Source organism: Oncorhynchus keta, unplaced genomic scaffold, assembly GCF_023373465.1.
Source record: "Oncorhynchus keta strain PuntledgeMale-10-30-2019 unplaced genomic scaffold, Oket_V2 Un_scaffold_22585_pilon_pilon, whole genome shotgun sequence".
Lineage (NCBI taxonomy): Eukaryota > Metazoa > Chordata > Actinopteri > Salmoniformes > Salmonidae > Oncorhynchus > Oncorhynchus keta.
Window position 1 is genome coordinate 6850 of NW_026290870.1, and position 128125 is coordinate 134974.

General features: G+C 47.8%; 4 protein-coding genes and 8 long non-coding RNA genes across 76 annotated transcripts; 7 read left to right on the forward strand and 5 right to left on the reverse strand.

Annotated features, from left to right (window-relative positions):
• The first annotated feature begins 14708 nt into the window (after positions 1-14708).
• Positions 14709-61424, forward strand: LOC127928185 (disintegrin and metalloproteinase domain-containing protein 9-like). The gene is made up of 20 exons (XM_052515320.1): positions 14709-14838; positions 18160-18269; positions 19803-19879; positions 20065-20143; positions 21600-21676; positions 24674-24866; positions 25602-25664; positions 26019-26090; positions 27158-27327; positions 29184-29274; positions 35286-35416; positions 38052-38223; positions 45951-46040; positions 46276-46471; positions 47432-47540; positions 55937-56116; positions 56197-56230; positions 56455-56544; positions 58001-58106; positions 61279-61424. The coding sequence occupies exons 1-20, from the start codon at positions 14769-14771 to the stop codon at positions 61422-61424; spliced, it is 2256 nt and encodes a 751-aa protein (XP_052371280.1). The 5' UTR covers positions 14709-14768.
• On the forward strand, positions 18377-19795 carry LOC127928177 (uncharacterized). 13 transcript variants are annotated; one of them, XR_008130790.1, is made up of 6 exons: positions 18377-18541; positions 18610-18814; positions 18883-19086; positions 19155-19222; positions 19291-19358; positions 19494-19795. It is a non-coding gene; the product is annotated as an uncharacterized LOC127928177 (long non-coding RNA). The 13 variants fall into 13 exon arrangements; XR_008130798.1 differs by having other exon boundaries at positions 19630-19795; XR_008130793.1 differs by lacking the exon at positions 19291-19358 and having other exon boundaries at positions 19494-19561; positions 19630-19795.
• On the reverse strand, positions 31858-32570 carry LOC127928179 (uncharacterized). Its single transcript, XR_008130803.1, has 3 exons — positions 32482-32570; positions 32211-32311; positions 31858-32136 (listed from the first exon to the last, which is right to left on the reverse strand). It is a non-coding gene; the product is annotated as an uncharacterized LOC127928179 (long non-coding RNA).
• On the reverse strand, positions 38233-39049 carry LOC127928180 (uncharacterized). 2 transcript variants are annotated; one of them, XR_008130804.1, is made up of 4 exons: positions 38643-39049; positions 38514-38549; positions 38378-38407; positions 38233-38284 (listed from the first exon to the last, which is right to left on the reverse strand). It is a non-coding gene; the product is annotated as an uncharacterized LOC127928180 (long non-coding RNA). The 2 variants fall into 2 exon arrangements; XR_008130805.1 differs by lacking the exon at positions 38378-38407 and having other exon boundaries at positions 38233-38292.
• Positions 61425-61833: 409 nt separating the features above from the next.
• LOC127928178 (uncharacterized) lies at positions 61834-64231 on the forward strand. Of its 2 annotated transcripts, none has more exons than XR_008130802.1 (4): positions 61834-62074; positions 62214-62584; positions 63490-63526; positions 63695-64231. It is a non-coding gene; the product is annotated as an uncharacterized LOC127928178 (long non-coding RNA). The 2 variants fall into 2 exon arrangements; XR_008130801.1 differs by lacking the exon at positions 63490-63526 and adding an exon at positions 62781-62845 and having other exon boundaries at positions 62214-62556.
• A 4242-nt stretch (positions 64232-68473) lies between these two features.
• On the forward strand, positions 68474-69475 carry LOC127928182 (uncharacterized). The gene is made up of 3 exons (XR_008130808.1): positions 68474-69053; positions 69198-69238; positions 69343-69475. It is a non-coding gene; the product is annotated as an uncharacterized LOC127928182 (long non-coding RNA).
• On the reverse strand, positions 69435-70524 carry LOC127928181 (uncharacterized). 2 transcript variants are annotated; one of them, XR_008130807.1, is made up of 3 exons: positions 70328-70524; positions 69782-69996; positions 69435-69579 (listed from the first exon to the last, which is right to left on the reverse strand). It is a non-coding gene; the product is annotated as an uncharacterized LOC127928181 (long non-coding RNA). The 2 variants fall into 2 exon arrangements; XR_008130806.1 differs by lacking the exon at positions 69435-69579 and adding an exon at positions 69608-69646.
• A 1370-nt stretch (positions 70525-71894) lies between these two features.
• Positions 71895-94997, forward strand: LOC118380314 (L-seryl-tRNA(Sec) kinase-like). Its single transcript, XM_052515319.1, is given in 10 exon segments — positions 71895-72114; positions 72117-72317; positions 72946-73353; positions 73413-73521; positions 88249-88450; positions 89759-89834; positions 92145-92238; positions 93285-93649; positions 93915-94267; positions 94441-94997. Coding segments are annotated over 8 exon segments (1344 nt in total). The 5' UTR covers positions 71895-72087; the 3' UTR covers positions 93512-93649; positions 93915-94267; positions 94441-94997.
• Positions 93877-94408, reverse strand: LOC127928184 (uncharacterized). 2 transcript variants are annotated; one of them, XR_008130810.1, is made up of 3 exons: positions 94359-94408; positions 94090-94206; positions 93877-94023 (listed from the first exon to the last, which is right to left on the reverse strand). It is a non-coding gene; the product is annotated as an uncharacterized LOC127928184 (long non-coding RNA). The 2 variants fall into 2 exon arrangements; XR_008130811.1 differs by lacking the exon at positions 94359-94408 and adding an exon at positions 94308-94329.
• Positions 94998-96067: 1070 nt separating the features above from the next.
• LOC127906111 (zinc finger protein Pegasus-like) lies at positions 96068-102323 on the reverse strand. Of its 49 annotated transcripts, none has more exons than XM_052515304.1 (7): positions 100753-102323; positions 99750-99929; positions 97183-99538; positions 96886-97116; positions 96689-96754; positions 96557-96622; positions 96068-96358 (listed from the first exon to the last, which is right to left on the reverse strand). In XM_052515304.1, the coding sequence occupies exons 1-3, from the start codon at positions 100880-100882 to the stop codon at positions 98526-98528; spliced, it is 1323 nt and encodes a 440-aa protein (XP_052371264.1). In that variant the 5' UTR covers positions 100883-102323; the 3' UTR covers positions 96068-96358; positions 96557-96622; positions 96689-96754; positions 96886-97116; positions 97183-98525. The 49 variants fall into 49 exon arrangements, with proteins under 49 accessions (XP_052371264.1, XP_052371255.1, XP_052371248.1 ...); XM_052515295.1 differs by having other exon boundaries at positions 96068-96391; positions 96557-96655; XM_052515288.1 differs by having other exon boundaries at positions 96068-96457; positions 96557-96655.
• A 595-nt stretch (positions 102324-102918) lies between these two features.
• On the forward strand, positions 102919-117237 carry LOC118380313 (short/branched chain specific acyl-CoA dehydrogenase, mitochondrial-like; the record flags this gene model as incomplete). Its single annotated transcript, XM_052515262.1, has 5 exons — positions 102919-103084; positions 105361-105520; positions 106113-106212; positions 107359-107566; positions 117067-117237. Coding segments are annotated over exons 1-5 (672 nt in total), but the record flags the coding sequence as incomplete, so codon positions are not given.
• On the forward strand, positions 107611-108771 carry LOC127928183 (uncharacterized). Its single transcript, XR_008130809.1, has 3 exons — positions 107611-107652; positions 108011-108134; positions 108245-108771. It is a non-coding gene; the product is annotated as an uncharacterized LOC127928183 (long non-coding RNA).
• Positions 117238-128125: the final 10888 nt, after the last annotated feature.

A 128125-nucleotide genomic window follows, 5' to 3' on the forward strand; every position in this document is an offset into this window, starting at 1 on the left:
CATTGCTGATACACACACAGGAAACTGTTTGGCTGGATTGTCCTGAACCATTGCTGAGACACACAGGAAACTGTTTGGCTGGATGTCCTGAACCATTGTTGATACACACAGGAAACTGTTTGGCTGGATTGTCCTGAACCATTGTTGATACACACAGGAAACTGTTTGGCTGGATTGTCCTGAACCATTGTTGAGACACACAGGAAACTGTTTGGCTGGATTGTCCTGAACCATTGTTGATACACACAGGAAACTGTTGAGCTGGATTGTCCTGAACCATTGCTGAGACACACAGGAAACTGTTTGGCTGGATTGTCCTGAACCATTGTTGATACACACAGGAAACTGTTGAGCTGGATTGTCCTGAACCATTGTTGATACACACAGGAAACTGTTTGGCTGGATTGTCCTGAACCATTGTTGATACACACAGGAAACTGTTTGGCTGGATTGTCCTCAACCATTGTTGATACACACAGGAAACTGTTTGGCTGGATGTCCTGAACCATTGTTGATACACACAGGAAACTGTTGAGCTGGATGTCCTGAACCATTGTTGATACACACAGGAAACTGTTGAGCTGGATGTCCTGAACCATTGTTGATACACACAAGAAACTGTTGAGCTGGATGTCCTGAACCATTGTTGATACACACAGGAAACTGTTTGGCTGGATTGTCCTGAACCATTGCTGAGACACACAGGAAACTGTTTGGCTGGATTGTCCTGAACCATTGTTGATACACACAGGAAACTGTTGAGCTGGATTGTCCTGAACCATTGTTGATACACACAGGAAACTGTTTGGCTGGATTGTCCTGAACCATTGCTGAGACACACAGGAAACTGTTGAGCGTGACAAAACGCATAAGCGCTGCAGTTCTTCACACAAACCGGTGCACCCGGTTCTTACGACCACACCCCCATTCAAAGGGCACTTAAATCTTTTGTCTCGCTATTTTCACCCTCTGAATGGCACACGTACACAATCCCATGTCTCAGTTACCTGAGGGCTGAAAAATATTATTTTTTAATTGAAGTGGATTTAACAGGTGACAATCAATAAGGGATCATAGTTCACCTGGATTCACCTGGATTCACCTGGATTCACCTGGATTCACCTGGATTCACCTGGATTCACCTGCTCAGTCTGTCCTGGAAATAGTTCCTAATGTTTTGTCCGCTCAGTGGACATTACAGTGGGAGGAGGAAGCCAAGCCGAACAGAGTAGTTATATATTCTGACTCATACGCCATGTTGAGGAGTCTGCAAACATTTAACTCACGTAGCAGACAAGATCTGTTATATGAGATACTCCTAACCTTTATTCTATTTATTTTATTTCACCTTTATTTAACCAGGTAGGCCAGTTGAGAACAAGTTCGCATTTGCAACTGCGACCTGGCCAAGATAAAGCATAGCAGTGTGAACAGACAACACAGAGTTACACATGGAGTAAACAATTAACAAGTCAATAACACAGTAGAAAAAAAGGGGAGTCTATATACAATGTGTGCAAAAGGCATGAGGAGGTAGGCGAATAATTACAATATTGCAGATTAACACTGGAGTGATAAATGATCAGATGGTCAAGTACAGGTAGAGATATTGGTGTGCAAAAGAGCAGAAAAGTAAATAAATAAAAACAGTATGGGGATGAGGTAGGTAAAAATGGGTGGGCTATTTGCCGATAGACTATGTACAGCTGCAGTGATCGGTTAGCTGCTCAGATAGCAGATGTTTGAAGTTGGTGAGGGAGATAAAAGTCTCCAACTTCAGCGATTTTTGCAATTCGTTCCAGTCACAGGCAGCTGGTGGGGTCACAGCTCATGTGGGGGTGGAGGGACACGGCCTGTTATACGAGATACTCCTAACCCATGGTTGAGTACGACAGGGGAGGTAGACATTGAGGTTTCTGTTCTTAGAGGTGGGGAGATGGACATTGAGGTTTCTGTTCTTAGAGGTGGTGAGGTAGACATTGAGGTTTCTGTTCTTAGAGGTGGGGAGGTAGACATTGAGGTTTCTGTTCTTAGAGGTGGGGAGGTAGACATTGAGGTTTCTGTTCTTAGAGGTGGGGAGGTAGACATTGAGGTTTCTGTTCTTAGAGGTGGGGAGGTAGACATTGAGGTTTCTGTTCTTAGAGGTGGGGAGTTGGACATTGAGGTTTCTGTTCTTAGAGGTGGGGAGGTAGACATTGAGGTTTCTGTTCTTAGAGGTGGGGAGGTAGACATTGAGGTTTCTGTTCTTAGAGGTGGGGAGATGGACATTGAGGTTTCTGTTCTTAGAGGTGGGGAGGTAGACATTGAGGTTTCTGTTCTTAGAGGTGGTGAGGTAGACATTGAGGTTTCTGTTCTTAGAGGTGGGGAGGTAGACATTGAGGGTCCAGCCCTTAGAGGTGGGGAGGTAGACATTGAGGTTTCTGTTCTTAGAGGTGGGGAGGTAGACATTGAGGTTTCTGTTCTTAGAGGTGGGGAGGTAGACATTGAGGTTTCTGTTCTTAGAGGTGGGGAGGTAGACATTGAGGTTTCTGTTCTTAGAGGTGGGGAGGTGGACATTGAGGTTTCTGTTCTTAGAGGTGGGGAGGTGGACATTGAGGGTCCAGCCCTTAGAGGTGGGGAGGTAGACATTGAGGTTTCTGTTCTTAGAGGTGGGGAGGTAGACATTGAGGTTTCTGTTCTTAGAGGTGGGGAGGTAGACATTGAGGTTTCTGTTCTTAGAGGTGGGGAGGTAGACATTGAGGTTTCTGTTCTTAGAGGTGGGGAGGTAGACATTGAGGTTTCTGTTCTTAGAGGTGGGGAGGTAGACATTGAGGTTTCTGTTCTTAGAGGTGGGGAGGTAGACATTGAGGTTTCTGTTCTTAGAGGTGGGGAGGTAGACATTGAGGTTTCTGTTCTTAGAGGTGGGGAGGTGGACATTGAGGTTTCTGTTCTTAGAGGTGGAGGTAGACATTGAGGTTACTGTTCTTAGAGTTGTGGAGGTGGACATTGAGGTTGAGGTTTCTGTTCTTATAGGTGGGGAGGTGGACATTGAGGTTTCTGTTCTTAGAGGTGGGGAGGTAGACATTGAGGTTTCTGTTCTTAGAGATGGGGAGGTAGACATTGAGGTTTCTGTTCTTATAGTTGGGAGGTGGACATTGAGGTTTCTGTTCTTAGAGGTGGGGAGGTAGACATTGAGGTTTCTGTTCTTAGAGGTGGGGAGGTGGACATTGAGGTTTCTGTTCTTAGAGTTGGGGAGGTGGACATTGAGGTTACTGTTCTTAGAGGTGGGGAGGTAGACATTGAGGTTTCTGTTCTTAGAGGTGGGGAGGTAGACATTGAGGTTTCTGTTCTTAGAGGTGGGGAGGTAGACATTGAGGTTTCTGTTCTTATAGTTGTGGAGGTGGACATTGAGGTTACTGTTCTTATAGTTGTGGAGGTGGACATTGAGGTTTCTGTTCTTAGAGGTGGGGAGGTAGACATTGAGGTTCTGTTCTTAGAGGTGGGGAGGTAGACATTGAGGTTTCTGTTCTTAGAGTTCTGGAGATGGACATTGAGGTTTCTGTTCTTAGAGGTGGGGAGGTAGACATTGAGGTTTCTGTTCTTAGTTGTGGAGGTGGACATTGAGGTTTCTGTTCTTATAGTTGGGGAGGTGGACATTGAGGTTTACTGTTCTTAGAGGTGGGGAGGTAGACATTGAGGTTTCTGTTCTTAGAGGTGGGGAGGTAGACATTGAGGTTTCTGTTCTTAGAGGTGTGGAGGTGGACATTGAGGTTCTGTTCTTAGAGGTGGGGAGGTAGACATTGAGGTTTCTGTTCTTAGAGGTGGGGAGGTGAACATTGAGGTTTCTGTTCTTAGAGGTGGGAGGTAGACATTGAGGTTTCTGTTCTTAGAGGTGGGGAGGTAGACATTGAGGTTTCTGTTCTTAGAGGTGGGGAGGTAGACATTGAGGTTTCTGTTCTTAGAGGTGGTGAGGTAGACATTGAGGTTTCTGTTCTTAGAGGTGGGGAGGTAGACATTGAGGTTTCTGTTCTTAGAGGTGGGGAGGTAGACATTGAGGTTTCTGTTCTTAGAGGTGGGGAGGTAGACATTGAGGTTTCTGTTCTTAGAGGTGGGGAGGTAGACATTGAGGTTTCTGTTCTTAGAGGTGGGGAGGTAGACATTGAGGTTTCTGTTCTTAGAGGTGGGGAGGTAGACATTGAGGTTTCTGTTCTTAGAGGTGGGGAGGTAGACATTGAGGTTTCTGTTCTTAGAGGTGGGGAGGTAGACATTGAGGTTTCTGTTCTTTAGAGGTGGTTTCTGTTCTTAGAGGTGGGGAGACATTGAGGTTTCTGTTCTTAGAGGTGGGGAGGTAGACATTGAGGTTTCTGTTCTTAGAGGTGGGGAGGTAGACATTGAGGTTTCTGTTCTTAGAGGTGGGGAGGTAGACATTGAGGTTTCTGTTCTTAGAGGTGGGGAGGTAGACATTGAGGTTTCTGTTCTTAGAGGTGGGGAGGTAGACATTGAGGTTTCTGTTCTTAGAGGTGGGGAGGTAGACATTGAGGTTTCTGTTCTTAGAGGTGGGGAGGTAGACATTGAGGTTTCTGTTCTTAGAGGTGGGGAGGTAGACATTGAGGTTTCTGTTCTTAGAGGTGGGGAGGTGGACATTGAGGTTTCTGTTCTTAGAGGTGGGGAGGTGGACATTGAGGTTTCTGTTCTTATAGTTGTGAGGGAGGTGGACATTGAGGTTACTGTTCTTAGAGGTGGGGAGGTAGACATTGAGGTTTCTGTTCTTAGAGGTGGGGAGGTAGACATTGAGGTTTCTGTTCTTAGAGGTGGGGAGGTAGACATTGAGGTTTCTGTTCTTAGAGGTGGGGAGGTAGACATTGAGGTTTCTGTTCTTAGAGGTGGGGAGGTAGACATTGAGGTTTCTGTTCTTAGAGGTGGGGAGGTAGACATTGAGGTTTCTGTTCTTAGAGGTGGGGAGGTAGACATTGAGGTTTCTGTTCTTAGAGGTGGGGAGGTAGACATTGAGGTTTCTGTTCTTAGAGGTGGGGAGGTGGACATTGAGGTTTCTGTTCTTATAGGTGTGGAGGTGGACATTGAGGTTTTACTGTTCTTAGAGGTGGGGAGGTAGACATTGAGGTTTCTGTTCTTAGAGGTGGGGAGGTAGACATTGAGATTTCTGTTCTTAGAGGTGGGGAGGTAGACATTGAGGTTTCTGTTCTTAGAGGTGGGGAGGTAGACATTGAGGTTTCTGTTCTTAGAGGTGGGGAGGTAGACATTGAGGTTTCTGTTCTTAGAGGTGGGGAGGTAGACATTGAGGTTTCAGCCCTTGGAGTTGGACATTGAGGTTTCAGAGAGAGATAATTGCTATCCCAGCTAACAATTCTATGTTCCTCAGGGAGAAAGCCCTCCCACTTCTATGTTCCTCAGGGAGAAAGCCCTCCACTTCTATGTTCCTCAGGGAGAAAGCCCCCCACTTCTATGTTCCTCAGGGAGAAAGCCCTCCCACTTCTATGTTCCTCAGGGAGAAAGCCCCTCCACTTCTATGTTCCTCAGGGAGAAAGCCCTCCCACTTCTATGTTCCTCAGGGAGAAAGCCCTCCACTTCTATGTTCCTCGGGGAGAAAGCCCCCCACTTCTATGTTCCTCAGGGAGAAAGCCCTCCACTTCTATGTTCCTCAGGGAGAAAGCCCCCAGTTCTATGTTCCTCAGGGAGAAAGCCCTCAACTTCTATGTTCCTCAGGGAGAAAGCCCCCACTTCTATGTTCCTCAGGGAGAAAGCCCTCTCACTTCTATGTTCCTCAGGGAGAAAGCCCTCCCAGTTCTATGTTCCTCAGGGAGAAAGCCCCCCACTTCTATGTTCCTCAGGGAGAAAGCCCTCCCACTTCTATGTTCCTCAGGGAGAAAGCCCTCCCACTTCTATGTTCCTCAGGGAGAAAGCCCTCACTTCTATGTTCCTCAGGGAGAAAGCCCTCACTTCTATGTTCCTCAGGGAGAAAGCCCTCCCACTTCTATGTTCCTCAGGGAGAAAGCTCCCCACTTCTATGTTCCTCAGGAGAAAGCCCTCCACTTCTATGTTCCTCGGGAGAAAGCCCCCACTTCTATGTTCCTCGGGAGAAAGCCCTCCCACTTCTATGTTCCTCGGGAGAAAGCCCCCACTTCTATGTTCCTCGGGAGAAAGCCCCCACTTCTATGTTCCTCAGGGAGAAAGCCCCCACTTCTATGTTCCTCGGGAGAAAGCCCCCACTTCTATGTTCCTCGGGAGAAAGCCCTCCACTTCTATGTTCCTCGGGAGAAAGCCCTCCCAGTTCTATGTTCCTCAGGGAGAAAGCCCCCACTTCTATGTTCCTCAGGGAGAAAGCCCTCCACTTCTATGTTCCTCAGGGAGAAAGCCCCCAGTTCTATGTTCCTCAGGGAGAAAGCCCTCAACTTCTATGTTCCTCAGGGAGAAAGCCCCCACTTCTATGTTCCTCAGGGAGAAAGCCCCCCCCACTTCTATGTTCCTCAGGGAGAAAGCCCTCCACTTCTATGTTCCTCGGGAGAAAGCCCTCCCACTTCTATGTTCCTCAGGGAGAAAGCCCCCACTTCTATGTTCCTCAGGGAGAAAGCCCCCCACTTCTATGTTCCTCAGGGAGAAAGCCCTCCCACTACTATGTTCCTCAGGGAGAAAGCCCCCACTTCTATGTTCCTCAGGAGAAAGCCCTCCACTTCTATGTTCCTCAGCGAGAAAGCCCCCACTTCTATGTTCCTCAGGGAGAAAGCCCCCACTTCTATGTTCCTCAGGGAGAAAGCCCTCCACTTCTATGTTCCTCAGGGAGAAAGCCCTCCACTTCTATGTTCCTCGGGGAGAAAGCCCCCACTTCTATGTTCCTCAGGGAGAAAGCCCTCCACTTCTATGTTCCTCAGGGAGAAAGCCCCCACTTCTATGTTCCTCAGGGAGAAAGCCCTCCACTTCTATGTTCCTCGGAGAGAAAGCCCCCACTTCTATGTTCCTCAGGGAGAAAGCCCTCCACTTCTATGTTCCTCAGGGAGAAAGCCCCCACTTCTATGTTCCTCGGAGAGAAAGCCCCCACTTCTATGTTCCTCGGGGAGAAAGCCCCCACTTCTATGTTCCTCAGGGAGAAAGCCCCCACTTCTATGTTCCTTGGGGAGAAAGCCCCCACTTCTATGTTCCTCAGGGAGAAAGCCCCCACTTCTATGTTCCTCAGGAGAAAGCCCCCCACTTCTATGTTCCTCAGGGAGAAAGCCCCTCCACTTCTATGTTCCTCAGGGAGAAAGCCCCCACTTCTATGTTCCTCAGGGAGAAAGCCCCCACTTCTATGTTCCTCAGGGAGAAAGCCCCACTTCTATGTTCCTCAGGGAGAAAGCCCTCCCAGTTCTATGTTCCTCAGGGAGAAAGCCCTCCCACTTCTATGTTCCTCAGGGAGAAAGCCCCCACTTCTATGTTCCTCAGGGAGAAAGCCCTCCCACTTCTATGTTCCTCAGGGAGAAAGCCCTCCACTTCTATGTTCCTCAGGGAGAAAGCCCCCCACTTCTATGTTCCTCAGGGAGAAAGCCCCCCACTTCTATGTTCCTCAGGGAGAAAGCCCCCCACTTCTATGTTCCTCAGGGAGAAAGCCCTCCCACTTCTATGTTCCTCAGGGAGAAAGCCCCCCACTTCTATGTTCCTCAGGGAGAAAGCCCCCCCACTTCTATGTTCCTCAGGGAGAAAGCCCCCCACTTCTATACTCCTTCTCTGGTTCAGGCTGTTGAAGAGCTCCACATTATGGAGCCTCCCTTTATGGACTCAAACTGGTCTTGAAAATCTGGTCTTGAATGTACAAAAAACTAAATTCATGAACGCTAGAACTCTGCCAGAGAATGTTAGCATGGTCACATCTGGTGGCTTATCCATTGACAAAGTGTCGTCCTACAAATACCGAGGTATCTGATTGGATGACAAGTTGAAGCTTTTACCCAGAAAGACTCACAGCTGGAATCACTCTTAGAGACTTACCCAGGAAGACTCATCTGGAATCACTCTTAGAGACTTACCCAGAAAGACTCACAGCTGGAATCACTCTTAGAGACTTACCCAGAAAGACTCAGCTGGAATCGCTCTTAGAGACTTACCCAGAAAGACTCACAGCTGGAATCACTCTTAGAGACTTACCCAGAAAGACTCAGCTGGAATCACTCTTCGAGACTTACCCAGAAAGACTCACAGCTGGAATCACTCTTAGAGACTTACCCAGGAAGACTCAACTGGAATCACTCTTAGAGACTTACCCAGAAAGACTCACAGCTGGAATCACTCTTAGAGACTTACCCAGGAAGACTCAGCTGGAATCGCTCTTAGAGACTTACCCAGAAAGACTCAGCTGGAATCGCTCTTAGAGACTTACCCAGAAGAGAGAGAGAATGGACTCTGTTTATCATGCAGCCTCCTCTGTCTGACAGAGACTGGACTCTGTTTATCATACAGCCTCCTCTGTCTGACAGAGACTGGACTCTGTTTATCATACAGCCTCCTCTGTCTAAGAGAGACTGGACTCTGTTTATCATGCAGCCTCCTCTGTCTGACAGAGACTGGACTCTGTTTATCATGCAGCCTCCTCTGTCTAACAGAGACTGGACTCTGTTTATCATACAGCCTCCTCTGTCTAACAGAGACTGGACTCTGTTTATCATGCATCCTCCTCTGTCTAACAGAGACTGGACTCTGTTTATCATTCAGCCTCCTCTGTTTATCATGCATCCTCCTCTGTCTGACAGAGACTGGACTCTGTTTATCATACAGCCTCCTCTGTCTGACAGAGACTGGACTCTGTTTATCATGCAGCCTCCTCTGTCTGACAGAGACTGGACTCTGTTTATCATTCAGCCTCCTCTGTCTAACAGAGACTGGACTCTGTTTATCATGCAGCCTCCTCTGTCTGACAGAGACTGGACTCTGTTTATCATTCAGCCTCCTCTGTCTTACAGAGACTGGACTCTGTTTATCATGCAGCCTCCTCTGTCTGACAGAGACTGGACTCTGTTTATCATGCATCCTCCTCTGTTTATCATGTAGCCTCCTCTGGAATAGTCTACAATCCCTGCTTCATCTAGATGTGTTAGTGCTACTGAATGGAATAGTCTACAATCCCTGCTTCATCTAGATGTGTTAGTGCTACTGAATGGAATAGTCTACAATCCCTGCTTCATCTAGATGTGTTAGTGCTACTGAATGGAATAGTCTACAATCCACACTTCATCTAGAAGTGTTAGTGCTACTGAATGGAATAGTCTACAATCCCTGCTTCATCTAGATGTGTTAGTGCTACTGAATGGAATAGTCTAGAATCCATGCTTCATCTAGATGTGTTAGTGCTACTGAATGGAATAGTCTAGAATCCATGCTTCATCTAGATGTGTTAGTGCTACTGAATGGAATAGTCTACAATCCCTGCTTCATCTAGATGTGTTAGTGCTACTGAATGGAATAGTCTAGAATCCATGCTTCATCTAGATGTGTTAGTGCTACTGAATGGAATAGTCTAGAATCCATGCTTCATCTAGATGTGTTAGTGCTACTGAATGGAATAGTCTACAATCCCTGCTTCATCTAGATGTGTTAGTGCTACTGAATGGAATAGTCTACAATCCCTGCTTCATCTAGATGTGTTAGTGCTACTGAATGGAATAGTCTACAATCCCTGCTTCATCTAGATGTGTTAGTGCTACTGAATGGAATAGTCTACAATCCCTGCTTCATCTAGATGTGTTAGTGCTACTGAATGGAATAGTCTACAATCCCTGCTTCATCTAGATGTGTTAGTGCTACTGAATGGAATAGTCTACAATCCCTGCTTCATCTAGATGTGTTAGTGCTACTGAATGGAATAGTCTACAATCCCTGCTTCATCTAGATGTGTTAGTGCTACTGAATGGAATAGTCTACAATCCCTGCTTCATCTAGATGTGTTAGTGCTACTGAATGGAATAGTCTACAATCCCTGCTTCATCTAGAAGTGTTAGTGCTACTGAATGGAATAGTCTACAATCCACACTTCATCTAGAAGTGTTAGTGCTACTGAATGGAATAGTCTACAATCCACACTTCATCTAGAAGTGTTAGTGCTACTGAATGGAATAGTCTACAATCCCTGCTTCATCTAGATGTGTTAGTGCTACTGAATGGAATAGTCTACAATCCACACTTCATCTAGATGTGTTAGTGCTACTGAATGGAATAGTCTACAATCCACACTTCATCTAGATGTGTTAGTGCTACTGAATGGAATAGTCTACAATCCCTGCTTCATCTAGATGTGTTAGTGCTACTGAATGGAATAGTCTACAATCCCTGCTTCATCTAGATATGTTAGTGCTACTGAATGGAATAGTCTACAATCCACACTTCATCTAGAAGTGTTAGTGCTACTGAATGGAATAGTCTACAATCCACACTTCATCTAGAAGTGTTAGTGCTACTGAATGGAATAGTCTACAATCCACACTTCATCTAGATATGTTAGTGCCTCTGAATGGAATAATCTACAATCCATGCTTCATCTAGATGTGTTAGTGCCTCTGAATGGAATAGTCTACAATCCATGCTTCATCTAGATGTGTTAGTGCTACTGAATGGAATAGTCTACAATCCACACTTCATCTAGAAGTGTTAGTGCTACTGAATGGAATAGTCTACAATCCACACTTCATCTAGAAGTGTTAGTGCTACTGAATGGAATAGTCTACAATCCCTGCTTCATCTAGAAGTGTGAGTGCTACTGAATGGAATAGTCTAGAATCCCTGCTTCATCTAGATATGTTAGTGCTACTGAATGGAATAATCTACAATCCCTGCTTCATCTAGATGTGTTAGTGCTACTGAATGGAATAGTCTACAATCCATGCTTCATCTAGATGTGTTAGTGCTACTGAATGGAATAGTCTACAATCCACACTTCATCTAGATGTGTTAGTGCTACTGAATGGAATAGTCTACAATCCCTGCTTCATCTAGATATGTTAGTGCTACTGAATGGATTAGTCTACAATCCACACTTCATCTAGATATGTTAGTGCTACTGAATGGAATAGTCTAGAATCCATGCTTCATCTAGATGTGTTAGTGCCACTGGATGGAATAGTCTAGAATCCATGCTTCATCTAGATATGTTAGTGCTACTGAATGGAATAGTCTACAATCCCTGCTTCATCTAGATGTGTTAGTGCTACTGAATGGAATAGTCTACAATCCCTGCTTCATCTAGATATGTTAGTGCTACTGAATGAAATAGTCCACAATCCATGCTTCATCTAGATATGTTAGTGCTACTGAATGGAATAGTCTACAATCCCTGCTTCATCTAGATATGTTAGTGCTACTGAATGAAAAAGTCTACAATCCCTGCTTCATCTAGATGTGTTAGTGCTACTGAATGGAATAGTCTACAATCCCTGCTTCATCTAGATGTGTTAGTGCTACTGAATGGAATAGTCTACAATCCACACTTCATCTAGATATGTTAGTGCTACTGAATGGAATAGTCTACAATCCCTGCTTCATCTAGATATGTTAGTGCTACTGATGTGTTAGTGCTACTGAATGGAATAGTCTACAATCCCTGCTTCATCTAGATATGTTAGTGCTACTGATGTGTTAGTGCCTCTGAATGGAATAGTCTACAATCCCTGCTTCATCTAGATGTGTTAGTGCTACTGAACTGAATAGTCTACAATCCACACTTCATCTAGATATGTTAGTGCTACTGAATGGAATAGTCTACAATCCCTGCTTCATCTAGATGTGTTAGTGCTACTGGATGGAATAGTCTAGAATCCATGCTTCATCTAGATGTGTTAGTGCTACTGGATGGAATAGTCTAGAATCCATGCTTCATCTAGATGTGTTAGTGCTACTGAATGGAATAGTCTACAATCCACACTTCATCTAGATGTGTTAGTGCTACTGAATGGAATAGTCTACAATCCCTGCTTCATCTAGAAGTGTTAGTGCTACTGAATGGAATAGTCTAGAATCCATGCTTCATCTAGATATGTTAGTGACTCTGAATGGAATAGTCTACAATCCACACTTCATCTAGATGTGTTAGTGACTCTGAATGGAATAGTCTACAATCCCTGCTTCATCTAGATATGTTAGTGCTACTGAATGGAATAGTCTACAATCCCTGCTTCATCTAGATATGTTAGTGCCTCTGAATGGAATAGTCTACAATCCCTGCTTCATCTAGATATGTTAGTGCTACTGAATGGAATAGTCTACAATCCCTGCTTCATCTAGATATGTTAGTGCCACTGAATGGAATAGTCTACAATCCCTGCTTCATCTAGATGTGTTAGTGCCTCTGAATGGAATAGTCTACAATCCCTGCTTCATCTAGATGTGTTAGTGCTACTGAATGGAATAGTCTACAATCCACACTTCATCTAGATGTGTTAGTGCTACTGAATGGAATAGTCTACAATCCACACTTCATCTAGATGTGTTAGTGCTACTGAATGGAATAGTCTACAATCCCTGCTTCATCTAGATGTGTTAGTGCTACTGAATGGAATAGTCTACAATCCCTGCTTCATCTAGATGTGTTAGTGCTACTGAATGGAATAGTCTACAATCCCTGCTTCATCTAGATGTGTTAGTGCTACTGAATGGAATAGTCTACAATCCACACTTCATCTAGATGTGTTAGTGCTACTGAATGGAATAGTCTACAATCCCTGCTTCATCTAGATGTGTTAGTGCTACTGAATGGAATAGTCTACAATCCCTGCTTCATCTAGATGTGTTAGTGCTACTGAATGGAATAGTCTACAATCCCTGCTTCATCTAGATGTGTTAGTGCTACTGAATGGAATAGTCTACAATCCCTGCTTCATCTAGATGTGTTAGTGCTACTGAATGGAATAGTCTACAATCCCTGCTTCATCTAGATGTGTTAGTGCTACTGAATGGAATAGTCTACAATCCCTGCTTCATCTAGATGTGTTAGTGCTACTGAATGGAATAGTCTACAATCCCTGCTTCATCTAGATGTGTTAGTGCTACTGAATGGAATAGTCTACAATCCCTGCTTCATCTAGATGTGTTAGTGCTACAATCCATGCTTCATCTAGATGTGTTAGTGCTACTTACTGAATGGAATAGTCTACAATCCCTGCTTCATCTAGATGTGTTAGTGCTACTGAATGGAATAGTCTACAATCCCTGCTTCATCTAGATGTGTTAGTGCTACTGAATGGAATAGTCTACAATCCCTGCTTCATCTAGATGTGTTAGTGCTACTGAATGGAATAGTCTACAATCCCTGCTTCATCTAGATGTGTTAGTGCTACTGAATGGAATAGTCTACAATCCACACTTCATCTAGATGTGTTAGTGCTACTGAATGGAATAGTCTACAATCCACACTTCATCTAGATGTGTTAGTGCTACTGAATGGAATAGTCTACAATCCCTGCTTCATCTAGATGTGTTAGTGCTACTGAATGGAATAGTCTACAATCCCTGCTTCATCTAGATGTGTTAGTGCTACTGAATGGAATAGTCTACAATCCCTGCTTCATCTAGATATGTTAGTGCTACTGAATGGAATAGTCTACAATCCACACTTCATCTAGATGTGTTAGTGCTACTGAATGGAATAGTCTACAATCCCTGCTTCATCTAGATGTGTTAGTGCTACTGAATGGAATAGTCTACAATCCCTGCTTCATCTAGATGTGTTAGTGCTACTGAATGGAATAGTCTACAATCCCTGCTTCATCTAGATGTGTTAGTGCTACTGAATGGAATAGTCTACAATCCCTGCTTCATCTAGATGTGTTAGTGCTACTGAATGGAATAGTCTACAATCCCTGCTTCATCTAGATGTGTTAGTGCTACTGAATGGAATAGTCTACAATCCCTGCTTCATCTAGATGTGTTAGTGCTACTGAATGGAATAGTCTACAATCCCTGCTTCATCTAGATGTGTTAGTGCTACTGAATGGAATAGTCTACAATCCCTGCTTCATCTAGATGTGTTAGTGCTACTGAATGGAATAGTCTACAATCCCTGCTTCATCTAGATGTGTTAGTGCTACTGAATGGAATAGTCTACAATCCACACTTCATCTAGATGTGTTAGTGCTACTGAATGGAATAGACTACAATCCCTGCTTCATCTACTGGGTCTCAACGGGCTTTTCCTGGTTAAATAAAGGTGAAATAAAAATAATAAAAAAATGTTTGGTGGGACATTGATGGGATATTCTCCTAATTCACAGAAAACTGGACACATGAATGAGCTTGCAAGGTTCCCATGAATCATGTTAAGAACATGAACGTCTTAAGTTCAGAGAACATGGTAAACACGTTCTGTGTTTAGATCTATTAGAAATGAAGGGAATGGCCTCCAGGAAACGTCCCTCGCACATCACTGGAACGTTCCTATGAAACTGGTAACGACCTAAGGAGTTCCTCTGAAAAGGGAACGTTCTCTAAAGTTGTGGGAATGTTTTTATGTTAGCTGGGATGAGAGAAGATTTTAAAAAAAAATCAATATCAGTAGATATAGTTTGCAACGTTTCGTAAAAACATTTAAGATAACCGGGGCTGACATGTAGGATTTCGTTTCGGTCCTCTCTGGCCCACACTCCTGAACAGTAGGTGGCGGTAATGCACCATAACGTTGGATTCCAAACGCCGATAAACCCCATAGAAGAAGAGTAACTTTAGGCACACCCCTCTGGCTCACCGGCGCACCCCCAAGCCGTCTCACCTGCCCTGTCCGCCTCCACAGTTGTCGTCAATGGACAAATGCTGTAGCAAGGATCATGGTGGCGAAAAGTGTAGTGACTTTACTGTTTCTAATTTGTTGCATCGTTGGAACCGAGAACAATAAAGGTGGGTGAGAGATTGAGATGTATTTTTTATTGCCTAGGTGATAGTCTTCTTCGTTACGCTTGGTACCTGTTGCGATTACAAAGCCTCGGGAATTTGATTGTAAAATGTAGCCTACCTGATAACAAGGCTACTTTGTCTATCATACCGTTTAACTCTACTTATTAACCACTAATATAGGCTATTTCACATCTCTCCGCGACACGTTGTGCTTCCGCACAAAATAATTAACTTTGTTAGCGCTTGTTATTCTGATCCAGGCTCGGTCTTATTGTTTCTGATGTGCCTGAAGGTTTGGGCTGTGATGGTAAGAGCTGATCCTAAATCACTTTGTGACGCGTGGAACCGAATATGAAACGTCGGGTGTGTGTGGCACACCACAAAAATATATATATTTTGAAAAATGTCATTTCACTTGTTTAGAGACTGCATTTAAAAAAATATTTTCTTAAGTTTTGCTATTTTTTTAAGGTTAACAAATAGAAAGTTGGAAGTTTACTTTAGTTTTTGTGTCCTGGAAGGCAAGAGAACTAGCTACAGATTGTTACATCAGATAATGTGAAGAGGACTGGCCACCCCACATAGCCTGGTTCCTCTCTAGGATTCTAATCTCCACCCGGCACAGCCAGAAGAGGACTGGCCACCCCTCAGAGCCTGGTTCCTCTCTAGGTTTCTTCCTAGGTTTTGGCCTTTCTAGGGAGTTTTTCCTAGCCACCGTGCTTCTACACCTGCATTGCTTGCTGTTTGGGGTTTTAGGCTGGGTTTCTGTACAGCACTTTGAGATATCAGCTGATGTAAGAAGGGCTTTATAAATACATTTGATTTCATTTAAACAAATATTTTTGTTATCTGTTACTGGGAGTTACAGGTAAGATACTGTTTGGCACAGAGAAGTGTTATCTACTTCCTCAATTCATGGAAACAGGGAACTTTTAAAATGTCTGTGTTCAGTTATGAACACAGTTATGAATGTAGAAGATTAATATATACTTTTTTTTAGGAAATGTTTCTGGCTATGTTGTTGCTACGGTGGCTCAAGAGAGGCAAACAACAGTAATATTGCTGTGTTTTTGTTCTTCTAGTTTTTCAAGCCCCGGTCTTTAGGGAGTATGAGAGCACAGACGGTCGCTTCACCTAGCCGATATCTGCCAGGAGAAAACCCGAGGGGCTTCCCACTGGGCAGCTTTAGAACAGTGTTGTTGGTGGTAGCTAATGTGGCAATTATTTCCCCCTCACAGAAGTTTATTTCAATTAAGATAGCAGCCTACACAAGGCATAACTATATGCCACAATTTCAATGATTTGACTTGGTTACAGTTCATATAAGGAAATCAGTCAATTGAAATAAATGTATCAAGCCCTAATCTATGGATTTCACATGACTGGGCAGGGGCTCAGCCATGGGTAGGCCTGGGAGGGCATAGGCCCACCCTCGGGGGAGTTAAGTCCAGCCAATCAGAGTTTTTCCCCCACAAAGGGGCTTTATTACAGACAGAAATACTCCTCAGTTTCATCAGCTGTCTGGGTGGCTGATCTCAGATGATCTCAAATGATCCCGCAGGTGAAGAAGCTGGATGTGGGGGTCCCGGGTTGGTGGGGGTACTGGGCTGGTGGGGTAACACGTGGTCTGCAGTTGGGTGGCCGGTTGGACGTAATAGAAAAATAATTTAAAACGATGTTGGAGGAATTTTTTTGGGTAGAGAAATTAACATAACATTCTCAGACAACATCTCTGGTGGACATTCCTGCATGCCAATTGCACGCTCCCTCAGAACTTGAGACGGCTGTGGCATTGTGTTGTGTGACAAACCTGCACATTTTTTGTGGCCTTTTATTGTCCCCAGCACAAGGTGCACCTGTGTAATGATCGTGCTGTTTAATCAGCTTCTTGATATGCCACACCTGTCAGGTGGATGAATTATCTTGGCAAAGAAGAAATGCTCACAAACAGTGATGTAAAATTGAGAGGGGGATGAAGCATGGTGGTGGAGGCTGCATCATGTTATGGGTATGCTTGACATCGTTAAGGACTAGGGAGTTTTTCAGAATAAAAATAAATAGGATTGAGCTAAGCACAGGCAAATCTACTAGAGGAAAACCTGCTTCAGTTTGCTTTACACCAGAGACTGGTAGAGGGATTCACCTTTCAGCAGGACAATCTAAAACACAAGGCCAAATCCACACTGGAGTTGCTTACCATGAAGTCAGTGAACGTTGGCCACTCAGGTTACAGGTTTGACTTAAATCTACTTGAATATCAATGGCAAGACTTGAAAACTGCTGTTTAGCTGTGATTCCCAACATATTGACAGAGTTTAAAGAATAATGGCTAATATTGCACAATACAGGTGTGGTAAAGCTCTTAGAGACTTACCCAGAAAGACTCACAGCTGGAATCGCTCTTAAGAGACTTACCCAGAAAGACTCGCAGCTGGAATCGCTCTTAGAGACTTACCCAGAAAGACTCGCAGCTGGAATCACTCTTAGAGACTTACCCAGAAAGACTCGCAGCTGGAATCACTCTTAGAGACTTACCCAGAAAGACTCCCAGCTGGAATCACTCTTAGAGACTTACCCAGAAACCCTCCCAGCTGGAATCGCTGCCAAATGTGTTTTTTTAACATGTATTGATTCAAGGAGTCTTATGCAAAGACTTTATTTTCTATTAATCTTTTTAAAATAATTACAAAATAAATTTTGACATCAGAGTATTTTGTGTAGATTGTTTTATATAAAAAAAGACAATTAAAACCATTTGCATCAGGTTTTCCACTCATTTAATTAACTTGGGACCATGCCAGTATGTCATCGTTGACACATTTCAGTAGATTGATTTTGTTTTTTACTTGATTAATTAGCTGTTTTGTTTGATTGGCCGGTTAGACTTCGGCTGTGTGTCATCTTGGCCATTCAGGACATTGGCCGTTGGAACAAGTGTTTGCCGTTGGAACACGAGTTGGCCGTTGGAACACGGGTTGGCCGTTGGAACACGGGTTGGCCGTTGGAACACGAGTTGGCCGTTGGAACACGGGTTGGCCGTTGGAACACGGGTTGGAACACGAGTTGGCCGTTGGAACACGAGTTGGCCGTTGGAACACGGGTTGGCCGTTGGAACACGGGTTGGCCGTGGGAACACGGGTTGGCCGTGGGAACACGGGTTGGCCGTGGGAACACGGGTTGGCCGTTGGAACACGGGTTGGCCGTTGGAACACGAGTTGGCCGTTGGAACACGAGTTGGAACACGAGTTGGCCGTGGGAACACGAGTTGGCCGTTGGAACACGAGTTGGCCACTAGTTTATGGCTGTTCTTTCTACCTTTTTCAGATATTTTCAATGGACAAACATCTAAACTTTCCAGCTACACGGTTGTAAAGCCTCAGCTTGTTCACAGGAGATGGGCCAGAAATGCCGACAGACTTCCTGACTCGGGAAAGGTAAGGTTTCCTCTACAGGCCTCCCAACTCGTGGTTAGACACATGATGGTAAATGACCACGGGGAAAGGTAAGGTTTCCTCTACAGGCCTCCCAACTCGTGGTTAGACACATGATGGTAAATGACTACGGGGAAAGGTAAGGTTTCCTCTACAGGTCTCCCAACTCGTGGTTAGACACATGATGGTAAATGACCACGGGGAAAGGTAAGGTTTCCTCTACAGGCCTCCCAACTCGTGGTTAGACACATGATGGTAAATGACCACGGGGAAAGGTAAGGTTTCCTCTACATGCCTCCCAACTCGTGGTTAGACACATGATGGTAAATGACTACGGGGAAAGGTAAGGTTTCCTCTACAGGCCTCCCAACTCGTGGTTAGACACATGATGGTAAATGACCACGGGGAAAGGTAAGGTTTCCTCTACAGGCCTCCCAACTCGTGGTTAGACACATGATGGTAAATGACCACGGGGAAAGGTAAGGTTTCCTCTACAGGCCTCCCAACTCGTGGTTAGACACATGATGGTAAATGACCACTGGGGAAAGGTAAGGTTTCCTCTACATGCCTCCCAACTCGTGGTTAGACACATGATGGTAAATGACCACGGGGAAAGGTAAGGTTTCCTCTACAGGCCTCCCAACTCGTGGTTAGACACATGATGGTAAATGACCACGGGGAAAGGTAAGGTTTCCTCTACAGGCCTCCCAACTCGTGGTTAGACACATGATGGTAAATGACCACGGGGAAAGGTAAGGTTTCCTCTACAGGTCTCCCAACTCGTGGTTAGACACATGATGGTAAATGACCACGGGGAAAGGTAAGGTTTCCTCTACATGCCTCCCAACTCGTGGTTAGACACATGATGGTAAATGACCACTGGGAAAGGTAAGGTTTCCTCTACAGGCCTCCCAACTCGTGGTTAGACACATGATGGTAAATGACCACGGGGAAAGGTAAGGTTTCCTCTACATGCCTCCCAACTCGTGGTTAGACACATGATGGTAAATGACCACGGGGAAAGGTAAGGTTTCCTCTACAGGCCTCCCAACTCGTGGTTAGACACATGATGGTAAATGACCACGGGGAAAGGTAAGGTTTCCTCTACAGGCCTCCCAACTCGTGGTTAGACACATGATGGTAAATGACCACGGGAAAGGTAAGGTTTCCTCTAAAGGCCTCCCAACTCGTGGTGAGACACATGATGGTAAATGACCACGGGGAAAGGTAAGGTTTCCTCTACAGGCCTCCCAACTCGTGGTTAGACACATGATGGTAAATGACCACGGGGAAAGGTAAGGTTTCCTCTACATGCCTCCCAACTCGTGGTTAGACACATGATGGTAAATGACCACGGGGAAAGGTAAGGTTTCCTCTACAGGCCTCCCAACTCGTGGTTAGACACATGATGGTAAATGACCACTGGGGAAAGGTAAGGTTTCCTCTACAGGCCTCCCAACTCGTGGTTAGACACATGATGGTAAATGACCACTGGTGTATTTTCATGTGACTGTGTTGTGTTGGAACTCATTTCAGACTGAAGAACCCGAGGAACGTTCTTATTCATTGATCATTGACAACAAGGAACATTTCCTACATCTACAAAAGAACACGTATGTCAGTTTATTTTCTATTACGTACTGGTGATGACTTTATGACCTTACATACTGGTAAAACCTTACATACGGGTAATGACCTTACGTACTGGCGATGACCTTATGTACTGGTAATGACCTTAAGGTCACACAATTCTATTCTTGTGGAGTGATCAGTGTATTTCTTCTTCTTTTGTCATCAGAGAGTTTTTATCCAAAAGCTTTGTTCAGTTTTCCCATGATGCCACTGGGAATCTGACGCCTACATATCCTAAGCCTGATGTAAGTGGCAGAGACTACATTACAGAATGACATTGTGTGGATTGTAAAGGGGAGACTGGGGTGGGAGGGGGACTTAAGAGCTCGGTGGGGTGTGAGGGGGACTGAAGAGCTCGGTGGGGTGTGAGGGGGACTGACGAGCTGGGTGGGATGGGAGGGGTCTGACGAGCTGGGTGTGGTGGGAGGGGGACTGAAGAGCTGGGTGGGGTGGGAGGGGGACTGACGAGCTGGATGGGGTGGGAGGGGGACTGACGAGCTGGGTGGGATGGGAGGGGACTGACGAGCTGGGTGGGGTGGGCTGGCAGGATGCGAAGGGGGAGGGGGGGATACATACATGCATATACTACCAGTCAAAAGCTGGACACACCTACTCATTCAAGGGTTTTTCTTTATTTTTATTTTTGTAGAATAATAGTGAAGACATCACAACTATGAAATAACACATATGGAATCATGTAGTAACCAAAAAATGTGTTAAACAAAAATATATTTAATATCCTTCAAAGTAGCCACCCTTTGCCTTGATGACAGCTTTGCACACTCTTGGCATTCTCTCAACCAGCTTCCCCTGGAATGCTGTTCCAACAGTCTTGAAGGAGTTCCCACATATGCTGAGCACTTGTTGGTTGCTTTTCCTTCACTCTGCGGTCCAACTGAACCCAAACCATCTCAATTGGGTTGAGGTCGGGTGATTGTGGAGGCCAGGTCATCTGATGTAGCACTCCATCACTCTCCTTCTTGGTCAAATAGCCCTTACACAACCTGGAGGTGTGTTGGGTCATTGTCCTGTTGAAAAACAAACGATAGTCCCACTAACCAGATGGGATGGTGTATTTCTGCAGAATGCTGTGGCAGCCATGCTGGTTAAGTGTGACTTGAATTCTAATAAGTCACCAGCAGTGTCACCAGCCAAGCACCATCACACCACCTCCTCCTCCATGCTTCACGGTGTGAACCACACATGCTGAGATCATCCGTTCACCTGTGTCTCATAAAGACACAGCGGTTGGAACCAAAAATCTCCAATTTCGTCTCATCAGACCAAAGGATAGATTTCCACCGGTCTAATGTCCACTGCTTGTGTTTCTTGGCCCAAGCACACCTGTTAATTTAAATGCATTCCAGGTGACTACCTCATAAAGCTGGTTGAGAGAATGCCAAGAGTGTGCAAAGCTGTCCTCAAGGAAAAGAGTGGCGACTTTGAAGAATGTTAAATATATTTTGATTTGTTTTGGTTACTACATGATTCCATGTGTTATTTCATAGTTTTGATGTCTTCACTATTATTCTACAATGTAGAAAATAGTAAAAATAAAGAAAAACCCTTGAATGAGAAGGTGTCCAAACCTTTGACTGTTACTTTACATGCATACGTTATGGCTGTATATTTCTACATGGTGTTTTTAAATGACATGCCTGTTTATAGGTGTGTGTGTGTGTGTGTGTGTGTGTGTTGCAGGTCCATTGTTATTACCATGGGGATGTGGAGGATCATGAAGAATCTTTGGTCGCCCTCAGCACCTGCTCAGGCCTCAGGTCTGTCTCTCATTCACTTATATATATATATAATACTAACTCTCAGTACCTACTGACCTCAGGTCTGTCTCTCATTCACTTATATATAATAATACTAACCCTAAACTACAGAGGACCATGTTCTACTAACTGAACTACAGAGGACCATGTTCTACTAACTGAACTACAGAGGACCATGTTCTACTAACTGAACTACAGAGGACCATGTTCTACTAACTGAACTACAGAGGACCATGTTCTACTAACTGAACTACAGAGGACCGCGTTCTACTAACTGAACTACAGAGGACCGCGTTCTACTAACTGAACTACAGAGGACCATGTTCTACTAACGGAACTACAGAGGACCGTGTTCTACTAACTGAACTACAGAGGGCCGTGTTCTACTAACTGAACTACAGAGGACCGTGTTCTACTAACTGAACTACAGAGGACCGTGTTCTACTAACTGAACTACAGAGGACCGTGTTCTACTAACTGAACTACAGAGGGCCGTGTTCTACTAACTGAACTACAGAGGGCCGTGTTCTACTAACTGAACTACAGAGGACCGTGTTCTACTAACTGAACTACAGAGGACCGTGTTCTACTAACTGAACTACAGAGGACCGTGTTCTACTAACTGAACTACAGAGGACCGTGTTCTACTAACTGAACTACAGAGGACCGTGTTCTACTAACTGACCTACAGAGGACCGTGTTCTACTAACTGAACTACAGAGGACCGTGTTCTACTAACTGAACTACAGAGGATCGCATTCAGAGAACGACGGTGGACCGCGTTCTACTAACTGAACTACAGAGGACCATGTTCTACTAACGACGGAGGACCGCGTTCTACTAACGACGGAGGACCGCGTTCTACTAACGACGGAGGACGCGTTCTACTAACGACGGAGGACTACGCGTTCTACTAACGACGGAGGACGCGTTCTACTAACGACGGAGGACCGCGTTCTACTAACGACGGAGGACGCGTTCTACTAACGGCGGAGGAACGCGTTCTACTAACGACCAGCGTTCTACTAACGGAACTATGGAGGACCGCGTTCTACTAACGGAACTATGGAGGACCGCGTTCTAACAATGGAGGAACGCGTTCTACTAACGACCGCGTTCTACTAACTGAACTATGGAGGACCGCGTTCTACTAACGGAACTACGGAGGACCGCGTTCTACTAACTGAACTACGGAGGACGCGTTCTACTAACGGAACTATGGAGGACGCGTTCTACTAACGGAACTATGGAGGACCGCGTTCTACTAACGGAACTATGGAGGACGCGTTCTACTAACGACGGAGGACGCGTTCTACTAACGGAACTATGGAGGACCGCGTTCTACTAACGGAACTATGGAGGACCGCGTTCTACTAACGGAACGACGGAGGAACGCGTTCTACTAACTGAACTATGGAGGACTGCGTTCTACTAACTGAACTACGGAGGACCGCGTTCTACTAACGGAACTACGGAGGACCGCGTTCTACTAACGGAACTACGGAGGACCGCGTTCTACTAACGGAACTACGGAGGACCGCGTTCTACTAACGGAACTACGGAGGACCGCGTTCTACTAACGGAACTACGGAGGACGCGTTCTACTAACGACGGAGGACGCGTTCTACTAACGACGGAGGACGCGTTCTACTAACGACGGAGGACGCGTTCTACTAACGACGCAGGACGCGTTCTACTAACGACGGAGGACGCGTTATACTAACGACCGCGTTCTACTAACTGAACTACGGAGGACGCGTTCTACTAACGACAGAGGACCGCGTTCTACTAACGACCGCGTTCTACTAACTGAACTACGGAGGACCGCGTTCTACTAACTGAACTACGGAGGACCGCGTTCTACTAACTGAACTACAGAGGACCATGTTCTACTAACTGAACTACGGAGGACGCGTTGTACTAATGACGGAGGACTGCGTTCTAACGGAACTACGGAGGACCGCGTTCTACTAACTGAACTACGGAGGACCGCGTTCTACTATCGACCAGCGTTCTACTAACTGAACTACGGAGGACGCGTTCTACTAACGACGGAGGACGCGTTCTACTAACGACGGAGGACCGCGTTCTACTAACGGAACTACAGAGGACGCGTTCTACTAACGGAACTACAGAGGACGCGTTCTACTAACGGAACTACAGAGGACCGCGTTCTACTAACGGAACTACAGAGGACCGCGTTCTACTAACTGAACTACAGAGGACCGCGTTATACTAACTGAACTACAGAGGACCACATGCTTTTGTATTTGTAGACCTGTACATAGGGGTTGTGTTTTATTCCACCTCCAGTGATCCAATCAGAGGGCTTGAAGAGTCTCTTAACAAGGAAGTTCTCCAGTCCTTTCATACTAGTTTCCTGGTTTGTCTAACCAGTTATCCTGACTTTCCCTGTCCTCTAATAGTTTCCTGGTTTGTCTAACCAGTTATCCTGACTTTCCCTGTCCTCTAATAGTTTCCTGGTTTGTCTAACCAGTTATCCTGACTTTCCCTGTCCTCTAATAGTTTCCTGGTTTGTCTAACCAGTTATCCTGACTTTCCCTGTCCTCTAATAGTTTCCTGGTTTGTCTAACCAGTTATCCTGACTTTCTCTGTCCTCTAATAGTTTACTGGTTTGTCTAACCAGTTATCCTGACTTTCCCTGTCCTCTAATAGTTTCCTGGTTTGTCTAACCAGTTATCCTGACTTTCCCAGTCCTCTAATAGTTTCCTGGTTTGTCTAACCAGTTATCCTGACTTTCTCAGTCCTCTAATAGTTTACTGGTTTGTCTAACCAGTTATCCTGACTTTCCCAGTCCTCTAGTAGTTTACTGGTTTGTCTAACCAGTTATCCTGACTTTCTCAGTCCTCTACTTCTAATCGCTGACTTCAGCTTGATTACAGGAAGTGGTGTTAAACCATTGCGGGGATCTTGTGAATGAAAAGTAATTTGTCAGCATTGATTTGTGAATCTGTCCGTTGCACTTCTTCTTCATAGGGGTGTCATTCTCCTTGGCAACCAGAGTTATGGGCTGGAACCAGTCAAGCAATCGACAAACAACGAGCACCTCCTCTACCGCCTGGAGCACAACCAATCGGAGCCCTTTGTCTGTGGAGTGACCAATGAGACGTCGCGCACTGAGAGTCACTCGCCTTTCGACCCTTCCCTCTCGATGACGGCACTGTTACGGGTTGGGATGTTTCCATTACACAGCGTGGCAGAATGTAACAGATATTACACAGCATGGCAGAATGTAACAGATATTACACAGCATGGCAGAATGTAACAGATATTACACAGCATGGCAGAATGTAACAGATATTACACAGCATGGCAGAATGTAACAGATATTACACAGCATGGCAGAATGTAACAGATATTACACAGCGTGGCAGAATGTAACAGATATTACACAGCGTGGCAGAATGTAACAAATATTACACAGCATGGCAGAATGTAACAGATATTACACAGCATGGCAGAATGTAACATATTACACAGCATGGCAGAATGTAACAGATATTACACAGCATGGCAGAATGTAACAGATATTACACAGCGTGGCAGAATGTAACAGATATTACACAGCATGGCAGAATGTAACAGATATTACACAGCATGGCAGAATGTAACAGATATTACACAGCATGGCAGAATGTAACAGATATTACACAGCGTGGCAGAATGTAACAGATAATACACAGCATGGCAGAATGTAACAGATATTACACAGCATGGCAGAATGTAACAGATATTACACAGCCTGGCAGAATGTAACAGATATTACACAGCCTGGCAGAATGTAACAGATATCAAAGTGTTTTCAGGGGGAATGTACTGGATGTCTGTCACACTAAACATGGAGGTGAAGGAGATGTACCAGTCTCACCTAGGACTTTCTTTAATTTCTTCTTCTTCTTAACAGAGAAAACGTAATCTACCTCAGACCAGATATGTAGAGTTGGTGTTGGTTGCTGACTTTCTCAGGGTAAGAGACTTACTATTTTTCTAATTCTATAGATGATGTATAACTTGTGTCGGCTAACACAGAGGTTTTCCGACCTCTCCTATTGGACGCCCATTCGTTCCATGTAACTTCCCCAGCTAAGATTCAACTGGTCAACGAATCATCAAGCCCTTTTCAATAGGTCAATCAGGTAAGATAGTTAAGGGCTACAACACAATTGTGAAAATGTCTGAGGTTCCTCGAGGAGAGGTTTCAGAGCCACTTGCCTCATGTATAATCCTAAGTTAATGCTACTCCAATTTGGGATATATTAGAATGTATTCTTACATGATGATCAGCTGACTGAGTTCTGCCTCTTTCTGACCATGTCCACAGTACACCTACAAGAAGAAGAACGAGACAGCGGTGCGAGAGGAGATGGTGGAACTAGCCAATCTGCTGGATGGGGTGACAAAAGATCTCTCTCTCTCTCTCTCTCTTTCTCTTTCTCTGTCTCTCTCTTTCTCTCTCTCTCTCTTTCTCTCTCTCTCTTTCTCTCTCTGTCTCTCTCTGTCTCTCTCTGTCTCTCTCTCTCTCTCTCTCTGTCTCTCTCTGTCTCTCTCTTTCTCTCTGTCTCTCTCTCTCTCTCTCTGTCTCTCACTCTTTCTCTGGCTCTCTCTCTCTCTCTCTCTGTGTCTCTCTGTCTCTCTCTCTCTCTGTCTTTCTGTCTCTCTCTCTCTCTGTCTCTCTGTTTCTCTCTTTCTGTCTCTCTCTCTCTCTGTCTCTCTTTCTCTCTGTCTCACTCTCTCTTTCTCTGTCTCACTCTCTCTTTCTCTGTCTCACTCTCTTTCTCTCTGTCTCACTCTTTCTCTTTCCCTCCTGTCACTCTCTTTCCCTCCTCTCTCTCTCTTTCTCTCTCTCTCCCTCCTCTCTCTTTCTCTCTCTTTCCATCTCTTTCCCTCTCACTTTCCCCTCTCTCTCTTTCCCCTCTCTCTCTTTCCCCTCTCTCTCTTTCCCCTCTCTCTCTTTCCCTCTCTATTTCCCCTCCTCTCTCTCTTTTCTCTCTCTCTTTCCCCTCCTCTCTCTCTCTCCCTCTCTCTCTCTTTCTCTCTTTCTCTCTTTCTCTCTTTCTCTCTCTCTCTCTCTCTCTCTCCCTCTCTCTCTCTCTCTTTCTCTCTCTCTTCTCTCTCTCTTTCTCTCTTTCTCTCTTTCTCTTTCTCTCTTTCTCTCTTTCTCTCTTTCTCTCTTTCTCTCTCTCTCTCTCTCTCTCTCTCGCTCTCTCTACTCAGTCTCAAGCAAACAACAATGTTACACTGAAATGTACTTCCTTAATCCTCTTCATCCTCATTGAGACATAAGGCTACAATGAGCTCTAATAATTACAGTAGTTTTATATAGGGTGCAACAGGTCAGCAACCGGGTCCAGATTTGAATTTTGAGGCTGCTCGACTATGTGGCTGTATATCTGTTGTTGTCTGTAAATAATTAGCATGACGTGATATGTTTACTATGTATTGTTCTGTATTCGTCTCCAGTACTATAAGAGGCTGAATGTCCGCGTGGTGCTGGTAGGCCTGGAGGTCTTTAAGGAAGCCAACCCCTTCAGTGTGGAAGGCTCTGCGGGGGAAGTGTTGGGACTGTTCGTCAAGTGGAGGAAGACGGTACTGCTGCCGCGGATCAGGCATGATGACGCACAGCTAATTGTGTGAGTGGAAGAGATGTAATGGTTCTGATTGGCTCAGTTGGTAAGAGAATTGATGCCAGTTACCATAGTGATCACTTGTACACATATTAACAATGCATACAGTCACTTCAGTATGTATGTGGCTTTGGGGAAAAACTGTCTGCTAAGTGGTATATTCTGTTGTATTAGATATTTATACAGCTAATTGTGTGAGTGGAAGAGATGTAATGGTTCTGATTGGCTCAGTTGGTAAGATATTTTTATTTTATTTTTTTTATTATTTTTTTTTTTTACCTTTATTTAACCAGGCAAGTCAGTTAAGAACATATTCTTATTTTCAATGACGGCCTGGGAACAGTGGGTTAACTGCCTGTTCAGGGGCAGAACGACAGATTTGTACCTTGTCAGCTCGGGGGTTTGAACTCGCAACCTTCCGGTTACTAGTCCAACGCTCTAACCACTAGGCTACGATGCCTGATAGGATTGTGGGTTCAGTTACCACAGTGATCACTTGTACACATATTAACAATGCATACAGTCACTACAGTATGTATGTGGCTTTGGGGAAAAAAACTGTCTGCTAAGTGGTATATTCTGTTGTATTAGATATTTACATATGTCAGTATATGTTGTTTTACGTTGGTCTCCTTTAAAAATAAAATGGTTCCGTTTTAAGATTTTAATACCTCTGGTGTATATAGTCGTTAGTCAGGTCTGTGATTAACATCTGACGACAGACCGTCATGTGTTAATCTATAATACTGAGCGGTTTGTCTCCAGTCGCCGCATAACAATGAGTCGTTGATAGATGTTTAAATTGTGTTCCCCGATACCCGATCATCTTAAACCCTACGACGTCCGGACCACTGCTGGTTTTCTCCTCTACCTGATAGTGAATATATCACCCCACCTGGTGTCTCAGGTCTAAACCAGGCCCTGATTAGAGGGGAATCACCCACCTGGTGTCCCAGGTCTAAACCAGGCCCTGATTAGAGGGGAATCACCCACCTGGTGTCCCAGGTCTAAACCAGGCCCTGATTAGAGGGGAATCACCCATCTGGTGTCCCAGGTCTAAACCAGGCCCTGATTAGAGGGGAATCACCCACCTGGTGTCCCAGGTCTAAACCAGGCCCTGATTAGAGGGGAATCACCCACCTGGTGTCCCAGGTCTAAACCAGGCCCTGATTAGAGGGGAATCACCCACCTGGTGTCCCAGGTCTAAACCAGTCCCTGATTAGAGGGGAATCACCCACCTGGTGTCCCAGGTCTAAACCAGGCCCTGATTAGAGGGGAATCACCCACCTGGTGTCCCAGGTCTAAACCAGTCCCTGATTAGAGGGGAATCACCCACCTGGTGTCCCAGGTCTAAATCAGTCCTGATTAGAGGGGAATCACCCACCTGGTGTCCCATGTTTCCCCAGTGGTCTGTTAGTTGATCATCTTTGTCCTGTAATGTTTTTCTCTCTGTGTTTCCCCAGTGGTCTGTTAGTTGATCATCTTTGTCCTGTAATGTTTTTCTCTCTTTGTTTCCCCAGTGGTCTGTTAGTTGATCATCTTTGTCCTGTAATGTTTTTCTCTCTTTGTTTCCCCAGTGGTCTGTTAGTTGATCATCTTTGTCCTGTAATGCTTTTCTCTATTTGTTTCTCCAGTGGTCTGTTAGTTGATCATCTTGGTCCTGTAATGCTTTTCTCTCTTTGTTTCCCCAGTGGTCTGTTAGTTGATCATCTTGGTCCTGTAATGCTTTTCTCTCTTTGTTTCCCCAGTGGTCTGTTAGTTGATCATCTTTGTCCTGTAATGTTTTTCTCTCTGTGTTTCCCCAGTGGTCTGTTAGTTGATCATCTTGGTCCTGTAATGCTTTTCTCTCTTTGTTTCCCCAGTGGTCTGGGGGGAGCGTATTCGGGAGGGATCCTGGGCATGGCGTTCGTGGGCACAGTGTGTTCGATGGCTACCGCTGGAGGAATCAATGTGGTTAGTAGTGATAGGTTTGGGTCCGAAGCTTCATGTAGTATTCACCATTAGGTGTAGTATTCACCATTAGGTGTAGTATTCACCATTAGGTATATAGTATTCACCAGTAGGTATATAGTATTCACCAGTAGGTATATAGTATTCACCATTAGGTGTAGTATTCACCAGTAGGTATATAGTATTCACCATTAGGTGTAGTATTCACCAGTAGGTATATAGTATTCACCACTAGGTATATAGTATTCACCAGTAGGTATATAGTATTCACCAGTAGGTGTAGTATTCACCAGTAGGTATATAGTATTCACCATTAGGTGTAGTATTCATCAGTAGGTATATAGTATTCATCAGTAGGTGTATAGTATTCACCGGTAGGTGTATAGTATTCACCGGTAGGTGTATAGTATTCACCGGTAGGTGTATAGTATTCACCGGTAGGTGTGTATAGTATTCACGGTAGGTGTGTATAGTATTCATCAGTAGGTATATAGTATTCACCAGTAGGTATATAGTATTCACCAGTAGGTATATAGTATTCACCAGTAGGTATATAGTATTCACCAGTAGGTATATAGTATTCACCAGTAGGTATATAGTATTCACCAGTAGGTATATAGTATTCACCAGTAGGTATATAGTATTCACCAGTAGGTATATAGTATTCACCAGTAGGTATATAGTATTCACCAGTAGGTATATAGTATTCACCAGTAGGTGTAGTATTCACCAGTAGGTATATAGTATTCACCATTAGGTGTAGTATTCACCAGTAGGTGTATGTAGTATTCATCGGTAGGTGTATGTAGTATTCATCGGTAGGTGTATGTAGTATTCATCGGTAGGTGTGTATAGTATTCATCGGTAGGTGTATAGTATTCACCGGTAGGTGTGTATAGTATTCATCGGTAGGTGTATATAGTATTCACCGGTAGGTGTGTAGTATTCACCGGTAGGTGTATAGTATTCACCGGTAGGTGTATAGTATTCACCGGTAGGTGTATAGTATTCACCGGTAGGTGTATAGTATTCACCGGTAGGTGTATAGTATTCACCGGTAGGTGTATAGTATTCACCGGTAGGTGTGTACAGTATCCACCGGTAGGTGTGTGTAGTATCCACCGGTAGGTGTGTAGTATCCACCGGTAGGTGTATAGTATCCACCGGTAGGTGTATAGTATCCACCGGTAGGTGTATAGTATCCACCGGTAGGTGTACAGTATCCACCGGTAGGTGTATGTAGTATCCACCGGTAGGTGTGTGTAGTATTCACCGGTAGGTGTGTGTAGTATTCACCGGTAGGCGTGTGTAGTATTCACCGGTAGGTGTATGTAGTATTCACCACTAGGTGTAGTATTCACCGGTAGGTGTATGTAGTATTCACCGGTAGGTGTATGTAGTATTCACCGGTAGGTGTATGTAGTATTCACCGGTAGGTGTATGTAGTATTCACCGGTAGGCGTATGTAGTATTCACCGGTAGGCGTGTGTAGTATTCACCGGTAGGCGTGTGTAGTATTCACCGGTAGGTGTATGTAGTATTCACCACTAGGTGTAGTATTCACCGGTAGGTGTATGTAGTATTCACCGGTAGGTGTATGTAGTATTCACCGGTAGGTGTATGTAGTATTCACCGGTAGGTGTATGTAGTATTCACCGGTAGGTGTATGTAGTATTCACCGGTAGGTGTATGTAGTATTCACCGGTAGGTGTATGTAGTATTCACCCGTAGGTGTATGTAGTATTCACCCGTAGGTGTATGTAGTATTCACCCGTAGGTGTATGTAGTATTCACCCGTAGGTGTGTGTAGTATTCACCGGTAGGTGTATGTAGTATTCACCGGTAGGTGTGTGTAGTATTCACCGGTAGGTGTATGTAGTATTCACCGGTAGGTGTGTGTAGTATTCACCGGTAGGTGTGTGTAGTATTCACCGGTAGGTGTGTGTAGTATTCACCGGTAGGCGTGTGTAGTATTCACCGGTAGGCGTATGTAGTATTCACCGGTAGGCGTGTGTAGTATTCACCGGTAGGCGTGTGTAGTATTCACCGGTAGGCGTGTGTAGTATTCACCGGTAGGCGTGTGTAGTATTCACCGGTAGGCGTGTGTAGTATTCACCGGTAGGCGTATGTAGTATTCACCGGTAGGCGTATGTAGTATTCACCGGTAGGCGTATGTAGTATTCACCGGTAGGCGTATGTAGTATTCATCGGTAGGCGTATGTAGTATTCATCGGTAGGCGTATGTAGTATTCATCGGTAGGCGTATGTAGTATTCATCGGTAGGCGTATGTAGTATTCATCGGTAGGTGGCGTATGTAGTATTCATCGGTAGGTGTAACATGTAGGTGTATGTATTCACCGGTAGGTGTACCTAGCAGATTAATCATTGTAAGGTGTATAGGTAGCAGACTAATCATTGTATAGACGGGACCCTAACACCTAGCAGATTAATCATTGTAACCTAGAGACTAATCAGACAGGACCCTAACACCTAGCAGACTAATCATTGTAACCTAACCTAGCAGAGATCATTGGACAGGACCCTAACACCTAGCAGACTAATCATTGTAACCTTGAGAGAGACAGGACCCTAACACCTAGCAGACTAATCATTGTAACCTAGACAGGACCCTAACACCTAGCAGACTAATCATTGTAACCTAGACAGGACCCTAACACCTAGCAGACTAATCATTGTAACCTAGACAGGACCCTAACACCTAGCAGACTAATCATTGTAACCTAGACAGGACCCTAACACCTAGCAGACTAATCATTGTAACCTAGACAGGACCCTAACACCTAGCAGACTAATCATTGTAACCTAGACAGGACCCTAACACCTAGCAGACTAATCATTGTAACCTAGACAGGACCCTAACACCTAGCAGACTAATCATAACCTTGAGAGAGACAGGACCCTAACACCTAGCAGTAACCTAGACAGGACCCTAACACCTAGCAGACTAATCATTGTAACCTAGACAGGACCCTAACACCTAGCAGACTAATCATTGTAACCTAGACAGGACCCTAACACCTAGCAGACTAATCATTGTAACCTAGACAGGACCCTAACACCTAGCAGACTAATCATTGTAACCTAGACAGGACCCTAACACCTAGCAGACTCATCATTGTAACCTAGACAGGACCCTAACACCTAGCAGACTAATCATTGTAACCTTGAGAGAGACAGGACCCTAACACCTAGCAGACTAATCATTGTAACCTAGACAGGACCCTAACACCTAGCAGACTAATCATTGTAACCTTGACAGGACCCTAACACCTAGCAGACTAATCATTGTAACCTTGAGAGAGACTGGACCCTAACACCTAGCAGACTAATCATTGTAACCTTGAGAGAGACTGGACCCTAACACCTAGCAGACTAATCATTGTAACCTAGACGGGACCCTAACACCTAGCAGACTAATCATTGTAACCTAGACAGGACCCTAACACCAAGCAGACTAATCATTGTAACCTTGAGAGAGACTGGACCCTAACACCTAGCAGACTAATCATTGTAACCTAGACAGGACCCTAACACCTAGCAGACTCATCATTGTAACCTAGACGGGACCCTAACACCTAGCAGACTAATCATTGTAACCTAGCCAGCTAGTACCGTCTGAGGCTGTGGTTGTTAGTGTTGTGAAGTCGTGTCAGCCACCTGATAGGTCTAGATTATTCATGAGTCAGATGTAGAAGACAATAGTGCAGTTTCTCAGACACACCATGATACTATAATAGGGAATAGGGCTCTGGTCTATAGTAGTACCACTATATAGGGAATAGGGCTCTGGTCTATAGTAGTACCACTATATAGGGAATAGGGCTCTGGTCTATAGTAGTGCACTATATAGGGAATAGGGCTCTGGTCTATAGTAGTGCACTATATAGGGAATAGGGCTCTGGTCTATAGTAGTGCCACTATATAGGGAATAGGGCTCTGGTCTATAGTAGTGTTCTATATAGGGAATAGGGCTCTGGTCTATAGTAGTGCACTATATAGGGAATAGGGCTCTGGTCTATAGTCGTGCACTATATATAGGGAATAGGGCTCTGGTCTATAGTAGTGCCACTATATAGGGAATAGGGCTCTGGTCTATAGTAGTGCCACTATATAGGGAATAGGGCTCTGGTCTATAGTAGTGTTCTATATAGGGAATAGGGCTCTGGTCTATAGTAGTGTTCTATATAGGGAATAGGGCTCTGGTCTATAGTAGTGCCACTATATAGGGAATAGGGCTCTGGTCTATAGTAGTGTTCTATATAGGGAATAGGGCTCTGGTCTATAGTAGTGCACTATATAGGGAATAGGGCTCTGGTCTATAGTAGTGTTCTATATAGGGAATAGGGCTCTGGTCTATAGTAGTGTTCTATATAGGGAATAGGGCTCTGGTCAACAGTAGTGTTCTATATAGGGAATAGGGCTCTGGTCTATAGTAGTGCACTATATAGGGAATAGGGCTCTGGTCTATAGTAGTGCACTATGTAGGGAATAGGGCTCTGGTCTAGAGTAGTGCACTATGTAGGGAATAGGGCTCTGGTCTATAGTAGTACCACTATATAGGGAATAGGGCTCTGGTCTAGAGTAGTGCACTATGTAGGGAATAGGGCTCTGGTCTATAGTAGTACCACTATATAGGGAATAGGGCTCTGGTCTATAGTCGTGCACTATATATAGGGAATAGGGCTCTGGTCTATAGTAGTGCCACTATATAGGGAATAGGGCTCTGGTCTATAGTAGTGCACTATATAGGGAATAGGGCTCTGGTCTAGAGTAGTGCACTATGTAGGGAATAGGGCTCTGGTCTATAGTAGTGCACTATATAGGGAATAGGGCTCTGGTCTATAGTAGTGCACTATATAGGGAATAGGGCTCTGGTCTAGAGTAGTGCACTATGTAGGGAATAGGGCTCTGGTCTATAGTAGTGCACTATATAGGGAATAGGGCTCTGGTCTATAGTAGTACCACTATATAGGGAATAGGGCTCTGGTCTATAGTAGTACCACTATATAGGGAATAGGGCTCTGGTCTATAGTAGTGCACTATGTAGGGAATAGGGCTCTGGTCTATAGTAGTGCACTATATAGGGAATAGGGCTCTGGTCTATAGTAGTGCACTATATAGGGAATAGGGCTCTGGTCTAGAGTAGTGCACTATGTAGGGAATAGGGCTCTGGTCTATAGTAGTGCACTATATAGGGAATAGGGCTCTGGTCTATAGTAGTACCACTATATAGGGAATAGGGCTCTGGTCTATAGTAGTACCACTATATAGGGAATAGGGCTCTGGTCTAGAGTAGTGCACTATGTAGGGAATAGGGCTCTGGTCTATAGTAGTACCACTATATAGGGAATAGGGCTCTGGTCTATAGTCGTGCACTATATATAGGGAATAGGGCTCTGGTCTATAGTGCCACTATATAGGGAATAGGGCTCTGGTCTATAGTAGTGCACTATAACAGAAATAGGGTGCCATTTTAGGATTCATCTCAGGAGTTAATCTGCTATGCAAATGTAAACAGGTAAAACCAGTCCACGATGACGAAGCACAGTGTCTTTGTGTCATTCCACAGATTCTTCTTCGTGTCGTAATGTGACGTGTGTAATCCCATGTTCCAAAGGCTCCTGCTAACATTTTATAGTATTCAGAGTATTTTATAGTAGTCAGAGTATTTTATAGTAGTCAGAGTATTTTATAGTATTCAGAGTATTTTATAGTATTCAGAGCATGTTATAGTATTCAGAGCATGTTATAGTATTCAGAGCATGTTATAGTATTCAGAGCATGTTATAGTATTCAGAGCATGTTATAGTATTCAGAGCATGTTATAGTATTCAGAGCATGTTATAGTATTCAGAGTGTCCTTTTGTGTTTTTGGTTTAAATCAATTGTCATTTTCTCCTTTAAACATATATATATATATATATATATATATATATATATATATATATTTATTTTATCCATTCCACATCTGAACAGTCTTCTATATCCACAGTATAGTGGTGACAATCTGGGCTACGTCTCTACTGTCGTGGCCCACGAGATGGGCCATAACCTGGGCATGAATCACGACGACAGCCGCTGTAGCTGTAATGGAGGGAGCTGTATCATGGCTGCCTCGGCAACGTAAGTAAAGTACTGGCCTCGACTGTCATCGCCACAAAAAAACTAAAATCTCAGAGGCCATCTGCTATTCAACCTGTTTGTTGAACTATATTAACTGTGAGGTTGCCACTGTATTGGTCAACATTATTTACACTCACCTGCTGAGTTAATTTTTTATTTTATTTGACCTTAATTTAACTTGGCAAGTCAGTTATGAACAAATTCTTATTTTCAATGACTGCCTAGGAACAGTGGTTAACTGGTCTAGGAACAGTGGGTTAACTGGTCTAGGAACAGTGGGTTAACTGGTCTAGGAACAGTGGGTTAACTGCCTGTTCAGGGGCAGAACGACAGATTTGTACCTTGTCAGCTCGGGGGTTTGAACTTGCAACCTTCCGGTTACTAGTCCAACGCTCTAACCACTAGGCTACCCTGCCGCCCCACTATATATACAAAAGTATGTGGACACCCCTTCAAATTAGTGGATCTGGTTCATTCGGGCCCACACCCATTGCTGACAAGTGTATAAAATCTAGCACACTGCCATGTAATCGCCATAGACAAACATTGGCAGCAGAATGGTCTTACTGTAGAGCTCTGTGACTTTCAACGTGGCACCGTCATAGGATGCCACCTTTCCAACAAGACAGTTTGTCAAATTTCTTCCCTGCTAGAGCTGCCCCGGTCAACTGTAAGTGCTGTTATTGTGAAGTGGAAACGTCTAGGAGCAAAAATGGCTCAGCCACGAAGTGGTAGGCCACACAAGCTGCCAGAACGGGACTGCAGAGTGCTGGGGCAAGTAGAGCGTAAATATAGTCTGTCCTCGTTTGCGACAGTCATTACAGAGTTCACAACTGCCTCTGGAAGCAACGTCAGCACAAGATGTGTTCATCAAGAGCTTCATGAAATGAGTTTCCGTGGCCGAACAGCCGCACACAAGCCTAAGATCACCATGAGCAATGCCAAGCGTCGGCTGGAGTGGTGTGGAGCTCACCACCGTTGGACTCTGGAGCGTTCTCTGAATCACGCTTTTCCATCTGGCAGTCAGACGGACAAATCTGGGTTTGGTGCCAGGAGAACGCTCCCTGCCCCAATGCATAGTGCCAACTGTAAAGTTTGGTGGAGGAGGAATAATGGTCTGTTTTTCATGGTTCAGGCCCCTTAGTTCCAGTGAAGGGAAATCTTAACGCTACAGCATACAAAGACATTCTAGATGATTCTGTGCTTCCAACTTTGTGGCAACAGTTTGGGGAAGGCCCTTCCTGTTTCAGCATGACAATGCCCCCCGTGCACAAAGCGAGGTCCATACAGAAATGATTTATCGAGATCTGTGTGGAAGAACTTGACTGGCCTGCACAGAGCCCTGACCTCAACCCCATCGATCACCTTTGGAATGAATTGGAACGAATCAAGCCGACTGTGAGCCAGGCCTAATCATCCAAACTCGGTGCCTGACCTCACTAATACTGACGTGGCTGAATGGAAGCAAGTACATACAATGTTCCAACATCTAGTGGAAAGCCTTCCCAGAAGAGTGGAGGCTGTTATAGCATTAATGTTCCTACATCTAGTGGAAAGCCTTCCCAGAAGAGTGGAGGCTGTTATAGCAGCAATGTTCCAACATCTAGTGGAAAGCCTTCCCAGAAGAGTGGAGGCTGTTATAGCATTAATGTTCCTACATCTAGAGGAAAGCCTTCCCAGAACAGTGGAGGCTGTTATAGCAGCAATGTTCCAACATCTAGTGGAAAGCCTTCCCAGAAGAGTGGAGGCTGTTACAGCAGCAATGTTCCAACATCTAGTGGAAAGCCTTCCCAGAAGAGTGGAGGCTGTTATAGCATTAATGTTCCTACATCTAGTGGAAAGCCTTCCTAGAAGAGTGGAGGCTGTTATAGCAGCAATGTACCAACATCTAGTGGAAAGCCTTCCCAGAAGAGTGGAGGCTGTTATAGCAGCAATGTTCCAACGTCTAGTGGAAAGCCTTCCCAGAAGAGTGGAGGCTGTTATAGCAGCAATGTTCCAACATCTAGTGGAAAGCCTTCCCAGAAGAGTGGAGGCTGTTATAGCAGCAATGTTCCAACATCTAGTGGAAAACCTTCCCAGAAGAGTGGAGGCTGTTATAGCAGCAATGTTCCAACATCTAGTGGAAAGCCTTCCCAGAAGAGTGGAGGCTGTTACAGCAGCAATGTTCCAACATCTAGTGGAAAGCCTTCCCAGAAGAGTGGAGGCTGTTACAGCAGCAATGTTCCAACATCTAGTGGAAAGCCTTCCCAGAAGAGTGGAGGCTGTTATAGCATTAATGTTCCAACATCTAGTGGAAAGCCTTCCCAGAAGAGTGGAGGCTGTTATAGCAGCAATGTTCCAACATCTAGTGGAAAGCCTTCCCAGAAGAGTGGAGGCTGTTATAGCAGCAATGTTCCTACATCTAGTGGAAAGCCTTCCCAGAAGAGTGGAGGCTGTTATAGCAGCAAAGAGGGACCAACTCCATATTAATGCCCATGGTTTTGGAATGAGATGTTTGACGAGCAGGTGTCCACATACTTTTGCCCATATTGATAAGTGTATGTCTCATAGAAATGGAGTCATTGATTGTGACTGATTTGAATGATTCCATCGGTTTGGTATTCATGTACAGCGTCGTCTGTCTTCCCCTCCCCAGTGGATCCACCCTCTTCAGTGACTGTAGTGCCTCTGACTTTGAGCGTCTGGTCCTGCGTGGAGGAGGGGTGTGTCTGTTGAACCAGCCCTCCCAGTCCAACATCGTCTCTGTGGCTAAATGTGGCAACGGCATGTTAGAGGAAGGAGAGGACTGTGACTGTGGAACACCCCAGGTACTGTCTGTCCTTACCTGTCTTCCTGTCTGTCCTTACCTGTCTTCCTGTCTGTCCTTACCTGTCTTCCTGTCTGTCCTGGGTGCCTCAACGGCATGTTAGAGGAAAGAGAGGACTGTGACTGTGGAACACCCCAGGTACTGTCTGTCCTTACCTGTCTTCCTGTCTGTCCTTACCTGTCTTCCTGTCTGTCCTGGGTGCCTCAACGGCATGTTAGAGGAAGGAGAGGACTGTGACTGTGGAACACCCCAGGTACTGTCTGACTCACCTGTCTTCCTGTCTGTCCTTACCTGTCTGTCCTTACCTGTCTTCCTGTCTGTCCTTACCTGTCTTCCTGTCTGTCCTGGGTGCCTCAACGGCATGTTAGAGGAAAGAGAGGACTGTGACTGTGGAACACCCCAGGTACTGTCTGTCCTTACCTGTCTTCCTGTCTGTCCTTACCTGTCTTCCTGTCTGTCCTTACCTGTCTTCCTGTCTGTCCTTACCTGTCTTCCTGTCTGTCCTTACCTGTCTTCCTGTCTGTCCTTACCTGTCTTCCTGTCTGTCCTTACCTGTCTTCCTGTCTGTCCTCACCTGTCTTCCTGTCTGTCCTGTAGACATGGTGCCTCACTCATGATTCTAGTGGGACAAAGTTACACATTGAATGGCTCTCTATTATGCCTGATTCATTGATTCACTCACACATTGAATGGCTCTCTATTATGCCTGATTCACTCACACATTGAATGGCTCTCTATTATGCCTGATTCATTGATTCACTCACACATTGAATGGCTCTCTATTATGCCTGATTCACTCACACATTGAATGGCTCTCTATTATGCCTGATTCATTGATTCACTCACACATTGAATGGCTCTCTATTATGTCTGATTCACTCACACATTGAATGGCTCTCTATTATGCTTGATTCATTGATTTCACACATTGAATGGCTCTCTATTATGCCTGATTCATTGATTCACTCACACATTGAATGGCTCTCTATTATGCCTGATTTCACTCACACATTGAATGGCTCTCTATTATGCCTGATTCATTGATTCACTCACACATTGAATGGCTCTCTATTATGCCTGATTCATTGATTCACTCACACATTGAATGGCTCTCTATTATGATTCTGATTCACTCACACATTGAATGGCTCTCTATTATGCTTGATTCATTGATTCACTCACACATTGAATGGCTCTCTATTATGCCTGATTCATTGATTCACTCACACATTGAATGGCTCTCTATTATGCCTGATTCACTCACACATTGAATGGCTCTCTATTATGCCTGATTTCACTCACACATTGAATGGCTCTCTATTATGCCTGATTCATTGATTCACTCACACATTGAATGGCTCTCTATTATGCCTGATTCATTGATTCACTCACACATTGAATGGCTCTCTATTATGCCTGATTCATTGATTCACTCACACATTGAATGGCTCTCTATTATGCCTGATTCATTGATTCACTCACACATTGAATGGCTCTCTATTATGCCTGATTCATTGATTCACTCACACATTGAATGGCTCTCTATTATGCCTGATTCATTGATTCACTCACACATTGAATGGCTCTCTATTATGCCTGATTCATTGATTCACTCACACATTGAATGGCTCTCTATTATGTCTGATTCATTGATTCACTCACACATTGAATGGCTCTCTATTATGCTGATTCATTGATTCACTCACACATTGAATGGCTCTCTATTATGCCTGATTCATTGATTCACTCACACATTGAATGGCTCTCTATTATGCCTGATTCACTCACACATTGAATGGCTCTCTATTATGTCTGATTCATTGATTCACTCACACATTGAATGGCTCTCTATTATGCATTGATTCACTCACACATTGAATGGCTCTCTATTATGCCTGATTCATTGATTCACTCACACATTGAATGGCTCTCTATTATGCCTGATTCACTCACACATTGAATGGCTCTCTATTATGCCTGATTCACTCACACATTGAATGGCTCTCTATTATGCCTGATTTCACACATTGAATGGCTCTCTATTATGCCTGATTCACTCACACATTGAATGGCTCTCTATTATGCCTGATTCACTGATTCACTCACACATTGAATGGCTCTCTATTATGCCTGATTCATTGATTCACTCACACATTGAATGGCTCTCTATTATGCCTGATTCATTGATTCACTCACACATTGAATGGCTCTCTATTATGCCTGATTCATTGATTCACTCACACATTGAATGGCTCTCTATTATGCCTGATTCGTTGATTCACTCACACATTGAATGGCTCTCTATTATGTCTGATTCACTGATTCACTCACACATTGAATGGCTCTCTATTATGCCTGATTCACTGATTCACTCACACATTGAATGGCTCTCTATTATGATTCACCATTGAATTCACTCACTCACACATTGAATGGCTCTCTATTATGCCTGATTCATTGATTCACTCACACATTGAATGGCTCTCTATTATGCCTGATTCATTGATTCACTCACACATTGAATGGCTCTCTATTATGCCTGATTCATTGATTCACTCACACATTGAATGGCTCTCTATTATGTCTGATTCATTGATTCACTCACACATTGATTGATGATGTATAATTGATCCAGAATGATTTAATATGTATAATATTTCTAATGTTACTTTGTGTTAATGGAATCTTTGGCTGAGTGTTGTATTTTGGATTCATTAAGGATCCCCATTAGTTCCTGCCAAGGCAGCAGCTACTCTTCCTGGGGTTTATTATGGATCCCCATTAGTTCCTGCCAAGGCAGCAGCTACTCTTCCTGGGGTTTATTATGGATCCCCATTAGTTCCTGTCAAGGCAGCAGCTACTCTTCCTGGGGTTTATTATGGATCCCCATTAGTTCCTGTCAAGGCAGCAGCTACTCTTCCTGGGGTTTATTATGGATCCCCATTAGTTCCTGTCAAGGCAGCAGCTACTCTTCCTGGGGTTTATTATGGATCCCCATTAGTTCCTGCCAAGGCAGCAGCTACTCTTCCTGGGGTTTATTATGGATCCCCATTAGTTCCTGCCAAGGCAGCAGCTACTCTTCCTGGGGTTTATTATGGATCCCCATTAGTTCCTGCCAAGGCAGCAGCTACTCTTCCTGGGGTTTATTATGGATCCCCATTAGTTCCTGCCAAGGCAGCAGCTACTCTTCCTGGGGTTTATTATGGATCCTCATTAGTTCCTGCCAAGGCAGCAGCTACTCATCCTGGGGTTTATTATGGATCCCCATTAGTTCCTGCCAAGGCAGCAGCTACTCTTCCTGGGGTTTATTATGGATCCCCATTAGTTCCTGTCAAGGCAGCAGCTACTCTTCCTGGGGTTTATTATGGATCCCCATTAGTTCCTGCCAAGGCAGCAGCTACTCTTCCTGGGGTTTATTATGGATCCCCATTAGTTCCTGCCAAGGCAGCAGCTACTCTTCCTGGGGTTTATTATGGATCCCCATTAGTTCCTGCCAAGGCAGCAGCTACTCTTCCTGGGGTTTATTATGGATCCTCATTAGTTCCTGCCAAGGCAGCAGCTACTCCTCCTGGGGTTTATTATGGATCCCCATTAGTTCCTGCCAAGGCAGCAGCTACTCTTCCTGGGGTTTATTATGGATCCCCGTTAGTTCCTGCCAAGGCAGCAGCTACTCTTCCTGGGGTTTATTGTGGATCTCCATTAGTTCCTGCCAAGGCAGCAGCTACTCTTCCTGGGGTTTATTATGGATCCTCATTAGTTCCTGCCAAGGCAGCAGCTACTCATCCTGGGGTTTATTATGGATCCCCATTAGTTCCTGCCAAGGCAGCAGCTACTCTTCCTGGTGTTTGTTATGGATCCCCATTAGTTCCTGTCAAGGCAGCAGCTACTCATCCTGGGGTTTATTATGGATCCCCATTAGTTCCTGTCAAGGCAGCAGCTACTCTTCCTGGGGTTTATTACGGATCCCCATTAGTTCCTGCCAAGGCAGCAGCTACTCTTCCTGGGGTTTATTATGGATCCTCATTAGTTCCTGCCAAGGCAGCAGCTACTCTTCCTGGTGTTTGTTATGGATCCCCATTAGTTCCTGTCAAGGCAGCAGCTACTCATCCTGGGGTTTATTATGGATCCCCATTAGTTCCTGTCAAGGCAGCAGCTACTCTTCCTGGGGTTTATTACGGCTCCCCATTAGTTCCTGCCAAGGCAGCAGCTACTCTTCCTGGGGTTTATTATGGATCCTCATTAGTTCCTGCCAAGGCAGCAGCTACTCCTCCTGGGGTTTATTATGGATCCCCATTAGTTCCTGCCAAGGCAGCAGCTACTCTTCCTGGGGTTTATTATGGATCCTCATTAGTTCCTGCCAAGGCAGCAGCTACTCTTCCTGGGGTTTATTATGGATCCCCATTAGTTCCTGCCAAGGCAGCAGCTACTCTTCCTGGGGTTTATTATGGATCCTCATTAGTTCCTGCCAAGGCAGCAGCTACTCTTCCTGGGGTTTATTATGGATCCTCATTAGTTCCTGCCAAGGCAGCAGCTACTCTTCCTGGGGTTTATTATGGATCCCCATTAGTTCCTGCCAAGGCAGCAGCTACTCTTCCTGGGGTTTATTATGGATCCTCATTAGTTCCTGCCAAGGCAGCAGCTACTCATCCTGGGGTTTATTATGGATCCCCATTAGTTCCTGCCAAGGCAGCAGCTACTCTTCCTGGGGTTTATTATGGATCCCCATTAGTTCCTGTCAAGGCAGCAGCTACTCATCCTGGGGTTTATTATGGATCCCCATTAGTTCCTGCCAAGGCAGCAGCTATTCTTCCTGGAGTTTATTATGGATCCCCATTAGTTCCTGCCAAGGCAGCAGCTACTCTTCCTGGGGTTTATTATGGATCCCCATTAGTTCCTACCAAGGCAGCAGCTACTCTTCCTGGGGTTTATTATGGATCCCCATTAGTTCCTGCCAAGGCAGCAGCTACTCTTCCTGGGGTTTATTATGGATCCCCATTAGTTCCTGCCAAGGCAGCAGCTACTCTTCCTGGGGTTTATTATGGATCCCCATTAGTTCCTGCCGAGGCGGCAGCAGCTACTCTTCCTGGGGTTTATTATGGATCCCCATTAGTTCCTGCCAATGCAGCAGCTACTCTTCCTGGGGTTTATTATGGATCCACATTAGTTCCTGCCAAGGCAGCAGCTACTCTTCCTGGGGTTTATTATGGATCCCCATTAGTTCCTGCCGAGGCGGCAGCAGCTACTCTTCCTGGGGTTTATTATGGATCCCCATTAGTTCCTGCCAAGGCAGCAGCTACTCTTCCTGGGGTTTATTATGGATCCACATTAGTTCCTGCCAAGGCAGCAGCTACTCTTCCTGGGGTTTATTATGGATCCCCATTAGTTCCCGCCAAGGCAGCAGCTACTCTTCCTGGGGTTTATTATGGATCCCCGTTAGTTCCTGCCAAGGCAGCAGCTACTCTTCCTGGGGTTTATTATGGATCCCCGTTAGTTCCTGCCAAGGCAGCAGCTACTCTTCCTGGGGTTTATTGTGGATCCCCGTTAGTTCCTGCCAAGGCAGCAGCTACTCTTCATGGGGTTTATTGTGGATCCCCGTTAGTTCCTGCCAAGGCAGCAGCTACTCTTCCTGGGGTCTAGTATGGATCCCCATTAGTTCCTGCCAAGGCAGCAGCTACTCTTCCTGGGGTTTATTATGGATCCCCATTAGTTCCTGCCAAGGCAGCAGCTACTGTACCTGAGGTCCAACAACATTAAGGCAGTTAAATATAATTAAACATTTGCATTTCAACAGATTTCACAACACATTATGTGTCCACTAAGGCCACTACTTTACAGTTCAAAGTGTGTGTTCTCTAAGGCCACTACTTTACAGTACAAAGTGTGTGTTCTCCCAGTCCCACTGTTTCATAAGGTGTATTTTTGCCTGTTTAAAAACAAATCTGATTCTACTGCTGCATCAGTTACCTTATGTGGAATAGAGTTCCATGTAGTCATGGCTCTATGTAGTACTGTGCACCTCGCATAGTCTGTTCTGGACTTGGGGACTGTGAAGAGACCTCTGGTGGCATGTCTTGTGGGGTATGCGTGGGTGTCTGAGCCGTGTGCCAGCAGTTCAAACAGACATGTCAATGCTTCTTACAAATACAAGTAGTGATGAAGTCAATCTCTCCTCTACATTGAGCCAGGGCATATGATTAATATTAGCTCTCCGTGTCCATCCATGGGCCAGCCGTGCTGCCCTGTTCTGAGACAGCTGTAATTTCCCATGTCCTTCTTTGTGGCACCTGACCACACGACTGGACAGTAGTCCAGGTGCCACAAAACTCAGGCCTGCAAAGGCAGAACAGTGCTTTATTATGGACAGACTTCTCCCCATCTTCGCTACTGTTGCATCAATATGTTTTCACCATGACTGTTCACAATCCAGCGTTACTCCAAGCAGTTTAGTCACCTCAACTTGCTCAACTTCCACATTCATTACAGGCTTTTGGTGAGGTTTAGGGTTTAGTGAATGATTTGTCCCAAATACTATCAGCTTATTTATATTGCCACCCATTCTTAAACTGACTGCAGCTCTTATTGCAGTGATTTCACTTGCTGTGGTCACTGACGTGCACAATAATGAGTCATCATAGACGAACACAGCATTTTCTCAGGGCCAATGGCAGCTCATTAGTAAAGATTGAACAAAGCAAGGGGCCTAGACAGCTGCCCTGGGGAATGCCTGACTCTACCAGGATTATGTTGGCTTCCGTTAAAGAACACCCTCTGGGTTCTGTTAGACAGGTAACTCTTTATCCACAATATAGCAAGTGGTGTAAAGCCATAACACAGATGTTTTTCCAACAGCAGATTATGACCGATAATGTCAGAAGCTGGACTGAAAAAAACATCCCCCACAATCTGTTAATTTTCAATTTCTCTCAGCCATTCAGTCATTTGTGCAAGTACTATGCTTGTTGAATGCCCTTCCTTATAATTGTGCTGAAAATGTTAACTTGTTTACAGTGAACTAGCATTGTATCTGTGCTGTTCAGTGTTGCAGTGATTTCACTTGCTGTGGTCGCTGACGTTTATAACATTAAGTCATCATAGCATTGTATCTGCTAAAAACAATATCCCCAAAAGTTTACTAAGGGTTGGTAACAGGCTGATTGGTTGGCTGTTTGAGCCAGTAAAGGGTGCTTTGCTATTTTTTTATATTTTTATTTGACCTTTATTTAACCAGGCAAGTCAGTTAAGAACACATTCTTATTTTCAATGACGGCCTGGGAACAGACAGACAGGAGAGGGAAACTGGTCTAGGAACAGTGGGTTAACTGCCTGTTCAGGGGCAGAACAGGCAGTTGTCAGCTCGGGGGTTTGAACTCGCAACCTTCCGGTTACTAGTCCAACGCTCTAACCACTAGGCTACGCTGCCGCCCCTATTCTTGGGTAGCGGAATGACTTTTGCTTCCCTCCAGGCCTGGGGGCATACACTTCCCTGTAAGGCTTAGATTGAAGATATGGAAAATAGGAGTGGCAATATCGTTCAATATTATCCTCAGTCATTTTACATAAAAAATGTCAGACTCAGGTAGCTTGTCATGGTTGATGGACAACACTTTTTAAAGAATTCAAAATTACAATGCATGTATTTTATAATTTGGTCAGTTATCCATGGATGTGTATAGGTTCAGAATTTAGTTTTTGACATTCCTAAGTTTACTAATCTTGACGATGTTGCAGGAATGTACCAATAAGTGCTGTGACGCGGCCACCTGTAAGTTGACCTGGGGATCAGCCTGCGCTCAGGGAGGCTGCTGCAAGGACTGCAAGGTTAGTCCAGCTGCTGTCGGTCTTCAAAACCGTATGGATTAGGCGCTCCCCAAAACGGACAGCAAATCAAGGATTTTCAATTAAAGCAGTTTGAAGGTGGGGGAGGGCCTAGGATTGTGTTGAGCTATTTCGTCAGAGGTTTCAACTTGGGAGGTGTCAACTTTTGATTTTAATAATGAAAACCGATTTTGAAAATTAATGTTTCTCCGGCCTAATTTCTTTCCAATTTTTTCAGATCAGCGTGTCAGGGACACCGTGCAGGGGATCTGTCAACTCATGCGACCTCCCAGAATACTGCAACGGCTCCGCCTCCTTCTGTCCATCAGACTTCTATATCATGGATGGGCTTCTCTGTGAGAACAACGCGGCGTACTGTTATGAGGGCCGCTGCCAGACCTACGACTACCAATGCAAACATCTTTTTGAAACAGGTACAAAATAAACATATTTATATATTTTATTTGTATTTTCTATATTTTATTTGTATTTTCTATATTTAATTTTGATTTTATATATTTTATTTTATTTTTTATATTATTTGATTTTAATTTTATATATTTAATTACATTTTAATATTCTATATTTTATTTTCTGTTTAATTTTAATTTTCTTTATTTGTATTTTTTATAATATTTTAATTCTATATATTTTATTTTAATTTTATATTTTATTTTAATTTTCTATATTTTATACATTGTATTTTAATTTTATATATTTTATTTTTATTTTCTATATTTTTTTATTTTCTATATTTTATACATTTTATTTTAGTTTAATTTTATATATTTTTATTTTCTATATTTTATACATTTTATTTTAATTTTATACATTTGATTTAATTTTACATATTTTATTTTTATTTTCTATATTTTCTATGTTTTATACATTTAATTTTAATTTTATATATTTGATTAAATTTTAATATTCTATATTTTATTTTCTGTTTAATTTTAATTTTCTATATTTGTATTTTTTATATTATTTTAATTTTCTATATTTTATTTTTATTTTATATATTTTATTTTTATTTTGTATATTTTATACATTTTATTTTATTTTAATTTGATATATTTTATTTTTATTTTCTATATTTTATTTTTATTTTCTATATTTTATATATTTGATTTAATTTTATATATTTTATTTTTATTTTCTATATTTTATACATTTTATTTTATTTTAATTTTATATATTTGATTTAATTTTATATATTTTATTTTTATTTTCTATATTTTATACATTTAATTTAATTTTAATTTTATATATTTGATTCGATTTTTATTTTATATATTTGAATCAAGAAAGTAACTGTGACCTGACTGTTAATATTTTCCTTCTTTTATTTCTTAAGTCTGAAATGTTAAATGTTTTGATTTATTTATTCTTCCCAGGTGCAAGCAAAGCAGCAGACATCTGCTTTCAGACGGCGAATCTAAAGGGGGATGCGTTTGGGAACTGTGGAATGACGGCGTCTGGGACCTATGTGAAATGTAGTTTGGCGTAAGTGATCTGAATTTGTCATCGCCATTCATAATTGACGAAAAAGTAAGATGAGAAATGTTTCATTACTGTTAAGTTTTAGAACATCTACTCATTCCAGGGTTTTTCTTCATTTTTACTATTTTCTATATTCTACTCCGGGGCGGAGTGTAGAGCCCAGCCCCCCCGGGGCGGAGTGTAGAGCCCAGCCCCCCCGGGGCGGAGTGTAGAGCCCAGCCCCCCCGGGGCGGAGTGTAGAGCAACTGACTCCCTCCCTGTCTCCACTGTGTTACTACTGACTCCCTCCCTGTCTCCACTGTGTTACTACTGACTCCCTCCCTGTCTCCACTGTGTTACTACTGACTCCCTCCCTGTCTCCACTGTGTTACTACTGACTCCCTCCCTGTCTCCACTGTGTTACTACTGACTCCCTCCCTGTCTCCACTGTGTTACTACTGACTCCCTCCCTGTCTCCACTGTGTTACTACTGACTCCCTCCCTGTCTCCACTGTGTTACTACTGACTCCCTCCCTGTCTCCACTGTGTTACTACTGACTCCCTGTCTCCACTGTGTTACTACTGACTCCCTGTCTCCACTGTGTTACTACTGACTCCCTGTCTCCACTGTGTTACTACTGACTCCCTCCCTGTCTCCACTGTGTTACTACTGACTCCCTCCCTGTCTCCACTGTGTTACTACTGACTCCCTCCCTGTCTCCACTGTGTTACTACTGACTCCCTGTCCCACTGTGTTACTACTGACTCCCTCCCTGTCTCCACTGTGTTACTACTGACTCCCTCCCTGTCTCCACTGTGTTACTACTGACTCCCTCCCTGTCTCCACTGTGTTACTACTGACTCCCTCCCTGTCTCCACTGTGTTACTACTGACTCCCTCCCTGTCTCCACTGTGTTACTACTGACTCCCTCCCCGTCTCCACTGTGTTACTACTGACTCCCTCCCTGTCTCCACTGTGTTACTACTGACTCCCTCCCTGTCTCCACTGTGTTACTACTGACTCCCTCCCCGTCTCCACTGTGTTACTACTGACTCCCTCCCCGTCTCCACTGTGTTACTACTGACTCCCTCCCTGTCTCCACTGTGTTACTACTGACTCCCTCCCCACTGTGTTACTACTGACTCCCTCCACTGTGTTACTACTGACTCCTCTCCACTGTGTTAATACTGACTCCCTCCCTGTCTGACTGTGTTACTACTGACTCCCCGTCTCCACTGTGTTACTACTGACTCCTCCCCGTCTCCACTGTGTTACTACTGACTCCCTCTCCACTGTGTTACTACTGACTCCCTCCCTGTCTCCACTGTGTTACTACTGACTCCTCCCTGTCTCCACTGTGTTACTACTGACTCCCCTCCCCTGTCTCCACTGTGTTACTACTGACTCCTCCCTGTCTCCACTGTGTTACTACTGACTCCCCTCCCCTGTCTCCACTGTGTTACTACTGACTCCTCCCTGTCTCCACTGTGTTACTACTGACTCCCTCCCTGTCTCCACTGTGTTACTACTGACTCCTCCCTGTCTCCACTGTGTTACTACTGACTCCCTCCCTGTCTCCACTGTGTTACTACTGACTCCCTCCCTGTCTCCACTGTGTTACTACTGACTCCCTCCCCTGTCTCCACTGTGTTACTACTGACTCCCTCCCTGTCTCCACTGTGTTACTACTGACTCCCTCCCTGTCTCCACTGTGTTACTACTGACTCCCCCTCCCTGTGTTACTACTGACTCCTCCCTGTCTCCACTGTGTTACTACTGACTCCTCCCCGTCTCCACTGTGTTACTACTGACTCCCTCCCTGTCTCCACTGTGTTACTACTGACTCCTCCCCGTCTCCACTGTGTTACTACTGACTCCCTCCCTGTGTTACTACTGACTCCCTCCCTGTCTCCACTGTGTTACTACTGACTCCCCCTCCCTGTGTTACTACTGACTCCTCCCTGTCTCCACTGTGTTACTACTGACTCCCTCCCTGTGTTACTACTGACTCCCTCCCTGTCTCCACTGTGTTACTACTGACTCCCTCCCTGTGTTACTACTGACTCCTCCCTGTCTCCACTGTGTTACTACTGACTCCCTCCCCGTCTCCACTGTGTTACTACTGACTCCCCTCCCTGTGTTACTACTGACTCCCTCCCTGTCTCCACTGTGTTACTACTGACTCCCTCCCTGTCTCCACTGTGTTACTACTGACTCCCTCCCTGTCTCCACTGTGTTACTACTGACTCCTCCCTGTCTCCACTGTGTTACTACTGACTCCCTCCCTGTCTCCACTGTGTTACTACTGACTCCCTCCCCGTCTCCACTGTGTTACTACTGACTCCTCCCGTCTCCACTGTGTTACTACTGACTCCCTCCCTGTCTCCACTGTGTTCCTACTGACTCCCTCCCTGTCTCCACTGTGTTACTACTGACTCCCTCCCTGTCTCCACTGTGTTACTACTGACTCCCTCCCCGTCTCCACTGTGTTACTACTGACTCCTCCTCCCTGTGTTACTACTGACTCCCTCCCCGTCTCCACTGTGTTACTACTGACTCCCTCCCCGTCTCCACTGTGTTACTACTGACTCCTCCCCGTCTCCACTGTGTTACTACTGACTCCCTCCCGTGTTACTACTGACTCCCTCCCTGTCTCCACTGTGTTACTACCGACTCCCTCCCTGTCTCCACTGTGTTACTACCGACTCCCTCCCCGTCTCCACTGTGTTACTACTGACTCCCTCCCTGTGTTACTACTGACTCCCTCCCTGTGTTACTACTGACTCCCTCCCTGTCTCCACTGTGTTACTACTGACTCCCTCCCTGTCTCCACTGTGTTACTACTGACTCCTCCCTGTCTCCACTGTGTTACTACTGACTCCCTCCCCGTCTCCACTGTGTTACTACTGACTCCCTCCCCGTCTCCACTGTGTTACTACTGACTCCCTCCCGTCTCCACTGTGTTACTACTGACTCCCTCCCTGTCTCCACTGTGTTACTACTGACTCCCTCCCTGTCTCCACTGTGTTACTACTGACTCCCTCCCTGTCTCCACTGTGTTACTACTGACTCCCTCCCCGTCTCCACTGTGTTACTACTGACTCCCTCCCCGTCTCCACTGTGTTACTACTGACTCCCTCCCTGTCTCCACTGTGTTACTACTGACTCCCTCCCTGTCTCCACTGTGTTACTACTGACTCCCTCCCCGTCTCCACTGTGTTACTACTGACTCCCTCCCTGTCTCCACTGTGTTACTACTGACTCCCTCCCCACTGTGTTACTACTGACTCCCTCCCCACTGTGTTACTACTGACTCCTCCCCGTCTCCACTGTGTTACTACTGACTCCTCCCTGTCTCCACTGTGTTACTACTGACTCCTCCCTGTCTCCACTGTGTTACTACTGACTCCCTCCCCGTCTCCACTGTGTTACTACTGACTCCCTCCCTGTCTCCACTGTGTTACTACTGACTCCCTCCCCACTGTGTTACTACTGACTCCCTCCCTGTCTCCACCCCCTTCCCCGTCTCCACTGTGTTACTACTGACTCCTCCCTGTCTCCACTGTGTTACTACTGACTCCTCCCTGTCTCCACTGTGTTACTACTGACTCCCTCCCTGTCTCCACTGTGTTACTACTGACTCCCTCCCCGTCTCCACTGTGTTACTACTGACTCCCTCCCTGTGTTACTACTGACTACCTCCCTGTCTCCACTGTGTTACTACTGACTCCTCCCCGTCTCCACTGTGTTACTACTGACTCCCTCCCCGTCTCCACTGTGTTACTACTGACTCCCTCCCTGTCTCCACTGTGTTACTACTGACTCCTCCCTGTCTCCACTGTGTTACTACTGACTCCCTCCCTGTCTCCACTGTGTTACTACTGACTCCTCCCTGTCTCCACTGTGTTACTACTGACTCCTCCCTGTCTCCACTGTGTTACTACTGACTCCTCCCTGTCTCCACTGTGTTACTACTGACTCCCTCCCTGTCTCCACTGTGTTACTACTGACTCCCTCCCTGTCTCCACTGTGTTACTACTGACTCCCTCCCTGTCTCCACTGTGTTACTACTGACTCCCTCCCCGTCTCCACTGTGTTACTACTGACTCCCTCCCTGTCTCCACTGTGTTACTACTGACTCCCTCCCTGTCTCCACTGTGTTACTACTGACTCCCTCCCTGTCTCCACTGTGTTACTACTGACTCCCTCACCGTCTCCACTGTGTTACTACTGACTCCCTCCCTGTCTCCACTGTGTTACTACCGACTCACTCCCCGTCTCCACTGTGTTACTACTGACTCCCTCCCTGTGTTACTACTGACTCCCTCCCTGTGTTACTACTGACTCCCTCCCTGTCTCCACTGTGTTCCTACTGACTCCCTCTCCACTGTGTTACTACCGACTCACTCCCTGTCTCCACTGTGTTACAGACTCCCTCCCTGTCTCCACTGTGTTACTACCGACTCCCTCCCCGTCTCCACTGTGTTACTACTGACTCCCTCCCCGTCTCCACTGTGTTACTACTGACTCCCTCCCCGTCTCCACTGTGTTACTACTGACTCCTCCCTGTCTCCACTGTGTTACTACTGACTCCTCCTGTCTCCACTGTGCTACTACTGACTCCTCCCTGTCTCCACTGTGTTACTACTGACTCCCTCCCTGTCTCCACTGTGTTCCTACCGACTCACTCCCTGTCTCCACTGTGTTACTACTGACTCCCTCCCTGTCTCCACTGTGTTACTACTGACTCCCTCCCTGTCTCCACTGTGTTACTACTGACTCCCTCCCTGTCTCCACTGTGTTACTACTGACTCCCTCCCCGTCTCCACTGTGTTACTACCGACTCCCTCCCCGTCTCCACTGTGTTACTACCGACTCCTCCCCGTCTCCACTGTGTTACTACCGACTCCCTCCCCGTCTCCACTGTGTTACTACCGACCCCTCCCCGTCTCCCCTGTGTTACTACCGACCCCCTCCCCGTCTCCCCTGTGTTACTACCGACCCCCTCCCCGTCTCCACTGTGTTACTACTGACTCCCTCCCCGTCTCCACTGTGTTACTACTGACTCCCTCCCCGTCTCCACTGTGTTACTACTGACTCCCTCCCTGTCTCCACTGTGTTACTACTGACTCCCTCCCTGTCTCCACTGTGTTACTACTGACTCCCTCCCCGTCTCCACTGTGTTACTACTGACTCCCTCCCTGTCTCCACTGTGTTACTACTGACTCCTCCCTGTCTCCACTGTGTTACTGACTCCCTCCCCGTCTCCACTGTGTTACTACCGACCCCCTCCCCGTCTCCACTGTGTTACTACTGACTCCCTCCCTGTCTCCCCTGTGTTACTACTGACTCCCTCCCCGTCTCCACTGTGTTACTACTGACTCCCTCCCCACTGTGTTACTACTGACTCCCTCCCTGTCTCCACTGTGTTACTACTGACTCCCTCCCTGTCTCCCCTGTGTTACTACTGACTCCCTCCCCGTCTCCACTGTGTTACTACTGACTCCCTCCCCGTCTCCCCTGTGTTACTACTGACTCCCTCCCCGTCTCCACTGTGTTACTACTGACTCCCTCCCCACTGTGTTACTACTGACTCCCTCCCCGTCTCCCTGTGTTACTACTGACTCCCTCCCCGTCTCCACTGTGTTACTACTGACTCCCTCCCCACTGTGTTACTACTGACTCCCTCCCTGTCTCCACTGTGTTACTACTGACTCCCTCCCTGTCTCCACTGTGTTCCTGACTCCCTCCCTGTCTCCCCTGTGTTACTACTGACTCCCTCCCCGTCTCCACTGTGTTACTACTGACTCCCTCCCCACTGTGTTACTACTGACTCCCTCCCTGTCTCTACTGTGTTACTACTGACTCCCTCCCCGTCTCCACTGTGTTACTACTGACTCCCTCCCTGTCTCCACTGTGTTACTACTGACTCCCTCCTGTCTCCACTGTGTTACTACTGACTCCCTCCCTGTCTCCACTGTGTTACTACTGACTCCTCCCCTCCCTGTCTCTACTGTGTTACTACTGACTCCCTCCCTGTCTCTACTGTGTTACTACTGACTCCCTCCCTGTCTCTACTGTGTTACTACTGACTCCCTCCCCGTCTCCACTGTGTTACTACTGACTCCCTCCCTGTCTCCACTGTGTTACTACTGACTCCCTCCCTGTCTCCACTGTGTTACTACTGACTCCCTCCCTGTCTCCACTGTGTTACTACTGACTCCCTCCCCGTCTCCACTGTGTTCCTACTGACTCCTCCCTGTCTCCACTGTGTTACTACTGACTCCCTCCCCTCTCCCTGTGTTACTACTGACCCCCTCCCTGTCTCCACTGTGTTACTACTGACCCCCTCCCTGTCTCCACTGTGTTACTACTGACTCCCTCCCCGTCTCCACTGTGTTACTACTGACTCCCTCCCTGTCTCCACTGTGTTACTACCGACTCCCTCCCTGTCTCCACTGTGTTACTACCGACTCCCTCCCCGTCTCCACTGTGTTACTACTGACTCCCTCCCTGTGTTACTACTGACTCCCTCCCTGTCTCCACTGTGTTACTACTGACTCCCTCCCCGTCTCCACTGTGTTACTACTGACTCCCTCCCCGTCTCCACTGTGTTACTACTGACCCCTCCCCGTCTCCACTGTGTTACTACTGACTCCCTCCCTGTGTTACTACTGACTCCCTCCCCGTCTCCACTGTGTTACTACTGACTCCCTCCCTGTGTTACTACTGACTCCCTCCCCGTCTCCACTGTGTTACTACTGACTCCCTCCCCGTCTCCACTGTGTTACTACTGACTCCTCCCTCTCCACTGTGTTACTACTGACTCCCTCCCGTCTCCACTGTGTTACTACTGACTCCCTCCCTGTGTTACTACTGACTCCCTCCCCGTCTCCACTGTGTTACTACTGACCCCCTCCCTGTCTCCACTGTGTTACTACTGACTCCCTCCCTGTGTTACTACTGACTCCTCCCCGTCTCCACTGTGTTACTACTGACTCCCTCCCCTGTGTTACTACTGACTCCCTCCCGTCTCCACTGTGTTACTACTGACTCCCTCCCGTCTCCACTGTGTTACTACTGACTCCCTCCCTCCACTGTGTTACTACTGACTCCCTCCCTGTCTCCACTGTGTTACTACTGACTCCCTCCCCGTCTCCACTGTGTTACTACTGACCCCCTCCCCGTCTCCCTGTGTTACTACTGACTCCCTCTCCACTGTGTTACTACTGACTCCCTCCCCGTCTCCACTGTGTTACTACTGACTCCTCCCTGTCTCCACTGTGTTCCTACTGACTCCCTCCCTGTGTTACTACTGACTCCCTCCCTGTCTCCACTGTGTTACTACTGACTCCTCCTGTCTCCACTGTGTTACTACTGACTCCTCCCTGTCTCCACTGTGTTACTACTGACTCCCTCCCTGTCTCCACTGTGTTACTACTGACTCCCTCCCTGTCTCCACTGTGTTACTACTGACTCCCTCCCTGTCTCCACTGTGTTACTACTGACTCCCTCCCTGTCTCCACTGTGTTACTACTGACTCCCTCCCTGTCTCCACTGTGTTACTACTGACTCACTCCCCGTCTCCACTGTGTTACTACTGACTCCCTCCCTGTCTCCACTGTGTTCCTACTGACTCCTCCCTGTCTCCACTGTGTTACTACTGACTCCTCTCCACTGTGTTACTACTGACTCCCTCCCTGTCTCCACTGTGTTCCACTGTGTTACTGACTCCCTCTCCACTGTGTTCCTACTGACTCCCTCCCTGTCTCCACTGTGTTACTACTGACTCCCTCCCTGTCTCCACTGTGTTACTACTGACTCCTCCCTGTCTCCACTGTGTTACTACTGACTCCCTCCCTGTCTCCACTGTGTTACTACTGACTCCCCTCCCTGTCTCCACTGTGTTACTACTGACTCCCTCCCTGTCTCCACTGTGTTACTACTGACTCACTCCCCGTCTCCACTGTGTTACTACTGACTCCCTCCCTGTCTCCCTGTGTTACTACTGACTCCTCCCTGTCTCCACTGTGTTACTACTGACTCCCTCCCTGTCTCCACTGTGTTACTACTGACTCCCTCCCTGTCTCCACTGTGTTACTACTGACTCCCTCCCTGTCTCCACTGTGTTACTACTGACTCCCTCCCTGTCTCCACTGTGTTACTACTGACTCCCTCCCTGTCTCCACTGTGTTACTACTGACTCCCTCCCTGTCTCCACTGTGTTACTACTGACTCCCTCCCTGTGTTACTACTGACTCCCTCCCTGTGTTACTACTGACTCCCTCCTGTCTCCACTGTGTTCCTACTGACTCCCTCCCTGTGTTACTACTGACTCCTCCCTGTCTCCACTGTGTTCCTACTGACTCCCTCCCTGTGTTACTACTGACTCCTCCCTGTCTCCACTGTGTTCCTGCAGTAATGCCATGTGTGGGAAGGTACAGTGCACTAACGTAAACACCAACAACCCTCCTCCTGGAGGCTCGGTCAGTAACCAGATCATCGATGGTTCTTCGTGTGTCAACGCAGACTTTAACCTGGGCTCTGATGTTCTTGACCCTGCCTATGTCAACCAGGGCAGCCCCTGCACCAAGGGAAGGTAAGATTAGCCTTTTTGGTTTCAGTGTCTTCAACTTTGACCCTTTCTGTCTTTCTAAGATGATGTCACTTCCTCCACAGGGCGGGTGGTGTGTGTCGAGCCATTTCTTCCACAGTGTGGGTGGTGTGTGTCAAACCATTTCTTCCACAGGGCGGGTGGTGTGTGTGTCAAACCATTTCTTCCACAGTGTGGGTGGTGTGTGTGTCAAACCATTTCTTCCACAGTGTGGGTGGTGTGTACTGAGGCGGCAGGACAACCATAATGCCTTGTAGTCATTGCTATGGGGGGTTTGTTTGAATCCAGAGATAATATCCAGGACTCCTCTCTTTTTCTTCCAGGCCTGCCTTGACTTCCAGTGTGTGAATGCCTCAGCTCTACTGTCTGTGGACCTCCACTGTGATGCCAACAACACATGTAACAGCCGAGGGGTAAGAGAAGGTCTCACCCACAGGCGGCAGGGTAGCCTAGTGGTTAGAGTGTAGAGGCGGCAGGGTAGCCTAGTGGTTAGAGTGTAGAGGCGGCAGGGTAGCCTAGTGGTTAGAGTGTAGAGGCGGCAGGGTAGCCTAGTGGTTAGAGTGTAGAGGCGGCAGGGTAGCCTAGTGGTTAGAGTGTAGAGGCGGCAGGGTAGCCTAGTGGTTAGAGTGTAGAGGCGGCAGGGTAGCCTAGTGGTTAGAGTGTAGAGGCGGCAGGGTAGCCTAGTGGTTAGAGTGTAGAGGCGGCAGGGTAGCCTAGTGGTTAGAGTGTAGAGGCGGCAGGGTAGCCTAGTGGTTAGAGTGTAGAGGCGGCAGGGTAGCCTAGTGGTTAGAGTGTAGAGGCGGCAGGGTAGCCTAGTGGTTAGAGTGTAGAGGCGGCAGGGTAGCCTAGTGGTTAGAGTGTAGAGGCGGCAGGGTAGCCTAGTGGTTAGAGTGTAGAGGCGGCAGGGTAGCCTAGTGGTTAGAGTGTAGAGGCGGCAGGGTAGCCTAGTGGTTAGAGTGTAGAGGCGGCAGGGTAGCCTAGTGGTTAGAGTGTAGAGGCGGCAGGGTAGCCTAGTGGTTAGAGTGTAGAGGCGGCAGGGTAGCCTAGTGGTTAGAGTGTAGAGGCGGCAGGGTAGCCTAGTGGTTAGAGTGTAGAGGCGGCAGGGTAGCCTAGTGGTTAGAGTGTAGAGGCGGCAGGGTAGCCTAGTGGTTAGAGTGTAGAGGCGGCAGGGTAGCCTAGTGGTTAGAGTGTAGAGGCGGCAGGGTAGCCTTGTGGTTAGAGTGTAGAGGCGGCAGGGTAGCCTAGTGGTTAGAGTGTAGAGGCGGCAGGGTAGCCTAGTGGTTAGAGTGTAGAGGCGGCAGGGTAGCCTAGTGGTTAGAGTGTAGAGGCGGCAGGGTAGCCTAGTGGTTAGAGTGTAGAGGCGGCAGGGTAGCCTAGTGGTTAGAGTGTAGAGGCGGCAGGGTAGCCTAGTGGTTAGAGTGTAGAGGCGGCAGGGTAGCCTAGTGGTTAGAGTGTAGAGGCGGCAGGGTAGCCTAGTGGTTAGAGTGTAGAGGCGGCAGGGTAGCCTAGTGGTTAGAGTGTAGAGGCGGCAGGGTAGCCTAGTGGTTAGAGTGTAGAGGCGGAATGGGAGCCTAGTGTGAATGCCTCAGGCCATCTGATGGGCTCTTCTGGGGAGAGATCTCACCCTCTAGAAGGGGTCGGGTACATCACGTGATACAGGCCATCTGATTGGCTCTTCTGGGAGTCAAGACCAGTGTCTATTGTATTGGCTGGTTGATAAGTTCATTGATTGGCTCTACTTGGGAGAGAGACCAGTGTCTATTGTAATGGCTGGTTGATTAGTTAATTGATTGGCTCTACTTGGGAGAGAGACCAGTGTCTATTGTATTGGCTGGTTGATTAGTTAATTGATTGGTATATTTCCCACAGGTGTGTAACAACCAGGGCCACTGCCACTGTAATGACGGCTGGGGACCTCCTGACTGTGCCAAGTCAGGGAGAGGGGGCAGTGTGGACAGCGGGCCTGCACAGATAGGTAATCCTCACTGCACACCTCCCTCTACCTGCCTGTCATTATAGACAGGTAATCCTCACTGCACACCTGTCCTCTACCTGCCTGTCATTATAGACAGGTAATCCTCACTGCACACCTGTCCTCTACCTGCCTGTCATTATAGACAGGTAATCCTCACTGCACACCTCCCTCTACCTGCCTGTCATTATAGACAGGTAATCCTCACTGCACACCTCCCTCTACCTGCCTGTCATTATAGACAGGTAATCCTCACTGCACACCTGTCCTCTACCTGCCTGTCATTATAGACAGGTAATCCTCACTGCACACCTCCCTCTACCTGCCTGTCATTATAGACAGGTAATCCTCACTGCACACCTCCCTCTACCTGCCTGTCATTATAGACAGGTAATCCTCACTGCACACCTCCCTCTACCTGCCTGTCATTATAGACAGGTAATCCTCACTGCACACCTCCCTCTACCTGCCTGTCATTATAGACAGGTAATCCTCACTGCACACCTCCCTCTACCTGCCTGTCATTATAGACAGGTAATCCTCACTGCACACCTCCCTCTACCTGCCTGTCATTATAGATAGGTAATCCTCACTGCACACCTGTCCTCTACCTGCCTGTCATTATAGACAGGTACTGTTCACTGCACACCTGTCCTCTACCTGCCTGTCATTATAGACAGGTACTGTTCACTGCACACCTGTCCTCTACCTGCCTGTCATTATAGACAGGTACTGTTCACTGCACACCTGTCCTCTACCTGCCTGTCATTATAGACAGGTAATCCTCACTGCACACCTGTCCTCTACCTGCCTGTCATTATAGACAGGTACTGTTCACTGCACACCTGTCCTCTACCTGCCTGTCATTATAGACAGGTACTGTTCACTGCACACCTGTCCTCTACCTGCCTGTCATTATAGACAGGTACTGTTCACTGCACACCTGTCCTCTACCTGCCTGTCATTATAGACAGGTAATCCTCACTGCACACCTGTCCTCTACCTGCCTGTCATTATAGACAGGTACTGTTCACTGCACACCTGTCCTCTACCTGCCTGTCATTATAGACAGGTACTGTTCACTGCACACCTGTCCTCTACCTGCCTGTCATTATAGACAGGTACTGTTCACTGCACACCTGTCCTCTACCTGCCTGTCATTATAGACAGGTAATCCTCACTGCACACCTGTCCTCTACCTGCCTGTCATTATAGACAGGTACTGTTCACTGCACACCTTTCCTGTCTCTACCTGCCTGTCATTATAGACAGGTACTGTTCACTGCACACCTTTCCTGTCTCTACCTGCCTGTCATTATAGACAGGTACTGTTCACTGCACACCTTTCCTGTCTCTACCTGCCTGTCATTATAGACAGGTAATCCTCACTGCACACCTCCCTCTACCTGCCTGTCATTATAGACAGGTAATCCTCACTGCACACCTCCCTCTACCTGCCTGTCATTATAGACAGGTACTGCTCACTGCACACCTCCCTCTACCTGCCTGTCATTATAGACAGGTAATCCTCACTGCACACCTCCCTCTACCTGCCTGTCATTATAGACAGGTAATCCTCACTGCACATCTCCCTCTACCTGCCTGTCATTATAGACAGGTAATCCTCACTGCACACCTCCCTCTACCTGCCTGTCATTATAGACAGGTAATCCTCACTGCACACCTCCCTCTACCTGCCTGTCATTATAGACAGGTACTGTTCACTGCACACCTCCCTCTACCTGCCTGTCATTATAGACAGGTAATCCTCACTGCACACATCCCTCTACCTGCCTGTCATTATAGACAGGTAATCCTCACTGCACACCTCCCTCTACCTGCCTGTCATTATAGACAGGTAATCCTCACTGCACACCTCCCTCTACCTGCCTGTCATTATAGACAGGTAATCCTCACTGCACACCTCCCTCTACCTGCCTGTCATTATAGACAGGTACTGTTCACTGCACACCTCCCTCTACCTGCCTGTCATTATAGACAGGTAATCCTCACTGCACACCTCCCTCTACCTGCCTGTCATTATAGACAGGTACTGTTCACTGCACACCTTTCCTCTGTCTACCTGCCTGTCATTATAGACAGGTACTGTTCACTGCACACCTTTCCTGTCTCTACCTGCCTGTCATTATAGACAGGTACTGTTCACCGCACACCTTTCCTGTCTCTACCTGCCTGTCATTATAGACAGGTACTGTTCACTGCACACCTTTCCTCTGTCTACCTGCCTGTCATTATAGACAGGTAATCCTCACTGCACACCTCCCTCTACCTGCCTGTCATTATAGACAGGTAATCCTCACTGCACACCTCCCTCTACCTGCCTGTCATTATAGACAGGTAATCCTCACTGCACACCTCCCTCTACCTGCCTGTCATTATAGACAGGTACTGTTCACTGCACACCTCCCTCTACCTGCCTGTCATTATAGACAGGTAATCCTCACTGCACACCTCCCTCTACCTGCCTGTCATTATAGACAGGTAATCCTCACTGCACACCTCCCTCTACCTGCCTGTCATTATAGACAGGTAATCCTCACTGCACACCTCCCTCTACCTGCCTGTCATTATAGACAGGTAATCCTCACTGCACACCTCCCTCTACCTGCCTGTCATTATAGACAGGTAATCCTCACTGCACACCTCCCTCTACCTGCCTGTCATTATAGACAGGTACTGTTCACTGCACACCTCCCTCTACCTGCCTGTCATTATAGACAGGTAATCCTCACTGCACACCTCCCTCTACCTGCCTGTCATTATAGACAGGTACTGTTCACTGCACACCTTTCCTCTGTCTACCTGCCTGTCATTATAGACAGGTACTGTTCACTGCACACCTTTCCTGTCTCTACCTGCCTGTCATTATAGACAGGTACTGTTCACTGCACACCTTTCCTGTCTCTACCTGCCTGTCATTATAGACAGGTACTGTTCACTGCACACCTTTCCTCTGTCTACCTGCCTGTCATTATAGACAGGTACTGTTCACTGCACACCTTTCCTGTCTCTACCTGCCTGTCATTATAGACAGGTACTGTTCACTGCACACCTTTCCTGTCTCTACCTGCCTGTCATTATAGATGGGTACTGTTCACTCCCTGAGGGACGGCCTGCTGATCTTCACTAATAACTATCACTCTGCTTCTCCCAGATTATTCCCTGAGGGACGGCCTGCTGATCTTCTTCCTGCTGGTGGTTCCCATCCTGGTGCTGCTGGTGTTAGTGCTGCTCTATGTGTTCAGAAGGGATACCCTGGAAAGATGCCTCAAAGGACCGCGCTCCAGACGCTCTAGGTAAACACTGTCTATTACCACGCTCTAGGTAAACACTGTCTATCACCACGCTCTAGGTAAACACTGTCTATCACCACGCTCTAGGTAAACACTGTCTATCACCACGCTCTAGGTAAACACTGTCTATTACCACGCTCTAGGTAAACACTGTCTATCACCACGCTCTAGGTAAACACTGTCTATCACCACGCTCCAGGTAAACACTGTTTATCACCACGCTCTAGGTAAACACTGTCTATCACCACGCTCCAGACGCTCTAGGTAAACACTGTCTATTACCACGCTCTAGGTAAACACTGTCTATCACCATGCTCTAGGTAAACACTGTCTATCACCACGCTCTAGGTAAACACTGTCTATCACCACGCTCTAGGTAAACACTGTCTATCACCACGCTCTAGATAAACACTGTCTATTACCACGCTCTAGGTAAACACTGTCTATCACCACGCTCTAGGTAAACACTGTCTATCATCACGCTCTAGGTAAACACTGTCTATCACCACGCTCTAGGTAAACACTGTCTAAACACCACGCTCTAGGTAAACACTGTCTATCACCACGCTCTAGGTAAACACTGTCTATCACCACGCTCTAGGTAAACACTGTCTATCACCACGCTCTAGGTAAACACTGTCTATCACCACGCTCTAGGTAAACACTGTCTATCACCACACTCTAGGTAAACACTGTCTATCACCACGCTCTAGGTAAACACTGTCTATCACCACGCTCTAGGTAAACACTGTCTATCACCGCGCTCTAGGTAAACACTGTCTATCACGCGCTCCAGGTAAACACTGTCTATCACCGCTCTAGGTAAACACTGTCTATCACCACGCTCTAGGTAAACACTGTCTATCACCACGCTCCAGGTAAACACTGTCTATCACCACGCTCTAGGTAAACACTGTCTATCACCACGCTCTAGGTAAACACTGTCTATCACCACGCTCTAGGTAAACACTGTCTATCACCACGCTCTAGGTAAACACTGTCTATCACCACGCTCTAGGTAAACACTGTCTATCACCACGCTCTAGGTAAACACTGTCTATCACCACGCTCTAGGTAAACACTGTCTATCACCACGCTCTAGGTAAACACTGTCTATCACCACGCTCTAGACGCTCTAGGTAAACACTGTCTATCACCACGCTCTAGGTAAACACTGTCTATCACCGCGCTCTAGGTAAACACTGTCTATCACCGCGCTCCAGGTAAACACTGTCTATCACCGCGCTCTAGGTAAACACTGTCTATCACCACGCTCTAGGTAAACACTGTCTATCACCACGCTCTAGGTAAACACTGTCTATCACCACGCTCTAGGTAAACACTGTCTATCACCACACTCTAGGTAAACACTGTCTATCACCACGCTCTAGGTAAACACTGTCTATCACCACGCTCCAGACGCTCTAGGTAAACACTGTCTATCACCACGCTCTAGGTAAACACAGTCTATCACCACGCTCTAGGTAAACACTGTCTATCACCACGCTCTAGGTAAACACTGTCTATCACCACGCTCTAGGTAAACACTGTCTATCACTACGCTCCAGGTAAACACTGTCTATCACCACGCTCTAGGTAAACACTGTCTATCACCACGCTCTAGGTAAACACTGTCTATCACCACGCTCTAGGTAAACACTGTCTATCACCACGCTCTAGGTAAACACGGTCTATTACCACGCTCTAGGTAAACACTGTCTATCACCACGCTCTAGGTAAACACTGTCTATTACCACGCTCTAGGTAAACACTGTCTATTACCACGCTCTAGGTAAACACTGTCTATCACCACGCTCTAGGTAAACACTGTCTATCACCACGCTCTAGGTAAACACTGTCTATCACCACGCTCTAGGTAAACACTGTCTATCACTACGCTCTAGGTAAATACTGTCTATCACCACGCTCTAGGTAAACACTGTTTATCACCACGCTCTAGGTAAACACTGTCTATTACCACGCTCTAGGTAAACACTGTCTATCACCACGCTCTAGGTAAACACTGTCTATCACCACGCTCTAGGTAAACACTGTTTATCACCACGCTCTAGGTAAACACTGTCTATCACCACGCTCCAGACGCTCTAGGTAAACACTGTCTATCACCACGCTCTAGGTAAACACTGTCTATCACCACGCTCTAGGTAAACACTGTCTATCACCACGCTCTAGGTAAACACTGTCTATCACCACGCTCTAGGTAAACACTGTCTATCACCACGCTCTAGGTAAACACTGTCTATCACTACGCTCTAGGTAAACACTGTCTATCACCACGCTCCAGGCGCTCTAGGTAAACACTGTCTATCACCACGCTCTAGGTAAACACTGTCTATCACCACGCTCTAGGTAAACACTGTCTATCACCACGCTCTAGGTAAACACTGTCTATCACCACGCTCTAGGTAAACACTGTCTATCACCACGCTCTAGACGCTCTAGGTAAACACTGTCTATCACCACGCTCTAGGTAAACACTGTCTATCACCACGCTCTAGGTAAACACTGTCTATCACCACGCTCTAGGTAAACACTGTCTATCACCACGCTCTAGGTAAACACTGTCTATCACCACGCTCCAGGTAAACACTGTCTATCACCACGCTCTAGGTAAACACTGTCTATCACCACGCTCTAGGTAAACACTGTCTATCACCACGCTCTAGGTAAACACTGTCTATCACCACGCTCTAGGTAAACACTGTCTATCACCACGCTCTAGGTAAACACTGTCTATCACCACGCTCTAGGTAAACACTGTCTATCACCACACTCTAGGTAAACACTGTCTATCACCACGGTCTAGGTAAACACTGTCTATCACCACGCTCCAGGTAAACACTGTCTATCACCACGCTCTAGGTAAACACTGTCTATCACCACGCTCTAGGTAAACACTGTCTATCACCACGCTCTAGGTAAACACTGTCTATCACCACGCTCTAGGTAAACACTGTCTATCACCACGCTCTAGGTAAACACTGTCTATCACCACGCTCTAGGTAAACACTGTCTATCACCACGCTTCTATCGCTAATTGGATGGACACCTAGCTATGGACACTTACAGTTGAAGTTGGAAGTTTACTTACACCTTAGCCAAATTACATTTAAACTCAGTTGTTCACAATTCTTGACATTTAATCAGAGTAAAAATTCCTGTTTTAGGTCAGTTAGGATCACCACTTTATTTTAAGAATGTGAAATGTCAGAATAATAGTAGAGAGAATGATTTATTTCAGCTTGTATTTCTTTCATCACATTCCCAGTTGGTCAGAAGTTAACATACACTCAATTAGTATTTGGTAGCATTGCCTTTAAATTGTTTAACTTCGGTCAAGCGTTTCGGTCGCCTTCCACAGGCTTCCCACAATGTGTTGGGTGAATTTTGGCCCATTTCTTCTGACAGAACTGGTGTAACTGAGTCAGGTTTGTAGGCCTCCTGACAGAGCTGGTGTAACCGAGTCAGGTTTGTAGGCCTCCTTGCTCGAACACGCTTTCAGTTCTGCCCACAATTTTTCTTTGGTATTGAGGTCTTGGCTTTGTGATGGCCACTCCAATACCTTGACTTTTTTGTCCTTAAGCCATTTTGTGACAACTTTGGATGTATGTTTGGGGTCATTGTCCATTTGGAAGACCCATTTGCGACCAAGCTTTAACTTCCTGACTGATGTCTTGAGATGTTGCTTCAATATATCAACATAATTTCCCTTCCTCATGATGCCATCTATTTTGTGAAGTGCACCAGTCCCTCCTGCAGCAAAGCACCCCCACAACATGATGCTGCCACCCCACAACATGATGCTGCCACCCCACAACATGATGCTGCCACCCCACAACATGATGCTGCCACCCCCACAACATGATGCTGCCACCCCCACAACATGATGCTGCCGCCCCCACAACATGATGCTGCCACCCCCACAACATGATGCTACCACCCCCACAACATGATGCTGCCACCCCCACAACATGATGCTACCACCCCAAAACATGATGCTGCCACCCCACAACATGATGCTGCCACCCCCACAACATGATGCTGCCACCCCCACAACATGATGCTGCCACCCCACAACATGATGCTGCCACCCCCACAACATGATGCTGCCACCCCCACAACATGATGCTGCCACCCCACAACATGATGCTGCCACCCCCACAACATGATGCTGCCACCCCCACAACATGATGCTGCCACCCCACAACATGATGCTGCCACCCCCACAACATGATGCAGCCACCCCACAACATGATGCTGCCACCCCCACAACATGATGCTGCCACCCCACAACATGATGCTGCCACCCCCACAACATGATGCTGCCACCCCCACAACATGATGCTGCCACCCCCACAACATGATGCTGCCACCCCCACAACATGATGCTGCCACCCCCACAACATGATGCTGCCACCCCCACAACATGATGCTGCCACCCCCACAACATGATGCTGCCACCCCCACAACATGATGCTGCCATCCCCACAACATGATGCTGCCACCCCAGTGCTTCACGGTTGGGATGGTGTTCTTCAGCTTGCAAGCCTCCCCCTTTTTCCTCCAAACATGATGATGGTCATTATGGCCAAACAGTTCTATTTTTGTTTCATCAGACCAGAGTACATTTCTCCAAAAGTACGATCTTTGTCCCCATGTGCAGTTGCAAACCGTAGTCTGGCTTTATGGCGGTTTTGGAGCAGTGGCTTCTCCCTTGCTGAGCGGCCTTTCAGGTTATGTTGATATAGGACTCGTCAGAAGCTTCTAAAGCCATGACATCATTTTCTGGAATGTTCCAAGCTGTTTAAAGGCACAGTCGACTTAGTGAATGTAAACTTCTGACCCACTGGAATTGTGATACAGTGAAATATAAGTGAAATAATCTGTCTGTAAACAATTGTTGGAAAAATTACTTGTGTCATGCACAAAGTAGATGTCCTCACCGACTTGCCAAAACTATAGTTTGTTAACAAGAAATGTGTGGAGTGGTTGATAAATGAGTTTTAATGACTCCAACCCAAGTGTATGTAAACTCCCGACTTCAACTGTAGCTTATGGACACCTAGATTATGAGTAAACCAACAAAATGTCAATAGAGATTCTTGTCTCTGTAAATTGGGTTCATCTCATCACAAAACTGTTCAAACCTAGATGGTGGCACTTCTCTGATTAGTTTAACAGGTTGTGTGACGTAGAAATTGTATGAGATTAAAAGCATATAGTATGTAAAACTGGGTGACTTTGTCTGGGTCACAGCTGTTGCATTTCACATGATGATTTCTAATGTACGCAGGTCAGGAAACGCAGCAAATGGCCAAGCGAATGGCAATGCCCCGAAACTACCAACGACACAACCTCCAGCAACACAGGCCACACCCCTCAGGTAAACTGTTCTCCCCAGCAACACAGGCCCCACCCCTCAGGTAAACTGTTCTCCCAGCAACACAGGCCCCACCCTCGGGTAAACTGTTCTCCCAGCAACACAGGCCCCACCCCCTCAGGTAAACTGTTCTCCCAGCAACACAGGCCCCACCCCCTCAGGTAAACTGTTCCCCCCAGCAACACAGGCCCCACCCCTCGGGTAAACTGTTCCCCCAGCAACACATGCCCCACCCCTCGGGTAAACTGTTCTCCCAGCAACACAGGCCCCACCCCTCAGGTAAACTGTTCTCCCAGCAACACAGGCCCCACCCCTCAGGTGGACTGTTCTCCCAGCAACACAGGCCCCACCCCCTCAGGTAAACTGTTCTCCCAGCAACACAGGCCCACCCCTCAGGTAAACTGTTCCCCCCAGCAACACAGGCCCCACCCCCTCGGGTAAACTTTTTATCTCCAGCAACACAGGCCCCACCCCCCAGGTAAACTGTTCTCCCAGCAACACAGGCCCCACCCCTCAGGTAGACTGTTCTCCCAGCAACACAGGCCCCACCCCCTCAGGTAAACTGTTCTCCCAGCAACACATGCCCCACCCCCTCAGGTAAACTGTTCTCCCAGCAACACAGGCCCCACCCCCTCGGGTAAACTGTTCCCCCAGCAACACAGGCCCCACCCCCTCGGGTAAACTGTTCTCCCAGCAACACAGGCCCCACCCCCTCAGGTAAACTGTTCTCCCAGCAACACAGGCCCCACCCCCTCAGGTAAACTGTTCCCCTCAGCAACACAGGCCCCACCCCTCAGGGTAAACTGTTTCCCTCAACACAGGCCCCACCCCTCGGGTGAACTGTTTCCCCAGCAACACAGGCCCCACCCCCTCGGGTAAACTGTTCTCCCAGCAACACAGGCCCCACCCCCTCAGGTAAACTGTTCTCCCAGCAACACAGGCCCCACCCCTCAGGTAAACTGTTTCCCCCCAGCAACACAGGCCCCACCCCCTCGGGTCATGGGAGTGGACTATACAACACAGATCTAGCCTGGTCATGGTAGTGGACTATACAAACAGATCTAGCCTGGTCATGGGAGTGGGCTATACAAACAGATCTAGCCTGGTCATGGGAGTGGGCTATACAAACAGATCTAGCCTGGTCATGGGAGTGGACTATACAACACAGATCTAGCCTGGTCATGGGAGTGGACTATACAACACAGATCTAGCCTGGTCATGGGAGTGGACTATACAACACAAACAGATCTAGCCTGGTCATGGGAGTGGACTATACAACACAGATCTAGCCTGGTCATGGGAGTGGACTATACAACACAGATCTAGCCTGGTCATGGGAGTGGACTATACAACACAAACAGACCTAGCCTGGTCATGGGAGTGGGCTATACAACACAGATCTAGCCTGGTCATGGGAGTGGGCTATACAACACAGATCTAGCCTTGTCATGGGAGTGGACTATACAAACAGATCTAGCCTGGTCATGGGAGTGGGCTATACAAACAGATCTAGCCTGGTCATGGGAGTGGACTATACAACACAGATCTAGCCTGGTCATGGGAGTGGACTATACAACACAGATCTAGCCTGGTCATGGGAGTGGGCTATACAACACAGATCTAGCCTGGTCATGGGAGTGGGCTATACAAACACAGATCTAGCCTGGTCATGGGAGTGGGCTATACAACACAGATCTAGCCTGGTCATGGGAGTGGACTATACAACACAGATCTAGCCTGGTCATGGGAGTGGGCTATACAAACAGATCTAGCCTGGTCATGGGAGTGGACTATACAACACAGATCTAGCCTGGTCATGGGAGTGGACTATACAACACAGATCTAGCCTGGTCATGGGAGTGGGCTATACAACACAGATCTAGCCTGGTCATGGGAGTGGACTATACAACACAAACAGATCTAGCCTGGTCATGGGAGTGGACTATACAACACAGATCTAGCCTGGTCATGGGAGTGGACTATACAACACAGATCTAGCCTGGTCATGGGAGTGGACTATACAACACAGATCTAGCCTGGTCATGGGAGTGGGCTATACAACACAAACAGATCTAGCCTGGTCATGGGAGTGGACTATACAACACAAACAGATCTAGCCTGGTCATGGGAGTGGACTATACAACACAGATCTAGCCTGGTCATGGGAGTGGGCTATACAAACAGATCTAGCCTGGTCATGGGAGTGGGCTATACAACACAAACAGACCTTTTCCAGTACGTAATATATAATATAATATAATATAATATATAATATAATAATATAATAATATAAAATAATAATAATAATATTTTTCCAGTATGTGACTTATTAACCAGTTTACATGATGTAGTAATTCTGCTCTCTTCATCTGTTTCCAGCCAATGCCTACATATCCACCATCCTCTACCTCAGGACCCAGGTATTAATGCTTTATCGTAGCACATTGGGGGTGTCCATATTACAAACGCCTTAGTTGTATGTTTTATGTTTTAATGTTGATTTGAGTTTTAATCTGCCACTTAGGTTTGGAGAAAACAACCATTGGAACCAACCTCCTGCCTCCCAGCCACCTCTCCCCAGCAAGGCCCAGGTGTTCCCAAACCCATCCCTCCCAAGCATTAACCCCGACAGGGACACCCCTTCGAACATAATGGGGGGCTCTTCCCAAACCCATCCCTCCCAAGCATTAACCCCGACAGGAACACCCCTTCGAACATAATGGGGGGCTCTTCCCAAACCCCTCCCTCCCAAGCATTAACCCTGACAGGGACACCCCTTCGAACATAATGGGGGCTCTTCCCAAACCCATCCCTCCCAAGCATTAACCCTGACAGGGACACCCCTTCGAACATAATGGGGGGGCTCTTCCCAAACCCATCCCTCCCAAGCATTAACCCCGACAGGAACACCCCTTCGAACATAATGGGGGCTCTTCCCAAACCCATCCCTCCCAAGCATTAACCCGACAGGAACACCCCTTCGAACATAATGGGGGCTCTTCCCAAACCCATCCCTCCCAAGCATTAACCCCGACAGGGACACCCCTTCGAACATAATGGGGGCTCTTCCCAAACCCATCCCTCCCAAGCATTAACCCCGACAGGAACACCCCTTCGAACATAATGGGGGCTCTTCCCAAACCCATCCCTCCCAAGCATTAACCCCGACAGGGACACCCTTCGAACATAATGGGGGCTCTTCCCAAACCCATCCCTCCCAAGCATTAACCCCGACAGGAACACCCTTCGAACATAATGGGGGCTCTTCCCAAACCCATCCCTCCCAAGCATTAACCCTGACAGGGACACCCTTCGAACATAATGGGGGCTCTTCCCAAACCCATCCCTCCCAAGCATTAACCCCGACAGGGACACCCTTCGAACATAATGGGGGCTCTTCCCAAACCCATCCCTCCCAAGCATTAACCCCGACAGGGACACCCCTTCGAACATAATGGGGGGCTCTTCCCAAACCCATCCCTCTCAAGCATTAACCCCGACAGGAACACCCTTCGAACATAATGGGGGGCTCTTCCCAAACCCATCCCTCCCAAGCATTAACCCCGACAGGGACACCCCTTCGAACATAATGGGGGCTCTTCCCAAACCCATCCCTCCCAAGCATTAACCCCGACAGGAACACCCCTTCGAACATAATGGGGGCTCTTCCCAAACCCATCCCTCCCAAGCATTAACCCCGACAGGGACACCCTTCGAACATAATGGGGGCTCTTCCCTTATTCGTTATTGTAAATTTCATATTTGTATTTTACTCACATTAGTATGTTTGTTTGTGGATATCTAATAATAATAATAATTTAAAAACATTTTATTGCAGGAACATGATTTGGTGACAGGGACTTTTTTAAGATATTGCTTTTTACATTATAACCATGGAAATGAAGGTAACATATTTTGTAATAAAAAAATATACATATTGTTGATATTGTTCAGTTCCAGAAAGGCTCAATTTATTTTATGAGCGGTTTACAAGATTTTTACAAAAATATTTAAATGTTACTCATAATAAAAATTTAATATATTTCCTGCCTTATTGTCCATTGTTTTATTAGGCCAATCTTTCATTCCGAGGTACAGTAGAATATTACCAGAGTTACTAAACCCAGAGGTACAGTAGAATATTACCAGAGTTACTAAACCCAGAGGTACAGTAGAATATTACCAGAGTTACTAAACCCAGAGGTACAGTAGAATATTACCAGAGTTACTAAACCCAGAGGTACAGTAGAATATTACCAGAGTTACTAAACCCAGAGGTACAGTAGAATATTACCAGAGTTACTAAACCCAGAGGTACAGTAGAATATTACCAGAGTTACTAAACCCAGAGGTACAGTAGAATATTACCAGAGTTACATTAGAATATTACCAGAGTTACTAAACCCAGAGGTACAGTAGAATATTACCAGAGTTACATTAGAATATTACCAGAGTTACTAAACCCAGAGGCGCAACATCGCGAGATTTCTAGTAAAGCTTGTGAAACAGACCATGCCGGAGTTTGAAAAGTCTAATCAAATTATTTCTGACTTACTTTGTAGACAGCAGGTGTAGACTAACAGTGGAAATCAGTACAAAATAACATGGCTGTGTTATATATATATATAGTGTGTGTGTATAGGTCTGTTTGTGTTGTGTGTGTTGTGCGTGTGTATATATATATATATATATACTGCTCTACTAATTTCATATGTATATACGTTTTTTAGTTAATGCTACATTGCTCGTCTTAATATTTCTACATTTCTTATTCCATTCTTTTACTTTTAGATGTGTGTGTATTGTTGTGAATTGTTCGATATTACTGCACTGTTGGCGTTAGAAACACAAGCATTTCGCTACACCCGCAATAACGTCTGCCGAATATGTGACCAATGTCATCTACTAAATATGTGACCAATAGGATTTGATTTGAAAAACTTGTCGAAGGAGTGGCTTTGAGACGGCGTGCACATGCGCAGTTCGACACGAGAGGACCCTTAGACCCGATGACGTGTATATACGCGTGCGTTTATCTGGTATAAACGGGGACTTCTGTTGCAGAATCAGTTTGAGCCGGTCTTTGATACTGTACTGTCTAGAACCTCCAGCACCACAGGTGGCAGCACAGGGCCATAAACTAGTATACTTACCAAAACCACCATAGAAGTACTGGATTATGACGTGGACTTGTTATGGGTCAGGAAGAGGACATTCCTCAACAAATAATAGTTTAATAACGTTGCAAAGGTGACACATCGTTCCGTCGATGGATCTAAATGAAGATAGTGTTAATTTGCGATGTGCACCCGGATATGCTTGTGTGTTCTCTGCGGTTTACCTGCAGCAGGAAAGTCGACGCTCGCGCAGGCGGTCAACTCTCACTCTGCACAACGAGGATGGAGGTCCGCTGTCATTTCTTACGACGACCTGATTCCCGGTGACGCGTTCAATGTGAAGGAAGTCCAGGATGAGCAGGATATTCCGCGATCGCAGACGGTACATTACAAGTCTTAAATCCTGTTCATATCAATGTAGACTACTGAGAACTGTAAATGCTCAACTACCCACCTGGGATTTTGTTGTGCCGAAATTGAATCAAATCTGCATTATTGAATTACACTGCCTGTAAAGTATCAAAAGGGAGTTAATTTCCATATAAATGCGTCATAGGTTTGATTGATACTGTAATGAAACGGCAAGGAGCAGGTCTCGAACCTCGGGTCCGGCGCGATATCGACTGTGCCGCAAAAGCATGCTCGATTTCCAGCGCTTATAAACCCAGGGTCGTTACAATATGATATACTATTTGAAATAGGCAACAGGGTTTGTCGTGAATGTGTTCCTCATGTCACTGTGCCACAACCCCCATGTCTTTCAGCAGACTGAATGGAAATGAAGGAACAGGGTTTGTCGTGAATGTGTTCCTCATGTCACTGTGCCACAACCCCCATGTCTTTCAGCAGACTGAATGGAAATGAAGGAACAGGGTTTGTCGTAAATGTATTCCTCATGTCACTGTGCCACAACCCCCATGTCTTTCAGCAGACTGAATGGAAATGAAGGAACAGGGTTTGTCGTAAATGTATTCCTCATGTCACTGTGCCACAACCCCCATGTCTTTCAGCAGACTGAATGGAAAGGTCACAGACAAGAGGTGCTGCGGTGTGTTGAACAGTTCCTACAGAGTCCCACAGATCAGCTACCACCAATCATCTACCAGATCAACAGGGATGCCCGGAGTCGTCTCCTTCACGCCGCTCAGGTCTGCGGGACACCGGCGGGCTCTTCTCGGGTCTGCGGGACACCGGCGGGCTCTTCTCAGGTCTGCGGGACACCGGCGGGCTCTTCTCGGGTCTGCGGGACACCGGTGGGCTCTTCTCGGGTCTGCGGGACACCGGCGGGCTCTTCTCGGGTCTGCGGGACACCGGCGGGCTCTTCTCGGGTCTGCGGGACACCGGCGGGCTCTTCTCGGGTCTGCGGGACACCGACGGGCTCTTCTCTGGTCTGCGGGACACCGGCGGGCTCTTCTCAGGTCTGCGGGACACCGGTGGGCTCTTCTCGGGTCTGCGGACACCGGTGGGCTCTTCTCAGGCTTACCCGTCACCTTCAGATCGACCACCGCCGCCACTCGTCATTCTGCTGGACGACAACTTCTACTATCCAAGCATGAGATACGAGGTGTACCAACTGGCCAGAAAACGTATGTTAAATCTGAAACCCCGTTACTGCACCGTCTGAAACCCTGTTGTAGAGAGTTACTGCACCGTCTGAAACCCTGTTGTAGAGAGTTACTGCACCGTCTGAAACCCGTTGTAGAGAGTTACTGCACCGTCTGAAACCCCGTTGTAGAGAGTTACTGCACCGTCTGAAACCCCGTTGTAGAGAGTTACTGCACCGTCTGAAACCCTGTCGTAGAGAGTTACTGCACCGTCTGAAACCCTGTCGTAGAGAGTTACTGCACCGTCTGACACCCCGTTGTAGAGAGTTACTGCACCGTCTGAAACCCCGTTGTAGAGAGTTACTGCACCGTCTGAAACCCTGTTGTAGAGAGTTACTGCACCGTCTGAAACCCCGTTGTAGAGAGTTACTGCACCGTCTGAAACCCTGTTGTAGAGAGTTACTGCACCGTCTGAAACCCTGTTGTAGAGAGTTACTGCACCGTCTGAAACCCTGTTGTAGAGAGTTACTGCACCGTCTGAAACCCCGTTGTAGAGAGTTACTGCACCGTCTGAAACCCCGTTGTAGAGAGTTACTGCACCGTCTGAAACCCTGTTGTAGAGAGTTACTGCACCGTCTGAAACCCTGTTGTAGAGAGTTACTGCACCGTCTGAAACCCTGTTGTAGAGAGTTACTGCACCGTCTGAAACCCTGTTGTAGAGAGTTACTGCACCGTCTGAAACCCTGTTGTAGAGAGTTACTGCACCGTCTGAAACCCTGTTGTAGAGAGTTACTGCACCGTCTGAAACCCTGTCGTAGAGAGTTACTGCACCGTCTGAAACCCCTTGTAGAGAGTTACTGCACCGTCTGAAACCCTGTCGTAGAGAGTTACTGCACCGTCTGAAACCCCGTTGTAGAGAGTTACTGCACCGTCTGAAACCCTGTTGTAGAGAGTTACTGCACCGTCTGAAACCCCGTTGTAGAGAGTTACTGCACCGTCTGAAACCCTGTTGTAGAGAGTTACTGCACCGTCTGAAACCCCGTTGTAGAGAGTTACTGCACCGTCTGAAACCCTGTTGTAGAGAGTTACTGCACCGTCTGAAACCCTGTTGTAGAGAGTTACTGCACTGTCTGAAACCCCGTTGTAGACAGTTACTGCACCGTCTGAAACCCTGTTGTAGAGAGTTACTGCACCGTCTGAAACCCTGTTGTAGAGAGTTACTGCACCGTCTGAAACCCTGTTGTAGAGAGTTACTGCACCGTCTGAAACCCTGTTATAGAGAGTTACTGCACCGTCTGAAACCCCGTTGTAGAGAGTTACTGCACCGTCTGAAACCCTGTTGTAGAGAATTACTGCACCGTCTGAAACCCTGTTGTAGAGAGTTACTGCACCGTCTGAAACCCCGTTGTAGAGAGTTACTGCACCGTCTGAAACCCTGTTGTAGAGAGTTACTGCACCGTCTGAAACCCTGTTGTAGAGAGTTACTGCACCGTCTGAAACCCTGTTGTAGAGAGTTACTGCACCGTCTGAAACCCTGTTGTAGAGAGTTACTGCACCGTCTGAAACCCCGTTGTAGAGAGTTACTGCACCGTCTGAAACCCTGTTGTAGAGAGTTACTGCACCGTCTGAAACCCTGTTGTAGAGAGTCACTGCACCGTCTGAAACCCTGTTGTAGAGAGTTACTGCACCGTCTGAAACCCTGTTGTAGAGAGTTACTGCACCGTCTGAAACCCTGTTGTAGAGAGTTACTGCACCGTCTGAAACCCTGTCAGAGAGTTACTGCACCGTCTGAAACCCCGTTGTAGAGAGTTACTGCACCGTCTGAAACCCCGTTGTAGAGAGTTACTGCACCGTCTGAAACCCCGTTGTAGAGAGTTACTGCACCGTCTGAAACCCAGTTGTAGAGAGTTACTGCACCGTCTGAAACCCTGTTGTAGAGAGTTACTGCACCGTCTGAAACCCTGTTGTAGAGAGTTACTGCACCGTCTGAAACCCTGTTGTAGAGTTACTGCACCGTCTGAAACCCGTTGTAGAGAGTTACTGCACCGTCTGAAACCCTGTTGTAGAGAGTTACTGCACCGTCTGAAACCCTGTTGTAGAGAGTTACTGCACCGTCTGAAACCCCGTTGTAGAGAGTTACTGCACCGTCTGAAACCCTGTCAGAGAGTTACTGCACCGTCTGAAACCCTGTCGTAGAGAGTTACTGCACCGTCTGAACCCTGTTGTAGAGAGTTACTGCACCGTCTGAAACCCTGTTGTAGAGAGTTACTGCACCGTCTGAAACCCTGTTGTAGAGAGTTACTGCACCGTCTGACACCCTGTCGTAGAGAGTTACTGCACCGTCTGAAACCCTGTTGTAGAGAGTTACTGCACCGTCTGAAACCCTGTTGTAGAGAGTTACTGCACCGTCTGACACCCTGTCGTAGAGAGTTACTGCACCGTCTGAAACCCTGTTGTAGAGAGTTACTGCACCGTCTGAAACCCTGTTGTAGAGAGTTACTGCACCGTCTGAAACCCCGTTGTAGAGAGTTACTGCACCGTCTGAAACCCCGTTGTAGAGAGTTACTGCACCGTCTGAAACCCAGTTGTAGAGAGTTACTGCACCGTCTGAAACCCAGTTGTAGAGAGTTACTGCACCGTCTGAAACCCTGTTGTAGAGAGTTACTGCACCGTCTGAAACCCAGTTGTAGAGAGTTACTGCACCGTCTGAAACCCTGTTGTAGAGAGTTACTGCACCGTCTGAAACCCTGTCAGAGAGTTACTGCACCGTCTGAAACCCTGTCGTAGAGAGTTACTGCACCGTCTGAAACCCCGTTGTAGAGAGTTACTGCACCGTCTGAAACCCCGTTGTAGAGAGTTACTGCACCGTCTGAAACCCTGTCGTAGAGAGTTACTGCACCGTCTGAAACCCTGTCGTAGAGAGTTACTGCACCGTCTGAAACCCTGTCGTAGAGAGTTACTGCACCGTCTGAAACCCTGTTGTAGAGAGTTACTGCACCGTCTGAAACCCTGTTATAGAGAGTTACTGCACCGTCTGAAACCCTGTTGTAGAGAGTTACTGCACCGTCTGAAACCCTGTTGTAGAGAGTTACTGCACCGTCTGAAACCCTGTTGTAGAGAGTTACTGCACCGTCTGAAACCCTGTTGTAGAGAGTTACTGCACCGTCTGAAACCCTGTTGTAGAGAGTTACTGCACCGTCTGAAACCCTGTCGTAGAGAGTTACTGCACCGTCTGAAACCCCGTTGTAGAGAGTTACTGCACCGTCTGAAACCCCGTTGTAGAGAGTTACTGCACCGTCTGAAACCCAGTTGTAGAGAGTTACTGCACCGTCTGAAACCCAGTTGTAGAGAGTTACTGCACCGTCTGAAACCCTGTTGTAGAGAGTTACTGCACCGTCTGAAACCCAGTTGTAGAGAGTTACTGCACCGTCTGAAACCCTGTTGTAGAGAGTTACTGCACCGTCTGAAACCCTGTCGTAGAGAGTTACTGCACCGTCTGAAACCCTGTCGTAGAGAGTTACTGCACCGTCTGAAACCCCGTTGTAGAGAGTTACTGCACCGTCTGAAACCCCGTTGTAGAGAGTTACTGCACCGTCTGAAACCCTGTCGTAGAGAGTTACTGCACCGTCTGAAACCCCGTTGTAGAGAGTTACTGCACCGTCTGAAACCCCGTTGTAGAGAGTTACTGCACCGTCTGAAACCCAGTTGTAGAGAGTTACTGCACCGTCTGAAACCCAGTTGTAGAGAGTTACTGCACCGTCTGAAACCCTGTTGTAGAGAGTTACTGCACCGTCTGAAACCCAGTTGTAGAGAGTTACTGCACCGTCTGAAACCCTGTTGTAGAGAGTTACTGCACCGTCTGAAACCCTGTCGTAGAGAGTTACTGCACCGTCTGAAACCCTGTCGTAGAGAGTTACTGCACCGTCTGAAACCCCGTTGTAGAGAGTTACTGCACCGTCTGAAACCCCGTTGTAGAGAGTTACTGCACCGTCTGAAACCCTGTTGTAGAGTTACTGCACCGTCTGAAACCCCGTTGTAGAGAGTTACTGCACCGTCTGAAACCCTGTTGTAGAGAGTTACTGCACCGTCTGAAACCCTGTCAGAGAGTTACTGCACCGTCTGAAACCCTGTCGTAGAGTTACTGCACCGTCTGAAACCCTGTCGTAGAGAGTTACTGCACCGTCTGACACCCCGTTGTAGAGAGTTACTGCACCGTCTGAAACCCTGTTACTGCACCGTCTGAAACCCTGTTGTAGAGAGTTACTGCACCGTCTGAAACCCTGTTGTAGAGAGTTACTGCACCGTCTGAAACCCTGTTGTAGAGAGTTACTGCACCGTCTGAAACCCTGTTATAGAGAGTTACTGCACCGTCTGAAACCCTGTTGTAGAGAGTTACTGCACCGTCTGAAACCCTGTTGTAGAGAGTTACTGCACCGTCTGAAACCCTGTTGTAGAGAGTTACTGCACCGTCTGAAACCCTGTCGTAGAGAGTTACTGCACCGTCTGAAACCCCGTTGTAGAGAGTTACTGCACCGTCTGAAACCCCGTTGTAGAGAGTTACTGCACCGTCTGAAACCCAGTTGTAGAGAGTTACTGCACCGTCTGAAACCCAGTTGTAGAGAGTTACTGCACCGTCTGAAACCCTGTTGTAGAGAGTTACTGCACCGTCTGAAACCCAGTTGTAGAGAGTTACTGCACCGTCTGAAACCCTGTTGTAGAGAGTTACTGCACCGTCTGAAACCCTGTCGCAGAGAGTTACTGCACCGTCTGAAACCCTGTCGTAGAGAGTTACTGCACCGTCTGAAACCCCGTTGTAGAGAGTTACTGCACCGTCTGAAACCCCGTTGTAGAGAGTTACTGCACCGTCTGAAACCCTGTCGTAGAGAGTTACTGCACCGTCTGAAACCCTGTCGTAGAGAGAGTTACTGCACCGTCTGAAACCCTGTCGTAGAGAGTTACTGCACCGTCTGAAACCCTGTTGTAGAGAGTTACTGCACCGTCTGAAACCCTGTTATAGAGAGTTACTGCACCGTCTGAAACCCTGTTGTAGAGAGTTACTGCACCGTCTGAAACCCTGTTGTAGAGAGTTACTGCACCGTCTGAAACCCTGTTGTAGAGAGTTACTGCACCGTCTGAAACCCTGTTGTAGAGAGTTACTGCACCGTCTGAAACCCTGTTGTAGAGAGTTACTGCACCGTCTGAAACCCTGTCGTAGAGAGTTACTGCACCGTCTGAAACCCCGTTGTAGAGAGTTACTGCACCGTCTGAAACCCCGTTGTAGAGAGTTACTGCACCGTCTGAAACCCAGTTGTAGAGAGTTACTGCACCGTCTGAAACCCAGTTGTAGAGAGTTACTGCACCGTCTGAAACCCTGTTGTAGAGAGTTACTGCACCGTCTGAAACCCAGTTGTAGAGAGTTACTGCACCGTCTGAAACCCTGTTGTAGAGAGTTACTGCACCGTCTGAAACCCTGTCGTAGAGAGTTACTGCACCGTCTGAAACCCTGTCGTAGAGAGTTACTGCACCGTCTGAAACCCCGTTGTAGAGAGTTACTGCACCGTCTGAAACCCCGTTGTAGAGAGTTACTGCACCGTCTGAAACCCTGTCGTAGAGAGTTACTGCACCGTCTGAAACCCCGTTGTAGAGAGTTACTGCACCGTCTGAAACCCCGTTGTAGAGAGTTACTGCACCGTCTGAAACCCAGTTGTAGAGAGTTACTGCACCGTCTGAAACCCAGTTGTAGAGAGTTACTGCACCGTCTGAAACCCTGTTGTAGAGAGTTACTGCACCGTCTGAAACCCAGTTGTAGAGAGTTACTGCACCGTCTGAAACCCTGTTGTAGAGAGTTACTGCACCGTCTGAAACCCTGTCGTAGAGAGTTACTGCACCGTCTGAAACCCTGTCGTAGAGAGTTACTGCACCGTCTGAAACCCCGTTGTAGAGAGTTACTGCACCGTCTGAAACCCCGTTGTAGAGAGTTACTGCACCGTCTGAAACCCTGTCGTAGAGAGTTACTGCACCGTCTGAAACCCTGTCGTAGAGAGTTACTGCACCGTCTGAAACCCTGTTGTAGAGAGTTACTGCACCGTCTGAAACCCTGTTGTAGAGTTACTGCACCGTCTGAAACCCTGTCGTAGAGAGTTACTGCACCGTCTGAAACCCTGTTGTAGAGAGTTACTGCACCGTCTGAAACCCCGTCGTAGAGAGTTACTGCACCGTCTGAAACCCTGTTGTAGAGAGTTACTGCACCGTCTGAAACCCCGTTGTAGAGAGTTACTGCACCGTCTGAAACCCCGTTGTAGAGAGTTACTGCACCATCTGAAACCCCGTTGTAGAGAGTTACTGCACCGTCTGAAACCCCGTTGTAGAGAGTTACTGCACCGTCTGAAACCCCGTTGTAGAGAGTTACTGCACCGTCTGAAACCCTGTTGTAGAGAGTTACTGCACCGTCTGAAACCCCGTTGTAGAGAGTTACTGCACCGTCTGAAACCCTGTTGTAGAGAGTTACTGCACCGTCTGAAACCCTGTCGTAGAGAGTTACTGCACCGTCTGAAACCCTGTTGTAGAGAGTTACTGCACCGTCTGAAACCCCGTTGTAGAGAGTTACTGCACCGTCTGAAACCCCGTTGTAGAGAGTTACTGCACTGTCTGAAACCCTGTTGTAGAGAGTTACTGCACCGTCTGAAACCCCGTTGTAGAGAGTTACTGCACCGTCTGAAACCCTGTTGTAGAGAGTTACTGCACCGTCTGAAACCCCGTTGTAGAGAGTTACTGCACCGTCTGAAACCCTGTCGTAGAGAGTTACTGCACCGTCTGAAACCCTGTTGTAGAGAGTTACTGCACCGTCTGAAACCCTGTTGTAGAGAGTTACTGCACCGTCTGAAACCCTGTTATAGAGAGTTACTGCACCGTCTGAAACCCCGTTGTAGAGAGTTACTGCACCGTCTGAAACCCTGTTGTAGAGAATTACTGCACCGTCTGAAACCCTGTTGTAGAGAGTTACTGCACCGTCTGAAACCCCGTTGTAGAGAGTTACTGCACCGTCTGAAACCCTGTTGTAGAGAGTTACTGCACCGTCTGAAACCCTGTTGTAGAGAGTTACTGCACCGTCTGAAACCCTGTTGTAGAGAGTTACTGCACCGTCTGAAACCCTGTTGTAGAGAGTTACTGCACCGTCTGAAACCCCGTTGTAGAGAGTTACTGCACCGTCTGAAACCCTGTCGTAGAGTTACTGCACCGTCTGAAACCCTGTTGTAGAGAGTTACTGCACCGTCTGAAACCCTGTTGTAGAGAGTTACTGCACCGTCTGAAACCCTGTTGTAGAGAGTTACTGCACCGTCTGAAACCCTGTCGTAGAGAGTTACTGCACCGTCTGAAACCCTGTCGTAGAGAGTTACTGCACCGTCTGAAACCCAGTTGTAGAGAGTTACTGCACCGTCTGAAACCCCGTTGTAGAGAGTTACTGCACCGTCTGAAACCCCGTTGTAGAGAGTTACTGCACCGTCTGAAACCCCGTTGTAGAGAGTTACTGCACCGTCTGAAACCCCGTTGTAGAGAGTTACTGCACCGTCTGAAACCCCGTTGTAGAGAGTTACTGCACCGTCTGAAACCCCGTTGTAGAGAGTTACTGCACCGTCTGAAACCCTGTTGTAGAGAGTTACTGCACCGTCTGAAACCCTGTTGTAGAGTTACTGCACTGTCTGAAACCCCGTTGTAGAGAGTTACTGCACCGTCTGAAACCCTGTTGTAGAGAGTTACTGCACCGTCTGAAACCCTGTCGTAGAGAGTTACTGCACCGTCTGAAACCCCGTTGTAGAGAGTTACTGCACCGTCTGAAACCCTGTCGAGAGTTACTGCACCGTCTGAAACCCTGTCGTAGAGAGTTACTGCACCGTCTGACACCCCGTTGTAGAGAGTTTACTGAAACCCTGTTACCGTCTGAAACCCTGTTGTAGAGAGTTACTGCACCGTCTGAAACCCTGTTGTAGAGAGTTACTGCACCGTCTGAAACCCTGTTGTAGAGAGTTACTGCACCGTCTGAAACCCTGTTTAGAGAGTTACTGCACCGTCTGAAACCCTGTTGTAGAGAGTTACTGCACCGTCTGAAACCCTGTTGTAGAGAGTTACTGCACCGTCTGAAACCCTGTTGTAGAGAGTTACTGCACCGTCTGAAACCCTGTTGTAGAGAGTTACTGCACCGTCTGAAACCCTGTTGTAGAGAGTTACTGCACCGTCTGAAACCCTGTTGTAGAGAGTTACTGCACCGTCTGAAACCCTGTTGTAGAGAGTTACTGCACCGTCTGAAACCCCGTTGTAGAGAGTTACTGCACCGTCTGAAACCCCGTTGTAGAGAGTTACTGCACCGTCTGAAACCCAGTTGTAGAGAGTTACTGCACCGTCTGAAACCCTGTTGTGAAAGTAGAGAGTTACTGCACCGTCTGAAACCCAGTTGTAGAGAGTTACTGCACCGTCTGAAACCCTGTTGTAGAGAGTTACTGCACCGTCTGAAACCCTGTTGTAGAGAGTTACTGCACCGTCTGAAACCCTGTCGTAGAGAGTTACTGCACCGTCTGAAACCCCGTTGTAGAGAGTTACTGCACCGTCTGAAACCCCGTTGTAGAGAGTTACTGCACCGTCTGAAACCCTGTCGTAGAGAGTTACTGCACCGTCTGAAACCCTGTCGTAGAGAGTTACTGCACCGTCTGAAACCCTGTCGTAGAGAGTTACTGCACCGTCTGAAACCCTGTTATAGAGAGTTACTGCACCGTCTGAAACCCTGTTGTAGAGAGTTACTGCACCGTCTGAAACCCTGTTGTAGAGTTACTGCACCGTCTGAAACCCTGTCGTAGAGAGTTACTGCACCGTCTGAAACCCTGTTGTAGAGAGTTACTGCACCGTCTGAAACCCCGTCGTAGAGAGTTACTGCACCGTCTGAAACCCTGTTGTAGAGAGTTACTGCACCGTCTGAAACCCCGTTGTAGAGAGTTACTGCACCGTCTGAAACCCCGTTGTAGAGAGTTACTGCACCATCTGAAACCCCGTTGTAGAGAGTTACTGCACCGTCTGAAACCCCGTTGTAGAGAGTTACTGCACCGTCTGAAACCCCGTTGTAGAGAGTTACTGCACTGTCTGAAACCCTGTTGTAGAGAGTTACTGCACCGTCTGAAACCCCGTTGTAGAGAGTTACTGCACCGTCTGAAACCCTGTTGTAGAGAGTTACTGCACCGTCTGAAACCCTGTTGTAGAGAGTTACTGCACCGTCTGAAACCCCGTTGTAGAGAGTTACTGCACTGTCTGAAACCCTGTTGTAGAGAGTTACTGCACCGTCTGAAACCCCGTTGTAGAGAGTTACTGCACCGTCTGAAACCCTGTTGTAGAGAGTTACTGCACCGTCTGAAACCCCGTTGTAGAGAGTTACTGCACCGTCTGAAACCCTGTCGTAGAGAGTTACTGCACCGTCTGAAACCCTGTTGTAGAGAGTTACTGCACCGTCTGAAACCCTGTTATAGAGAGTTACTGCACCGTCTGAAACCCTGTTGTAGAGAGTTACTGCACCGTCTGAAACCCCGTTGTAGAGAGTTACTGCACCGTCTGAAACCCTGTCGTAGAGAGTTACTGCACCGTCTGAAACCCTGTCGTAGAGAGTTACTGCACCGTCTGAAACCCTGTCGTAGAGAGTTACTGCACCGTCTGAAACCCTGTCGTAGAGAGTTACTGCACCGTCTGAAACCCTGTTGTAGAGAGTTACTGCACCGTCTGAAACCCGTTGTAGAGTTACTGCACCGTCTGAAACCCCGTTGTAGAGAGTTACTGCACCGTCTGAAACCCTGTCGTAGAGAGTTACTGCACCGTCTGAAACCCTGTCGTAGAGAGTTACTGCACCGTCTGAAACCCTGTCGTAGAGAGTTACTGCACCGTCTGAAACCCTGTTGTAGAGAGTTACTGCACCGTCTGAAAGCCCGTTGTAGAGAATTACTGCACCGTCTGAAACCCTGTTATAGAGAGTTACTGCACCGTCTGAAACCCTGTTGTAGAGAGTTACTGCACCGTCTGAAACCCCGTTGTAGAGAGTTACTGCACCGTCTGAAACCCTGTCGTAGAGAGTTACTGCACCGTCTGAAACCCTGTTGTAGAGAGTTACTGCACCGTCTGAAACCCCGTTGTAGAGAGTTACTGCACCGTCTGAAACCCCGTTGTAGAGTTACTGCACCGTCTGAAACCCCGTTGTAGAGAGTTACTGCACCGTCTGAAACCCTGTTGTAGAGAGTTACTGCACCGTCTGAAACCCTGTTACTGCACCATCTGAAACCCTGTTGTAGAGAGTTACTGCACCGTCTGAAACCCTGTTGTAGAGAGTTACTGCACCGTCTGAAACCCTGTTGTAGAGAGTTACTGCACCGTCTGAAACCCTGTTACTGCACCATCTGAAACCCTGTTGTAGAGAGTTACTGCACCGTCTGAAACCCTGTTGTAGAGAGTTACTGCACCGTCTGAAACCCTGTTGTAGAGAGTTACTGCACCGTCTGAAACCCTGTTGTAGAGAGTTACTGCACCGTCTGAAACCCTGTTGTAGAGAGTTACTGCACCGTCTGAAACCCCGTTGTAGAGAGTTACTGCACCGTCTGAAACCCTGTCGTAGAGAGTTACTGCACCGTCTGAAACCCTGTTGTAGAGAGTTACTGCACCGTCTGAAACCCTGTTGTAGATAGTTACTGCACCGTCTGAAACCCGTTGTAGAGAGTTACTGCACCGTCTGAAACCCTGTTGTAGAGAGTTACTGCACCGTCTGAAACCCTGTTGTAGAGAGTTACTGCACCGTCTGAAACCCTGTTGTAGATAGTTACTGCACCGTCTGAAACCCTGTTGTAGAGAGTTACTGCACCGTCTGAAACCCTGTTGTAGAGAGTTACTGCACCGTCTGAAACCCCGTTGTAGAGAGTTACTGCACCGTCTGAAACCCTGTTGTAGAGAGTTACTGCACCGTCTGAAACCCTGTTGTAGAGAGTTACTGCACCGTCTGAAACCCCGTTGTAGAGAGTTACTGCACCGTCTGAAACCCTGTTGTAGAGAGTTACTGCACCGTCTGAAACCCTGTTGTAGAGAGTTACTGCACCGTCTGAAACCCTGTTGTAGAGAGTTACTGCACCGTCTGAAACCCCGTTGTAGAGAGTTACTGCACCGTCTGAAACCCCGTTGTAGAGAGTTACTGCACCGTCTGAAACCCTGTTGTAGAGAGTTACTGCACCGTCTGAAACCCTGTTGTAGAGAGTTACTGCACTGTCTGAAACCCTGTCGTAGAGAGTTACTGCACCGTCTGAAACCCTGTTGTAGAGAGTTACTGCACCGTCTGAAACCCTGTTGTAGAGAGTTACTGCACCGTCTGAAACCCCGTTGTAGAGAGTTACTGCACCGTCTGAAACCCTGTCGTAGAGAGTTACTGCACCGTCTGAAACCCTGTCGTAGAGAGTTACTGCACCGTCTGAAACCCTGTGTAGAGAGTTACTGCACCGTCTGAAACCCTGTCGTAGAGAGTTACTGCACCGTCTGAAACCCCGTTGTAGAGTTACTGCACCGTCTGAAACCCCGTTGTAGAGAGTTACTGCACCGTCTGAAACCCTGTCGTAGAGAGTTACTGCACCGTCTGAAACCCTGTTGTAGAGAGTTACTGCACCGTCTGAAACCCTGTCGTAGAGAGTTACTGCACCGTCTGAAACCCTGTTGTAGAGAGTTACTGCACCGTCTGAAAGCCCGTTGTAGAGAATTACTGCACCGTCTGAAACCCTGTTATAGAGAGTTACTGCACCGTCTGAAACCCTGTTGTAGAGAGTTACTGCACCGTCTGAAACCCCGTTGTAGAGAGTTACTGCACCGTCTGAAACCCTGTCGTAGAGAGTTACTGCACCGTCTGAAACCCTGTTGTAGAGAGTTACTGCACCGTCTGAAACCCCGTTGTAGAGAGTTACTGCACCGTCTGAAACCCTGTTGTAGAGAGTTACTGCACCGTCTGAAACCCTGTTGTAGAGAGTTACTGCACCGTCTGAAACCCTGTTACTGCACCATCTGAAACCCTGTTGTAGAGAGTTACTGCACCGTCTGAAACCCTGTTGTAGAGAGTTACTGCACCGTCTGAAACCCTGTTGTAGAGAGTTACTGCACCGTCTGAAACCCTGTTACTGCACCATCTGAAACCCTGTTGTAGAGAGTTACTGCACCGTCTGAAACCCTGTTGTAGAGAGTTACTGCACCGTCTGAAACCCTGTTGTAGAGAGTTACTGCACCGTCTGAAACCCTGTTGTAGAGAGTTACTGCACCGTCTGAAACCCTGTTGTAGAGAGTTACTGCACCGTCTGAAACCCTGTTGTAGAGAGTTACTGCACCGTCTGAAACCCGTTGTAGAGAGTTACTGCACCGTCTGAAACCCTGTCGTAGAGAGTTACTGCACCGTCTGAAACCCTGTTGTAGAGAGTTACTGCACCGTCTGAAACCCTGTTGTAGATAGTTACTGCACCGTCTGAAACCCCGTTGTAGAGAGTTACTGCACCGTCTGAAACCCTGTTGTAGAGAGTTACTGCACCGTCTGAAACCCTGTTGTAGAGAGTTACTGCACCGTCTGAAACCCTGTTGTAGATAGTTACTGCACCGTCTGAAACCCTGTTGTAGAGAGTTACTGCACCGTCTGAAACCCTGTTGTAGAGAGTTACTGCACCGTCTGAAACCCCGTTGTAGAGAGTTACTGCACCGTCTGAAACCCTGTTGTAGAGAGTTACTGCACCGTCTGAAACCCTGTTGTAGAGAGTTACTGCACCGTCTGAAACCCCGTTGTAGAGAGTTACTGCACCGTCTGAAACCCTGTTGTAGAGAGTTACTGCACCGTCTGAAACCCTGTTGTAGAGAGTTACTGCACCGTCTGAAACCCTGTTGTAGAGAGTTACTGCACCGTCTGAAACCCTGTTGTAGAGAGTTACTGCACCGTCTGAAACCCTGTTGTAGAGAGTTACTGCACCGTCTGAAACCCTGTTGTAGAGAGTTACTGCACCGTCTGAAACCCTGTTGTAGAGAGTTACTGCACTGTCTGAAACCCTGTTGTAGAGAGTTACTGCACCGTCTGAAACCCCGTTGTAGAGAGTTACTGCACCGTCTGAAACCCTGTCGTAGAGAGTTACTGCACCGTCTGAAACCCCGTTGTAGAGAGTTACTGCACTGTCTGAAACCCTGTTGTAGAGAGTTACTGCACCGTCTGAAACCCTGTTGTAGAGAGTTACTGCACCGTCTGAAACCCTGTTGTAGAGAGTTACTGCACCGTCTGAAACCCTGTCGTAGAGAGTTACTGCACCGTCTGAAACCCTGTCGTAGAGAGTTACTGCACCGTCTGAAACCCTGTTGTAGAGAGTTACTGCACCGTCTGAAACCCTGTTGTAGAGAGTTACTGCACCGTCTGAAACCCTGTTGTAGAGAGTTACTGCACCGTCTGAAACCCTGTTGTAGAGAGTTACTGCACCGTCTGAAACCCCGTTGTAGAGAGTTACTGCACCGTCTGAAACCCTGTTGTAGAGAGTTACTGCACCGTCTGAAACCCTGTTGTAGAGAGTTACTGCACCGTCTGAAACCCCGTTGTAGAGAGTTACTGCACCGTCTGAAACCCTGTTGTAGAGAGTTACTGCACCGTCTGAAACCCTGTTGTAGAGAGTTACTGCACCGTCTGAAACCCTGTCGAGAGAGTTACTGCACCGTCTGAAACCCTGTCGTAGAGAGTTACTGCACCGTCTGAAACCCTGTTGTAGAGAGTTACTGCACCGTCTGAAACCCTGTTGTAGAGAGTTACTGCACCGTCTGAAACCCTGTTGTAGAGAGTTACTGCACCGTCTGAAACCCTGTTGTAGAGAGTTACTGCACCGTCTGAAACCCTGTTGTAGAGAGTTACTGCACCGTCTGAAACCCCGTTGTAGAGAGTTACTGCACCGTCTGAAACCCTGTTGTAGAGAGTTACTGCACCGTCTGAAACCCTGTTGTAGAGAGTTACTGCACCGTCTGAAACCCCGTTGTAGAGTTACTGCACCGTCTGAAACCCCGTTGTAGAGAGTTACTGCACCGTCTGAAACCCTGTTGTAGAGAGTTACTGCACCGTCTGAAACCCAGTGAAATGTCTTGATAATATTTGTATTTAAAGCTGTTTGAAGCCCGGTGTACATAACTGAAAGTACAATATGCAAAAATAAGTATGAGAAGCATAGAAATTGCACACCTAGAACAGATCTACCGCTTTCTAAGACTTGCTTTCAATGAAAATGACAGATCTATAAGTCACATTTCTACGTGCATTTGGTCTGGTCGCCCAAAAAGTTACAAATTACCAAACAAAACAAACTCCTCTTAGCCCAAGAACGACTTTTAAATATGTCCACAGAAAACAAAAACACATTTACAGGAACAACTGTGCAGATAAAGTTTGTTAACAGAATAAAACTGAGGGAGATTCGACCATAATTCTGTTACCAAACTTTTTCATCTGCACAGTTTTTCCAGTAAATGTTTTTATTTATTTACTATGTAAATTGTTCAAACAAGTAGTCATTGTGCATAGAATTGTATGTATGGTTTGTTAAACTTTGAAATCAATGTTTTTAGTCTTAGTCTTAAATCAGAGTCTCGACGTAATTCCGTTTCTGTGGAATTGCCCCGTACCAGTTAACTTTATGTGGTCATTTTAATAACCAGTTAGTAAATCATAGATATCGTTTGCCTACGTTGACATTGTTCTCTTCGAAACAGACTCTGTGGGATTCTGTCAGGTGTACGTCCACTGTCCCGTGGAGTCGTGTGTCAGGAGAAACCAGCTGAGGCCCCAGCCGTTACCCAGTGATGTCATAGTAGAGATGGCCAAGCGCATGGAGCCTCCAAACCCTCAGAGAAACTCATGGGAGCAGAACAGTGTCACTCTGGACAGCGAACACCACTTCACCATAGAATACATGTGAGTGAGTCTAGGGAAGTGTCCCCTTACACAAGAAATCAAATGTATTTATAAAGCCCTTCGTACATCAGCTGATATCTCAAAGTGCTGTACAGAAACCCAGCCTAAAACCCCAAACAGCAAGCAATGCAGGTGTAGAAGCACGGTGGCTAGGAAAAACTCCCTAGAAAAGGCCAAAACCTAGGAAGAAACCTAGAGAGGAACCAGGCTATGAGGGGTGGCCAGTCCTCTGCTGGCTGTGCCAGGTGGAGATTATAAACCTAGAGAGGAACCAGGCTCTGAGGGGTGGCCAGTCCTCTTCTGGCTGTGCCAGGTGGAGATTAGAAACCTAGAGAGGAACCAGGGTATGAGGGGTGGCCAGTCCTCTTCTGGCTGTGCCGGGTGGAGATTAGAAACCTAGAGAGGAACCAGGCTATGTGGGGTGGCCAGTCCTCTTCTGGCTGTGCCAGGTGGAGATTATAAACCTAGAGAGGAACCAGGCTATGAGGGGTGGGCCAGTCCTCTTCTGGCTGTGCCAGGTGGAGATTATAAACCCAGAGAGGAACCAGGCTATGAGGGGTGGCCAGTCCTCTTCTGGCTGTGCCAGGTGGAGATTAGAAACCTAGAGAGGAACCAGGGTATGAGGGGTGGCCAGTCCTCTTCTTGCTGTGCCAGGTGGAATATTAGAAACCTAGAGAGGAACCAGGCTATGAGGGGTGGCCAGTCCTCTTCTGGCTGTGCCGGGTGGAGATTAGAAACCTAGAGAGGAACCAGGCTATGAGGGGTGGCCAGTCCTCTTCTGGCTGTGCCGGGTGGAGATTATAAACCTAGAGAGGAACCAGGCTATGTGGGGTGGCCAGTCCTCTTCTGGCTGTGCCGGGTGGAGATTATAACAGAACATGGCCAAGATGTTCAAATGTTCATAAATGACCAGCATGGTCAAATAATAATAATCACTGGCAGAACAGTTGACACTGGAGCAGCAGCACAGTCAGGTGGAATTGGGACAGCAAGGATTCATCATGCCAGGTAGTCCTGAGGCATGGTCCTGGGGCTCAGGTCCTCCGAGAGAGAGAGAATTAGAGGGAGCATATTTAAATTCACACAGGACACCGGATAAGACAGGAGAAGTACTCCAGATATAACAGACTGACCCTAGCCCCCCGACACATAAACTACTGTAGCATAAATACTGGAGGCTGAGACAGGAGGGGTCAGGAGACACTGTGGTCCCGTCCGATCCAAGTAATCAGACAGGAAATGTGACGTTAACGTAATCAAATGATACTATTTATGTATATTAACCTTGTGTTTCACCCTCTCCTTCAGCCAAAGGTTGGTGAAGGTGATCTCCACTGCGTTGGAGAACCCACTGAGTCCAGTCCAGGACAACACTGAGCAGCAGGTGTGTTCTGTTAGTTCATGGAACCCACTGAGTCCAGTCCAGGACAACACTGAGCAGCAGGTATGTTCTGTTAGTTCATGGAACCCGCTGAGTCCAGTCCAGGACAACACTGAGCAGCAGGTATGTTCTGTTAGTTCATGGAACCCACTGAGTCCAGTCCAGGACAACACTGAGCAGCAGGTATGTTCTGTTAGTTCATGGAACCCACTGAGTCCAGTTCAGGACAACACTGAGCAGCAGGTATGTTCTGTTAGTTCATGGAACCCGCTGAGTCCAGTCCAGGACAACACTGAGCAGCAGGTATGTTCTGTTAGTTCATGGAACCCACTGAGTCCAGTCCAGGACAACACTGAGCAGCAGGTATGTTCTGTTAGTTCATGGAACCCACTGAGTCCAGTCCAGGACAACACTGAGCAGCAGGTATGTTCTGTTAGTTCATGGAACCCACTGAGTCCAGTCCAGGACAACACTGAGCAGCAGGTATGTTCTGTTAGTTCATGGAACCCACTGAGTCCAGTCCAGGACAACACTGAGCAGCAGGTATGTTCTGTTAGTTCATGGAACCCACTGAGTCCAGTCCAGGACAACACTGAGCAGCAGGTATGTTCTGTTAGTTCATGGAACCCACTGAGTCCAGTCCAGGACAACATTGACCATGTTAACATGACCTCTGCTGTATTCTATATTCTGTAGGAGGCTGACCCTCAGAGCTGTGGTGTATTCTATATTCTGTAGGAGGCTAACCTTCAGAGCTGTGGTGTATTCTATAGGAGGCTGACCTTCAGAGCTGTGGTGTATTCTGTATTCTATAGGAGGCTGACCTTCAGAGCTGTGGTGTATTCTATATTCTGTAGGAGGCTGACCCTCAGAGCTGTGGTGTATTCTATATTCTGTAGGAGGCTGACCCTCAGAGCTGTGGTGTATTCTATATTCTGTAGGATGCTAACCTTCAGAGCTGTGGTGTATTCTATAGGAGGCTGACCTTCAGAGCTGTGGTGTATTCTATATTCTGTAGGAGGCTGACCCTCAGAGCTGTGGTGTATTCTATATTCTGTAGGAGGCTGACCCTCAGAGCTGTGGTGTATTCTATATTCTGTAGGAGGCTGACCCTCAGAGCTGTGGTGTATTCTATATTCTATAGGAGGCTGACCCTCAGAGCTGTGGTGTATTCTATAAGAGGCTGACCCTCAGAGCTGTGGTGTATTCTGTAGGAGGCTGACCCTCAGAGCTGTGGTGTATTCTATATTCTGTAGGAGGCTGACCCTCAGAGCTGTGGTGTATTCTATATTCTGTAGGAGGCTGACCCTCAGAGCTGTGGTGGATTCTATATTCTGTAGGAGGCTGACCCTCAGAGCTGTGGTGTATTCTATATTCTGTAGGAGGCTGACCCTCAGAGCTGTGGTGGATTCTATAGGAGGCTGACCCTCAGAGCTGTGGTGTATTCTATATTCTGTAGGAGGCTGACCCTCAGAGCTGTGGTGTATTCTATATTCTGTAGGAGGCTGACCCTCAGAGCTGTGGTGTATTCTATATTCTGTAGGAGGCTGACCCTCAGAGCTGTGGTGTATTCTATATTCTGTAGGAGGCTGACCCTCAGAGCTGTGGTGTATTCTATATTCTGTAGGAGGCAGACCCTCAGAGCTGTGGTGTATTCTATAGGAGGCTGACCCTCAGAGCTGTGGTTTATTCTATATTCTGTAGGAGGCTGACCCTCAGAGCTGTGGTGTATTCTATATTCTGTAGGAGGCTGACCCTCAGAGCTGTGGTGTATTCTATATTCTGTAGGAGGCTGACCCTCAGAGCTGTGGTGTATTCTATATTCTGTAGGAGGCTGACCCTCAGAGCTGTGGTGTATTCTATATTCTGTAGGAGGCTGACCCTCAGAGCTGTGATGTATTCTATATTCTGTAGGAGGCTGACCGTCAGAGCTGTGGTGTATTCTGTAGGAGGCTGACCCTCAGAGCTGTGGTGTATTCTGTAGGAGGCTGACCCTCACAGCTGTGGTGTATTCTATATTCTGTAGGAGGCTGACCCTCAGAGCTGTGGTGTATTCTATATTCTGTAGGAGGCTGACCCTCAGAGCTGTGATGTATTCTATATTCTGTAGGAGGCTGACCCTCAGAGCTGTGGTGTATTCTGTAGGAGGCTGACCCTCAGAGCTGTGGTGTATTCTATATTCTGTAGGAGGCTGACCCTCAGAGCTGTGGTGTATTCTATATTCTATAGGAGGCTGACCCTCAGAGCTGTGGTGTATTCTATATTCTATAGGAGGCTGACCCTCAGAGCTGTGGTGTATTCTATATTCTGTAGGAGGCTGACCGTCAGAGCTGTGTGTCCAGTGTGGTCCACCAGGCTGACCAGGCCTGCAGACGCCTGGTCTCACAGGCCATGCAGGAGGCCAGAGGTCAGTATTCATCCTTACTGTGATCCTTAAAGCCCACACACACACACACACACACTGATACAGTTTGCCGGCTGAGAGTACTTAGCGACTCTGAACGGAATGCCAGGCGTGCCAGGGGGTGGACCTGTACCAACCACGTCGTAGCAGCGTGAAGCTCCCCTCGTAACACACTCTCGACTGTGTGAGAACATGGCAGTAACGTCTTGCCTCGCGCTCATCTCAAAATCTTGTTTAAACATCATCTGGCTGAGTCTAACTTTTAAAAAATAAAACATAATCAAGAGGTAATAGTGGCAAGGCATGTAGTAGCCTAGCGGTTAGAGTGTAGAGGCGGCAGGGTAGCCTAGTGGTGGCAGGGTAGCCTTGTGGTTAGAGTGTAGAGGCGGCAGGGTAGCCTAGTGGTGGCAAGGTAGCCTAGTGGTTAGAGTGTAGAGGGCGGCAGGGTAGCCTAGTGGTTAGAGTGTAGAGGGCGGCAGGGTAGCCTAGTGGTTAGAGTGTAGAGGGCGGCAGGGTAGCCTAGTGGTTAGAGTGTAGAGGTGGCAGGGTAGCCTAGTGGTTAGAGTGTAGAGGGCGGCAGGGTAGCCTAGTGGTTAGAGTGTAGAGGGCGGCAGGGTAGCCTAGTGGTTAGAGTGTAGAGGTGGCAGGGTAGCCTAGTGGTTAGAGTGTAGAGGGCGGCAGGGTAGCCTAGTGGTTAGAGTGTAGAGGGCGGCAGGGCATCCTAGTGGTTAGAATGTAGAGGCGGCAGGGTAGCCTAGTGGTTAGAGCGTTGGACTAGTAACCGGAAGGTTGCAAGTTCAAACCCCCGAGCTGACAAGGTACAAATCTGTCGTTCTGCCCCTGAACAGGCAGTTAACCCCACTGTTCCCAGGCCGTCATTGAAAATAAGAATTTGTTCTTCACTGACTTGCCTGGTTAAATAAAGGTAAAATAAAAGCAGAGAGAATGAATGATTTATATTGTATGTTTCTAAGTAGAATGTTTCTTGACTCACTACCTCCCTTTACTTCTTTATCAGTAAATCACAACTCTTCATCCTCTATGTTCAGAACATCAACTTCCCCCAGAGAGGATGAGGTCTCTGGCAGCCGACTTCAATGAATCCAAAACCACATTTCTCCAGGACCTGCGGAGACAGGTTCTCCGCGGCCTTCCCTTAACCCGGGGAGAGGACGTGGAGGTGGAGCGGGTCGTGACCAGAGCCGTGGACGTCTTCAACAAAGAGAAACGGGATCTCATTGCAAGATACCTTCCTCCTTATGACAGAATAAAATGACACAGATAACCAGGGATGGATGACAGCCATTATGTAACTTTCATTGATTCTATGGAAATAGTCATAGACTTTGACGTTAGTAATTACATTTCTTTATTTTTCTGACAAAATGTCCAACCTGTTAGGTGCATATACAGGGTGGAAAAGGCTAACTTAGCCGTAGCACTGGGTGGAACCTAACAGGGTGGAAATGTGGAGGCTAACTTAGCCGTAGCACTGGGTGGAACCTAGCAAGGTGGAACCTAACAGGGTGGAAATGTGGAGGCTAACTTAGCCGTAGCACTGGGTGGAACCGAGCAAGGTGGAAATGTGGAGGCTAACTTAGCCGTAGCACTGGGTGGAACCGAGCAAGGTGGAAATGTGGAGGCTAACTTAGCCGTAGCACTGGGTGGAACCTAGCAAGGTGGAACCTAACAGGGTGGAAATGTGGAGGCTAACTTAGCCGTAGCACTGGGTGGAACCGAGCAAGGTGGAAATGTGGAGGCTAACTTAGCCGTAGCACTGGGTGGAACCTAGCAAGGTGGAACCTAACAGGGTGGAAATGTGGGGGCTAACTTAGCCGTAGCACTGGGTGGAACCTAGCAAGGTGGAACCTAACAGGGTGGAAATGTGGAGGCTAACTTAGCCGTAGCACTGGGTGGAACCGAGCAAGGTGGAAATGTGGAGGCTAACTTAGCCGTAGCACTGGGTGGAACCTAACAGGGTGGAAATGTGGAGGCTAACTTAGCAGAACCGAGCAAGGTGGAACCTAACAGGGTGGACATGTGGAGGCTAAAGCTGTAGCACTGGGTGGAACCTAGCAAGGTGGAACCTAACAAGGTGGAAATGTGGAGGAACTGGTTGGAACCTAGCAAGGTGGAAATGTGGAGGCTAACTTAGCCGTAGCACTGGGTGGAACCTAGCAAGGTGGAAATGTGGAACCTAGCAAGGTGGAAATGTGGAGGCTAACTTAGCCGTAGCACTGTGAGTGATCAAGATCCAGCTAGCATAATGGTGCCCACTTGAAGATAATTTTTTTACTGTTCTGTCAAACACAATTTGAAATGATCAAATGTTCATCTAATTTAGCCGAACAGCGGGGGACATTTTAAGAGTGAGACCGTACTGACTAACATCACGAAACATTAAAATGTAGATGTGAACCGAGTGTTGATACTTAATGTAGCGTTGCGTTGCTATGGACACTTCCCGATTGTGATGTCATCATCCACTGAAAACAAAATGGTCAAAAAATGCAAATAATAATGCCCATTGAGATCGACATGTTTTGTGTTTTTATGGAAAAGGACACGTACCTTTCTATTTAAAGCCCTTTGGAAACCACATTCTACAGTGAATAAGAGGTGTTATGTCCTGGGGACAGAAAAGGCACTGCATAACAGGAATGAATGACCCCGGTCTGTGAGAGACACAAATCTTGCTTGTTTGTAGGTGACCAAATACTTATTTTCCACCATAATTTGCAAATAAATTCATTTAAAAAATCCTACAATGTGATTTTCTGGATTTTTTTTTTCTTCTAATTTTGTCTGTCATAGTTGAAGTGTACCTATGATGAAAAAAATTACAGGCCTCTCTAATCTTTTTAAGTGGGAGAACTTGCACAATTGGTGGCTGAATATGTAACCACTGTATTTGGTTTTATAGAGGGCCTAAATCCTACACATCCTAGATCACTGCATAGAAAACACCACTCCAATAAATATAATAATCTACAGGGACCATTAGACACTGCTACATCAATCTATGTTTCCAGAAAACACACAGGAAACCCTTTTAACATACAATATGAAAAACAAACTCCAGGCTCTGATCTGTGCAAATCATTTCAATACTCAGGGAGGGGTGGTGTTACGTTACTGTCTGTAAGGACCACAATCATTTCAATACTCAGGGAGGGGTGGTGTTACGTTACTGTCTAAGGACCACAATCATTTCAATACTCAGGGAGGGGTGCTGTTACGTTACTGTCTGTAAGGACCACAATCATTTCAATACTCAGGGAGGGGTGGTGTTACGTTACTGTCTGTAAGGACCACAATCATTTCAATACTCAGGGAGGGGTGGTGTTACGTTACTGTCTGTAAGGACCACAATAATTTCAATACTCAGGGAGGGGTGCTGTTACGTTACTGTCTGTAAGGACCACAATCATTTCAATACTCAGGGAGGGGTGGTGTTACGTTACTGTCTGTAAGGACCACAATCATTTCAATACTCAGGGAGGGGTGGTGTTACGTTACTGTCTGTAAGGACCACAATCATTTCAATACTCAGGGAGGGGTGCTGTTACGTTACTGTCTGTAAGGACCACAATCATTTCAATACTCAGGGAGGGGTGGTGTTACGTTACTGTCTGTAAGGACCACAATCATTTCAATACTCAGGGAGGGGTGGTGTTACGTTACTGTCTGTAAGGACCACAATCATTTCAATACTCAGGAGGGGTGGTGTTAGAATACTTCTGTAAGGACCACAATCATTTCAATACTCAGGAGGGGTGGTGTTACGTTACTGTCTGTAAGGACCACAATCATTTCAATACTCAGGGAGGGGTGGTGTTTTTCGTTTTTGACTGTAAGGACCACAATCATTTTCCAACACTGCTACAACTTTTATGTGAAATACTTTGAAATACTTTTTAAAAACAGGTTCAGAAGAATACTTTGGCCTTTTGATGAAATACGATTTATCCAAGTCCGAATGATTTGTCTCGGAACGCAAATGGTATTTCAGCTCCAGATCATTGTTCATTGAGGAGGTATTAGCTAAAGAGCACCAGGTAATATGAATCAGTAAGGCTAGCTGAAGGTAAGAAATTATGGGATTGGCAGCAACAGAGGATGTCTGAATGTGGAACAGAGAACACATAGAATCAATCTGAATGTGGAACAGAGAACACATGGAATCAACCGGAATGTGGAACAGAGAACACATGGAATCAATCTGAATGTGGAACAGAGAACACATGGAATCAACCGGAATGTGGAACAGAGAACACATGGAATCAATCTGAATGTGGAACAGAGAACACATGGAATCAACCGGAATGTGGAACAGAGAACACATGGAATCAACCGGAATGTGGAACAGAGAACACATGGAATCAATCTGAATGTGGAACAGAGAACACATGGAATCAATCTGAATGTGGAACAGAGAACACATGGAATCAACCGGAATGTGGAACAGAGAACACATGGAATCAATCTGAATGTGGAACAGAGAACACATGGAATCAATCTGAATGTGGAACAGAGAACACATAGAATCAATCTGAATGTGGAACAGAGAACACATGGAATCAATCTGAATGTGGAACAGAGAACACATGGAATCAACCGAATGTGGAACAGAGAACACATGGAATCAACCGGAATGTGGAACAGAGAACACATGGAATCAACCGGAATGTGGAACAGAGAACACATGGAATCAACCGGAATGTGGAACAGAGAACACATGGAATCAACCGGAATGTGGAACAGAGAACACATGGAATCAACCTGAATGTGGAACAGAGAACACATGGAATCAACCTGAATGTGGAACAGAGAACACATGGAATCAACTGGAATGTGGAACAGAGAACACATGGAATCAATCTGAATGTGGAACAGAGAACACATGGAATCAACTGGAATGTGGAACAGAGAACACATGGAATCAACCTGAATGTGGAACAGAGAACACATGGAATCAATCTGAATGTGGAACAGAGAACACATGGAATCAATCTGAATGTGGAACAGAGAACACATGGAATCAATCTGAATGTGGAACAGAGAACACATGGAATCAATCTGAATGTGGAACAGAGAACACATGGAATCAATCTGAATGTGGAACAGAGAACACATGGAATCAATCTGAATGTGGAACAGAGAACACATGGAATCAATCTAAATGTGGAACAGAGAACACATGGAATCAATCTGAATGTGGAACAGTGCAGAGTAAATTACAGAGTGAAATAATGTCTAAGCTGAAAGCATCAATATGCACAGATGTCATTCACTTCAAGCCGTTGATATAATGTTACGTTTTTACACTCACAACAAAGTGAGACACTACTATACACAATGTATAATAAAGCCTGTCTGTTTGTCAATGTTGATGAGCACCTATTTGGACCAATGGGCTTGTACTTGCTTCATGCCTTAACTCCTCACACCATTTACACAACACTGTATGTAGACTTTTTCTATTGTGTTTTTGACTGAATGTTTGTTTATTCCATGTGTAACTCTGTGTTGTTGTTTGTGTCGCACTGCTTTGCTTTATCTTGGCCAGGTCGCAGTTGTAAATGAGAACTTGTTCTCAACTAGCCTACCTGGTTAAAAAAAGGTCAAATAAAATAAATTAAAATAAAAGATAAGGCCAAAACTGTTTAAACTCTAGTCACAGATACCTTGCTAATCGCTATTTAAACTATGAGTTTAGTCACTCGCATGTAACATCACCAATATGTATGTAACTAATTCAGAGTCGGGCTCTCGTGTGGCGCAGCGGTCTAAGGCACTGCATCAAGGTGCTAAGAGACGTCACAACAGTCCCTGGTTCAAATCCAGGCTGTATAACATCCGGCCGTGATTAGGATCCCCATAGAGCAGTACACAATTGGCCCAGCCTCGTCAAGGTTTGGCCCCAGGGGGGTAGGCCGTCATTGTAAATAAGAATTTGTTCTTAACCCAACTTGCCTCGTTAAATAAAAGGTTACATTTTAAAAATAAGAAGTGACTTTCTTTAAATTCTCAGACGGCACCGAGGAGGACACGTGATAAATGTCTCCAACCTCCAGATTGCGTTCCCATTTATAAAAACATCAATTCCTCATTTCAAAGTAACACTCACTCTCTAAGTTATATCATAAAAAAAAAAAAAAACTATACAATAAAATCTAGATCAGAATCGCTCTGATCCCTGATTATCATAAACACGGGAATAAGTTAATTCTCTCTGTGAGCCGCCAAACATCGTTCGAATTCATCTCCCGGGTTACCGTGGAAGTCAGTCACTGCGTGTGCTGCCCGCGAGCGAAGTGGCAGGCGAAGTCATACTTGTTCCTGCACTCACAGCCGCAGACATTACACTGGAAAGGGTTCTCGTAGCCGTGGCAACCCATGTGAACGGTATACAGGATGTTGTCGGAGAAGTAGGTGTCGCAGTGCTGGCAGCTGTGCAGCATCTGTGGGTCTGGGTGCTGTGTGCTACCGAGCAGGGCAGGGGTACTGGGCTGGCTGTTACTAATGCTCGCTGAGCTGGTGCGTGTGTGTGCACTGTGCTCACTGCTGGGTTCTGGGTCCACAGGGCTGGGGCTGTAGTTCCTGCTATGGCCTGCAGGCGGTTGGAGGTCCTCGGGGCCGGTTGGGGAGGAGGTCTGGTGGTGGTGGTGGTGGTAGTGGTGGTGGTGGGCACCACTTTGACTGGTGGACAAAGATACTGACACTGCAATCGGTGCACCGGAGGCCTGCTGGATGAGGAACGGCTTAACGTCGTTACAGGACAGTCTGTCAGGAGACACAGGGGTCTGGTCCACTGGGGGGAGGTTGGACAACTGGCCTGCCAGCGTAGACAGCTGGTTCAGAGGATTGTTGTCCACCATCATGTCACTGTTGACATCCCTGCTGGCTCCTCCTCCTCCTCCAGTCCCATGGTCCTTCACATCGCTCTCGTACCCCTCGTGGTTCAGGTAGTCTGGTTTCCCCACCACCATGGAGGGAGGGCTGAAGTTGATGAGGAGGTGTCTGCTGTAGCCTCCCAGGCCCAGGGAGCTGCCACTCTTCTTCTGTAGGACGTTCAGCATCTTCTTGTTGGACAGGAAGGCGGGCAGCCCCGCCCCCTTCATGGGTAAAAGCTTGTGGCGGCGCCGGCGGTGGTGGGACAGGTTGCTGCGGTCGCTGCAACGGAAGGAGCAGAGGTCACACTTGTAGGGCTTCTCTCCCGTGTGGGAGCGCATGTGGGCCTCAAGGTGGCGCTCGTAGGCAGAGGCAAAGGGACACAGCTGGCAGCGGTGAGGCTTCTCTCCTGTCAAATCAACAAAGAGGGAATGTTTAGGTTTATTTGAACATCTCGGCACAACTCCAACATCCATTAAAATGTAACGTCACACAATATAAATACAAGTTTTAAAAAAACTTTTTTTTTTTTAAAGATCCTAACTATATGGGCGGTGCAAAGGGGCGGACTGACCATCTGGCATGTTGGGCAAATGCCAGATGGGCCGGTCCATTTTTACCTGTGTGAATTCTGATGTGCTCTATCAGGCGAGCGGTGCCTTTACTGGCGTAGCTGCAGTAGCTACACTTGAGCTTGCCGTCGAAGGTCCTCTGGAAGCCGTCCACCAGCAGCCCAGAGCCGTCGTCCAGAGAGACTTCCACGGACCCATTGTGATGATCACTGTCTGGGAGAGCTGCTACTATCGGGAGAGGAGACGACAACACACAGAATTAAATAGATACTTTACAGTCAAATTCTTTCACCCGGACATTGATACAGAAATTGATACCTCTAAAAATACCCAACCTCACTGACACACAAAAAAAGCCTAGGTCTGTAGCTCAAATCAGAATTTATCTGGAAGCAGGATTTGTAAAATCACATTTTTACATTGATCTATGACAAGACAATCTAGTCAGAAACCATTTGTGGCGCAGTCCTGTTTATGTCTGGTGCTCGAAAGATATGAGAGGATCACTTGAGATGCATTAGTGTCATCTATGTTACGTTAATATCTCCACAATATGGTATCTAAATGTAACAGTATAACTTTAGACCGTCCCCTCGCCCCATACCCGGGCGCGAACCAGGGACCATCTGCACACATCAACAACTGATACCCACGAAGCATCGTTTACCCATCGCTCCACAAAAGCCGCGGCCCTTGCAGAGCAAAGGGGAACCACTACTTCAAGGTCTCAGAGCGAGTGACGTCACTGATCGAAGCGCTATTTAGCGCGCACCACCGCTAACTAAGCTAGCCGTTTCACATCCGTTACGTAAACATAAAAACCACTCATTGCTCCTCCAGAGGACCCCTTTCAGATGACGGCCCATCGCCACTAAATAAACACGTTCAAACCCCTGTTAGGTTTTTCCCCGTAGCGCTGGGTCCTGTTCCACTGGTTTCACTTCCCAAAGAAAAATGAGGGATATGGCTTATTTTGTGGGCGATTTAAAAAAATATATATACATCACGAGTTAAAAGTAAATGACTCTGATAGTGTTCATAACGGTCTCACCGGCTTGGAGGTGGTCGGGCTCTATCTCCCCACCGACAGAGCCCGAGATCATGTTGACATGGTGCGTTTGCTGCGTCAGGTACTCTTGAAAGTCCTTTATGAAATCCAGAGGTTTTAGATCATCATCCATTTGGCAAGATGGGGTGTTTTATGATGACTTCTGATCACTCCCCGAAACCTGTAAAATAAGGCAATAATATATTTTTTTTAAAAACAACATTTATTTAACTAAATAAAGAACACATTCTTATTTACAATGATGGCCTACCGGGGAACAGTGGGGTTAACTGGTCTAGGAACAGTGGGTTAACTGCCTTGTTCAGGGGCAGAATGACAGATTTGTACCTCGTCAGCTCGGGGATTTGATCTTGCAACCTTTCGGTTACTAGTCCAACGCTCCAACCACTAGGCTACCTGCTTTTTTTATTTTATTTTTATTTCACCTTTATTTAACCAGGTTGAGAACAAGTTCTCATTTACAATTGCGACCTGGCCAAGATAAAGCAAAGCAGTTCGACAGATACAACGACACAGAGTTACACAGAGGAGTAAAACAAACATACAGTCAATAATACAGTATAAACAAGTCTATATACAAGGTGAACAAATGAGGTGAGAAGGCAGGTAAAGGCAAAAAAAGGCCATGGTGGCAAAGTAAATACAATATAGCAAGTAAAACACTGGAATGGTAGTTTTGCAATGGAAGAATGGTGCAAAGTATAAATAAAAATAATGGGGTGCAAAGGAGCAAAATAAATAAATAAATAAAATAAATACAGTTGGGAAAGAGGTAGTTGTTTGGGCTAAATTATAGGTGGGCTATGTACAGGTGCAGTAATCTGTGAGGATTTGAATATTTAACATAATGAACCACATGATCATCACATTGTTACAATACCACTGCATGTATGCCATAATCTTTAGCCAGATATTGGACTAAATGAGCCTAACTCCATAGTCCAAAGAATTTAGATGTTCTGTTTAAGGGGCGGCAAAGTAGCCTAGTGGTTAGAATGTTGGGCTAATAACTGGAAGGTTGCAAGTTCAAATCCCCAAGCTGACTGTCGTTCTGCCCCTGAACAGACAGTTAACCGACTGTTCCTAGGCTGTCATTGAAAATAAGAATTTGTTCTTACAAGGGTAAATTAAAATAATGTCTCTGGATGCCAAAACAGCCAAAGACTCCCATCTAAACGTGAATCGAGTGCGGTACGGTTCTTGAAACATAAATCGCTCGACTTTTGATAGCACAACAAAATAATTTCACAAATGCAAAATAAACATTGTACAGTGTTTTTAACCGCTGCAGCCGCCAGTATTTTTCAGTGAAAACATTTTGTGGCATCGGTCTTCCGTTTAGACACAGGTTAGATGCAGTAACGTGTAAATACGGCCGTGTGGGAATCTAACCCAATAAAGGCGTGTCAGTTTAACAACTTAATTATTTTTTCGCCCGATATGAAAGATACGGTTATTATGATTCCAAAAACCGTACAGCTATGCGGTTAATGTTCAGACCGGACGTCGCGGCTCTTATTAATAAACTCTCCCTTACAGAAAACGCCTTCATCCAGTGACTCTTTCAATGTAATGGAACTGAGAGTCATGATCAAAGACGAGCCATAACCATAAACCATTATGTGGGCAGTCAGTCACGATGATAAGTATTTTGTCACCCCAAAACATCTCATAACATCTCACGCAGCATGTTGATACACCGCCCATAACTCCACTACTACCGGCGTTGCTCGTTAACGTTAGTTAATATCACGTTAGTAATGTGAGCTAGACATTTTACTTACCAGCTGGTCTTCAATCACAGCACCGTAAAAAAATATATATATATACACGACAACTTACGCTTTCCCATCCGTTCTTATGTTAATTCTAAGACCGATGTCAAGATGGACATTTCAAACACGATCTAGACAATCACAATATATGTGATGACAAGTTAATGTTATGTGGTTGTGCTAAAACAAAGAGAGAGAGAGAGAGAGCAGGGAGCTCTATGTGTTATAGTAGCTATGCAACAGTAAAATGACTCCCATTTCAGAAGCACAGAGCTGACTGTCAGTGAAAAGCTCCTAGTTGGAAATACAACAGCAGAAAGAGAAAGGGGTTTGCCTCGAGAAACATGTTTATTTGATTAAAGATACCCTGCGTATATAAAATTGAAGACACGAGTAAAAGCTGATCACGTTCTGCCAGAGTGAAAGATGCGAGAATCGTTCCACGGTCGCTGTTTCACCCGGTCAATAGGAAAGTGAACACACTCAGATGTAAACAAGAGAAAAACATGGCTTCGCCCTTGATCAGGTGCTTCTCAAAGGTGAGACGAATAAGTCATGCAAAAGCGGTTTCTTCGTTCACATTGTTGTTTTTAGGATATGTTGTCTTTGTGTAGTCATACTTCATTAGAAATACGAACTTAGATAGTGAGTGGGGTTTTTTTTTGTAACTTTAAATTACCCCATTTCGTAACCTGCGATCACACAACGCGTTGGCTGCATGATAATAAACATGACATAACGTTAGCTAGTTAGTTACCGCCTGCGTCAGTTAAACCACAAGTTACTGATGAAGAAATGATCCCATCTGGTCTATCCCAAATGTCTATCCCATCTGGTCTATCCCAAATGTCTATCCCATCTGGTCTATCCCATCCCATCTGGTCTATCCCAAATGTCTATCCCATCTGGTCTATCCTGGTCATCTGGTCTATCCCAAATGTCTATCCCATCTGGTCTATCCCAAATGTCTATCCCAAATGTCTATCCCATCTGGTCTATCCCAAATGTCTATCCCATCTGGTCTATCCCAAATGTCTATCCCATCTGGTCTATCCCAAATGTCTATCCCATCTGGTCTATCCCAAATGTCTATCCCATCTGGTCTATCCCAAATGTCTATCCCATCTGGTCTATCCCAAATGTCTATCCCATCTGGTCTATCCCAAATGTCTATCCCAAAATCCCATCTGGTCTATCCCAAATGTCTATCCCATCTGGTCTATCCCATCTGGTCTATCCCATCTGGTCTATCCCAAATGTCTATCCCATCTGGTCTATCCCAAATGTCTATCCCATCTGGTCTATCCCAAATGTCTATCCCATCTGGTCTATCCCAAATCCCATCTGGTCTATCCCAAATGTCTATCCCATCTGGTCTATCCCAAATGTCTATCCCATCCCATCCTGCCTGTGTCACTGCTTTTTATCTTGTCCTATATAGCCACCACTCTCTCTCAGTCACTCATGCTGGAGTATATGGATATATTTTTGTTGCCTGACGACTCAAACTGAATTGTTCCAGTTCTCTATTGTCGCTAGCTTGTCCATTTTAGAAGTGCTCAGAAAGTGACTTTTATGTTTTTAACTGAGTGCCAAAACATTCAAGAGCTAAAAGGTGCTCAAAGTTGACCTATTCTGCATACCCCACTTTGCATGAGACATGCGTGTCTTCACTACTGGAAAAACAAATAAACGGTTGAGTTTAATATCATAAAAGCTTACAAACAGGGTTGTCAAACTATTCTATAATTTCAAAAAATATATATATATACATTTTTTTAACGTCAATGATCTAAAACCGCATAAACTACGATTTTTTTTTTCTGTCTCTCTCCAAATTCGCATATATTGTAGCCCTACTTGTGCCCGCCATCGGTTGAGACACAACATGCTCTTGACTACAGGGTGGGTCATTTCAATCATAGAAATTATAGAATATACCTATCCCGTCAGACCACTGTAATTTAGCTGGTACACCATTGAAATTTAAAATGTAATCAAAATATTTTCTTCTAATTACTACCACAAATATGGCTGCCGGTCCACCCACTGTTGAATAGCAACGTAAAACGGTGATGTCTATTCTAGTATTTCTATGATGTCAATAGGTTTCCTGTGGAGGATTGACAGTATAATTTAAAACTACAGATATTCCCATTGAAGTCAACGTTCTGTGATGTCTGAACCTCCAACCATATTGCCATATTTTGTAGCCCTACTTGTGCCCACCATTGGTTGAGGCAACATGATCTTGAGTACAGGGTGGGTATAATGTTTTGGCGGATAAAAGTACTAAAATGGGAATCAAATTGGAAATACTACTTAAAAATGAATTAATGCTTTTGTAGATGATTTATATTTAAGGTAAATAAAAAATTTTAATAAAAATTAAATGGTCAATTTTTATTTTATTTTTTATTGACAACCCTGTTTTTAAGCTTTTATGAAGTCAAACTCAACTGTTTATTTTTTCTGGTGATGAAGACATGGATGTCTCATGGTATGGTGGGGTATGCAGAATAGGTCACCTTTAGCTCTTGAATGTTTTGGCATTCATGTCCAAAAAGTCACTTTCTGAGCACTTCTACGACGGGCAAATGTGTGTGAAAGGTTTGGTACAAATCACAAGGGGTGCTGTCCAAAAGGGATTGAATTCAAATGGATTTAATCAAATGGATGGCTGCCCGAACAAGGAGTTTGGGTAGCCGGGACAAATCTTTTTTGGGGGGGATTGAGTAGAGTGGAAACTTTTTGCCTAGACACCTCAAGTTGTATCGTGTCATCCATCAGCGAAAATGTAACTGTGTTATTTCAGGTTGGTAGGCAGGTGTCCCGACCATGGAGTGTGTGCCAACATGGGCTGCGGAACAGATCCACCCAACCAGACATGTCTGCAGAGCAGGCTGCTGCTCTGGGGATCTCCTACCCTCCACTACAGACATATTCTGAGGAGGAGGGGATGATGAGGGATGCTGGTGAGTTGGAGCATGCCGGATATACAGTAGGCAGAGCAACAAAGTATATATATATATATGTTACATACAATACCAAATAGCTCTTAGCCGGATATACAGTAGGCAACAAAGTATATATATATATATATATCACATACAATACCAGTCAAAGGTTTGGACACACCTACTCATTCAAGTTTTTTATTTATTTTTTACTATTTTCTACATTGTAGAATAACAGTGAAGACATCACAACTATGAAATAACACACATGGAATCATGTAGTAAGCGAAAAAAGTGTTAAACAAATCAAATAATGTTATATTTTACATTCTTAAGTATCCACCCTTTGCCTGACAGCTTTACACACTCATGGTGTTCTCTCAACCAGCTTCACGAGGAATGCCTGGAAAAACCCTGGAATGAGTAGGTGTGTCCAAACTTTTGACTTTGTGTGATTATATATAGCTAGCACTAAAACCAACCAATAAGATTTAATACACAGACTGGATCATGCTATGGATTGGTCTAATTTGTCATGAATTTGGTTTTATGTAAGTTCAATTCATTAAAGTCACATTGCATTTCATTTTAATGTCCCACATTTGAACAGTGAACAAGTTTGCACAGGAGCGTCTTGCCCCGTTTGTGTCGAAGATGGACGAAAACTCTCTCATGGACCCGGAAGTGATAAAGTCACTCTTTGAACAGGGGTATGTGTTTCTCTTCTTTACCTACCTATGGTCATTTAGGCTCAGGGCATTTCCATGTGAAAGGACCCATTTAGAACCAACGTGAAGCTCATAGGGGCATTTCCATGTGAAAGGACCCATTTAGAACCAACGTGAAGCTCATAGGGACATTTCCATGTAAAAGGACCCATTTAGAACCAACGTGAAGCTCATAGGGGCATTTCCATGTGAAAGGACCCATTTAGAACCAACGTGAAGCTCATAGGGGCATTTCCATGTAAAAGGACCCATTTAGAACCAACGTGAAGCTCATAGGGACATTTCCATGTAAAAGGACCCATTTAGAACCAACGTGAAGCTCATAGGGGCATTTCCATGTGAAAGGACCCATTTAGAACCAACGTGAAGCTCATAGGGGCATTTCCATGTAAAAGGACCCATTTAGAACCAACGTGAAGCTCATAGGGGCATTTCCATGTAAAAGGACCCATTTAGAACCAACGTGAAGCTCATAGGGGCATTTCCATGTAAAATGACCCATTTAGAACCAACGTGAAGCTCATAGGGGCATTTCCATGTAAAATGACCCATTTAGAACCAACGTGAAGCTCATTGGGGCATTTCCATGTAAAGGGACCCATTTAGAACCAACGTGAAGCTCATAGGGGCATTTCCATGTGAAAGGAGCCATTTAGAACCAACGTGAAGCTCATAGGGACATTTCCATGTAAAAGGACCCATTTAGAACCAACTTGAAGTGGGGGTCAAATTTAAAGCTAAATGGACTGTTGTCAAAATGAACACTGCCCTGTTGTCAAAATGAACACTGCCCTGTTGTCAAAATGAACACTGCCCTGTTGTCCAAAAGGACACTGCCCTGTTGTCCAAAAGGACACTGCCCTGTTGTCCAAAAGGACACTGCCCTGTTGTCCAAAAGGACACTGCCCTGTTGTCCAAAAGGACACTGCCCTGTTGTCCAAAAGGACACTGCCCTGTTGTCCAAAAGGACACTGCCCTGTTGTCCAAAAGGACACTGCCCTGTTGTCCAAAAGGACACTGCCCTGTTGTCCAAAAGGACACTACCCTGTTGTCCAAAAGGACACTGCCCTGCTGTATGTACCTGAGTATTCCCCATTAATTTGTCAGATGATTCATTGTCACTTCCCAGCTGATGGGCATAGAGATCGACCCAGAGTACGGAGGCACCGGCTCCACGTTCTTCTCCTCCATCCTGGTCATTGAGGAGCTGGCCAAAGTGGACGCCTCCGTGGCCGTGCTGTGTGACATCCAGAACACCCTCATCAACACGCTGTTCGCCAAGCTGGGGACCGCGGCCCAGAAAGAGCGGTATCTCAGCCAGCTGTCAACAGACATGGTGAGTGATTTAACAGGTTGAGAGGTAGTGTGTTTTGATTTAAGGGTGGTGAGAGGTAGTGTGTTTTGATTTAAGGGTAGTGAGAGGTAGTGTGTTTTGATTTAAGGGTGGTGAGAGGTAGTGTGTTTTGATTTAAGGGTGGTGAGAGGTAGTGTGTTTTGATTTAAGGGTGGTGAGAGGTAGTGTGTTTTGATTTAAGGGTGGTGAGAGGTAGTGTGTTTTGATTTAAGGGTGGTGAGAGGTAGTGCGTTTTGATTTAAGGGTGGTGAGAGGTAGTGCGTTTTGATTTAAGGGTGGTGAGAGGTAGTGCGTTTTGATTTAACAGGTTGCGTGTCGTATTGATTTCATTCAACGGCTTTCTAGCCTGAGAGGAAGGATGTGGCCTATGTGTTTTGATTTAAGGGTAGTGAGAAGTAGTGTGTTTTGATTTAAGGGTAGTGAGAGGTAGTGTGTTTTGATTTAAGGGTAGTGAGAGGTAGTGTGTTTTGATTTAAGGGTAGTGAGAGGTAGTGTGTTTTGATTTAAGGGTAGTGAGAGGTAGTGTGTTTTGATTTAAGGGTAGTGAGAGGTAGTGTGTTTTGATTTAACAGGTTGCGTGTCGTATTGATTTCATTCAACGGCTTTCTAGCCTGAGAGGAAGGATGTGGCCTATGTGTTTTGATTTAAGGGTAGTGAGAGGTAGTGTGTTTTGATTTAAGGGTAGTGAGAGGTAGTGTGTTTTGATTTAAGGGTAGTGAGAGGTAGTGTGTTTTGATTTAAGGGTAGTGAGAGGTAGTGTGTTTTGATTTAAGGGTAGTGAGAGGTAGTGTGTTTTGATTTAAGGGTAGTGAGAGGTAGTGTGTTTTGATTTAAGGGTAGTGAGAGGTAGTGTGTTTTGATTTAAGGGTAGTGAGAGGTAGTGTGTTTTGATTTAAGGGTAGTGAGAGGTAGTGTGTTTTGATTTAAGGGTAGTGAGAGGTAGTGTGTTTTGATTTAAGGGTAGTGAGAAGTAGTGTGTTTTGATTTAAGGGTAGTGAGAAGTAGTGTGTATCTATGTGTTTTGATTTAAGGGTAGTGAGAAGTAGTGCATCTGTGTTTTGATTTAAGGGTAGTGAGATGTAGTGTGTATCTATGTGTTTTGATTTAAGGGTAGTGAGAAGTAGTGCATCTGTGTTTTGATTTAAGGGTAGTGAGAGGTAGTGTGTTTTGATTTAAGGGTAGTGAGAAGTAGTGCATCTGTGTTTTGATTTAAGGGTAGTGAGAGGTAGTGCGTTTTGATTTAAGGCTAGTGAGAAGTAGTGCATCTGTGTTTTGATTTAAGGGTAGTGAGAGGTAGTGCATCTGTGTTTTGATTTAAGGGTAGTGAGAGGTTGTGTGTATCTATGTGTTTTGATTTAAGGGTAGTGAGAAGTAGTGCATCTGTGTTTTGATTTAAGGGTAGTGAGAGGTAGTGCATCTGTGTTTTGATTTAAGGGTAGTGAGAGGTAGTGCATCTGTGTTTTGATTTAAGGGTAGTGAGAGGTAGTGCATCTGTGTTTTGATTTAAGGGTAGTGAGAGGTTGTGTGTATCTATGTGTTTTGATTTAAGGGTAGTGAGAAGTAGTGCATCTGTGTTTTGATTTAAGGGTAGTGAAAGGTAGTGCATCTGTGTTTTGATTTAAGGGTAGTGAAAGGTGTGTGTATCTATGTGTTTTGATTTAAGGGTAGTGAGAAGTAGTGCATCTGTGTTTTGATTTAAGGGTAGTGAGAGGTAGTGCATCTGTGTTTTGATTTAAGGGTAGTGAGAGGTAGTGCATCTGTGTTTTGATTTAAGGGTAGTGAGAGGTAGTGCATCTGTGTTTTGATTTAAGGGTAGTGAGAGGTTGTGTGTATCTATGTGTTTTGATTTAAGGGTAGTGAGAAGTAGTGCATCTGTGTTTTGATTTAAGGGTAGTGAAAGGTAGTGCATCTGTGTTTTGATTTAAGGGTAGTGAGAGGTAGTGCGTTTTGATTTAAGGCTAGTGAGAAGTAGTGCATCTGTGTTTTGATTTAAGGGTAGTGAGAGGTAGTGCATCTGTGTTTTGATTTAAGGGTAGTGAGAGGTTGTGTGTATCTATGTGTTTTGATTTAAGGGTAGTGAGAAGTAGTGCATCTGTGTTTTGATTTAAGGGTAGTGAGAGGTAGTGCATCTGTGTTTTGATTTAAGGGTAGTGAGAGGTAGTGCATCTGTGTTTTGATTTAAGGGTAGTGAGAGGTAGTGCATCTGTGTTTTGATTTAAGGGTAGTGAGAGGTTGTGTGTATCTATGTGTTTTGATTTAAGGGTAGTGAGAAGTAGTGCATCTGTGTTTTGATTTAAGGGTAGTGAGAAGTAGTGCATCTGTGTTTTGATTTAAGGGTAGTGAAAGGTAGTGCATCTGTGTTTTGATTTAAGGGTAGTGAGAGGTAGTGTGTTTTGATTTAAGGGTAGTGAGAGGTAGTGCATCTGTGTTTTGATTTAAGGGTAGTGAGAGGTAGTGCATCTGTGTTTTGATTTAAGGGTAGTGAGAAGTAATGCATCTGTGTTTTGATTTAAGGGTAGTGAGAGGTACAGCCTGAATTTAAAATGGATTCAATTGGGATTTTTTTTAATGCATCATGTTATGGGTATGCTTGTAATCGTAAAGTACTGGGGAGTTTTTCAGGATAAAAAAATAAAATAAACTGAATAGAGCTAAGTACAGGTAAAGTCCTAGAGAAAAACCTGCTTCATTCTTCACTCTGTTTCTTCTTCTTCGTGTTGTATCTTGGACCATATTTTACAGCTGTTTCTTCTTCTTCTTCGTGTTGTATCTTGGACCATATTTTACAGCTGTTTCTTCTTCTTCTTCGTGTTGTATCTTGGACCATATTTTACAGCTGTTTCTTCTTCGTGTTGTATCTTGGACCATATTTTACAGCTGTTTCTTCTTCGTGTTGTATCTTGGACCATATTTTACAGCTGTTTCTTCTTCTTCTTCGTGTTGTATCTTGGACCATATTTTACAGCTGTTTCTTCTTCGTGTTGTATCTTGCACCATATTTTACAGCTGTTTCTTCTTCTTCTTCGTGTTGTATCTTGCACCATATTTTACAGCTGTTTCTTCTTCTTCGTGTTGTATCTTGGACCATATTTTACAGCTGTTTCTTCTTCTTCTTCGTGTTGTATCTTGGACCATATTTTACAGCTGTTTCTTCTTCTTCTTCGTGTTGTATCTTGGACCATATTTTACAGCTGTTTCTTCTTCTTCTTCGTGTTGTATCTTGGACCATATTTTACAGTCTTCGTTGTTGTATCTTGGACCATATTTTACAGCTGTTTCTTCTTCGTGTTGTATCTTGGACCATATTTTACAGCTGTTTCTTCTTCGTGTTGTATCTTGGACCATATTTTACAGCTGCTTCTTCTTCTTCTTTGTGTTGTATCTTGGACCATATTTTACAGCTGTTTCTTCTTCGTGTTGTATCTTGGACCATATTTTACAGCTGTTTCTTCTTCTTCTTCGTGTTGTATCTTGGACCATATTTTACAGCTGTTTCTTCTTCGTGTTGTATCTTGCACCATATTTTACAGCTGTTTCTTCTTCGTGTTGTATCTTGGACCATATTTTACAGCTGTTTCTTCTTCTTCGTGTTGTATCTTGGACCATATTTTACAGCTGTTTCTTCTTCTTCGTGTTGTATCTTGGACCATATTTTACAGCTGTTTCTTCTTCTTCGTGTTGTATCTTGGACCATATTTTACAGCTGTTTCTTCTTCTTCGTGTTGTATCTTGGACCATATTTTACAGCTGTTTCTTCTTCTTCGTGTTGTATCTTGAACCATATTTTACAGCTGTTTCTTCTTCTTCGTGTTGTATCTTGGACCATATTTTACAGCTGTTTCTTCTTCGTGTTGTATCTTGCACCATATTTTACAGCTGTTTCTTCTTCTTCTTCGTGTTGTATCTTGGACCATATTTTACAGCTGTTTCTTCTTCGTGTTGTATCTGTGGACCATATTTTACAGCTGTTTCTTCTTCTTGTGGTGTATCTTGGACCATATTTTACAGCTGTTTTTATATTGTGCCTACGATTGGTTGAGACACAACAGGATCTTGAATACAGGGTGGATATAATGTTTTGGCTGATAAATGGTACTGTAGTTCCAGACCTGTCCATGTAATGATGCTGATACCTTGGTGTCCTGTAGTTCCAGACCTGTCCATGTAATGATGCTGACACCTTGTTGTCCTGTAGGTTGGTAGTTCCAGACCTGTCCATGTAATGATGCTGACACCTTGTTGTCCTGTAGTTCCAGACCTGTCCATGTAATGATGCTGACACCTTGTTGTCCTATACTGTAGTTCCAGACCTGTCCATGTAATGATGCTGACACCTTGTTGTCCTGTAGTTCCAGACCTGTCCATGTAATGATGCTGACACCTTGTTGTCCTGTAGTTCCAGACCTGTCCATGTAATGATGCTGACACCTTGTTGTCCTGTAGTTCCAGACCTGTCCATGTAATGATGCTGACACCTTGTTGTCCTGTAGTTCCAGACCTGTCCATGTAATGATGCTGACACCTTGTTGTCCTGTAGTTCCAGACCTGTCCATGTAATGATGCTGATACCTTGTTGTCCTGTAGTTCCAGACCTGTCCATGTAATGATGCTGATACCTTGTTGTCCTGTAGTTCCAGACCTGTCCATGTAATGATGCTGACACCTTGTTGTCCTGTAGCTCCAGACCTGTCCATGTAGTTCCAGACCTGTCCATGTAATGATGCACCTTGTTGTCCTGTAGTTCCAGACCTGTCCATGTAATGATGCTGACACCTTGTTGTCCTGTAGTTCCAGACCTGTCCATGTAATGATGCTGACACCTTGGTGTCCTGTAGTTCCAGACCTGTCCATGTAATGATGCTAACACCTTGTTGTCCTGTAGTTCCAGACCTGTCCATGTAATGATGTCCTGATACCTTGTTGTCCTGTAGTTCCAGACCTGTCCATGTAATGATGCTGACACCTTGTTGTCCTGTAGTTCCAGACCTGTCCATGTAATGATGCTGATACCTTGTTGTCCTGTAGTTCCAGACCTGTCCATGTAATGATGCTGATACCTTGTTGTCCTGTAGTTCCAGACCTGTCCATGTAATGATGCTGACACCTTGTTGTCCTGTAGTTCCAGACCTGTCCATGTAATGATGCTGACACCTTGTTGTCCTGTAGTTCCAGACCTGTCCATGTAATGATGCTGATACCTTGTTGTCCTGTAGTTCCAGACCTGTCCATGTAATGATGCTAACACCTTGTTGTCCTGTAGTTCCAGACCTGTCCATGTAATGATGCTGACACCTTGTTGTCCTGTAGTTCCAGACCTGTCCATGTAATGATGCTGATACCTTGTTGTCCTGTAGTTCCAGACCTGTCCATGTAATGATGCTGACACCTTGTTGTCCTGTAGGTTGGTAGTTCCAGACCTGTCCATGTAATGATGCTGATACCTTGTTGTCCTGTAGTTCCAGACCTGTCCATGTAATGATGCTGATACCTTGTTGTCCTGTAGTTCCAGACCTGTCCATGTAATGATGCTGACACCTTGTTGTCCTGTCCTGTAGTTCCAGACCTGTCCATGTAATGATGCTGACACCTTGTTGTGTCCTGTAGTTCCAGACCTGTCCATGTAATGATGCTGACACCTTGTCCTGTCCTGTAGTTCCAGACCTGTCCATGTAATGATGCTGATACCTTGTCCTGTCCTGTAGTTCCAGACCTGTCCATGTAATGATGCTGACACCTTGTTGTCCTGTAGTTCCAGACCTGTCCATGTAATGATGCTGACAAGTTCCAGACCTGTCCATGTAATGACACCTTGTTGTCCTGTAGTTCCAGACCTGTCCATGTAATGATGCTGACACCTTGTTGTCCTGTAGTTCCAGACCTGTCCATGTAATGATGCTGACACCTTGTTGTCCTGTAGTTCCAGACCTGTCCATGTAATGATGCTGTAGTTCCAGACCTGTCCATGTTGATGCTGACACCTTGTTGTCCTGTAGTTCCAGACCTGTCCATGTAATGATGCTGACACCTTGTTGTCCTGTAGTTCCAGACCTGTCCATGTAATGATGCTGATACCTTGTTGTCCTGTAGTTCCAGACCTGTCCATGTAATGATGCTGAGTTCCAGACCTTGTTGTGATACCTTGTTGTCCTGTAGTTCCAGACCTGTCCATGTAATGATGCTGATACCTTGTTGTCCTGTAGTTCCAGACCTGTCCATGTAATGATGCTGACACCTTGTTGTCCTGCTACCTTGTTGTCCTGTAGTTCCAGACCTGTCCATGTAATGATGCTGACACCTTGTTGTCCTGTAGTTCCAGACCTGTCCATGTAATGATGCTGACACCTTGTTGTCCTGTAGTTCCAGACCTGTCCATGTAATGATGCTGACACCTTGTTGTCCTGTAGGTTGGTAGTTCCAGACCTGTCCATGTAATGATGCTGATACCTTGTTGTCCTGTCCTGTAGATCCAGACCTGTCCATGTAATGATGCTGATACCTTGTTGTCCTGTCCTGTAGTTCCAGACCTGTCCATGTAATGATGCTGACACCTTGTTGTCCTAGTTCCAGACCTGTTCCATGTCCATGTAAATGATGTCCTGTACACCTTGTTGTCCTGTCCTGTAGTTCCAGACCTGTCCATGTAATGATGCTGACACCTTGTTGTCCTGTCCTGTAGTTCCAGACCTGTCCATGTAATGATGCTGACACCTTGTTGTCCTGTAGTTCCAGACCTGTCCATGTAATGATGCTGACACCTTGTCCTGTCCTGTAGTTCCAGACCTGTCCATGTAATGATGCTGATACCTTGTTGTCCTGTAGTTCCAGACCTGTCCATGTAATGATGCTGACACCTTGTTGTCCTGTAGTTCCAGACCTGTCCATGTAATGATGCTGACACCTTGTTGTCCTGTAGTTCCAGACCTGTCCATGTAATGATGCTGACACCTTGTTGTCCTGTAGTTCCAGACCTGTCCATGTAATGATGCTGACACCTTGTTGTCCTGTAGTTCCAGACCTGTCCATGTAATGATGCTGATACCTTGTTGTCCTGTAGTTCCAGACCTGTCCATGTAATGATGCTGACCTTGTTGTCCTGTAGTTACCTTGTTGTCCTGTAGTTCCAGACCTGTCCATGTAATGATGCTGACCTTGTTGTCCTGTAGTTCCAGACCTGTCCATGTAATGATGCTGACACCTTGTTGTCCTGTAGTTCCAGACCTGTCCATGTAATGATGCTGACACCTTGTTGTCCTGTAGTTCCAGACCTGTCCATGTAATGATGCTGACACCTTGTTGTCCTGTAGTTCCAGACCTGTCCATGTAATGATGCTGATACCTTGTTTGTCCATGTATGCTGACACCTTGTTGTAGTTCCAGACCTGTCCATGTAATGATGCTGACACCTTGTTGTCCTGTAGTTCCAGACCTGTCCATGTAATGATGCTAACACCTTGTTGTCCAGACCTGTCCTGTAGTTCCAGACCTGTCCATGTAATGATGCTGACACCTTGTTGTCCTGTAGTTCCAGACCTGTCCATGTAATGATGCTGACACCTTGTTGTCCTGTAGGTTGTAGTTCCAGACCTGTCCATGTAATGATGCTAACACCTTGTTGTCCTGTCCTGTAGTTCCAGACCTGTCCATGTAATGATGCTGACACCTTGTTGTCCTGTAGTTCCAGACCTGTCCATGTAATGATGCTGATACCTTGGTGTCCTGTAGTTCCAGACCTGTCCATGTAATGATGCTGACACCTTGTTGTCCTGTAGTTCCAGACCTGTCCATGTAATGATGCTGACACCTTGTTGTCCTGTAGCTCCAGACCTGTCCATGTAATGATGCTGATACCTTGGTGTCCTGTAGTTCCAGACCTGTCCATGTAATGATGCTGACACCTTGTTGTCCTGTAGTTCCAGACCTGTCCATGTAATGATGCTGACACCTTGTTGTCCTGTAGTTCCAGACCTGTCCATGTAATGCTGCTGATACCTTGTTGTCCTGTCCTGTAGTTCCAGACCTGTCCATGTAATGATGCTGACACCTTGTTGTCCTGTAGTTCCAGACCTGTCCATGTAATGATGCTGATACCTTGTTGTCCTGTAGTTCCAGACCTGTCCATGTAATGATGCTAACACCTTGTTGTCCTGTAGTTCCAGACCTGTCCATGTAATGATGCTGACACCTTGTTGTCCTGTAGTTCCAGACCTGTCCATGTAATGATGCTGATACCTTGTTGTCCTGTAGGTTGGTAGTTCCAGACCTGTCCATGTAATGATGCTGACACCTTGTTGTCCTGTAGGTTGGTAGTTCCAGACCTGTCCATGTAATGATGCTGACACCTTGTTGTCCTGTAGGTTGGTAGTTCCAGACCTGTCCATGTAATGATACCTTGTTGTCCTGTAGGTTGGTAGATCCAGACCTGTCCATGTAATGATACCTTGTTGTCCTGTAGGTTGGTAGATCCAGACCTGTCCATGTAATGATACCTTGTTGTCCTGTAGGTTGGTAGATCCAGACCTGTCCATGTAATGATACCTTGTTGTCCTGTAGGTTGGTAGATCCAGACCTGTCCATGTAATGATACCTTGTTGTCCTGTAGGTTGGTAGATCCAGACCTGTCCATGTAATGATACCTTGTTGTCCTGTCCTGTAGGTTGGTAGATCCAGACCTGTCCATGTAATGATACCTTGTTGTCCTGTAGGTTGGTAGATCCAGACCTGTCCATGTAATGATACCTTGTTGTCCTGTCCTGTAGGTTGGTAGTTTCTGCCTGTCCATGTAATGATACCTTGTTGTCCTGTAGGTTGGTAGATCCAGACCTGTCCATGTAATGATACCTTGTTGTCCTGTAGGTTGGTAGTTTCTGCCTGTCCATGTAATGATACCTTGTTGTCCTGTAGGTTGGTAGATCCAGACCTGTCCATGTAATGATACCTTGTTGTCCTGTCCTGTAGGTTGGTAGTTTCTGCCTGTCCATGTAATGATACCTTGTTGTCCTGTAGGTTGGTAGTTTCTGCCTGTCCATGTAATGATACCTTGTTGTCCTGTAGGTTGGTAGTTTCTGCCTGTCCATGTAATGATACCTTGTTGTCCTGTAGGTTGGTAGTTCCAGACCTGTCCATGTAATGATACCTTGTTGTCCTGTAGGTTGATAGATCCAGACCTGTCCATGTTGTCCTGTAGGTTGGTAGTTTCTGCCTGTCCATGTAATGATACCTTGTTGTCCTGTAGGTTGGTAGATCCAGACCTGTCCATGTAATGATACCTTGTTGTCCTGTCCTGTAGGTTGGTAGATCCAGACCTGTCCATGTAATGATACCTTGTTGTCCTGTAGGTTGGTAGATCCAGACCTGTCCATGTAATGATACCTTGTTGTCCTGTAGGTTGGTAGATCCAGACCTGTCCATGTAATGATACCTTGTTGTCCTGTAGGTTGGTAGATCCAGACCTGTCCATGTAATGATACCTTGTTGTCCTGTAGGTTGGTAGTTTCTGCCTGTCAGAAGCAGAGTCGGGGAGCGATGCCTTCTCTCTGAAGACGCGTGCTGACAAACATGGGGACTATTACGTCATCAACGGTTCCAAGATGTGGATCAGCAACGCAGAGCAGGCCGGGGTGTTTCTGGTGATGGCCAACGTGGACCCGTCTGCTGTGAGTTCAACCCCACGCAGTCACCACCCCACGCAGTCACCACGCAGTCACCAACCCACCCAACCCACGCAGTCACCACGCAGTCACCACGCAGTCACCAACCCACCCAACCCACGCAGTCACCACGCAGTCACCAACCCACCCAACCCACGCAGTCACCACGCAGTCACCAACCCACCCAACCCACGCAGTCACCACGCAGTCACCAACCCACCCAACCCACGCAGTCACCACCCCACTCAACCCACGCAGTCACCACCCCACTCAACCCACGCAGTCACCAACCCACCCAACCCACGCAGTCACCACCCCACTCAACCCACGCAGTCACCAACCCACTCAACCCACGCAGTCACCACCCCACCCAACCCACGCAGTCACCACCCCACCCAACCCACGCAGTCACCAACCCACTCAACCCACGCAGTCACCAACCCACTCAACCCACGCAGTCACCAACCCACGCAGTCACCACCCCACCCAACCCACGCAGTCACCACCCCAACCAACCCACGCCGTCACCACCCCAGCCAACCCACGCAGTCACCAACCCACGCAGTCACCACCCCACCCAACCCACGCAGTCACCACCCCACCCAACCCACGCAGTCACCACCCCACCCAACCCACGCAGTCACCACCCCACCCAACCCACGCAGTCACCACCCCACTCAACCCACGCAGTCACCAACCCACTCAACCCACGCAGTCACCAACCCACTCAACCCACGCAGTCACCAACCCACGCAGTCACCAACCCACCCAACCCACGCAGTCACCAACCCACGCAGTCACCAACCCACCCAACCCACGCAGTCACCACCCCACCCACCCCACGCAGTCACCCACCCCACGCAGTCACCACCCCACGCAGTCACCACCCCACTCAACCCACGCAGTCACCAACCCACTCAACCCACGCAGTCACCAACCCACTCAACCCACGCAGTCACCACCCCCACCCAACCCACGCAGTCACCACCCCACGCAGTCACCACCCCACTCAACCCACGCAGTCACCAACCCACTCAACCCACGCAGTCACCACCCCACCCAACCCACGCAGTCACCACCCCACGCAGTCACCACCCCACCCAACCCACGCAGTCACCACCCCACTCAACCCACGCAGTCACCAACCCACTCAACCCACGCAGTCACCAACCCACTCAACCCACGCAGTCACCAACCCACGCAGTCACCAACCCACCCAACCCACGCAGTCACCAACCCACGCAGTCACCAACCAACCCAACCCACGCAGTCACCACCCCACCCACCCCACGCAGTCACCACCCCACCCACCCCACGCAGTCACCACCCCACTCAACCCACGCAGTCACCAACCCACTCAACCCACGCAGTCACCACCCCACCCAACCCACGCAGTCACCACCCCACCCAACCCACGCAGTCACCAACCCACTCAACCCACGCAGTCACCAACCCACTCAACCCACGCAGTCACCAACCCACGCAGTCACCAACCCACCCAACCCCACAGTCACCAACCCACGCAGTCACCAACCCACCCAACCCACGCAGTCACCACCCCACCCACCCCACGCAGTCACCACCCCACCCAACCCACGCAGTCACCACCCCACCCAACCCACGCAGTCACCAACCCACTCAACCCACGCAGTCACCAACCCACTCAACCCACGCAGTCACCAACCCACGCAGTCACCAACCCACTCAACACACGCAGTCACCAACCCACGCAGTCACCAACCCACCCAACCCACGCTGTCACCAACCCACGCAGTCACCAACCCACCCAACCCACGCAGTCACCACCCCACCCACCCCACGCAGTCACCACCCCAACCAACCCACGCAGTCACCACCCCACCCAACCCACGCAGTCACCACCCCACCCACGCAGTCACCACCCCACCCAACCCACGCAGTCACCACCCCAACCAACCCACGCAGTCACCACCCCACCCAACCCACGCAGTCACCACCCCACCCAACCCACGCAGTCACCACCCCAACCAACCCACGCAGTCACCACCCCACCCAACCCACACAGTCACCACCCCACCCAACCCACGCAGTCACCAACCCACTCAACCCACGCAGTCACCAACCCACTCAACCCACGCAGTCACCAACCCACGCAGTCACCAACCCACCCAACCCACGCAGTCACCAACCCACGCAGTCACCAACCCACCCAACCCACGCAGGCACCACCCCACCCACCCCACGCAGTCACCACCCCACCCAACCCACGCAGTCACCACCCCACCCAACCCACGCAGTCACCAACCCACTCAACCCACGCAGTCACCAACCCACGCAGTCACCAACCCACCCAACCCACGCAGTCACCAACCCACGCAGTCACCAACCCACCCAACCCACGCAGTCACCACCCCACCCACCCCACGCAGTCACCACCCCACCCACCCCACGCAGTCACCACCCCACCAGTCACCACCCCACTCAACCCACGCAGTCACCAACCCACTCAACCCACGCAGTCACCAACCCACTCAACCCACGCAGTCACCACCCCCACCCAACCCACGCAGTCACCACCCCACGCAGTCACCACCCCACTCAACCCACGCAGTCACCAACCCACTCAACCCACGCAGTCACCACCCCACCCAACCCCACGCAGTCACCACCCCACGCAGTCACCACCCCACCCAACCCACGCAGTCACCACCCCACTCAACCCACGCAGTCACCAACCCACTCAACCCACGCAGTCACCAACCCACTCAACCCACGCAGTCACCAACCCACGCAGTCACCAACCCCCAACCCACGCAGTCACCAACCCACGCAGTCACCAACCCACCCAACCCACGCAGTCACCACCCCACTCAACCCACGCAGTCACCAACCCACTCAACCCACGCAGTCACCAACCCACTCAACCCACGCAGTCACCAACCCACGCAGTCACCACCCCACTCAACCCACGCAGTCACCAACCCACTCAACCCACGCAGTCACCACCCCACCCAACCCACGCAGTCACCACCCCACCCAACCCACGCAGTCACCAACCCACTCAACCCACGCAGTCACCAACCCACTCAACCCACGCAGTCACCAGCCCACGCAGTCACCAACCCACCCAACCCCACAGTCACCAACCCACGCAGTCACCAACCCACCCAACCCACGCAGTCACCACCCCACCCACCCCACGCAGTCACCACCCCACCCAACCCACGCAGTCACCAACCCACCCAACCCACCCAACCCACGCAGTCACCAGTCAGTCACCAACCCACCCAACCCACGCAGTCACCACCCACCCACCCCACGCAGTCACCACCCCACCCAACCCACGCAGTCACCACCCCACCCAACCCACGCAGTCACCACCCACCCAACCCACGCAGTCACCACCCCACCCAACCCACGCAGTCACCACCCCACCCAACCCACGCAGTCACCACCCCACCCAACCCACGCAGTCACCAACCCACCCAACCCACCAGTCCCACGCAGTCACCACCCCACCCAACCCACGCAGTCACCACCCCACGCAGTCACCACCCCACCCACCCCCGCAGTCACCACCCCCACGCAGTCACCACCCCACCCAACCCATGCAGTCACCACCCCACCCAACCCACGCAGTCACCACCCCACCCAACCCACGCAGTCACCACCCCACCCACCCACCACCCCACCCAACCCCACGCAGTCACCACCCACGCAGTCACCACCCCACCCCCCACGCAGTCACCACCCACGCAGTCACCACCCCAGCCAACCCACGCAGTCACCAGCCCACCCAACCCACGCAGTCACCACCCCACACCAACCCACGCAGTCACCACCCCCACCCAACCCACGCAGTCACCACCCCATGCAGTCCCCACCCACCACCCACGCAGTCACCAGCCCACCCAACCACCACGCAGTCACCACCCCACCCAACCCACGCAGTCACCAGCCACCCAACCCACGCAGTCACCACCACCCAGCCCACGCAGTCACCACGCACACCAACCCACCCAACCCACGCAGTCACCACCCCACCCAACCCACGCAGTCACCAACCCACCCACGCAGTCACCACCCCGCAGTCACCACCCCACCCACCCCACGCAGTCACCACCCTTACCCAACCCACGCAGGTCACCCCACAACCCACCAGTCACCACCCACGCAGTCACCAGCCCACTCAACCCACGCAGTCACCACCCCACAGTCACCAACCCCCACCCAACCCACGCAGTCACCACCCCACCCAACCCACGCAGTCACCACCCCACCCAGCCCACGCAGTCACCACCCCACCCACCCCACGCAGTCACCACCCACGCAGTCAACCCACGCAGTCACCACCCCACGCAGTCACCACCCCACGCAGTCACCACCCACGCAGTCACCACCCCACCCAGCCCACGCAGTCACCACCCCACGCAGTCACCACCCCACCCAACCCACGCAGTCACCACCCCACCCAGCCCACGCAGTCACCACCCCACCCAACCCACGCAGTCACCACCCCACCCAACCCACGCAGTCACCACCCCACCCAACCCACGCAGTCACCACCCCCACCCACCCACGCAGTCACCACCCCACCCACCCCACGCAGTCACCACTCCCACCAACCCACGCAGTCACCACCCCACCCACCCCACGCAGTCACCACCCCACCCAACCCACGCAGTCACCACCCCACCCAACCCCACGTCGCAGCCCACCACCCCACGCAGTCACCACCCCACCCAACCCACGCAGTCACCACCCCACCCAACCCACGCAGTCACCAGTCACCACCCACCCAGCCCACGCAGTCACCACCCCACCCACCCCACGCAGTCACCACCCCACCCACCCCCGCAGTCACCACCCCACTGATCAACCCCCACGCAGTCACCAACCCACTCAACCCACGCAGTCACCACCCCACCCAACCCACGCAGTCACCACCCCACCCAACCCACGCAGTCACCAGCCCACTCAGCCCACGCAGTCACCAGCCCACTCAACCCACGCAGTCACCAGCCCACGCAGTCACCAACCCACCCAACCCACAGCAGTCACCAACCCACGCAGTCACCAACCCACCCACCCACCAGTCACCACCCCACCCACCCCACGCAGTCACCACCCCACCCAACCCACGCAGTCACCACCCCACCCAGCCCACGCAGTCACCAACCCACTCAGCCCACGCAGTCACCATTTACCCACTCCACGCAGTCACCCCCCGCAGTCACCAGCCCACGCAGTCACCACCACTAAACCCCCACCCAACCCACGCTGTCACCAGCCCACGCAGTCACCAGCCCCCACCCAACCCACGCAGTCACCAACCCACCCAGCCCACGCAGTCACCACCCCAACCAACCCACGCAGTCACCAACCCACGCAGTCACCACCCCACCCAACCCACGCAGTCACCACCCCACCCAACCCACGCAGTCACCACCCCCCAACCAACCCACGCAGTCACCACCCCACCCAGCCCACGCAGTCACCACCCCACCCAACCCACGCAGTCACCACCCCAACCAACCCACGCAGTCACCACCCCACCCAACCCACACAGTCACCACCCACCCAACCCACGCAGTCACCACCCACTCAACCCACGCAGTCACCAACCCACGCAGTCACCAACCCACCCAACCCACGCAGTCACCAACCCACGCGGTCACCAACCCACCCAACCCACGCAGTCACCACCCCCACCCACCCCACGCAGTCACCACCCCACCCAACCCACGCAGTCACCACCCCACCCAACCCACGCAGTCACCACCCCCAACCCACGCAGTCACCAACCCACGCAGTCACCAACCCACCCACCCACGCAGTCACCAGCCCACGCAGTCACCACCCCACCCAACCCACGCAGTCACCACCCCACCCACCCCACGCAGTCACCACCCCACCCCAGTCACCACCCCACTCAAACCCACGCAGTCACTAAACCCACTCAACCCACGCAGTCACCAACCCACTCAACCCACGCAGTCACCACCCCACCCAACCCACGCAGTCACCACCCCACGCAGTCACCACCCCCACTCAACCCACGCAGTCACCAACCCACTCAACCCACGCAGTCACCACCCCACCCAACCCACGCAGTCACTCCCACGCCACCACCCACTTAAACCACGCCCCACCCCACCAGCCCCCAGTCACCAACCCACTCCAGCCCACGCAGTCACCAACCCCACTCAACCCACGCAGTCACCAGCCCACGCAGTCACCAACCCACCCAACCCACGCAGTCACCAACCCACGCAGTCACCACCCCACCCAACCCACGCAGTCACCACCCAAACCCACGCAGTCACCACTCAACCCACGCAGTCACCAACCCACCCAACCCCCGCAGTCACCACCCCCACCCAACTCCCCACGCAGTCACCATCCCACCCCCGCAGTCACCACCCCACCCAACCCACGCAGTCACCACCCCACCCAACCCCCAGTCACCACCCCAACCCACGCAGTCACCAACCCACCAGCCCACAGTCACCAACCCACGTAGTCACCAACCCACCAACCCACACAGTCACCAGCCCACGCAGTCACCAACCCACCCAGCCCACGCAGTCACCACCCCCACCCAACCCACGCAGTCACCAACCCACCCAACCCACGCAGTCACCACCCCCACCCAACCCACGCAGTCACCAACCCACGCAGTCACCAACCCACCCAACCCACGCAGTCACCACGCAGTCACCACCCCACCCAACCCACGCAGTCACCACCCACCCAACCCACGCAGTCACCACCCCACCCAACCCACGCAGTCACCACCCCACCCAACCCATGCAGTCACCACCCACCCCCACGCAGTCACCAACCCACCCAACCCACGCAGTCACCACGCAGTCACCACCCCACCCAACCCACGCAGTCACCACCCCACGCAGTCACCACCCCACCCACCCCACGCAGTCACCACCCCACGCAGTCACCACCCCACCCAACCCATGCAGTCACCACCCCACCCATTGCCCACACAGTCACCACCCCACCCAACCCACGCAGTCACCACCCCACCCACCACCACCCACCCCAACCCCACGCAGTCACCACCCCACGCAGTCACCACCCCACCCACCCCAGCAGTCACCACCGGGTCACCAACCCAGCCAACCCACGCAGTCACCAACCCACCCAACCCACGCAGTCACCACCCCACGCAGTCACCAGCCCCACCCAACCCACGCAGTCACCACCCCCACCCAAGCCCGCGCAGTCACCACCCCATGCAGTCCCCACCCACCACCCCACGCAGTCACCAGCCCACCCACCACCACGCAGTCACCACCCCACCCAACGCAGTCACCAAACCCACCCAACCCACGCAGTCACCAGCCCACCCACCCACAGTCACCACGCAGTCACCACCCCACCCAGCCCACGCAGTCACCCCCCACCCAACCCACGCAGTCACCACCCACCACCCACACCACCCCACGCAGTCACCACCCACCACCCACCCCACGCAGTCACTGCCCCACCCAACCCACGCAGGTACAAACCCCACCCAGCCCACGCAGTCACGCAGTCACCAACCCCCCAAACCCACGCAGTCACCACCACGCAGTCACCAGCCCCACCTAAACCCACGCAGTCACCACCCCATGCCAGTCACCACCCCACCCAACCCACGCAGTCACCACCCCACCCAACCCACGCAGTCACCACCCCACCCACCCCACGCAGTCACCACCCACCCACCCCAGTCACCACCCCACCCACCCCACGCAGTCACCACCCCACGCAGTCACCACCCACGCAGTCACCACCCACCCAGCCTACGCAGTCACCACCCCACGCAGACACCCCACCCACTCCACGCAGTCACCACCCCACCCACCCACGCAGTCACCACCCCACCCAACCCACGCAGTCACCACCCCACCCACCCCACGCAGTCACCACCCCACCCAACCCACGCAGTCACCAACCCACCCAACCCACGCAGTCACCACCCCACCCACCCACGCAGTCCCCCACCCACCCCACTGGTGTCACCACCCCACGCAGTCACCACCCCACCACCCCACGTTCTTAGCCCACCCAATTTTTTCAGTCACTGCCCCACCCACCCCAGAGTCCACCACCCATGCAGTCGACCACCCAGCCCACCATTTTTCATACCCACCCAGCCCACGCAGTCCACCACCCCACCCACCCACCAGAGCGCAGTCATTCCACCCCCACCCAACCACGGAGTCACCACCCCACGCAAATACCACCAGAAGACTTAAACCACCCCCACCCAGCCCCAGAGTCACCAGCCCACCCCAGTCACCACCCACCCACCCCACGCAGTCACCACCCACGCAGTCTCAGCCCAGCCCAGCCCCGTCACCAGCCTCGCAGTCACCACCCACCCAAGCCCACGCAATACACAGTCACCAACCAAACCCACGCAGTCACCACCCCACGCAGTCACCACCCCCACCCAGCAGGCAGTCACCACCCCACGCAGTCACCACCCCACCCAACCCACGCAGTCACCACCCCACGCCCAGTCACCACCCCCACAACCCACCCAGCCACGCAGTCACCAACCCACACAGTCACCAACCAAACCCACACAGTCACCAGCCCATGATCTGACCCGCCACGCAATCACCAGCCTGCGCAGTCACCAGCCCACACAGTCACCAACCAAACCGCACGCAGTCACCAGCCCCCAGTCACCAGCAGGCATCACCAAACCCCGCGCCAGTCATCCTGTACGCGGTCATAGCCCAGGCAGTCACCAGCCAAGCCCACACAGTCACCAACCAAACCCACGCAGTCACCAGCCAGCCCACGGTCCCCAGCCCACGCAGTCACCAGCCCAGCCCACGCAATCACCAGTCAAACCCACGCAGTCCACCAACCCAACCCACGCAGTCACCAGCCAAACCACACAGTCACCAAACAAACCCACGCGATCACCAACCCACCAGTCACCAGCCCACCAGTCACCAGCCCACGCGGTCACCAGCCCAACCCACGCGCGGTCACCAGCCACGCAGTCACCAGCCAAACCCGCGCAGTCACCAGCCCAACCCGCAGTCACCAACCCACGCAGTCACCAGCCAAACCCACGCAGTCACCAGTCCCAGCCCACACAGTCACCAAACCCACGCAGTCACCAGCCCACGCAGTCACCAGCCCACGCAGTCACCAGCCAAACCCGCGGTCACCAAACCACCCACGCAGTCACCAGCCAGGCCCACGCAGTCACCACCAAACCCACGCAGTCACCAGCCAAACCCACGCAGTCACCAACCCCGCCAGTCATCAACCCACGCAGTCTGTACGCAAACCCACGCAGTCACCAACCAAACCCACGCAGTCACGCAGTTACCAAACCACGCAGTCACCAACCCACGCAGTCACCAGCTCACGCAGTCACCAGCCCACAAAGTCACCCAGCCCACGGTCAGCCCACGCAGTCACCAGCCCAACCCACGCAGTCACCAAGCCCACGCAGTCACCAGCCCACGCAGTCACCAGCCCACGCAGTCACCAGCCCACACGCAGTCACCAGCTCACGCAGTCACCCCAAACCCACAAAGTCACCAGCCAAACCCACGCAGTCACCAGCACGCAGTCACCAAACCAACCCACGCAGTCACCAGCCAAACCCACGCAGTCACCAAACCACGCAGTCACCACGCAGTCACCAACACGCGGTCACCAGCCCACGCAGTCACCAGCCACGCAGTCACCAGCACGCAGTCACCAGCCAGTCACCAACCCACACAGTCACCAGCCAAACCCACGCAGTCACCAGCCAAACCCACGCAGTCACCAAACCAGTCACCCACCCATGAGTCACCAGCCCAGCCCACCAGGTCACCAGCCAGCCCAAGTCACCAGCCCACGAAGTCACCAGCCCACGCAGTCACCAACCCATGCAGTCACCAGCCCACGCAGTCCACCAGCCCAGCCCCAACCCACGCAGTCACCCAGCCCACGCAGTCACCAGCCCACGCAGTCACCAACCCACACAGTCACCAGCCACGCAGTCACCAGCCAAACCCACGCAGTCACCAACCAAACCCACGTGGTCACCAGCCCACGCAGTCACCAGCCCACGCAGTCACCAGCAAACCCACGCAGTCACCAGCCAAACCCACGCAGTCACGCAGTCACCCAGCCCACGCAGTCACCAGCCAACCCTGGAGGTCACCAGCCCACGCAGTCACCAGCCCATGCAGTCACAGGCCCACGCAGTCCCAGCCCATGAGTCACCAGCCCACGCAGTCACCAGCCCACGCAGTCCACCAACCCACGCAGTCACCAACCCACGCAGTCACCAGCACGCAGTCACCACGCAGTCACCAACCCACGCAGTCACCACGCGGTCAAACCCGCGCGGTCACCAGCCCACGCAGTCACCACCCAACCCACGCAGTCACGCCCAGCCAAACCCACGCAGTCACCAGCCAGGTCACCAGCCCACGCAGTCACCAAACAAACCACGCAGTCACCAGCCCCGCGGTCACCAAACAAACCCACGCAGTCACCAAACCACGCAGTCACCAGCACGCAGTCACCAGCCCACGCAGTCCAAGCCCACGCAGTCACCAGCCCACGCAGTCACCAGCCCACGCAGTCACCAGCCGCAAAAACCCCACGCGCGGTCACCAGCCCAGCAGTCACCAGCCCCAGTCACCAGTCCCACCCACGCAGTCACCAGCCCACGCAGTCACCAGCCCACGCAGTCACCAGCCACGCAGTCACCAGCCCAGCCCACGCAGTCACCAGCCAAACCCACGCAGTCACCAGCCAAAACCCACACAGTCACCAGCCCAAGTCCCACCCACGCAGTCACCAGCCCACGCAGTCACCAGCCCACGAAAACCCACGCAGTCACCAGCCAAACCCACGCAGTCACCAACCAAACCCACGCAGTCAC

Excerpts from the sequence above, each read along its gene's own strand:
- LOC127928185 (XM_052515320.1), top strand. The coding sequence starts at position 14,769 with ATGGTGGCGAAAAGTGTAGTGACTTTACTGTTTCTAATTTGTTGCATC. Across the intron at positions 21,677-24,673 it reads AGCACCTGCTCAGGCCTCAG|GGGTGTCATTCTCCTTGGCA; the intron begins GTCTGTCTCTCA and ends TCTTCTTCATAG. Across the intron at positions 47,541-55,936 it reads TATGTGAAATGTAGTTTGGC|TAATGCCATGTGTGGGAAGG; the intron begins GTAAGTGATCTG and ends GTGTTCCTGCAG.
- LOC127906111 (XM_052515317.1), bottom strand. The coding sequence starts at position 100,882 with ATGGATGATGATCTAAAACCTCTGGATTTCATAAAGGACTTTCAAGAG. Across the intron at positions 99,930-100,752 it reads GCCCGACCACCTCCAAGCCG|TAGCAGCTCTCCCAGACAGT; the intron begins GTGAGACCGTTA and ends CTCTCCCGATAG. Across the intron at positions 99,539-99,749 it reads GCACATCAGAATTCACACAG|GAGAGAAGCCTCACCGCTGC; the intron begins GTAAAAATGGAC and ends TTGATTTGACAG.